At 43.7% G+C, this 144179-nt stretch overlaps 1 protein-coding gene and 1 long non-coding RNA gene across 2 annotated transcripts; one reads left to right on the plus strand and one right to left on the minus strand.

Moving 5' to 3' along the window:
- Window positions 1–26065: 26065 nt before the first annotated feature.
- Window positions 26066–74986, minus strand: SYNDIG1 (synapse differentiation inducing 1). Its single transcript, XM_053972885.1, has 4 exons — window positions 74877–74986; window positions 64862–65427; window positions 57163–57300; window positions 26066–27838 (listed from the first exon to the last, which is right to left on the minus strand). The coding sequence occupies exons 2-4, from the start codon at window positions 65339–65341 to the stop codon at window positions 27680–27682; spliced, it is 777 nt and encodes a 258-aa protein (XP_053828860.1). The 5' UTR covers window positions 65342–65427; window positions 74877–74986; the 3' UTR covers window positions 26066–27679.
- On the plus strand, window positions 55032–55893 carry LOC128804763 (uncharacterized). Its single transcript, XR_008436184.1, has 2 exons — window positions 55032–55281; window positions 55700–55893. It is a non-coding gene; the product is annotated as an uncharacterized LOC128804763 (long non-coding RNA).
- Window positions 74987–144179: the final 69193 nt, after the last annotated feature.

Raw genomic sequence — 144179 nt, forward strand, 5'->3', positions numbered from 1 at the left:
AGCCACCAATGATTCCTCTTATTCTCTATGCAAGGGGTAAACCATCTTTTTGCAAAAAAAACTGCAAAATAATGAAGCAGGTCTGTGGGTCCCCTTAGCTTTACCTTAGTAAAGCTGTGAGTGTGCAGGGTTGTCTTGCACATTGGTCACCCAGCTCAAGGACAGTGTGAGGGCACTGCCTTGGGTTTCACACTTGGTTTGTGCTTGTATGGGAGCCAGGGGGGTGGCTTTTGTCCAGCTATTAGGATCAAAATGTACCTTGGACACGGACCTCTACAACACCTGGGCAACGTGCCAGGGTTTTCTCACTGGGACAATCCCTCAAATGTGGCAGTGGATAACCTAATGAGCATTATTGACTTTTTACATCGGCACTGGGAGCCAATAATTCTTCCTGAAATCTGTGCTGAAGTGGCCAGTAGGAAAATCTGACATTTAACTTTCCCAAAAATGTTAATTTCAAGGAGTAATTCACTTCAGATTAATTTTAGAGCAAGTAATCTAAGAAGCCTGAGGAGAATGTAAATTCAGGCAGTCTGGAGACCAGGACATCAAGGGTTCTGGAGAGGTGACTCAGGGTGCTAAACTCTGCACAGGAGGAATGACTTTTTGAAGCTGGTTTGCTTCAGGCACACAGGTTGTTATGTGGGTGTGAGGCAAATCAACTCTATATTTTTAGATCAGAAATTGTTTTCCTGCCTTATTAATGTGTCAGGCCCCATAGCAGCACAATCTACAGAGGTTTGTGTTTGTGTTTTTTGATTGTTTCCTTGTTTCTCATTTCCAGAAAGCTGAATGGATGGAGGTAAAGGACAAATTGCTCCTTTCTACACACCTTCCAGAAAGAGACAGGGGGAGGCTGTGTAGTCCTGGGTCCAGCTCTCTGCCAAGGAACCTGTTGAGTATTTCAAACTCCCCACTCACTTTTCCCTGCGTGCCTACATTGCCAGCTGGCTGCTATTCTGGTCTGCAGGGATGTTTTATCTGGAAAAATAAAGGAAAGTTTTCACATCTTCTGCTCTGGATTACAGTAGGCTTCTGGAGCCTGCTTTCTCCTCTCTAGAGGCCACAACTCTAAGGTGAGCCGTAGACAGGGATGCTTGTCAGCAGGTGGTGTAGAGGGGGGGGACAAGCTGATAACATTCAGATCCACTCGATCCTAGAGCTGCTTTTAGCCACAGTGGAAAACCAGTCTGTCTCCTGAATGCAGCTCAATGCCTTGTTGATTTGTTTCAAAAAGTCTAAAAGTTTGTTCCTAACCCAACAGAGCTTGTGCAAACTGTTTTAATTGCACTGTCCAGCTCTTCTGTACTTAAATACTTTGTCAGGATGGCTGTTTAGTATGTACTTGTGGTGACCTTCATTTTAATTGTCTAACTGCTTGCAGTTCATTTGTATGGCTCCAGTAGGGTGTGCTAGCTTTAATTACAAATGGTTTCTTTTCCAAAAGTATTAAGTTACCTGCTCTCACTTTTTTGCAAAAATAAAGTAAGTATTTAGATGCATTCTAAGGTATCCTGAAAGATTGCTGTGGAGAGCTGAGCTACTTCACGTGTCACTGCTTTGGGGGACTTGAGGCAGTTTGTCCCTGTCCCCACAAGTCCTTGCCATCTGATCAGAGCTCAGGGACACTTCCAGTCCGCTACCCAAAGGGGGAATAGAGGAACAGGGAAGGGCCAGGACCTACCTTGTGTCACCTAGAGATGCAGTGGCAGAGCTTGGATGCACCCTGTGCTTCGTGGGGGTTTGGCATTGTGGCTTAGGCCAGCTTAGGCATGGTGGAGGCATTCAGTTTTGGAGAGAGCTGTTGGAGGAGGTGCTGATAAGAAGTTCAGTGGGGACTCCCCCTGCCTTTGATGGCATTTGTCCTTTAAACTGAGGATCTCACTGGGTCTGTCCTGCCTGTCTTTCAAGGGTTTGTGGAATTGCATCCTTGATGGTGAATTTCACAGTGGGACTGCTGGAGCCATGCAACCCCCTTGCTCATGTAGGGCCACCTAGACCTGGTGGCACAGCTGCCAAGGCTGGAGACTCCACAGCCTCTGCCAGGGCTTGGTCACTTCTAAGTGCTTGCTGTGTTCAGACACAATTTCCTGTGTTTCAGTTTGTGACCAGTGCCTCTTGACCTTACACTGGATGCCACTGAGATGTGCCAGGCACCAGTTTCTTTAGACTGCCCCCCCACACCTTGTATATCTTCAACATCTGTCTGGACAAGGTGCTAATCCTGGCTGGACCCACTCTGAGCTGCAAGTTAGACTACAGGCTTCCAGAGTCCTTTCCAAACTTTTATATTCATGTGATTTTTATGGGGGAGACTAAGGGTTGTAGTTAACACTGAAGCGTATTTGGTTTTGTTTGTTCAGTGGTGAGTACCATTCTGAAGGTAAAACCCTTTTTCTCTCTTTTGTACACTCTTTGTTATTAATATTATTGTGGCTATTGCCATTTTCAGTAAATTGTTATTCCAACTCTCAGTCTTCTAGTGTTTCCCCATTATTGGAAGAGGCAGTGAAAAGGGAGCAGCTTGAGTGGGTTTAATTTTCCAGATGTGCTTCAAACCACCACACAAACTCACCCAACAGCAGCAGCACTGAGCAAAAGAATACAATTATGGGCAATTTTGCCCAGGTTCCTCTTTAGTCAGAGCATACTTCTTTTTATAAGAAGCCTTTAATTTTGATTACTGCAAACACTCCAGTCAAAGGCACTCAGCAGGTAGCTATGGCAACCCTGAGATAAGTTGTCTAAAATATACCAGGTAAAATAATGAGGAGATAATAATATGGTTTTAGTTCAAATAAACTATTAAGTGTGAGTAACAGTTTTACATTTAAAAAATACAACGTATTTCTGGGCTACAAATTAGTCATGGTTCGGGGCCCATTGTTCATCTCACTGCTGTAGGTGGTCTCCAAAGAATACTGCTAATATAAGCTTCCTGCATTTGTTAACCCAGCACTCAGCAGGGAAAAAAAAAAAAAAACCAACCTTGTAACTCCAAAAAATAAAACTGTTAAAGAGAGAAGAGACAGGGGAGAGAGCTCTGGTTAGAAAGATTGCCCATGCAGAGAGAGTTACAGGCCCTTCTCAGAGTCTGGCCTGGCTAATTTATTGAGACTGTGCCCTTAGTATTCCTTTTTCCCCCAAACCCTCTGTATTGGACCCAAATCAGAACTAGCATTTAGTAGCTGGGTCATAAGTGTTGTGCATACTCAAGATGGGACAGTCACTACCCAAAGAAAACTTATGATTTAAATAGTCTTATGTGTTTTTTTAACTTGTGGTGAAGGAAAGGAGACCTAGTCACACAGAAGTAAATAAACCTGTCCTAACATCGGGGAAGAATTTGTCCTTCAGACCTGGCAATGGCCACAAGGATTTTGGATCATAAATCCTTCAAAATCCTTCAGCAATCTTTGCAGCTTCTTTAGCTGGTTCACCTTGAAGCATCTGGTACATAAAAGATTATTATGTCATTTTTTCACAAACTATTGGAACAGTACTGTCTGAAGCAGATATCATAAACAACAAATTATATATATATATATATGTATTTATAAATGTATCTCCCTCTTTTGGGTATCCTCCAATATTTCAAGATAGTTATAGAAAACACAAATAATAAGCAAAGGGCCTTTGCTGAGTTAGCTTTCCTTACCAAAACCAAAACATAATTCAGTGTGTTTTAGGTCAATAGAGCTGGTCATGTGTGGAAAAACAGTTCTCCATGAGGTTGCTTCTTGAAATGGACATTGTCATTGATATTTTGGTTTTCAGAGGCTCTTCCCAACCAATTTAAATTCCTTCTCCAGGAGCTCTAAGTATCTCTGGGTGCTTCTTTTTGTCAGGTATTGGCTCTGAAAGAAGTTATCTTTGTATCACAGCAACAGTGTCTTAAATAATGCAGTTTGCAGTGTTTAATCAGCCATTACCCAAGGTAAGATTTTGCAGGTAGGAAAGGGAGGAGAAGATGGAAATCCTTCATCCTCTTCCAGGTGGGGGCAGATATACTTCCAGCCTTCTCCAAAGCCCAGCAGTGTTTCCCTTTGGCCTGGCAGTCTCCCCTGCTCTTTCCCATCAGCTGTGCTTCATTATAATCCTGCAGAGCCTCGGATTTTGTACCATTCTCCTCCCTACTGGTAGTTCTGGAGTTTCTAAGGCATTTAGAGATGAGGGCTCCTCACAGGAGTGGTCTCAGGAGAGCAGGGTGCTCTGTTAGGTCTGGAGTGAGCAGTGAGTGATCAGTGTTCCACATCTCTTTGTTAGTCTGGGCTTCAGACTCCCTTTTTTCACCCCTCTGTGTTTGACACAGCACAGTCTGGATGTCAGGCAAGATGATGCTCAGGAGCACAAACAGTTCCTCTCCAGCTCCTGCTCTCCTTGACCATTATTGGCCTTTTTTTTCTTTTTTTTTTTTCTTCCTCTGATTTCCTCCTGTTGCCTCCATGCTCCCCCTTGGACCACAGTGAAGCTTTCTCAGCCTCTGCCACTGGCTGTTGAAAGGCTGTTCATACAGTGAACAAAGAGAGGCAGACCTGAGGTCTGCTGTTGAATTTTAATCCTCTTGTTGGCTGGTGGCAGGGAATTAGCCAGTGAAAGCTGCTGGCATTGACACTTTCCTGCTGTCCAAACTGAGGGTTTTAGCAAGAACTGTCCAGCCATGCACCCCAGCCTCCCAAATCTGATTGTGCTGCATGACTTTCCCCCAGCCCTGGGATGAAAGCTGTCTTGATGTCCTTCCTCTGCCTTTGGTGTGCTTCCTCTGCTGACTCTGTTGGCTGTAGTGTGTGCAGCAGGAGACTGGGGTGGGCATGGCTGACCCTGCAGGAATTGCTAACCACAGAAATAGTTTATATTTACTGTGGCTATTATTCACAAAGACTTACTTTTGTGTTAATGTAAACCAAGATCTACAAAATAAGGGGTAAATAAAAGGAGGGCAGATGGGGTAGTTCTGGAACTTCCCATAACATTAGAATATTAAAAGCCATTAGGAACACCAGCATGGAAAGCTGAGATGGAAAATCCTGCCCCTGAGGCACTGGACAGCCCTGCTGTGGGACTTCTGGAGAGAGATTGCAGGTCTGGGAGAGAGACAGGCTGCAGGACTGACAGTGAAAAGCAAAAGAGCTGTAAAACCCCACACAATCCTGTGTCTGCCTTGCTCATTTGTGCTCACTCCTGCAGCTCGCAGGTTCTAAGGAACAGCCAGATTTAATGGGGGTGCTGGGAAACTGCCATGTCCAGGTCCCTTCCCATTTCTGGACTACCAAAAGCATTGAGATCATGCACACTGAGAAGTGCAGGACTGGGTTTTATTCTTGCCAGGAATATCTCCCTGCTTCTTGGTTTCTGACTTGATCTGGGTTTTACCTGGTTTCTGTAAGCAGGGTTGTATTCTATCATCTCCTTTTTTATTTCATGGAAGGATGTTGTCTCACCAAAACCCATCTTCCTATTAACCTGTGTTAGCAAACTCTGTGCCTCCAAATTTTTCTGAAGAAGCCAGGGAATCATTCTGCTTTCCCATGACAAAACTGTGCTCATCAACACCAGCAGTCACTGCAATATACATTCTTCTGAGAGTGTTCCTGTCCCATGGGCAGTTTTTTCCAGTCGTGCCATGACTTCTCACAATGCTTAACCTGGGCTTGCTCATGCAAAACATAGTGCAACAAACAAACAAATGAAACACAGAAAGGAAGAAGAAAAATGGAGCAAAAATTCTCTGCCAGCAGGCCCAAAACAAAAATGAGGAAGAACTGGGCTGCTGGTTTCTCAAGAAGAAAGGCAAGTGAGAGGTGACAGCTTGTACACTCAGATGTGGAAGTGCACATCTCTGTGGGACAGAGAAGATTGAAAATATAGGAGTGTTGAGAGACAGATTGAATTTCCTAGGCTGTAGAGCAGGATATTGCAGAGAGACTGTCATTACACCATAAATTGACACTAGAAGAGATCAGTGGACCAAATCCAGAGCTGCTTTGAGTGAAGATAGTGAGCCCTGCATGAGTGCTATGCCTCCACACTGTGCTTTGTGCAGCAGAGAGCTTAAAAAGAGAGTTGAAAGAACACTGCATGCTTCATCCTTTCCTGATAAAGCAAAGCTTGTCCATGGCTGTTGCAATATTCCATGCAAAACTTTATAAAAAAACAAGTTAGGTAAACACTGTTGGGTACCTGCGTAAGCACTTCAGAGAGGCAAATTTGGGATTCCCTCTCACCTTGAAATAGGGCAAAGCATTGCTCAGTTCAGCTGATGAGAGGTGTAATATTTACTTTTTTTTGTAATATTGATTTTAAGTAATCCGAGCTCTGTTTAGCAGGAGGAAATAAAACAAAGTGAGAAAAGATTTTGTAAAAATATCTTTTTACAGTGTCTCTTTACAGTGACTGAAATGTGAAATGTAGAAGAGTTTTGCCATGGTGCTGTTAATGGCCTGGGCCACTGCCAGCTGGTCCAGAAAGGTTGTCCTGATTGCTCTGGCTGGAGTGTCCCCCTGGGGTGGATTGTCCCAGTTGTGTGGTGGTGGATGGCATGAACAACACTGTGACAGTGGTCTAGCAGCCTCTTCAGTGGCAAGGAGGTTTTGTGTGGTCCGAGCATGTCTGTTCTGCTAAAAACCTGCTGTGCCACAGAGGTGAGGCTTGTGGTCAGTCTGGAGCCTGTATAAATGGGTTTTCCAAACTCCCTTTCAGGCCTGGGTGTCAGCAGTGAGCCTGCAGCAGATGTGAGCCTTGTTCTGCTAGCTGGATTTCATCACAGTGATCGTGTGGCCTGGAGCACGGCCAAGCAAAAACAGCATTGAATTTTAAGGTGCTTTCTGTGCTAAAAGCAGTTTTTGTGGTCAGGCATTGCCTGGCATAAATCAAGGCATCACTTGTTGCTGCATTCTTCTGGTGCCCAGGACTAAGCTAAACCTGTTGCTGCCTTCTCTCCATGCTCAGCAGCTGTGGGTGCACAGACTGGGCAGTTCAGTGGAGGCGTCCAGTGTCCCCATCTATCACTGCAGTGTGAGGATTTAAAGGATGCAGTTGCACATCTCAGAGCACTGTTAAAGAAGGAAGTTCCCATAAGATAAGCCCCCACCACAGGAACTTGAGGTAAGCACAGATGGCAAAATAGGAAGGCATTAATTCCAGGCCTAACATTCACAGGGTGGCAAGCTGTGGGAAGTGACACACATCCAACCCAAGTTGTGGGAATGGCATCTATGCCCTGTGGAAACCCTGGACTTGGACTGAATAAAAGGGATACCCCCAAAGGAACACCTCAGGACCCCCCACTACCAAAGACCAGGGTGAAGAAGGACCAGCAAGACTCTGCAGGGATCCATGTGATGGTGGTATCTTCCTACTTAATCTTTCTCTGTCTCTCTCTCTCTCTTCTCTCCCAACCCCCTTCCTCCAATATCTTTCTATCTCTCCACCTCACATTTACTGTTAAATTAAATCCATACTATTGACTTTGGCATGTGGTCTCTTTTGCACCTTAATTTGGGCAGAGGCATCTCTTATCATTGGACCGTAACATGCAGGTGGACAGTGTGTACAGCACCCAGGCCAAGCAGGATTCTGGGCTAAATCAGGGCCCCAGTGCTGCTGCCCTGGTGCTTCTAAAAAAACTCAAATATGCTCCACTTTCTAGGAGGCTGTGAGCCTTTTGACTCCTTTTGACTCTGAACCCATCTAGCAAATGGGAGAAATGTTGGATCACAGAATCGTAGAGCAGTTTGAAGTTGACTCAAACGGAACCTTTTAAATGTCATCAGTTCAACTGCTTGGCAATGAGCAAGGACATCTTCAACTAGACCAGGTGGCTCAGATCCTTGTCCAACATGACCATTAATATTTCCAGTGATCTCTGGGCACTTACACTTCACTGATGTTCCAGAGTTTCACTGCCATCATTCTATAAAACTTTCTTATACCTACTCTAATTCTATTCTCTCAGTTTGAAACCATGGTAATATAAAAACGTTTTGGATTATATAAGAAGCAGAATGAGGAGGCATTTAATGTTTCTCAAGTGAGAAGTCTCTAGGGAAATGGGGAGGAAACTACTTGAAATGTATGTTGAAATGTTTGTATCCAGAGAAAAGCTTAAATCAAGGCAGTCTCCATTTTGGAAGTGCAATGTGGACAAATTTCCAATATTTTAATGAAAATGAGTCTATTAGCAATAGCCTAGGTTACCAAGGGCAGTGAGATGGATAACAGTGTGGGATGGATAACTTTACTGCCTATACCTGACCTGATATTTCACAGAGTTCTTAAATGCAGCTTAGATATTCTTTTCTGACAGAGCTCTGCTTCAGCCAGGAAGAGGCTTGTGTCTCTGCTGCTTTGTGCTTCCATTTCCATTCCAGCTTGTAACAGGTTCCAGCTGATACTCTGTGGATAGCAGAGTAGGCAGAGGTTCCTGGTGCACTTCGTGCCCAGGAGCTACATGAGATGATAAATTAAGATGTGCTGTGAAAACCCCATCTGGATCGATGTCGGGTTTCAATTGTCACATTTAAAGGTGGGATTTCTGTGTGAAAAAATAGCTGCTGATTTAGAGGTATTCATGTTATCAAGAGTCTGGTTAATTAAGAAGGCTTTAGGGTGGTAGATTTCCTTATTTCACTCTTTTTTCTCTTTTTGTCTCTTGGCAAATGTACTTGCCCGGTGTAGAAAATCACCATTTCTGTGGCATATACTGTAGTGAGTGAAGTCAAAATTTTGTTTGAAAGTGTCAGTTGCCATGTTTCTTTCTGTGTGGCAAGAGAGATTTTGATTGTTTAAAAGAGAATTCAGGTTAGAAAGCAGCAAAAAAGTGGCTTTCAGTAAAATATCAGGACAGAAGAGAAATGTAACCCGTGCTGGTCTCTTTAAGACATAAAAGTAAATGAAAGCATAAATCTGACCCCATTATGGAACTATAATAAATCTGGTGATAAATCAGAGGCAGCTGATAATGTGAGGGTAATGCCTGTTTGCAATACAATCAGCACATGATAATAAAAGATAAATGTCCTTTTACAAAGCAATGATAAAGCAGTTCTGGATGCCTTGAAGATCACCTTGTAAAACTGCTGGGTGAAAGGAAAAAGGTGCCTGGATCCAAGAGAAGTGTCAGTCATACTGGAATATGTGGAAGAAACTGAACTGCCTTGGCTTGCCCAGCAAGGCTGGCGTGAGGAATGGGAAATCTGAGCTGACCTCCCCAGGTTGCAGTTCTGAATCTGCCTTTGAGATGAAGAATCCTACCAAGCAAGAAGGACAATAGCTCTCTTGCAATGCTGCCAGATGGAAACCGTGCCTAAAAAGCTACTGTGAAACCCTCATAAACCATGTAGGAAACATAAACATCGGTTGTGACTGGGAAAAGATGAAGTAAAAGCAGTAACTAACAGCCAGGGTTAACAACCAAAAATTTCCTGTCACTCTATAAACCTTGGTCTGGGCAGTGCAGTAATGAACAGGGCTGCATAATTATAGCCAAAGTGTTCTCAGCATACTCAGTGCAGCAGTCAGATGAATACTGCTGAGTTTGGGAAGCTGCTAATTAGTTTCATTTCTGTAAATTTCCATCCCATAAGCTGTATCCTCAGCTGGTGTTCCCACTTGGCTCAATGTAGTGTGTGCAGTGGAGTTCTGAGGACTTGCATCCAAGGCATTGTCTACTGCCAAAATAAAACTAGGACTTCATCGTTCATAGATCTTAACGCTGGATCAGCTCATTATGGTTCTGTATCATCTCCTTCTTTAATAATTTCAAGCCTTGAAATTCTACCCATTGGTTTCTCTATCTGGCCCCTAGCTCCTGATTTAGTTAGGATGGATCCTTTACCCAGCTGTCTGTAGACTTACAGTGACAGTGGTTCTGCTGTGTCCTGAGGGAAGTTCCTGAGTGATTGATTTAGAGTGATTGATTTATATTCCTTTTAGATATGTTCAGCTTTCAGTGCTGAACTGTATTTTTCTTTTTTTTTTTTTCTTTTTTTTTTTTCTTTTTTTTTTTTTTTTTTTTTGAGATGGAAAAATTCACACTTCTCAGTAACTTGGATAACCTACACTGATATGATTAAATACAGGGAAGAGCTCTGGAATACATTTTACTCTAAAGGCATCTGTTCCAGAAATCTGAAGGATTTTTCTCTCTTTTCAGAACCCTTCTTTCTTCTCTATCTTGAAACATAGATGAAGTCTAAAGCACTGCTTTGTTTCTATCTGATGGTCCCTATATCATGGCCAAGAACAGGATATTTTAAAATTTATTTTTAAATTTTGAATTTATTTCTTCTCTTCTATAGTCAAAAATTCAAATGAGGGCAGCCAATTTTTTTTTTCTGAGTTTTGTGAATCAGAAATATTCTTTATGAGCTCTTCTTCTCTATCTTCTTTTTGTCATGGTTTGCAAGCCATTGTCTGTTAGACATCTGGGTCATTGTTTCCCCTGTCCTGATCCATTCATTTTGCTATCTGTCTTTGAGGCAGGCTGGCATATTACCAATGGAGCCAAATATCTCATTAACAGCTTTGACAATACTGTGTGTGATCCCAGTGGTAGTTGTTCTTCATTCCTTTATGCCCTGGGATCACACTTAGTGGAGAGCAGCACCTAAGAGAGATGCTCTGATCAGGTAAAGGCCTTATGTCTGGGTTTTCTTTCAGAGATTGTCTTCCCACGTCCCCAGGAGTCTTTGGCCTTGTGCTGGGGGCTGATGGTGAGCAAGTGGATGTAGGGCTGGAGAGCATCTCCAGTGCCACTGTACCCGCTCCATGCCGAGCTCCATCCTGTGCTCTCTCTGGAAGGCTGATCCAGAGCAGCCTGACATTAAAATGATTCAAAAACCCACTGGGAGATTTTGTGTTTCATTTACAGCTCTGATCAGACAAACTGTTCCTTCCAGTTCCCTCTTGTAAATAACAGGAGTAGTAGCTGTGTTCTGCTTGGTAATGTACTGAGAGGGTTGGAAAAGGCTTTAGAAAACATAGACTGCAATGCGTGAGGAGTTGACAAGCATCCCTTGATCTGATTAGACATGTTTCGAGCAGATGGATGGGCTAACTGACCTCTGGAGGTCCACTCCAATAAAAATTGTTCTAAAATTCAATAAATATGAGTAATCTGAGGGCGTGTTGCTATTTTAACATGCTTGTATTTTTTCCTTCTGAGACTGGCACTTGTATTTGCTGGATTCACTTGAGCAACTGCATTGACATCTTTAAGAGTTTTAACTTCTTTTTGTCCAAGTGCCAAAGCAAACCAATAAGGATCAATTTAACAAACAAACAGGTAAAATACATAGTGGGGCCTTGCTGCCAGCTGATAGAACTGCCAAGGTGCTCAGTGCTCTGTGCCCTGAGCCAAAGCTGTCTCAAACACTGGAACAGAGGGAACCTTAGGGATGTAGGCTGGGATGTATCAGCCACCTCTCTTCGCACTGTCGATTGCATCCCACCATGCTTTTATGTGTATCCAGTTTATTTTGGCATTTTCTGACCTGATCCTCTTCCCCCTTGCTCCAGACTTTCCTGTTGGTCTCCAGGGTCTGGAGAAAAAAAAAAATTAAAAATTTCAAATTTTCAAAATTTTCAAAATTGAATTTTCAGAATTGAATTTTCAAAAAATTAAAAAAATGAAAAATTTTAAATTGATCTTACTGATAAAAGCTGAAGTTAAGAAGGCATTAATTCAACACCTCACTTTTTTCTGTGCCCTGTGTCACCAGGTCCCCCACCCCATTCAGCAGCAGGCCCACATTTCCCCTCAGCTTAAACAGTTTCCACATATGAAGGTTTGCTTTTCTAATTTTTTTTTTCAATCCTCCCGGTCAAACTATTCATATTTCATGTTCACAGTGGAAGTTAGGTGCTTACCTAGAAGTTCAGAAAATTGTTATCCAGGAGTTAGTGGACTTCAAAACAAGGGACTTGAAAAAAGAAAAGCCTGGGAAGTACAGATTTGGTCATGAGATGGCAGTCCTGTTTGTGGAGAGTAATTTATGCCATTTTTAAATGGCATTTTGACTCAATTTTTCTTTGATGGTAAAATTCAAATTAGTCTGGGCTTATCCTGAGTTTTAACAGGGAGATAACAATTTTGAAGGATTTAATCTTCAGTTCCTGTGCACTAATGCAGTGTGTTGGCTGGGGATAGAATATTACAAGGGGGAATGCATTCTGCATGTCCAAATTCCTTACTTTGAACTGTTATACATTTTTCTTGAGAGCTTATTTAGAAGTCTGTGGGTCAATAATTTAAATGTGGATGAAGCTCTCTCTTTCCAGCATGTCTGATCTCCTCTCCCCTGCCTTCAGTTTTTTTAGCATTCAATGTCTATTACAAATTAGATTCCCCAATGAATATTTGCTTTAGCTTCACTCAGAAAACTTGCTGTTGAAAGAAAGAAACTGTAAATAACTCTCCAACTCGGGCACCCTTGCCAAGTGCCTTATAGCATTTTTCTCTTGGAATTTAATTTGTTCTGTGATTTAAGGTGCAGCATTCACACTGAGCTGAGAAGCCTCTGTGCTTCCTCTCATCGCTGTCTTTATCATGGTCAAATGAGCACTTATGGTGTGCAATGAGATTTCTCCACATTATTAATAACATCTCTGACCTATGGGGATCCTGCTTTTTTCTGGCAGGGGAAATCTGTCTGCGATGGCCTAGGAGCAATTGCAGCTCTTTGTGCTTGCAGGTGAGCATCGGTCAGTTTTATGCACTCCACAGTTCTGCACAGCCCCTGCCCCTTCACCCAGCTAAGAACACAGAAGGCAGAAATATATTTTCCAGCCTGGCTCAGTCTGGAGCCTTCAGGAGGTGTAAGTGGGCCATTGCAGGGAAAACGCTGCAGTGCAGCTGCTTTGAGTCGTACCTAATGTTCAGAGGGATAAAAACACTTAATTAGCACTCTACTTTCTTTAAAAAATCCTATAAACCAATTTAAAACTGAAACCTCGGGCTGGCTCACAGGCCAGCAGACTGACAAACAGCTGGGGAAGATTTGAGGGGTCTTTTCACAAGTCATCAGGCTCAATCTCTATAACTGACGTGTGCATTCATTTTGATGTGTGCATTTTTTTCATGTTTCATTAATGCAATCTGCTTGCAAGAGAAGCTTATGTTTAAAAGCTATTGGAATTCAGAGGTATTTATCATGTTTTTAGGTTTGGCTTTTCTTTTTTGAAAGCTGAAAAATGATCCCAGCCTGCATGAGAGTCTACTGTTGCTACCTTTTAAGTATAGCAAAACTTTTAGGTATTTAAATTGAGCAAGAAATTATTAAAATGAGACCTGGGTTACAGTGATAATTATGTTCAAAATATCTACTGTAAACATTGTGGTGAATTTTTAATCAGTATTTTGAAAGCAGAGGACAACATCTAGCTTTAGTGTTGCGAGCAGTACATTTTAGGTTTCTGAGGGAAGATGTGTGCCATGTGTTTTAGAACTGCGAGGGCTTGGCTGTAGGGCAACTCTTTGTTCTCATGGCAAGTGCATGGACAGAAAAATAAGCTTTCAGTCCAGGGATGTTTCAGGTTAAAAGCATGCAGGTTTAGCTTGTGAAATCCCACTATTCAGCTGCCATTTCAAGCCCACTAGCCCAGATACAGGAAAAACATCCTGGAGCTTTTCCCCACCATGTGATTTAGGATTCATTTTCTGGTATATCCCACCCACCTGATGAACAACCCTGTCACATCCCCAGTCCTGATGAAATTCTCTCCTGAATCTTCCACCCCTTGGGTTCAAGGACAGCTTTTGCTGTCTTTGGGAAGACAGAAGAGGACCCAGTTGCATGCCAGTCTGTGAGACATATTACTGGTATAAGACCTTTAGGGCCCTTTCAACGTTTTTTAATAAAACCTCTTCCTTCATCTCCCACGTAACGGGGAGAGCTTTCCTGCACGTGGCCTTGGTGGTGGTGAGGTGTTGCTGTTCGCCAGAAATTACTGTAATGAAGAGGTGATGCCTGATACTGACTGTGGAGCAGGGAACCTTTTGGTTTCTGCACATCCCACTGCAATTTAGCCTTCCCTGAGACAGAAACTCTTGTCGGTGTCTGCTGGAAAGTATTTCTTCTTTTTTCCTTTTTTTTCCCTTTTTACTTAAAAAAATAAAGAATAAAAACAAACAAAAAAAAAAAAAAAAGCAAAGAAACAACAAAATCTTCAAAATAATGCTATCTAGGTGTCTCAAGATAGCACTGCTGAACTCACCTTGGCAAGCTCCACATGGTTAAAAGACACTTTTGGCAGTTTCTTGCTGCTGTTATTAAAAAAAAAAAGAAAAAAAAAAAAAAAAGAAAAAAAAAAGAAAAAAGAACTGCAAATTTTGATTGGTTAAGCCCCTAAAATGCCCAGGTGGCATTGCAATGCTGTTTTTTAATGTTCCCAAAAGGGGCTGGTGCTATTTTTCAGGGCATGTACTGCCCATCTTGCAATTGGTAGCAGACAATTAACATTCAAATGTCTCATTTGGGAAAAATTGCAAATTACAGTGGCTAGGAAGCTGTAAATTAGAAGTAGCACAGCCCATTATTCCCAGGCCTATTTGTGTGTCAGAGTGCACTGCTAAGGCTTGATTATCCTTTTCAATCTCCCCTGCCTGCAGCAAGGAGCTGTGTGTGAGAGGCTGGGTCTGGTCTGGATAGTTTATGTAGCATTTTTCCTCTCTGTCTTTGACATTTCCATGATTTGTTGATCTCCAGGTTCCAGAAGATTACATTTTATCCCTGATGATCCAGAACTGATGTCCTCATCACAGCATGAAATGCCATTGATTGGAAGACAAGGATTTTTTCTTTCTGCCAATCCTTGTTCTGTGAGGCCACATTCAGCCCTACAGCCATTGCAACTCCCATTTTGGGTTGCTGTGCCTGTTCTAGAAGTTTCTCCTTTCTAGACACATAACTATATTCAAGCCAGTTCTGATCCCCCACCCTCAGTAACCCAGATATCTTGGTATCACAGCCTCATCTTATAAGTCTCTGCTGATTTTGCTTCATTTGCCAGTTTTATCTGCATCAACTCCCAGAGCACAGCTGAAAACAGCAAAGAGTTCTGGGCATAGTCCTGCTCTTCATGCCACCTCACCAGGGCTGTTCTGGCTTGCCCTGACTGGTTTCTTCTTGATATTTGTCAGGTAGGCAGTTCTTAACCTGTTTATTTCATGCTATATTGATGCTACATAGTACAACATTTTAAACCCAAATATCATTTCATACTAAGTCAAAAGTGCTCTGATGATCTAAGCCTATTACATCTGGACAGTTCCCTTTATCAACAAAATTTGTAATCTCATCACAGAGTGAAATCAGGTTTGCTTGACAAGGCCTATTTTCCATGAAAACCAATTTATTTGCCTTGTATTCCCTTTAATTCCTCAGAGAATAGATCCTGTCGGGAGATTTCTACAGCGTTGTCCTGGATTGATGTTATTTATTCCTTTCACTCTGCTTATGGTTTTGCAGTTTTGTTGAATTGTTGCTAGCCTGTACCATACTATGCTGTGCTGGGCTCTACTGCTCTGGGAAGACAGAAGCAGGAATTTTTTGGAAACCAGAGTCCCAGCTGTGCCTCAGAGCAGGGGAGCAGGGGATCCCATGGAAAGCAGTTTGAAGGGCAAAGTGGGTTAGGTAAAGCTGATGGCTAAGCATCCTCCAGGTGCAAGAATGAGCCATCCTGATGCTGATGACCCACAGGACACCTCCAACCAAGACACTAGGAATCAGGAAGCAGACCAGGGAATGCTCTTTCTCTTCATCTGTTAATGAGGGAGAGTTTATAGTTGTCCTCAGTCTCCTGGACTGGGCAAACCAGAAAAATCCAAATGAAGGCACTCACTTTGATGGACTCAAGGCTTTAAATATAACTTCATACTCTGTGTCACTTCAGTTTGCTTTTTTTTTTTTTTCCCAAAAAGTAGTCAGTTTTTACCCAACTTAATTAACAGAATGGTCTTGTGTGTTATGACCCTTTCTCTTTGCTGGTGGGCTACCAGACTTTCCACAGCCTCGGGAGGGAGAATGTCTCCCCAGAGTAGAGGGGACATTAGAGGGGAATGTCTTGCAGCAGCGCTGTGCTGGAGGCTGGGGCTGCTGTTCATGCAGGGCTCAAACACTTTTGCGTGGCTCGATCGGGTGGGCTGGATCAGACCTGGGCGCTGAGATCCAGCCAAGGTGCAGTGGTGGGAACACGGTGGATGGAGAGGCTCTGCCTCCTACAGGCGGCCTCAAATCACAGGAAGGTTGGAGAACATGAGGGGATTAACAGTATATTTTATGGTGGGTTTTTTTACAGTGGAATGTGTTTGGCTGGAAATTTTCACGGCGTGTTTGCTTACGTGTTGCATAGGAGTAGTAAAGCAGAGGAGGAAAACGATGACAGGTTTCACAGCACAGTCTGAGTGGCTCTGGAGTCTGCATTTTCCAGGTTTCTCAGACTGAAGAGTGGAACCTTAGCATGTCTAAGTGTCAGAGGTGGTCGTTACAAACTTCTGGAAGTGCCTGCAAGAAGTTTGGCAACTCAGCTAAGCACCTCATCCAAGTAGGCTCTTGGAGGACTTCTTATGACTCTCACTGCTAAAAAAAACCTGCTGGGAAGGGAACTGCAACAGTAAATCCCCACAGCAATCAGAGCTCGTTGTTCTTCATCACAGGAATTGTGACAGAGGTGTAATTGTGTGTGGTGTGAGAAGAAATAGGTAAGGATGAAAAAAACTTCTCTTTTTTTTTTTTTTAATTTAAATGGTCTATAGAAGGTAACTTCACCACTCCTTTGTCATTCTCTGCTTATTTTATTTGGCATCTGCTGTCCATTCATCTTCACTTCAAGCTTTATCCTCAAAAACTTCATTTCCCAGAGTCTTTTTTCTTTTTCTTTTTTTTAACCTTTGAGAAGTAAAGCATGACAGAGTCAAGATGAAACCAAACCTCCTTGTCTCAGTAACTTTTGCAGCCACAAACTTTGGAAAACATGAGGCCTTAATATTCCCTTAGCATTTAAATATAAAATTAAAACCTAACCAATGGAGTCCAATTTGTAGTTTGAAATTAAGTTAGGAAATTAAGCGCAACTTTTTTGGTCTAGCTTTTCAGCTGCTCCATCAGAGCCATGTACTAATTAACAGGAGCTGTAAAACTCTGTTTCTCTATAAAACCATATAATTCTGTTAGCTGAAGTTTTAAATTATACTTATTGCTTCATTTGCTAAAAATACATACATATATATGTACACAGATACACAGAAAGTGTGACTACTTGATGAAGATAAGTTAATTTCTCTTTAGCCTTGTATTCCAACACAACTTATGTGTCTTAGGAGATAAAAAGATTGACTCCTGTGAATGGATTTTTACAAAATAATGTTGGGATAACTAGCTACTGTCTTAAAGAGTAAGAACAGTTAGCACAAGTGAATGGAAATAAATATTTTGAAGTTGTCTGCAAGTGTGAAATGTTTTAATTTTGGAATTCACAGCATAAAAGAATGCTCAGAAGCTCCCTGCAGTTTTCCACACAGAACTGATGGCTGAAGAGATCCAAGCCCACAGACCAGTTGATGTTTCTTGTTTCTATCAGATTGGTGTGTGTTGCTCACACAAATCAGCTTCTCCCCACGTCTTTGTCACAGGAGGAAGCCTCAGCAAATAGAGCCTGCTTGTCCTCTGCCCAAAGGTCAAAGAGAGCTGGTGGCAGTGGATCCTTTTCTGTTCTGCTGTGGTTGAGTGGCTCATGGAAGCCAAGGACAGCAGGAAAAAAAACTAAAACCTGCTCTCTGGATGAGCAGGACAGGCACTGCTCAGTGTCTAAGTGGGAACTGCTCATGGAATATTCTGTTTTCATAACAGAGGGACCAATTTTTTTCAAAAGGACTAAAACCTTATTAAAAAAAACCAACCCAAAACCCAAACAAACACAAAAAGTGAAAACCAAAGGACAAAAGGTATCATGGTTCAAACTTTTTCTCACCAGGCACTTGTATCCTGGTTTCGTGGTTTGAGTGTTTGGCTATCCAAGCTCCATGCTAGTGTATTCAAAGCTTTCTTATGCTGATGGCATTCAAAGCTTTTTTTGTAGGTGCAAGCCACATCAGCAACAGTGGAGAAAATCAAAGGAACAGAAGAAGAAAGAAAAAAATTAATTCTGAAGAAAGAAGTGTAGAAAGGAGCAGGAGATGCTGGTACTTCAGTCCCTGCCTGTAGCTGAGTGTTTGAAATTCATAAGCACTCAGCTGACATTCCACAAACAGAAGTACATTTCCTTTCACTCAATTTTTGAATTCTCCAGAGGTAACAAGTGTTGCAAACAGTTCCTGGGTTTAGTTCTATTGTGTGTGGTGAATGCGTACAGCACACCCACGATTAAGCAGAGAAATTGAAGGCAAAGCAGGATCTAGTTACACATTCAAGATGTATCTTCTGTTCCCTCCAATATATTCATTACCTGGTATTGTTCCACAGCTGCTTTCATCAATAGACATTGTACAATAACAGTAAATTGGCATCCATAGGGTTATGCAGAGTTGCTAAGTCCCTCAGCATTTGCTGGAAGTCCTTTGGAAGGGTGAGTTTCACCATTTCTCAGCAGACTGGGTGCGGATGGGGCCAGGGTGTGGCAAAGGCTCTTCCACTCCCAGAAGAAGCTGGAAATATGCTGTAGCTGTTGCTTTGCCCAAAAAACTGTGGTTAGAAGGGAGGCACTGAACTGTCCCATCCACCTCTGGGTGATGGCTGCTAGGCCTCACACCTGGGTTACCATGGGAAAGGACACCTAAATCTTGGGAGAACTCAAGTCTGGGACATCAAAGAAAAAGGATTGCCAGGGAAGATACAGAGCTTATAAAGAACAGTGCCTGCCTGGAGTTTGATAATCAAAAACTTTTGCAAAAAGATGTCTTCTGTGTGAGCACCAAAACAGTGAGCTCCTGAGTGACAGGGGAGGAATTCTGGGGGAAAACTTCTGGCCCTGGCTGGTTTTGGTTGGAAGGTGTGTGCATGATTTGTAGGGTGGCTGGTTTTAGGTGTTTTAAGGGTGCTGTGTGGCCGCAGCTCCACTTTGACTGCATGGCAGAAGGTCACATAGGGTAACTTCTGGTGGGCTGGTGGTAGGGGTGAGGCAGACAAACTTGGATGCACATTTGGCTTTTCCCAAGTCAAGAGCAACAAGAGTTACCAGGCCAAGAGAGCCTGGGAGCACCTGCTCTGAGTTTCTGCAGGGTATTTTTCCAGGAGAAACATCTCCTTACATTTGTCTCACCCCTGACCCAGCACCCAGGCCCACATCTGCCCCAAATATCACTGAGGGGACAGGGAGCTTTGTGCCAGCTATCTGTGCAAGGCTGGGAAATGGGAGTAAATCCTGCACTTAATCCTGCCCAGAATTATCCTCATGGAGAGAGCTGTAGCGCTTAAAATGGTGCTCAGTCACGGATTTTTTTGTTAAAATTCTTTCCAGAAAGAATTCTTACACACCTGGAAACAGTCCCATTCATTCAACTGTGAGCCCCTCTCCCTGATTTTGGAGAATTCCCCATTTTCCCAAAGCTGGAGATAGAGCTTTTTTTCTCCTCCAAGACTGGGAGATGATACAGCTGAAAGTAGAAAATTGGTTCATATTAATATGTGAACATTAAAATTTATGCATCTGATTGATATTATTCCATAATTAAATTATATTCCCATGGTGCGTATAACATTAGGGTTGTAGTAATACAAATAATTAGTAATTAACTCAAATCAGATCAGTTAGCAAATGCCAGATTCCAGATGAATAAGCTGACCAACAGTGTCTGTGGTGAGGAAAGCCAAGAAAGAAGGAAGAAAAGATAATTTGTGCTGATGAATAAAGGAGGAAGTGAAAATAACAGGAAATCCATTTTCAAGATAACTCCCCTGCCAAACAAAGCAAGAAGGCAGCCTTAAAAGATGCTCTGGGCCATGGCCATGAGCCTGCAGCTCAGCTGTTAGAAGACATTCCACTCTGACCTCTCACACCCTACCCTGAGTCCCTCTCAAATGCCTCTTACGATGTCTGAACTAAAAGAGGGGCCTGTCCAGAAGCAGACACAGGGCACCTTCAGGCAATGGAACATTCCTCAGCTGCCCCCAGCTGACAGCTCCTTGGAGATGACAAGTGATGATGGCACGTCAGTGTCTTCCTTAAAATGCCTGTGGCACTTTGGCCTGGGAATTTAGGAATGGGTTCCTACTGAGCTGCTCCCACTGTCTCCAGGCAACTGCAAGGGGGCTTAGGACAACTAACACAGGGCCATGGAGAATTTCTCTACAGAAAAATGGAATACAAAAATCTGTGAATGGGACTTCCTATCTGAGAGGTTGATACTGCAATCTGAACAGTTTTTCTTGGCTCAAACCAGAAAAATATTGTGCTTTCCCCGTTCTCTCTAAAAAAAAAAAAAAAAAAAAAAAAAAAAAAACAAACAAAGTGTTTTAAACAATTTCAGTTTGGATCTGTCAAACAAAGTCAGTTAGAAAATTCAAGATGTGCTTTTGCCAGCCGAACTGCACTTGGACCAGTACCAGTCTGAAATACTTCAGACAAATAATTTCAAAAGGAAGTACCTGGCGTTGCACCTCCAAAACATCAGTATGAAATGCGTTTTGCTTTTTATTTTCTCAATTATAAAATGTCCATGAAATGGACACTTTCCTGCGGCCTAACTTCTCTGTGTTTAAATGTTATTTTGTGATGAAAAATGTTCTTTTCAAACACAAAACAATTGCTGCTGCATGCCAGGGTAATGCCAACAGGTTCCTCTCTTTGAGGGCAGCAGGCAAAAAAGGTGTGGCAAATTGTCACACCTGCTGCAGAGTTGGTTGAAGTCAGTGATGAATTAATGATCAAAAAAAGCCTGAACAGGGCTTCCTGCTGATCCTGCACCTGTCTTGAGCAAGGGCTAACAACAAAATGATGTCTGGGGTGAACCAAAGTGATTGTTTAACCTTTTGTATCAACCATAAATGCTGACCAAAAGTAACTAAGACCCTCATTAAGTGTTATTTGCATATTAACTCTCATGGCCCTTAGAATGCAAATGAAGAGAAAAGATGATATGCCTTACATGTATGACCTCTGTCACCAACACCCGGCCTATGACATAGAGTTTTCATTCTCTTTGGGAAGGACTAAAAATTGTTGTATAAAAAAGAGGGGGTTTCACAGCAAAGAAAAAGAGAAGAGAAAAAAGGAAGAATTAAACAGAAGAAAAACACCTACGTTTGCTCAGGATCGGTTGATGGACTTTTTCTCTCTCCCTGTAACAAAGGGATACTTTTAGGTGAGATTTTTGCCTCTGACTGCATTGGAACAGACCCAGAAATATTTTAATATATATATCTAATAAATCTTTGTTACTATACCTTCTGTCCAGACACACTCTGTAGTTCGTGTATTTATCACCAGCAACCTCAGACTGCTTTCCCTTTGCTTCAATAAGCCACACTATTTGTGAATCTGGCTTCTGGATGTTCTTACTAAATTCAGCCAGACCTATGGTGTCAGCAAACCACACTATTCATGAATCTGTCATCATGAAAGTTCTTGTTGAACAGGACCAAACTCATGGTGCTGAATTGGTAATAAATGGAAATAAGGTTCATCTGCACCCAGCCCCTCAGAGCTCTGAGTGCCACCAAGAAGGTTTATTTTATCCCAAGTTTCTGTCTGCTTCACTTAACAGGTGGTTGTTTGGCCTTTTTAATTTTTTTTTTTTTTTTTTTTTTTTTTTTCCAATTTGATGCTTCAACAAGCCACTTGTTGCTTGTTGCTGCTTGAAAGTTACTGGTGGGAGTTCACATTTCAGACTGTTTTTGGGAGTTCACATTTCAGACTGTTTTTGGAAGTGCCACTGTTATCTTAAAAGTCTTCCTCTTGCATGTTCAGCCTTCAATGAGATGTTTTGGGTTACTTACTCATTATTCAGTTTTGTGGGTTGCCACTGGTTACCAGCAATTTAGTAATAATACAAGCTGTTGGTTCATTAAACTGTTTTTGAAAGAAAATCTATACTAGCTAGCCTATATTGGCTCCTTTGAGCATTTATTTATTTGTTGTGATCACTCTTGCTTCTTGAGTATGTCTCAAATGAGTAGAAAATAATGAAAACACCAGGACTATGGCAGGTCTTCTAAAAACATGATGGATAAACCAGTTCTAGGATGGAACAAAGAAATGTACCCCCAGGTACTCTAAAGTCCTATACACAGAACTCCATCTTTAATCCTGGAGCTTCTAGATGGCAGGATGACTCCAGAGAGGTGGTAGATAACTTAGATTAGCTCTGAAGGCTTAGCAAAAGGCAGAGATTAAATCCATGGCCAAGGTGGATCACGGCCTGCCCTCCTAGGGCTGTGTCCTTTCCATTGCAAAACAATGAGGGGATGCTGATGAGGATGTGCTACTACCACTTCCATGCACAGCCACCAGTTTGACCCCACTGAGTGGCAGCAAAAGATGCACTGGGAAAAGGTAGAAGGGAGAAAAGAAGCAGCAAACAGCTGACTCAAAAATACAGCAGGGAAAGTCCAGCTCTCACAGCCTGCTGTCCCTTCTGCAGGTGATTACTGAGCAGCATTGCTGTTATTTTTATTGTTGAAGTTGCAGCCTGCACCTTGATTGAGAACAAAATTGATTTCACTTTCTCTTTCAGCATTTCACATATGCCTGTATGCGAGTATGGATATGTATGTGTACAGGTACCTGTATATATGTATATAAATGTATGGATGTGTGTCTGCACCTATGGAGCACTAAGGAAGCAGGGGTCTGAAAGAGGAGTCTGGAATGCCCCTGAGTGTTCTGGAAGAACAAATTGAATGTGTATGCAAACATCTGACCTTGTTTTGGGGAGGGAGGGCTGCTGTAATCCATCTGCTGCATCACTTCAGATGCTTTTCCTCTGCTCAAGCTCAGTCTGTTACTTGCAAGGAAATTCTTCAGAGGGAGGGTTTTGACCAAAGCAACACCGAGTTATCAGCCAAGAGAAGGTGGCTTTCTTCCCAGCCACATGGCACTCTGGCTGTGTACATTCATAAATTGGATGTAGCAAATTACAGATTCTCTCCTACCTCCCATCTCACAACATCTCACTCACCGAGCCTTTTCCTCCCCTTTGCTTCGTCCTGCAGATCCCGAAGTGTAGATCACATGGTTATAAGTACACTTGGACACGTCCAAAGAGGGAAATGTGACGGCATGAAGGAGCACCACCCACCTTCTGACAATCGCTTGGAGCAGTTTCTCCAAAGCTGCCTCATGATTAGTAAACAGCAGACATATGTTGTGCTCACCACACAGGCTTAAGCTTGTAACAGTGCTTGCTGGCAGCTCCTGCTCCCCTTCCTTTGGCACTGCTGTGAGCCTGATGTCTGCAGCACTGAGTCATGCCACCATGTCTGGAGCAAAGCCCAACATTCTTTTGTGCACAAGGGGAGCAGGACCATGTGCTCTGGTGGTCTGACTGCCTGACCATGCTTTGTTGAGTGTGTCACTACAGCAGCATCTGTGAGCAAAGCCATGAAGCCAGCAAAGAGCATCCTTTGTGCTAGCTGATACTGAGAGATGCTGGTGCAGGGTGCTGAAATGGGCTGGGCTGGTTTAATTGGTAAAACTGACACTGTTCTTGTCACCCATCTCCACCTCTGCCTCCTATCTTGTATTTAAAGCTCTCTAAGCCAAGGATAGATATTTAGATTACATCTTGCCCTGAAGAAATCTCTCAGGTGCAGCCCTTCTGCAGATTCTCATCCTGTGGTCTTGCCTTACTCAGACAAGTGTAATGATCTCTGAGATTGGAGACACTTCCTCCACAGACGTGGCTTATTGTTCCCTCTGACTGAGGTCCCAGCACTGGCTGGGGCTTCCAGAAACCTGAGTGCATGTTATCTCTGATATCTAAAACACAAGGCACTCTCTCTTTGTGCCCTCTCTCATATCCTCCTTACAGTAAAGTTCATAGGCACTTAATTGCATTACATTTTTGGCTGCCTTTGAATTTCCTTTGCAAGTCAGCAGGTGGCATTTCCCAAATCATGAGAGATGTGTGCAGCCAGCCCAGAGAAGGTGGCTGTCAGTTCCTCTGCTGTTCCACCCTTGGTGTACAGTGATGTTCCCAAGCTATGCCCTCTTATTTCCTCAGCCGGGAGCTCTTGCAAGCTGGCTCTGTGGTGGGAATTGCCTGGACGAAGGGGGAAATTAATTTCAGACTGAGCTATAAAAATGCTCAAGGCTAGGAGATTCCCAAATGAAGGCACAAAAAAATCAATGGAGGTACCAGGGAATTATGAAATTCTGTCAGATGACAGATGCAATATTAGACTCTGACCCAGCAAATTATTTGCTGAGTGTCTCTGTTCTCTTGAACTGTGAGACTTTTACAAAGAAGGATTTTTTTCCTTCCCTCTCAGTGAATTTCCAGCACTCCTCATGTATCTTTTGAGGTTAATCCACAATGACATCCTACATTATACAATTTAGTTGGAGCTTTCTGACCCTGGACTTAACAGTTTGGGATTTTTCCTTGCATCTGATCTTAGGAATCACAACAGCTTGTCATCTGGTTAAAGACACCAGTGCCATTTCTTTAACACCTCCTCATTGAGCCAATATGGCAAAAAAAGTCTCACTCCTAAAAGGTTTCTCTCCTCTCTCTCTGGGGTGGAAGAGATCTACTATGAACTAAAGAAGATGTCCCTGTATCCAAACACAGGAGCTCACTGCATATGGACCATGCCTGCTCTTCCCCAAGGATGAGGAGAGAATGACCACTTGGGGTAAACTGGTGCTGTCTCAGAGAGAGCAGGTGTTGCAGGCAGTTTCTAGTCATCATGCCACAGGCTTAGAGGATTTTAGATGTTTAGATGATTGTATCTGCTCTCCCAACCAGAGATTTTGCAGCAGGCCATGACAACATCACTTTTCTTAGGAAGACACAGGTGCCTGTTCAGCTCCTCAGTGACCCACAGCTCAGACAATCAGCAAACTGGACCCCTACTAAGGCACAAATGGAATCACTGGGAGCTTTATGCCCACTCTCACCTGCAGTGAGGCCCAGGTCCATCCCCCCAGCATGCAAGCCCCCTTTAGCTTCCTTGCTCATCACCCTGGGCTGCCATTCCAAGTGCCAGCTACATGTCACACCATGGATTGCTTTAGGATGTGAAGCACAAGAACATCAGCTTTGAGCCAGCTGATGTTTCCAGGAGCACTCCTGCTATGCAGGTCTTTCACACAGTGCTGCTGTTCCTGTTTGCTGCTCACTGGGGTGTCCTGGGGACATGGAAAGCTGAACTCCCTGTGTTTGGAGTGCTATTTTTAAAGCTGGGTGCAAGGGCCCCTATGGTATTTTTAAAGCTGCCCTTGCGGGAAAATTTTTCCTAGCTCCAGAGCTGGCTTTTACCTCTCAGGTTAATATTCAGTCAGCACAATCACCAAAGATCATAAAGTAGAGTCCTCAACCATAAGATTAGTTTTAAAATTACATTACTATTATTGTTAGGCTTGCTTAATGACCTTACAGTACTTGTATTTGCTTTCTAATTTTTTTGAACTCCAGGTATACTTCAAATCAAGGCTAGGAAATACTAGTTCCTTTCCCTTTAAGGGAATAATCAGTGGGTTTTTATTCAATACCATGTACTCCAAAGCTCAGGCTTTATGAGAAAAACTGACTGATTTCCCACAAATCATGCATAATACATATGCAGAAGGGACAATGCAGAGTACATTGCCAGTCTCCAGGCTTAGCTTGTAGCCCAACAATTTGCCGTCCAATGTGGATGGAATCCCTATCTGTGGCAGGGGGGTTAGATCTAAATGATTTTTAAGCTCCCATCCCACTGAAATCATTCTATGGTTCTGTGAATTCAATGCCAAAAAACCTGTCAGTGACTACAACAGGCTTTTGGGTCCAGGGACAGCATGAGATGGTCCATACAAGCACCTCTCAAGGTAGCTGGACCAGGTGTCCTAGGCTAAGTTTCACTCAGTCTAAAGCTTCACATCCACCCCAAAAAAAGTGTCACACAAAGCACCAGTAGCTGTATGCCATGTGTTTTAATAAACCGTATAGCTACCAGAAAAATAGGATTGCATGTGTTTGTTCTCCCCGCCCCCGCAAAACAAAAGAAGTCAAATTCAAACCAAAATAATGGAAACCTAAAACAAGAGGAAAAAAAAACTGTCCCAGAGCAAAGATGACACACAATACAGACTTGGAGGAAAACATCTTTGATGACATCCTTGTTCAAAGAAACCATGTTTGTAAAACACGAGGCAGTTGAATAATAAAATGGTCATTGATTTGATTGCTTTTTCCCTCTCTGTCTGTATATATATATGTAGCTACATATATATGTCTACACTGTTACACCCTGGGGTGGGACAAAATGGTTAGACAAAAAAATACTTGAGTGCAGGGAAATTTGTAAGACAAAAAACAGTTGAATCTTGGGAGCAAGTAAAGAAGAAAATAAATGCATCATTTCAGTCAGTGAAGGAAGGACAAGGCTCAATTCCCCTGCAATTTACCACTGCTCTGCTTATTGGGGAACATACTTGTCTCTCCATGGCTATGCCGTGTCCCTGATGCACAGCTGAGCTCTGAGCTTCTGATCTGAGTGGTATTCACTGGTCTGTGTATGAGCAGGACCCCAGAAATGTATGAAGCATTCCTTTCTCTGGTTAATTCCCATGCTTTACCATGATTTTTTAAAATTAAAAACTTATTAGTATTTCAGTTTGCATTTTTCCCCAGGTTTCTTGCACTGACTGCTGTGCAGGTCTCCACGGCAAGGCGGAGCAGCCCAGATGAGCAATAATGCCACAGTAAAGTGCTGTTATCACAATGTGACTGAATGGAGGAATTAATTTTACAATGGGTCTCACGTTACTTCAAAATTGTACTCTGTCTGCAGAGCTGAGTCATGCAGTTGAGTAACCCCAGCTGTTCTTCACTGAGTGGGCCTGTGGGACACACCTTAATCCAAAAACAAGGAAAGGAAGTAAAAATGTTTTTAATTTCCTTTTCTCCTTCCATAGAAACATACCCCCAACAAGAAGAGTAGGCAATACCACTCTACACTGAGGTGTCTGATTCACTCTTAAGCAAATGAGTCCTGCATTCAAAAGACAAAACAAGCCATGCTTTTCCTCTTGTTTTTATATTGGTCTTTCAGAGAACCAGTTGCTGTCCAGGCTTTCCCAAATCTCTGTGCTGTGCTTAACAAGCAAATTAAGCACAAGCTCATGCTGGCTGCAAAGTTCAGGTGACCAAGAAGGTATTAAGAGAACAGCTCAGTTTGCCAGATGCTTGTAAACACCATATTGAAAAGAAGGCAAAGGCAAAACACCCTTCTCCACACTTCCCCCATTTTCCTTCTGTTTATTTTTTCTTCTTTTCATTCTTTGTCTCTCTTTTGCTCTTACTTTCCCTTTTTTGTACAGGGGTTGATGAAGATAAGCAAGACTTGTGCATCACAAATGGTGGAACTTCCCCCAGCCCCTCCAGCTTCCCACCCTACAGCATTGCACAAGCCCATCTCATCCTGTACCTGCCCCCAGAAAGTGTTTGTCTCTTTTTGGAAAACCACGCAGTCTGATGTGCTGGGGACTTCTGCAGTGCAGGAACCGGGTTGGCTGGTTCTTCCCCCATTCCTGAGGCTCATAGATGGTTGTTTTTTGACAGGTAGGCAATAAGAGCCACAGCTACCCCGACGTAGATGCCAGTTCCGATTGTGATGGACAGCACAGCCAGGAAGAGAGCTCGCCGTGAGCTGGAGCTTGCGTGGTGGAAATCCCCCTTGGCTACTGCTTTGTTTGTCTGCAAGAGATACAACAATGCCATCTATTTATTTGTTTTACCTGGAAATAAAGGTGTGACTCTAATTTCTTGGCTGAAACAGGATCCTGGGATGTAACAGGTTAAACTGGTCAGCAGCAACAAGCAATCAGACATTTTTAGTCAAATGAGGTAGTTTGCACAATTGAGATGGTGATAGAAGCAGCAGCATCTCAAAGGAGGGTGTCATTTTTATAGACCATGGTGTGGTATCAAGCAGGGACACCTGGCAGGCAATAAGAGATCTGTGAGCTACAAGACAGGTCTTGTATAAGGAAATGAGCTCCTTAAGTTCTGAGACAGTCTTTGTTCCCTCATTAGAGTGAGGAATCCTCAACACTTTAATTGTATATCTCCACAGATGATCAATGTGCTGGGACACTTTCTTCTTCAGAGCCATCTACTACTCTATTTTTGTCTTTGTTGTTGTTTTTTTTTTTTTTTTTTTTTTTTTTTTTTTTTTGTCTGCTTTTTTTTTGTTTGTTTGGGTTTTTTATTTTAAGTTTTTGCTACTCAGACCAATTTGCAGCAGTCAAATGAAAAGCTTCCATACACAAAAAAAACCCCAAAACTCTTCGGCCTTTCTGTCAATGACTTTATGAGGAGAACTGTCTCTTCTCATTCATCAACCTAATTTTTTAAGCATAATGCTTTATGAATATTTCAGGCAGAAACAATACCAAACAACACAGGTGAGGCTGCAGGCTGGAGGGAGCTGTTTCAAAACAGCAAGATAGAAATATCACAGGTTTACACACCTGCTGTCATGTTCTTTGGTTTAGGTGGGGAAGGCATCCTACTCACTCTGCAAAGCCTCCCAGCAGGGTAACCAAAGATTTCATGATCTCCTTGTTTGGAACCACCAAACACTCAAAAGAAGATTACTTAAAAAAATGCCAGGGCCTTTTGGGATCATGTTAGGGTATCTTAAAAGTGTTGGCAAGGAAAGCAGAGAAAGCTTTAGAAAGAGCTGGTCTTTCAGCTCCCCTCAGAGACTTTCCTCGTACACCTGCTGCCCACCACAGAACCAGTCTGGATCTGGAAGGTTCCTGTTTACTGAAGTTGGGCTGAGGTAAATGCCCAGCAATGAACATAACAGGACTTTTGGATAAACCGAGGTTTGACCCCCCAAAATGAAGGGAAAGTTTAAAAATGATAGAACATTTTCAAACTGGCATTTCTGAAATGTCACTTTATGTAATGGGAAAATCTGCAACATTTGGGTTGACCTCTTTTAAATGAAACTTTATAAAGTTTTAAACCAGCATTTCTTCACCTAAAAATACATAGGAAGTCAAAGGCAAAAGAAACCATTAGTTAAAATGTCAAATAATCTGAAAACTTGACAGTATATCTTGATTGCTTCAATAGAAGAGGTTGGATTTACCAAAATTAATGAGTTGAAAGACCCAAAAGGATTCAGAAGGCTGATTTTTCAAATACTAGTAGACTTTCTCCTGATAAGATCTTCAGTGTAGCAACAACCCTGCTCAAAAAGAACAGGTTTTTTTTTTCCTTGGTGAACTCTTTGAGGACAGCCCTGACCTTTGTGAAAGGATTGGATATATGGTGAAAATCCAGTTTCTTGTTAAAATGTTCACCCAGCCAAAACCAGATATCTTGTATTAGTCATGTGCTGCCATGAAGTTTTTGAATTATGCAACTCCAGACATTATGATAAAGAGTGATTTTGCTTAGGGAGCACACCTGCGTCTTCACTGAAATTCTAGTTTCCAACAAATTACCTAATCTGAGTGCATTTTTTCCTCTTAACTTAATGCATATTTTGTAATTTAGGAAAATTAAATCCCCTCTATATGGAATTTTAGCTGTAGACTGCATTGGTAAGGGCATATGAGAAGGACAATCTTATAGTTCTCCTTTATTCCGGTAAAAAAAGATTTACACTGAGATGGAGAAACCAACCACACAGAAACCAGCTTTCATCTGTGAAAGAGTAATCTAAAAGAATTTGCTTAGTAATAAGAAAATTCTTTGACGCTGTTTCCTAATTAGCAAAACCCTCACATTACTACTCAACGTCATTATATGAAAATTACAGCATTTCTGCAGGTTTAAGCTAAAAGGATCTGAAAATACTTACCAAACAAAATGCAACTAAGGCCAAAAGTAATAGTTTAGTGTCTATCAAATAATGAACCGTTTTTCTTGATTTTCTTCTTTTTTTTTTTTTTTTTTTTTTTTCCTACAGGGATCAGCTCTTTGGTGTTTTTGATCACTTTGAGAAAGTCCCTTGGTTTTGGGACAAATCCAACTGTCCCATTTCATACCTGACACAAAGAAATTACATCCTGCTGAGTTTTCCATAAGAGATGTCTGTGCTTTGGCAAAATCCATGAGGTCAAGAAATGTCTTGTGTAGATCAGACAGCCAAATCACACCCAGATACACCAGCTTTTCCATGGCTCTTTCAGAAACATCTGTTTCAGAGAACAGTGTAGCCAGGACTGGTACAAGAATGAAGACTCAAGTGCTCTACCAACAAGAGTTTAATTCACTACAGACGCAACAAGCTACACCAGGTGTCTTAACCTTTTCTAACATGCTTGAAAGTCGCTGCAAAAATTAGTGTTCTTTCTGAACAAAATTGTGCTATCTGTGGAGTTTTATAGTACTTCTGTCCACTCACTTCTTCCCTTCCCTGGCAAGGCTGTGGCTGGCAGCCAGATGATGGATACAACAATCTAATGCAGCCTTTGGATAGGAGCAGGGGGCACAGGCTGTGATAAAGGTTGGGTGCTACAAGGCTGAAACAGGGATTTTTGCACATACCAGCCACTAATCAATCTTCTCTTTAGAGGCTTTGGAAGTAAGCCAGAAAAGTGAGGAGGGGTGGGGGAAGAAGGGGTAAGGAGATCTGGAAGTATTATCTTCTTTTGTTTAACTAAAATAATGAATGTCTTTTTAAGAAACACTTTCAAGGAACTTCCCTGGAGGTTCAAGTTGAGCTTCTGCAGACCAGAGTCAGGGTGTCTCTGGGCTGCAGGTTTTACAGGCCAAGAGAAGATGAATAATGTACCTCCAAGCTGCAAGGCTAAAACATTCTGCTTCATCCCACAGTGACTCATATATCATACTCTCAAAATACCTTCTGGTACGCAGTATCTGGAAACAAGAAACACGCTGATCACAATTATTAATCTGCCTCATCTCCCCGAGGCTGGAGAGCAGGAGTGGCTCCATGCAGGAGGAGAAGAGATTATCCTGACCCCTTTGGTCAGGTGGTGAAAGGATTTCTTTTGACTTCATGGGAACAAAGAGCCAGAAAGTCCAGGGATGCACAGGCTCCATGCAGCCACTAGGCAGATTCTGAGTTTTACTTCTTCAAGTGGCATGCAAAAAAAAAAAAAAAAAAAAAAAAAAAAAAAAAAAAAAAAAAAGGGCACAGAATGAGAAGTATACAGATTATGCTTCTGCTCCTGTATCTTCTATCTTTCTTCTAGTCAAACACTTTGTCTCCTCTTTTTAACTTGCCTAAACTTGTACTTCTGCAGATCTCCAATTTTTGGGCAGTAATTCCATCTTCGGGCTTACACCACTTATTTCCACTGATGGTGAGAAAAAGACTCCAGTGTCTTTGCTAAGGACATGGATGGATAAAGAGTGAATTCAGGATCTGGCTCTGGACCTTGACAATGCCAGCGGGAGGTGCCAGTCAGCTGGGGAAAACATGGGGCTGACAGACACTAGGCACAGGGATTGGGACATGGCAGGATGGTTTTCAGTCCTGAGGAGAGCATCAAAGGGTCTATGCAGTCCAACCAAACAGCTCCACAAGCAGAAATTATGAACTAAATAAAGGACAATGAACTAAATAAAGGACAAATTGTTTTTTGCTCTGCCAGGCATCTGAAAATTCCATTCTACCTGCTGTATAATGGAATGTTCAGCATGTGGTGGCAAAGAGCTCTTCCAGAAGTTTCTGTAATTTCAGCTGGAAGAATGGTCTGGGGAATGGACATGAGTCTCAAACAGACCTTCTCCATCTGGAACTTATTGAGGAAACAATGGGGAGCAGGAGTCACCTGAAGTGCAGGTACTTCCAAACAGATCTAAACAGTTTAAGTCCTTCTGTAGTTTAATCTGACCTTTCTTCATCCAGCCTTTCAAGTGGCATTTCCTGCATTGTGAGCACCTCCTTCTTTTCCCTGCAATACCATGTTAACTTCCAGCCTTTACAATTTCCTGCCAAGCTCCTGAACAGTGAAGTGGCAGGTGAAAAGCAGTAGCCTGAGAAATGGTACTTTTACTGCCACCAAATTAAATGATGCTGAGTTGGTAGAAGGAGATACACTGTGAACAACATTTATCTCTGGAAATCCATGAAAGGTTCAAGAGAATAGAGTGTGAATGGGGAGGATGAGGGTGTAAATGAAGACCAGCATGAGCCTGTCTCTTTTTCATGTTCAACTTTTATAAAATCTGTATTTCAGCCATTGGTCCATTTTGGTATCAAAGTATTCTACTGGAATTTAAAAATATGGCATAGGCAAAGACATGATTCAGCCCCTGGCTGGTGTTGCCTGTGGGATTTGATTGTGTCTCTGAGTAAAGATAAAACTACAAATGTTGGGAACAGCAGGCATAAAAGACCTGAGTGAGCAGAACGCAGAGAGATGTTTTTAGACAAGCTCCACAGCAACAGCTGTTCATTTGATTGCACTGGAGAGAATGAGACCTCAGCCTGAGATACAAAGGCAGTTCTCTTTTCCTGGCATATACAGGAATTTAGATATTTATGGTAAAGAAGATGATTTTTCCCTTCCACTTTGCTTCTACCCCTCAAGCAGATGTTTTGTGATGAAAGAGAAGAAAATTTGGAAAAGATGACAGGTGGGAAGCCCAGTTTATACATACAAATTCAGAGGTTTACAAGTCTTGCTGTTGTACAAAGTTTCACAAGGTGTTATTCACAAACTACCTATACACAAATATGTCTGGGGAAAGTCTCCTCTCTGTTTCACAAAGAAAGGCAGGGCTTTTAGAATCCTGTGATGATTTTGTTAGGGCCCTGCTGAAGGCCCTGCTAGAGGGAAGTTCTGGGGAAAGCTGCATTCATCTTTGTACCTCTAAATTGTTATGTAAGGTTGGTGTAGAGAGCTGATTCTCTTTGTCCCAATCCAAACCTACTGCTCCTCCCTGCAGTATGTCCCCAGTACCAAATGAGAGGGAACCAGCCCTGTGGGGTTTTTTGGGGGTTGAGGGTTTTTTGGTTTTTTTTCTCTGGTTTGGTTTGGTTTTGGGTTTTTTGTTTTGTTTTTGTTTTGTTTGGTTTTTTGTGTGTTTTGTTTGTTTGTTTGTTTGTTTTTGTTTGTTTGGGTTTTTTAATATATATATATTTTTTTATATATATATATATTTTTTTTTTCCCCCTGTGGTTGCTTCTATCTGTCTCTGGTCCTCTTCCTCATTTGTGATGTCATTCATAACATTGTCTCTTCCCTCCAGCATGAGTCACACAGCATGGGAAAGGGTGGAGGATGCTGCTCAGTGCTGCCAGAGAAGATCTCAGTCCTCAATCCTCACCTCCCACCCTTGGAACAGGCAAGAATGATGGGAGTTTCTGCCTTGGGCACCTTGAACCACATTTTGGGGAAGAACAAAGGAAAGGCAACAGGCACAGCTTTAAAACAGTCTCTGGGGTGGTTTCTCCTCCTGTCATGAAGAGATTTCATCAGACAATTAGTTCATCAGTTTCCTCACCCACAGGTGTCCCTCCAGAGCTGAAACTAAACCTCTGGGAATGATAAAGTCCCCTAGCATATTAATGATTTTTGAGATAAGACTAAGAACTCTGGAAGTGAGGTTCACTCATTTGTTGATCACAGTACCTTTCCCAGCTATTTATTTTGGTATTACAACCACCCATGATTTCCCTATCTGTAATCTGTGTCACACCATTTATCTACTCCCAATTTCATGTGTTGAACACTTTCAGAACAGCACTTTCTGAACTGTTATTGACAGAACCTGGTTTCCTTAGGAAAGTTTGTTTTTCCCAGCACAAGTGGTGAGTTCCACACCAGTTATATGGAATTGTCCCTGGAGGGCTGCTCCTGGGAGTACCATTTGCCAGACCAGCCTGCAAAGTCTGCAGTTCCTCTGATCCTCACTGATGTAGTTTCATTTTTCTGGGAAGGTGATCCATCCCGAGCTATTTCCTGAGAAACATTTTGTAATTTGATATGTCAACTATAAGGGTAAGAAGTTATCAGGCATTGTGGACTCTGCAGTGCCTGACAGTGAATGTGAGGTAACTTATTCCTCTTCCTTTCTGTTTACCTTGTGTGAACTCAGCTTTTCAAAAGAGTCACCAAAGATTAAATGATTCAGATTATCTCTTTCATAGGAAAGCCCTTCCCCCCTTTCCATTCCTCTACTTTCTCAAAGTCCACAAAAAACCCCAACAATGGTGGAAAAAACCCCAATTTTTTTTTTTTATTGCATTACATTTTTGTTTTCTTTAAAACTGAATCCTCTTTTCTCCCTCTCTCCTGGAGACCAGCACAAATGATGCAACTGGCTTTAGCAGTCAGGCACAAGGAGCTTCATGACCAGGGAACAATAACCACATTCCATGGATTGTGTTGAGTGGGATATGAGAAAAAATGCCTGACCAAAAAAAAAAAAAAACTGACGTAAAGTTTTTCTTGGGTTCCCAGCACTTTTCATCCATCAGAAAAAAATTCTAAGGGCAAGGAGAGCCACAGGCTGTGCGTGTTTTAACCATCTCTTCACTAGGCCAGAATGTTTAGTCAGTTTGCTTTATAACTGGAGAGAACACCAGCTAATTAAGAGCCTGATGATCCTGCAGCACTCTTGCCAGGCAAACAACTTCAGCAGGGATACATCCCACTTGGACTCCTGTCTGAATTAACATTAGCAGGCTGCCTTCAATTTCCCTGTGGCCAGGTGCAAGGACATAACACAGTTCCCTGACCCCCAACACTGTCAAGGCCATGGAAGGAACTTGCCATAAGACAAGTCTTATGTCAACTTGAAATAAGCACGGGCGGCAGAAATTTGTCACAGAAAAGTGCTAATTCCAGGCCTGAGGGTGTGTCTGACTGGGACAAAGCTTCCCCCTGTGGCATGATGTCAGAAAGGAAGCAATTGCTGATACACATATCACCTTAAATGATGGGAATAGCATCATTTGTGTGTAGTGGATACACAGAACTTGGACTGTACAAAGGTGGAATCCCCAGAAAAACAACTCTCTGGGGCCTCCCCCCCGACCAAGAAGGGTGAAGAAAGACCAGCAGGATGCTTCTGGATCCACAGGTGGTGATTACCTTTTGCTTGATCTCTCTCACCCCTTCATCTTTTCTATGTCTCTATATCTCTGTACCTCACATTTACTATTAATTAAAATCTGTATTCTTGACTTTGGCATGTAGTATTAATGTGGCATGTGGCACATTAATTCAAGCAGGAACGTCTCTCACCCACTGGATCACAACACCAGGAAAAGCTGGAAACTTTCTCCAAAGGTCTGAGACCAAATTCTCCTTTGGATACAATGGAATAATTAATGTTTTTTCGAAGTCGCTACCAAATGGGACTCAAAATCACATTGTTTCTGAGCTTACAAGATCCTCTAGAGATAGATCTGTGTCTTTTACACACTTCTCAGTGGAAAAATCCTGCAAGGAAAGGTGGAGGCTTCAGCAAACTCAGGCTTCGGCAACATATCCGGATTCCACTAAATTTCTATTTTAACATCAATTAGAGAGAAATCTAACTAAATAACAGGGTCACTAGGATACAGAAAGTGTCTACACAGAATATTTGCTGGTTTAATTGTATTGCTTTAAGATGCAAATCAGTTTGCACTGAGCTTTTTATATCAGCCAGTTCTGCAATACATCACTTTACAGGGTATGAACAAGGCTCTTTTTCCATGCAGAGAAAGACCTTGGTTTTGAAAAGATGCAAGGAGCCTTACTAATGTGTGTCAAGAAAAAAGTGACTCAGTTACTCTGGATCTGGTGTTAGAAGGATGCATTTGACACAGCAGGAAACACTGAAGGTTGATGATGATAGAGAGGAGACAAATAGCAGGGAGCCCTAAATTCAGAAAACTGCTGGTGGTCTGAAGTCCCCAGGGCAAGTAGGAAGCACCAAGCTTGGCACCACAAAGCCCAGTCTACAAAAAAAGTAGGACTGCAGGAGCTTCAGTTCCTTCTGTTCATATCCACAGCCATTCCCTAACAGGAGCAGCACCTGCCTACTCTCAGCATTTTCCTGCCTCCTAACTTTGGCTCCCAGCCAGACAACAGCAGCAAACACAGCTGAGTGTCTGGAAATCCATGTTCCAGGTGTCTCAGAGCTCTGGGATTCCTTCTGAGCAGCGACAGAAAAAAAACCCTGGACAAAACTGTCTGTCTTGCAGACACTTAAGTGGTTGGGTTTTTTTAATTTCAAAAATCTAATGTGTTATCTTTCTCTTCTGATTAAAATGATTAACATTTCCTTCCCATATAAAACAAAATGTCTGGATTTTGTCAATTAATTTAATTGCATTAAAAATACTACTGTGACATTCCAGAAGAGAAAAACACAGAAGGAAAGTTTTAAAAGTTCTAGAGGAGAAGAAAAGAAAAAGAGGGAGATCTAATAATTTTTTTAAAGTCTAACTCTATTGAAGATTAATCAGAGATAAAGGCAAGGAACTGATGAAAATTTTCATTTCTTTCTGACCAAGAGCAGAAAACACTGTAAAAAATTATGTTGAACAGAAACGTATACCATCAAAATTAATTTTAATTATGGAAATTAATTTTAGAAGTTTCTATACATAATTTTGAACTATTTGTACTGCTTCTGAGCTTTCCTGTGTGTTTATAAAATTTTCAGATGAAAAGTTTCTTTCTAATTGAAAAAAAAGTGTTAATTTTGTTTTGCTTGAAAATGTATTGATATGGTATGATAAAATATTTCCAAAATATTTTAGGACACCTTTTGATACAATAAATTTCTCAAATAAACTCTTTTCTGAAATGCTATATTTGTAGACACACACACAAAGTCTTAACAAATCAACAAAAATCTGGTGCATAAATTCCTATTTGAGTGTTTAAGCATTCGGTTTTTAATTGCTTTTCAGTAGTCAACACATGTTTCTTCTACGTAAATGTGATCCTACTGTGAGGCTGGGAGGTTTAAGAGAATAAACTGCTGGGAAGAGACGTTCTGGACCTAGGGGATATTTTGTCTCTGCTGCTGACTGCAGACTTGAGAATGGACTTTGGAAAACACAGAGCTAAGAAGGGAGACACTAAGGAAATTATTCCTGTTCGGGATGCTCATTCTGTGGGGGAGACCTGGTAATTGCATTACTTACTGTGATCACTGCAGTACAAGGAAAATGTCTGGCATCCTTCCTACCTAGTCTCCAAAATCATCCTTGGATCAGGAAAGAAAGAATTAGGAGAAAAAAATGTTCCATAAGACAGGCACCATACCCAGACATCCATTAGCACCTACCAGTGCCAGCAGCACTGGCTGCAGAAACTGGAGCACGTGTTCTGGAGCCTCTGGTTCAGCTCCCTGCTCAGCACAGGAAGGCTCAACAAGATCCCATTTCTCACAACGGGAAAATTTCACCAGCTGACCTGGAGCAATTAACTGCCATGCGTCACCACTGCCGTTGGCATGGAAATGGAAGGTCTAACCCTGTGTTAAGCTGTCAGCACCCTGAAATTACTGCTCTGCCTTTTCTATGACTCAGCAACTGCAAGACAAGAACTCCATGTTCTCCAGCAGAAACACATCCCAGAGCTGTCATGCCAGCAGATATCAGCCCCTAATCTCTTGTAAACAAAAGCCCTCCTTCCTACAACTGCAGCACTGACAGGCGCTGCTGGGTTTCAATGGGCAGGGTTTGCACCACTGTGGGTGTCATTCAAGGAGATTTATCTCTTCCCCCACAGAAGAACTGAGTTGTAGGTGCAGAAGACAGTCAGGTGTGCAGCTGCAAGGAGCCCAGTAGCACCAAGAGGCAGCCAGGAAGGCTTTGCTCATCCTTCCACTGCACAGTCAGCAGGGCAGAAAGCTGGTGATAAATCAGGGCAGTTCTCCAGAAACAATGCTGTTGAAGAGTGAGTCACCTGCCCGAGTACAAAGAACAGCTCCTCTCAATAGTTTGTTTGCCTGCATCACAGAGAGAGCAAAGAGACCCCCTAACTGCAGGGCAATAACAAAATCAGTAAATGAGGGAGCCCTGCAGGTCTTGTAGCACAGAGCTGCTGGTTTAAGTTCCACAATTTCATGAACTTCCTTCTAATGTGCCTCCATCATGCCTGAGTCAGCTTCTATTCTTGACCTTAGGAAGAAAGCAAACTGCCTTGAGGCATAGATCTCCAAGGATTCTCTGACTCTGGTGCTCTTTTTGTCCAGCATCTAAGCAATGCCTGCTGTACCCACCTCATGATATTGTTTTCTCCATGCAGCCTTGCTCCCTGAATCTCCTGTTACTCTACTAAGAGAAAGGAGTAGGATGAATCAGTGCTGCAGCACTTCCTACGTTGGCACTTCATTCTTGTTTTCCAGGGCCCCAAGTCAGGATATTTGCTGCTTTGATCATTGCTGGTGGAAGAAAGAGGCCATCCCCGAGGTCTCTTCTCCCTTTAACAAACTGCTCCACAGGAGCAGGGGTTTTCCTCAGTGGAAACCCATTAGCACACAAACATAAGTCCTCATTGCCCAACAGGGAGGGCAGAGATTGCTAACAAGGATCTTTCTTCATGTTTTCAGTAGTCATTAACAACCTGTTCAAATTTTTTAATATAAAATTATTCCAGTGTATACAAACAAAACCATGAAGTCTGCTTATTTTCTCTTTCCCTCTCATTATTTTGCATACATATAGGAATTGTCTCCTCATCTGTGATTTAATTGGCCTGGCTGTTTATGCCAAAAGAAATGAATAACAGGAATGAAGAGCTCTGCTCTCCAGCCTGTTGGCTTGTCTAGCAGCAGGTGGGTCAAGCCTGAGCAGCAGCTGCTGCAGCTCCCTGTGTGCAGGGCTGTTTGTCTGTGTCCTGCCTGCACATCCTGCACAGAGAGGATGGCTAGGGTGAAGCAGGAATGCACAAACACATTCCCTGCAGGAGCAGCCCATCCATATGGTGCGCTGTGTGAAGAGGGATAAAAGCCTCTGCAGGACACCCTGGCTGAGCAGAGGACTCATCCTGTCAAATGCAAAGCTCAGGAATCAGTGCAGGCCTCATCCTCATAGTGAAAGGACTTTGTTTGGTGTTATCCTGTCCCTTTCTTTTAAGGTATGGGGAGCAGGGTGTACTACCCTGGGCATCTGGCAGGATGGCAGCATCTAGAAAGGAAATATCCTTCCACACGTCAGTAAGTCCCTTTATTTGGGCTGTCTCATGTCCAAGATCACTCTGTCACATACAGGCAGGAGGAGGAGTGCTTCAAGTTTGCTTTTGTTTTTCCTGCAAAACCCAGCTGAAGACTCTCCTTCCTTGTTAAATACAGGATGTCACTTTTCCTGGCAGTGATCACATGCCACACTGCCACAGCAAAAATGTCCATCTCTCAGCTGAGACACTGAGAGTGCATGAGTCATGGGCTTCAGCTCAGCCTGGGGAAGGCAAGGAACCACTGTGCCTTAGGATCTGACAGCTCACAGGATACATATCTTGGGTTTGCTTGTTGCCAGGGTTTTCCCAAGACCTCAGCTAGCCGGGAACAGATGGAAGGGGCAGTCAGTGCTAAGCTGCTTTTAAAATCCGCCTCCTGTGTGGGTTCCTAAGTAAGAGCAGAGTAGTGGAGGAAGATCTGCTCTGCCTCTGGGGACCAATTTCTCAGAAGTTGTTCAGAGTGATTCTTACCTCTTGTGGAGATAAACAGACCTGTCTGATTCACTCAGTTGCAGTTTTACACAAAAGGCTATGGAATATGGTGGAGCCCATCCACAGGTGGCAGCAGTGGAGCAAGGTGAGAGTCTGGATGCAAAGATATAAACAGTGTGGATGCTTAACCTTCCACAGTGCAGATGTGGAGCTACAAAAGAAGAGTTACTCAATGAGGCCCAAAACCTATCCTGTTCTGATGTAACTGTTGCATTCATCCATCGGAGGATTCCAGCAGGAAGTCATGCAAGTGGAAAAGGATTTGATGATTAATTATTTCAGAGTTTGCTTGTTCACTTCTCCTTCCCCTTCCGTCTGTCTTTCCCTGTCATGTCTCTGCCTCACTGGGCTAATACATGTTTCATGACTGAAATACATCCTCTCTGAAAATTTTCCACTGAAATATTAATAAAGAACAGTTTTATTTATTTGCTCAGTGCTTAACGACTTCATGGCAGCTACTCTGCCAGAGGCCTAAAACCACTGCCTGCCTTGGTGACCAGTACTTTCTTATTGTTGCCTTCTCCTTCTCTGTGTCTCACTTTTTTTTAAACTGTAAGTCCTCAGGGATGGGCTGAAGCATTTTTCTTAATATTTCTAAGGTCTTTGATTTGTAGAACTCCTAGGAAAATAGGGACCCTTTTCCTGGACAAGTGCTGGTGGCAGTAAAAGAGACACAGATGTTATCAAGAGCATCTTAGTGACATGAAGACAACTGTCCACACTTCTCTCTTCCACTGGAAAATAGCAGAAGGCCCCAGCACTTCTTGGAACAAGATACAAATGTTATTACAGTGTGGCTCTTTGAGGTCCTCTGTTGCCCTTCAGTTCAGAGAGGAGGTTCTCACAGCAGCAAAGATGCCAACCCCAAAAACACTCTAAGGTAAAGATATATTGCACTTGTAATTACATTTCTATCTCCCTCTACAGAAAATCTGTCTGCTGCTGGAGGAGATATTTCCTTGTTGCAAAAGTAGCTATTTCTGCTCATTCTGAGTGATTTCTTGGTTATTGTGACAACAGCAGCATCATAAGTACAATGTGCAGAGATAGGAAATCACCCTCCCGAGGCACAGCTCCACCACTCCTCATGGCAGCGGTCCTGCAGGGCTCTGTCCCTGACTCCCTCAGCAAATGTCTCAGTGACATTTCCAACCTGCTGCTCAGACAGATTTAAGATGCGCTCTGTGGTGCCTGCATGCTGGGGGCTGAAAAAAAGTATCCACTTGATGATACCCTTTCAGGGAATGTCAGCAAACATGTCCCACAGGCAAGCACCAGCCAGAAAGAGGGCCTTCAAATGTCCGGAGACATCTGGGATGATGGGGAAGGAGGGGAGTTCCAGGAAAGGGGAAGTTTTGATGCCAGAAGGCCTCCTGACATCCCTGGGAGGTGGTGTGGAACAGCCACAACTGCTGGTGATTTTGGCAGCCCTGGGCAGCAGGACAGATTGGCAGTGGTGTGCACTGAAGTTCTGTGTGGGACTCCAGAGTGGGCTGCATGTGGTGCTTGATCTCTTCTCTGTGCCATCTCTCCTCTTGGGCAGATTGAAACTTCATTCTCCAGCTCAGTATTAGGCAACATGCCAAAGAGCACTGGGACGGGGAAAGAGGATGATAAGGAGAAAGGTAAGAGACCCTACTCCAATGAAGAGTCAAGAATAAATAGCTGGAGAACTCAAGCAGCAATCTTTAGTGGCCTTTAACTTCTGTGGAATTTGAAATTTATTGTCATTTGTGTGTTTTATTCAAAAATCTCCTCTTGGCAAATTTAACAGAACGTGAAGGTCTTCACAACACAGAGTGGGCTGGCAAGGGTGCTTTGATTCAGAAAAGCATTGAAAACTTGGTCAGATCTGACTTTTACCCTGTTCTACAGCAACCTTCCCAAACCCATGAGAATGCCAGCACTGAGCCTTTCTCTGCAGCACCAGGGGCCAGTGGTAAGTGTGTTATCCTGCCCTTGCCTTAATACTGATTAATTGACCTCTGTTTTGAGCCAAATAATTTCTGTGAAGAACTGAAAAAATGGCAAGAGCAGTTGAAGAAGTGGCACTGTTCCTGCCAGTGTCAGCTGATCCCCGTGTGGAGTGGAGGTGGCGTTCGTGTTTTGCAAATGGGCCTGAGCTGCAGCTCTTCTCACTGCTAAGCTTCTTTTGAAACTTTCTGCAACAGCTTTTTTACACCCACCCACACAGAGAATGACACGCTCCCAGGGCTGCACGGGGAACTTAGCAACATTTTCCTGCTAGAAAGACACACAGGTAGCAACAGCAGCCAGATCCGAGGCACCTCTCAGTGCCTGCAGCACCTTTCCTCCCCACCTTCCACTCCACAACTGCAACACTTTCATGCCTTGTCAGGGTCTTGCTTCAAAGAACACGATCAGCCCTTTGCATCCATCATCTCAGAGTGCAAGCTAAAGGGCAAAGCAAGATATCGGGCCACACAGCAGGGCCAAGGACAGCTTTGGGTCCCCCCAGCCCGAGACTCGAGCCTGGGTGACCTGCTCTTCCTGTGGTTGGTATTCCACCATTAATGGGTGGAAATGAAGTTCTCAAGAGCTAAGACACTTGGTGACGATGCATAGCTGCAGCCGTGGGAGGGTACAGATGTGGTAAAGCACCAGCCTAACCTGCACTGGGGTTTGTCCCTGTCCTTAGTGTGCAGCAGCATAGAGAGGCTTTCTCAAGTTCCTCCCCTGAACACAGAGGTGAGGACATCCTCCCACAGCAGACAAAGAGGGAGACAGGACCAATGCACACCAACTCTTTTAAGAGGTCTGGACACGTGTGGCTCAAAAACCCCATAGAATTCCCCACTGTGGATCCTTCTGAGAGACAGCAGGAGTGAGATATCCTTGCGGGATAACAAAAACAAAAACAAAAAACAAAAAACAACAAAAAAAAAAAAATTGCAAGAAGTTTGAGGAAGAGGAGGGAAGACAGACTTTTCATTTGTGGCAGATATTACTGACTTTGGTGGGACAGACCTGAGGTGGTCCAAGGACAGAACACCTCCAGACAAGTTTGCTTCTGTGGTTCTGTTTTATGAAACAAGATCCAGTGCTCATGCTACTTTGTTGGTACTGAAGTAAGGATTGACTAGAGTATTCTCATGACAGATGTCTTGCTATGAATCCTTGGAAATCTCATCTCTAATGCTGCCAGGCTTGGAGGAGAGACCACTTTTTGGGATCCAAAAAGGCTGAAGACCACTGCTTGCTCCGTTAGCAGTACTGCTGTTCCTCAGCAAATCTGAGGCTGGAAAAATGAGCTTGCATAACATCAAAGAACGGACTGTGGAAGGGACAGTAAGTTTTCATCAGTGGGAAACATACCCTGGGAAGTGTAAAAAGGCTGGGAAAGTACACTAAGCTATTTCCTCTAAACATCTTTCTAGTCTTCAAGGAAGGTTGCCATGGAAAAAGAACAATTTAGAGATCTCAGATCCCCTTTGTTTGTTTTGTTACTTTGTTCATTCCTTTGTGCAGTGAAGATCCCAGCAGAACCTAGTCAGTGACAGATCTTAAATATTAATAAACAGATCTGCCTTCTGTAGTTTGGAGCAACCTTCCAGAGAGGGGTGCTCTGAAAGCAGCTGTTTGCTTGCATGATCTGGTTGAAGAGGATGTCAAAATGATGTGCAGGATCCAGAATTGGCAAAAGAGGGTGATGAAAATAGCTGTGACTGCTGGCAGAGCACGGACTAAAAGTGCTCCTGTTCTAAGTGGATAAGTTTCAATGGAGGAAATAGCTGTCAGCTGACATAGACATAGAGCCCCAGCATCCCAGAAATACTGAACCCAGGGGGAATTTTTCACAGCCCTTTCTTCACCAGTAAACTTGCAAGGCAGAACCTGAGCTTTACAGAAACAACCAGCAGAGTCTGGCTGGGACATTTTTCTCCATGCATTTTCCGTTTGTTTGCCTGTATTATGACATTTGAGAGAATGGGAGAGCTCCCTGTGAAAATTTTTTTGGGGGAACGTAAAGTGTTCTGAGAAAAGGGAAATATTTTGGTTCCAATTCTCTGCTGCGGCTCAAAAGCAGCTCCACCAGGATGCTTTATGGCCAGGAAGCTCCAGGATGCTCCTGCAGGGACTTCTGCCACCACTAAAGAACAGAAATAAAAACCAGGGTTGCAATTCTGTATGTTGGGTTTAAGTTCTTTTTTATGCAGGGAGGGGAAATAAAAGGAAACATTCTGCTTTTGGACCAGCTGTCAACACCTTTTTGGTGGTCAGAAATGTATCAACACAACCTCTTAGAATGAATTTGTAACTATTCTTAGATAAATGTAACTATATTAATAATGTAACTATTCTTAGATACTCACTTTAGGTTTACTGAGTGTTAACAAACGCCCAAAAGTCTTCCTGCTGGTGGAGACTACTGATTATTTTCAGAGTGTAGAGGAGTTAACAAAATAAAGCAGAAAATAACTAAATATTAGTCTAAAAATATGCAGACTTGATCTCTGCAATCCTAAAAAGCAGTAGGGTCACCATCTAGGAAATTCACCAAAATATTACAAACATGACATCAGACCAAGTGAACACAGACACAAGACAATTGTTGTGACAGAGATCTCATGTGACTTTACCAGCTGAAGGACACAAAAGCTGCGTGAAGAAGTGAGAAATCATACAAAATGGACATTATACCTGAAAGCAAAGGAAGCATACAATGTTTCATGGATATCAAGAATAATTCAGAAGGAACCAGGCAGGAGTCTTGATCTGTCCCATTACTCAGAAACAAAGTATAGACCTTAAGTAGAAAATTAAATCCTAGAACCTTAAATGCACCCATCTGTGGGAAATGGAGACCTCTTATCTCATAATGCAGGTTTTCCAGAGCTGCAAAGTGATTTCTAATAATCAGTCCCACCTCTCTCCCATTTCTTCATAAAAAAGCGTAGAAATGTCAGAACTGGAATTTGATGCTAAGGAAGATTTTTGAAATCTGGAAAGACCTTTTAGGTTGAAAAATTAGAGTGGTTGTTTGTTTGTTTGTTTGTTTGTGTTTTTGGTTTTTGCTGTTTGCTTGTTTGGTTGGTTTTTCTCCTGTTGAAGGAGAAATTAATGGTGGGAGAAAAGAGGCTCCAGGTATTTGCTGCCAACAGTTTTCTGTTCTTTGAAGAAATGAGCTACCTTTCAAAGTAGCTCAAAGTCAGGCCTACTCACCTGCCTCTGTGCCTTGAAAGAATGTTGGCACTACATTTTCTAATAAAGTTGGCTAGGAGACACAGATTGGACAGTACTCACCAAACCCAAGGTCTGTAAATAAAATCATTGGGAAAAGGCTGCAAATGCACTAGATATCAAAGTAGCCAGTAAACTAATTTAAGGAGGAGATTGATTGCTGCTGTGTGAAGTTAAAAATTACTATGCTTTTTTTCCCCACTGAAATTAGTCACAGAGAAGAGGCATGTTAATAAATCAGTTCTGGTGTGTAGCAAACAGGCATAAGGAAAAGTAATTAAAAGCTTGTTGAGATCTTAATCTGTGTCTATAAATGCTGCAAAACCATTCCTGGCTGCTCATATAAACCTTTTGCCCATCACTGCCCAAGTGAAGTGATATTGCATTTTACCCTTTTTACCTCTAGAAAGGTTTTTCTGAAATCAAACCCATCTCACTGGACTGAGACTGTTTTAGTAATCCTGAAGAGTGTGTGGAGAAGAATAGAAATACTTCCTGCCTTTCCCATCCTTGGAGAGCATTCCTGATTTTCTCCCAGTTCAGCTCTTCTTCAGCCTTTTTCCTGCTCTGCTCTGCAGCATCGAGGAGCCTTAGCTGCCCTTCAGACATTGAATTTAATGACTGTGCCACACAATAGAAGTGCAGGCAAAAGAAAGAAGGAAGAGTTGGCACAGGCAGAGATGTATTGTGCTGAATTTTACGTCAGGACCAGAAGGGGTTTTATTATATGATTTTCTTCTTTACAGCTCCCAGCAGAGCAGCGAGTGCACAGATAGGCTGTAAACCCATACAGTGCAGGCTGCATAAATCACAAATATAAAGCAATGTAATATTCCCTCCTGCTGATCCAGCCCCATCAGCCCTGTCAAGGCCAGGGGGGGCCATTATTGCTTTTGGTGACATGTCTCTGTTTGCAGAGATAAGAGAAGAATCAAGAGGGGGCACAGCTAGTGGAAGGGACCAAGGGTACTGGAGATTCCCAATACGAGACCAATATATCCCAAATATAAGGAGACTTACTCAAGAAATTTTATGAGGCCAAGACAAAATGGATTTAAGACCTCGAGACCTTTATTCCTAGCTGGGATTTTGCACCAGAAATGAGATCCCTGCTCCTAACTGTACAAAAATGCCCCTTCCACATACATCCTGACACTCAAGGAAGCAGATGCAATGGTTGTGAAAGATACTGTTTGAAGATGTTTCACTAGGGGAAAAACAAACAAACAAACAAACAAACAAACAACCCCACAACTGTTTTGTGAACTAATGAGCAGCCCTGGCAGCTGAAATGATCAGTGGCACATAATTTCATATCAAGAGACATTTGCCCCCTGACAGCCATATTAATGGAGTCCAACTGGGTGTTGATATGGTTATCCTTTGCTGGTAGGTATAGAGATATTTTCCACAGGCAGACAGGCTGCAGGCTAATGATCCTTCCTTGCTGGGGCTCAGAGGCAGAGAGCTCTCCCAGAGGTCCCTGTCACAGACAGCTAAGCAGGAAAGTCAGGGATCCATGTGGAGGGGGAGCAGCAGAATCCCAGTCCCTTGTGCTCCAGAGGGAAGGATTAGCCCATGCCCACAAGCTGCTGAGGCCACAGTGAAAATGTTCCTGGGAGCTGAGCAGGCAGATGTCATGGGAGATGGATTGGGTTTTCACGTGCTGCCCTGAGGATAACGATTTCCTGTGGGTTCTCACAATGTTAGAGAACACAGGTGCCATAAAACAAGTTGAAAAAGTAGCTGTCCAGCAGTGTAGGTGATGGTGTTTGCTCATGCAGAGCTACACTGCCAGCTCTGACAGAACTGCTCTAGGACAGGCAGAGCACACAGGGTTTTCAGTCAGCAGCCACAGCAGAGACGTCACAACAGCAGTAATGGAAGTGCAAGGAGAGGCAGAGAGGACGGCTGGCTCGTGTGTGACTGCAGCTCCTGAGAAGTCACTGGTGTGTGTCCCTCAGCCTTTCTCTCAGCTGTTTCAGGGTTGGAGGATGCCAGGTTCTGTAAAAGCATGCAATAACAGACTCTTTCTCTTCCACCAGCTTTTGTTCTAAGGCCTGCCTTTCATGCTCTGAATTTCCAGCAGATCACCTTTATTTCCAGCAGATGTATTTTTTACCCTCCAACCTGATGTCCGCAGTCACAGATGTCACCCATCAGGGATGCTCTAGGGCTTTATTGTTCACAGTGATTCATGAAAGCCATTAGCTTTGAAAGGTAGCCCACTAAATGTAGAAGGAAATCAGCAAAACAACAGGTGACAAAGCAGCTGTGAGAAGTCATGTAAGCCTTACTTAGTGCTACATGGCATTGAATTCATTCACATCGACTTCATGGGCTCTGCTTTGACACCCAGGTGATGTACAAATATGAGTAAAGAATATTTTAGTATTCCCTACTCTTTAAGAGGACACTGCGTCTGTCTCTAGTTTCCCTGTTTACCATTCTGAATAAGAACACGGTGGTGACAGACAGATGGACAAGATGAAAGTTGGACAAGAAAGAATGACTTAAAAGCCCTTGCCATGTACAGTGTCTATGATTTCATGAGTCATTTCAGTGAGAAAAAGAGGTAATGAAACATTTGAATGGAGTTAAAAAGACATGACATCATGGTTCTCTTTCCTCTCTTTGAAATTAGTAGTAAATTAAATTAACCTCAGCCATTTATCATTAACAAAAAAAACCCTTTAATTTGCTTTCTACTAAATACATGTCCTCTCTCTCTTAAATCAATTCACAAGAGAAAAGTGAGAGGCTTTTTCCTGCATATGCAAAGCAGAACAATGTGGTCTTTGAGCCACTTATAGAACTTCCATCATTAAAAACGAATCAGCAATAGCTCCACCACAGCAACATCCAAACACCAACTAAAATACTTAACTGCAGCCTTTAGCAGCAGTTCTTGTTCTGGCTGCTTAACTGAGTATCCTTTCCTTCTGGGTTGGCTGAAATGCCCTGGTGAGATTCCCTGGGCACAGCTGTTTATGCCCTTCAGAGATGCTGTCTTTGGCTTGTTTCTTTTTCCCGGTAGAAGTCAGGATTTTCCTTGCGACTTCGTAACTCATGGTGACACAGTTTTACAGGATTCACCAAAGGCACGTTGAGCTGATTTAAGGACTCCCTATGATTTGGGAGGGTTACGCGGACAAGGTTCAGGCCCCCTCCCTGCAGGTCTCTCCTTTTTCCATTTTTGATTTTTCTCCTCTCTTTTCTCCTAAAACAGACTCCATGATTCTGCTGTGCATGTGGTGAAAAGGAGAAATAGAAAGTCACCTTGCCAGAGTTTACAAATGGTGGTGTTTCTCTATTTTACCATTGATCCTCAGTTGCAAATTGCTAGGAAGAATGATCTTACTTGACACAATTAGAATCACAGTATCTGAAGCTTTCGAACAAGGTTGATTGAGGAAAAATTGCTCAAGTTTCAACAGAACAAAGTCAGATATGGTAAAAATAAGAGACAATGCCCTTGGGATTTAAATATGGATCTTGACAATGGGGGATACTGAATGTGCTGGGAAACAAGAAATTTGTGCTCTCAACTAGAGAGCACACTAGACAGAGCCACTGAATGTCACAGGACAACGTGGTCTGCACCACATTTAACAAAGTGAATCTTTCAAATACGTGTGACATCCTGAGGACACCTCAGGAAAGGCCCAGGTGATGCTCAAGTCAGTCAAACAGAGACTGGGTGAACATGCTGAATCTTTAGCACGGATGATTTGGCCAGTCTTGGGACCAGCACTTTGATGAGATCCCATGAGGTCACAGAAGTTCTTGCTTTACAACAACTTCTGTGTAAACCAGGGCTCCTAATTAATTGCTTAATTAGTTACAGCCTGTAGAAACCTGCTCAGAACAATGCCATCTGTGCAACAAGGTCAAGGAATGAGGACACTTTTGGAACAATGACTTAGTGTGGTGTCTTGAATTAAATTCAGAAATCTCAGGCTGGGAGAGTTACTATTTAAATTAGTACAAGGTCCCACATGTCTCTGGAGCAAATCCCACTTCCTCTGGGTTATCACACCTGTGAGGATTTGGAGTGTGCTCTCTGCCATTATCAGCCCAATGACCACTGCCAGCTTTCACAGCACCTCCTTGTCAGAGCAAAGCAAAATGTTGGGAGAAGATACTTGCTTTGGATCTGTGGAAAATGAATTCTCCACAATTCCTTCTACAGATTCCCCATCTGATGAATGAGCCACAAAAGGTCCAAATACAAGCCAGACAAGGCTCTCTGAACAGAACTGTGAAGAAAAATTGCCTTTCTTGCTCCCACCACTACATTTCTACCCCTCTTGGTAGAGACAGTAGTAGTAAGTAAAGATCCCTCATGATGATACACCTCATAATTCTGGGACAGACGGACACATCCACTGGCCACCCTTGGGAATGGGAATTCCAGGTAATGTCTGGTTAGAATTGTACCCTTTCTCCTGGACTTCATGATGATAGCAGGATGAAAAATGGGGTCAAGCAGAGACTGCCAAGCCCATCTTTCCCAGAGGATGCTGTAATACCTCTTCTTTTGCCCCTGGTCTTGCCCATCCTCTTGGAGGAAGCTGAGTCCTCCTGCAAACACATTTGGACTGGCAGGAACACCCCTGACTCTTCCACGCTACTTAGAAATAATGCAAGAAATGGCAATAATGCAACATGTGGAAATGCCATGGATAACTTCTTGTTCATCACAACCCATAATGAGTGTATTTAATACCAAACTGGCATTGAAGAAGGTTTTCCCAACATGAAAAAGCTGACTTTTTTTTCACCCCAAGCAGATAAAATTGCAGACTGGTTTTATTACCAAGAATAACAATTTTATTGCCAACATGACAAAAATGTCTTGATGGGTATATTTGAATGTTTTAGATGCAAACTGCACAGATGCAGGTAGATCCTAGTCCATTTCTTTTGAGCTGGTTCTTGTAGCTTGTCCAAAAATAAATACATAAAAAAACTTGATCTCTCTCCTACTGCTGGGGAATCAGTCAATTCAATGAAGAATTACCATTGTCTGGGAGGCATCTTTGGGTGCCTAGCTCACTAGATTCAAATCTTCAGAGAGATACTCTGCAGCCTGTTTGAAAGAGATGTGTAGATTGAAATCAGAAGTGATCAATTTCCTTTGCTGTGCGTTCAAACAAAGTAGTAATTCAGAAGCCCTCACCAAAAGAGATGCTGAGAGATAGCAAGCTGTATATTCAAGATTAGAATATAGCCCTGAGTCTCTGGTACATGATGTTAATCTTTGATAAGAATATTAAAAACTCTGTGTATGTTGCAGACTGATAAAATATTAACCTTAAGCCTCAAAAACATCCTCATCCATTTACTGCTGCATACATTGAATGTCAAGTGAGAGGGACCTCCTTTCACTGGTCTTGCTTTTTAAAGGGCGCTGCCACAGCATGAGATGAAAGAAAGGTCTCTTCTATAAACAGCACCCAATGAACTGCTCTAGATGAACGTGCTGCTCTCCCTGCCAAAGCAGACTTCCAAGCAGATCATTCTCCACCTTGTGTGTGAAGACCTTCAGCACAACACAAAGCATCCAAAACCTTTTGGCCTTACTTGACAATGGAAACAGACATTGGAATGGCCAGAAGGAAGGGACCATGTTCCATTCCCAGACCTGCAAAAAGGTCTTTTCTTTTTTTTCTCATGCCTCTTTTAGCAGGGCATACACTGGGAGGTGCAAAATAACGTGCCCTGTTTCTGCCCTCAGACGGTGAACATGCTTCTTCTGTTTCCTCTCCTGAAATATAATTCTTCCTGGAAAATCTACCTTTGCAGATGGGAAAAAATTGAAGTATTTAGACTGAACCCCTGATCAGCTACTGTGGAATATTTATTGCCCTGTTCTTCAGATGACTCCACCAGAGAGGCCTCTGAGTGAATCTGTGAATACTACAGGCACTTCCAGCTTAGTGGTAGCAGTGGACTGAAACAACCCTCACATTCTCATAAAACTGTGACATAACAAGTCAATTGCAAAGCAACAAAAAGTAACAGCAGGATGAAGAGGGTGCCTTCCTGGCATCAGAATATTTTATACCCTTGCAGTATGACTATATTGACAACTCTCTGGGATTGTATCTGGCTTAGCAAAATGTGTGAGGCATAAATAAAGAAAAATTCATGTACAATACTTGCTATTGTGCAGGATGCTCTTGAAAACAAAAAAAAGATCCCTCATCTCCTCAAATACTTCAAGTTGGTCTCTCTCCTATCTCAAAACTTCCTTGTAATTAAACACCTGCATAATGAATTAATCTCTCCAGGGAATGTTATTTGCCAGCTACTTTTTCAATTATTTAAAATTAGCTTAAGGGCTAAAGCAATCAGGTCATTCATTAATTTAATTCCTTTTTGTAGCTGTACTTCGTGACTTGGAAATAAAACTACAAGATCAAAAGGACAAAGAGGAATGAAGACAAAATTATACAAGACACTCATAAAGTTCCCTGGCCCATGACCTCACCCAGGATGCCCAGTCTCTGCTGGTACACAACACACTCTAAATGGCCATTTTCTTGTGCAGACAAACACTTCTCCGGAGACACCTACCCAAAGGGAAAAGTTGGCAGGAGCAGCATCCATGAACACGCAGAGCACTGGCTGGCAGCCAGCTGCCACTTGGAAAGATGAGGATTGGAGATGCTGGTAATTCATCAGCCCCACTTCAGAGCAGCTATCTTTGTCTGCAGAACTGCCTGGGGGAAGAGGGGAAGAGATCCTCTTCTACCCAATCCAGGATGAAGCTTTCCTCTTTTCTCCCAAAGGACCAGAAGTTGCAAACTTCTTGAATGCATTAAACTACACCAGGAGCTTTTTGCAGAGGCAGAGGTTGTCATCCAAATGCCCATAACGGGGGGCCAGGGTCATCTACTTCTGAGCTGCTTTTCCAAGCACAGGAAAGCCAGCACTCTCCGATGGTGACATATGTACCTGGCTGCTTCAGGTAGCTTCTCTCTGTGTCGTGGCTGGGAACAGAAGCTTTGTATTTTACTCCCCTCTGCCTGGCAAATCTGTCACATGCCTGATGGGAGTAAGGGGATGAGTGTGGGCTGGCAGCCAGCTGTGACCTTCTGCAAGAAGTCCCTGGCCTGGTGACCTCCCAGGACCAGGGTTCTCATGTGAGTTCAGTGGCCACACCACCAGCACTGTGCCATCTCAGCAAGACACTACCCAGAGCTCCTCTAGGGCAACTTCTGCCACAAAAGACCTTTGCAGTTCCTTGTGAGGAGAAACTAAGTTTAAAGTATTTTAAAACTTATTCCTAGCACAACTGGGTTTAATTGTTTTACACCTTTTGCATCAGAAAAACTACAACAGTTCAGAAGGGTAAAAGGGCACCTGGGTGTGCCTGTACTCACATGCACAGAGCTGGACAAAGAGCTCAGGGATTTGCTTTCTGAGTGAGCAGCACAGAGAGCTCAAACCTTTGTGTGACAGTCAGCAGAGACTGGGCTGGGCAGCCCCAGAGTACACCCAGTGCCCTTTACTCAATCTGTGCGACTCAGAGCAACAGCCCTGCTTAAGCAAAAGAGTTGTGTGACTTGGTATCTGGTCCAAGACAACAAAACAAAGGCCTTTTATTTCCATTAAAGCTCATCATCTTTAGACAGTTCTTTTGTCCAGGCATTACTTGGACCAAGAAATAATGCAGTGTTGAAAAATCTCTTGAAAATGCCAAAGCTTCCTGTCTGCTTTGCTAGCATTGCTTCAGCAATGCTGACCAGCATATCCTGCAAGTATAGATCTTGGCATGTCACTACCAAGTAAAGAAAAACACCACATTTTTTGTTCTTCTTTTGCCTTTTCTTCTTTGATATAAGAGGTTGCTGCATCCCCTCTACAAACACATGTTCCTGGCTGTGTGTCAAGCTCTTTATAATAGACCATATTCATTTTTTTATGGAGTAAAGTGGGACAGATAAGAAAAAAAGCAGGGTGGATGGATAAGAGCAGGGCATCACCAGTCAGTCTGGTGGAGTGTGGCACATCATACTGCTGTTCTGTCTCATTGCTCTCCCTGTTGATACGGGAACTATGAGCCACTTTTCTAAGGAATAAACAGCAGATGGCACCTGGCTGTTATTTCTCTGTCCACTTCTTTTGAAGTTGGATGTCAAAACCTTATGCCAGAAAAGCAAGGACAGTGAAATCCACACATGCATGCTGAGCACTGAAACTCTGAAAAAAGCTAGAATTCATATTATTTTCTACCTTCCAGTGGGAACATGAACATTCTTTCCTTCTTCTCCTCAGTGACTACTGAAATATGTCAGAATACAGGTATTTTTCTAAAGCCCCTGTCTCTGAAAACTGGATGAAAAGTAACCAAATATTTCAGAAGTTATCATGAAGGAAGACAAGCTACTCTTTTTTTCTGGTCACGTATGCCTAGTTTCCGTGTGAAAACTGTAAAAAACCCTTTACCCAGTGAGACAATGCGAGCAAATAATTACAAAGCTTTGCATCCCTGCATCCCCCTGCGAGGGAGGTAATTACAGCAGGGAGTCAGCGCAGCAGACGGGAAGTGATTGCTCCCTTGTGCTCCCAGTGCAGTCTGCTGCCTGGCAGGTCTCACCTGCTGTCGGGGAGGAGGGAGGCTGGGGAGGCTATCTGAGAACCTAAGCACATGGAGAAGTGTGCAGAGGGATTTTTTCCCAGGTGTGTGTCCAGGTCAGTGACACAGGTCCTCGGAGGGCTCACGGGAGTGGGGGGGAGGTGCTGTGCACGCTCTTGTTTCTGCCTGTAAGGGAGCAGGCATGAGGTGAAGCTCATTCATAGCATCAAAGGCTCAGCTCTCTCATAATGAATTTCTGTCTACAGTAGGGATGGAAATGTGTGACATGGTATTGCTCTCTTTTCTAAATATAAAAGCAGGGAGAAAAAGAAGATTCATGCAAAAAGACCTTTCAGGATTGTTATCACCACCCCCCAGCCCAAGCAGAAAGCCTGGCAGCCCCTGAGAAATCATCTGACAAGTTCAATGGTAAACATGACAAGACAAAAAAGATATATTTTTAAAGTTCTTTCTTTGATTTATGAAGGTTCACACTTGCCTACAATCCACAATGCTAAAAATATCTTTGGAAATAAAAACTGAGGAACCCGCAAGACTCCAGAGGGTGGAGATTTATGAAAAAATAACCATAATGAGGTGGGTTTTTGATCACACACTCTTTGTGGGGAGGAATTTTTGGTGAAAGACATAATTTACTTCCTTCTTTCCAAAAGTTTCCTTGCAAAATGCACAAAAACTCCTTTGATTGAGCTCTTCAACTGTTGACTAATGAGACAGTCCAAAAAATGGCAAGACTAAAAGCTCACATGTCTCATTCTGGAGAAGCAAATGTGAGAGAAGACAGGACACAGGGTCCCATCCTGAGAGTGGAGCTGAGAGGAGCACAGGACTGGGCAGCTACAGGAAGTGGGGGCAAGACTCTTGTGGGAAGGAAAACCCAAATAAAACCAGAAGGAAATAACTGAACAAGTGGACAGCACAGTGATGGCCTCAAAGCTCTGTGTTTTCCTGAGGGAAGATGAAAAGCAGCAAGTCTCAGCTTTGCTTGGGATAAGATCACCAGGTGACATCCTGCTTGGAAAACTGGATATCCCAATGGCAAAAAAAAAAACCAAAAAACATATTGAGCTTTCATAAAGTACATTTCTGAATCCACTGCTCCTCTCTGCTGGCTCACCTGTGGATGCACGTCTTCACTTCCACCACAGAGACAGACCCTGCACAGCTGCACCCCTCGAGACAGAGGCTCTGCAAGAAGCCCCAAGTCAGCAGCACGTTGGCAAGAGCCTTGGTGGAGACAGTAAGTCCCACACAGGAGCAGAAACATCACCTGCAGGAAAAACTTGGCTTTCATGGAGCACAAACGCCCCAAAATTCAATCATTCTGTTGGTAAGCAGCACCTCAGCTGTCTTACAGCGTCCAACCCAATGCTGTGTAATTGTTTTGCAGCATGACACAGGCGTATGCGTCATAAATGTGCTGGCAGGTGACGCAGGAATAAACAGAGTACCTATGCCTTTGGAATGAGCTGTACTGCAGATACATCTTCTGCAAACAAAGGCTTCATTTTCAAATGCATCCCACACCAGAGCAGAGCAGATTTTAAAAACAAAATTCATTGCCAGTGCTCCATACTACACCAAAGAATCCATCCCCCATCTCCGAATTTCCTATGTGTTGTGATTTATTCCCAGATGGCCTTTTTGGTACAACTGCTCAGGAAACTTTGGAAAACACAAAATTTTCAAGAGCTCAAGCAACTGCAAAAAAAGAGGTCTGATCATGAGTAGCAAGAGTTGATCTTTAGCTATACCTTTGGCTTTTGATAAAGTAGGGGAAATGTTAGACTATTCTTCTGAATAAAGAAGGGGGAATGTTTTTGATAAAGAAAGGGGGAATGTTAGACTATTCTTTTGAATTAACAAGTGATCTCAAATGTTATGAAGGAGTTTAAGTTGACCGACCTACATAAACAGAAACCACATATCTAGTTTATGTGTCGAAGTATGAGTTGATATCACTGTCAATATTAGCTTAGCAAGGTGCAGGATGGTTTGTACCAACTATCTCAGCACGCTCTCAGCCACAGGAGGTTTGGGCTTAATGTTGGTTTCATTTTTCCCCCAGAAAATGCCAGTTTGTTGGATGTGGGGGTTTTGCAGAAGAATCACTTTTCCCACATGTTTTCTCAGGGCTGTGATGGACCTGCTGAATGTGAAGTCAGGGAGAGAAAGGAGCTCCCTGGGAGCCTGGGGAGAGGACAGAGAGATGCGTCTCTGCTGGACTGGAACAAGCTGGACCATCTTTCTACAAGAGATTTGAAAACTGAGTTTAGGCAGCTACATTCGGCTATTCTTCGTCATTACATTAAACCAAAAAGCATCCGTGTTTTTGTTTACAAATGCCAAAATCATTCAGCACAGTACCAACTTTTTCCCCTGTATTCATGCTTTTTCCACCTTCTGTATTCTCCCATGGAAGACAGAGGTTCCTACAGACTCATGCTGGCCCTGGGATCCATTCACAGCTAGGTGCCCTGGCCTTTGTACCCTGGTTCTCAGCACATTTATCTTCTCAGCAATATTGCTTTTTAGTATTAATTACATTGGGGGGTTTTGCAATTATTGGACCATGCTGTGCTTTCTTTGCTCAGATAAAACTATCTCACAAACAGTCAAAACTCTCACAAACAATCAGAACTTGTTATTTTCCACAGGACAAACACTAATTGTCTCAGAAGCTTCCCAGCTCAAAGACAGAGTGTTCATTTGAAGTTAAAAAAAAAAATAGTTCTGTCTCTTTTGTGTTATTTTTTTGATCTTGAAGAGTAGGATTCTTCAGATCTGAAGAGCCTGCTCTGGTTTGACAAATCAGCAGGGCTGGTAGATGTTTAGTGCAGGCAGATTAGAAAGACAGCTGAGAGGGTGAATGTGAAGGGTGCCGTGGAGCAGAGACTGTAGTTTGCAATAGGCACTAGAGAGAAATATAATCAAATGTTTCCTCGCAGTCACTGATGAGGCTGCCAGTGTGATGCCTTCTCTGTCACCTCACATTATCTGCCATGCTGGGAAACTCAGTAATTACGTTGTAGACACTTATGAAGACATACTTGTCGAAACAAATGATGGGCATGAGGTGATTGCAAGTTAAGCAATGTTAAGATTGCCTCGTAAAGAAAACAAACCAAAACACAGTCTCTTCTTTGGTAAAAAAGGTATTTGCATATTAAAATTTTAAAGGAAGAACTGACTGAGCATTTTTTTTCCCATGGGAAAGGAAATGGTTTCTGGAAAACAAATTTGCATCTGCACAACAGAAATTATTTTTCTACTCCTGGAAGGATATTCTAGATTATCAGCTTGGGACAAGTGTATCTGTTTTTCCAATGGGAAAGCCAAGCGTTTGAGCTAACAAGGGTGTTTTCTATTCAAAAGCCATGTCCAGAGAGGATTCTTAGCTGGACATATAACCTGACATGGAACCTGATCATTGTCAACTAAATGCTAAAATAATTTGTAGGTGCCTCCCTTAGCAAAGTAACTCAAAAGGCAGCCACCACTACCACAGAGACATATCCAGGTGGGGAAGATGCCAATCCCTTGAACTACCGTCCACGGCCCTTGAGAATGTCCAGCAGGAGATGTTTTAACATTACCTCATGGGACAGGTAAAAGGCAGCAATTCCCAGTGGCCAGAAGCAACAGAGCATGGAGAACACAGTGAGGCCAAGATGATCCCTTGGTGGCATCATCAGGAAGTTGTCTTCACTCTCGGTGTCGCTCGAGTAATCGCTCTGGAACAGCAAAAGAGAGAAACGTAGATGTGCTGGTTAATGACATTATTGCTTGTCCTCTGCCAGCAGCCAATTCCCTGATCATTTGCCCATTTCTCCTACTCCACCACAGCAGTGGCCAGAAGGTCTCCTCTTCCTCACACACTGTGCCACAGACTCCATCACTGTTGCATGAGCTTGAAAGCAAGAAAAGACAAATGCGAAGATATCACTGCAGACAGCTGAAAAAGAAGCCCATTAAAGGAAGGGGCTCTCTAGTCAGATGAACCAGGGTGAATATTTCCTTTCAAAAATGAAGGAGAAGAAGGAGAGGGAAAAAATCCACAGTATTGCTGAAACCACCCCTTGAAATTGTGCACTCACCTGAACAGGTGAGATACAAAACAAAAAATGCTTTTGATTTTTCAGGTTTTTGATTTTCAGGATTTGTGCTGGCATAGTATCTGTGGAGACCACCTTCCTGATATTTCAAATTGCCTTTTCTTTCCCATAAAGATGAAACGGGGAAAAGATTTCTCAGGTAACTTTGGCTATGTGCTGAATCACAAAATTTTCAGTTATGCTGCTTCCCAAAGGCCCAATTGACCTATCTATGAGTTACCAAGGGTGAGAGAATAATTCTAATCATAAAGTCCTGACCATGCAGACCAACTGTGAACCAGAAGGGTGAAAAAAGTCAAAAATCCCAGAAAGAAATCCAACAGCAAAAGGTACCCCAACTCTTCCAGTTAAACACTCCTTTCCCCAAGCAAATCTTCCTTCCCAACATTCTCTCTTACAAGAGGACACCTCATCCTGGGCTTACCAAGAAACCTTCTCCATTCAGAACCCCCCCTGACATTGGGATTATTGATAATTTGGCTACCTAGTTCTCTGTCTTCACTTATTCCTGGATCTGCAAGAGCTGCATCCTGACACTGAAGAAGTTGGATATTAGTGTTGCTGAAAAGTCAGAATTATATTTGTCAGTTAGGGTTCCCTTCCCTTCCCTTCCCTTCCCTTCCCTTCCCTTCCCTTCCCGGGCACTATTTCCCAAGTTTGTTGGAGAAATCAGGCATTGAAATTCCACAAAAAACATCTACACAGGGAGGTAGAAAGAAGAGAAGCCAACTCCACTTGTAAGATGCATATATGATGCAGTTTCGTCACAGCCTGTAAGTGCCTGAGCAGATAATTTCTGATCAGAGACAGCTCTTTCATTCTGTAGAAAAGCTGAAGTGACTGAAAAAAGAATAGAGGAAGAGCAGACACAAGGTGCAGATTTTTAACAGAGATGGTGATGAACACTTTTCTGCAGTTGTAATGGATTTTCTATTTAAAAAAATACTTTTCTTAAATCAAAGCTGGCTACCCCTAAAAGCTATGAGCTTTACCCCAACCAAGACATTACAATTGCTCAGCAGACAGCCTGCCAAGCACACTGGAGATGTCAGACAGCAGGGTCTGCTCTGAACTACAGTTGCCAGCAACCTCTGATGGATATTCAGGAAACAGCCCTTTTCCTTTTTTCCTTCAAAGCAACCAATTCAGCAACATGCACACGCTGCATACAAAACGAATTCCTTATGTGGCCCTGTGGGATCTGCCTTCAAATCCAGATGGTCCAGTGGTCTGGTTTGACAAAGACCAACACAATGCTGCTCCAAGTTAATATGTGCTCTGTTTCCCTCCACACAATGCCTGTTCCAGTAATGTAGTTAAACATGATGACCTATTCTGACCAGCATTCTGCATCCTTCTGCTCTCCTGCAAGTGTTTCGAGCTCATCTCCATGCAGCAGATGCTGAAGGCAGCAGCAGGATGGAGGCTCTTCTGCCAAAGGCTGTAGTTTATCACTGCTCTGCATCCACACACTCACTCATCCTGAGCAGCATCTTGCTGATAATTTCTGAAGAGGTGATGTCTCTAAAGCCTGCTATTTATTTAAATTTGCCTGTCTATTTATTCCTTTATACAACTTTGAGTTTTGCAGTTGATTACCTTTCCGTTTTAAAGGCATTTAAAGGAGCCATAATCCCCTAACACTGACCTGCTGCAGCTCCTCTTGTTTCCCCAACTCTTAGTCTAAAAATTGCCCTGTCAGTCAGGCAGCCAGCCTTGCAGAATGGACTCACAGAGGTCTCTCCTTGCTTGGAAAACTTTTCACATGTAATTGGCAACACCAAAACGCAACGGGCAAAAACTCCTGGATGTAGTTGCCCAAACCTATTCTTCCTCCTTGAGCCCTGGATTTTGACCATCTCCCTTGTGATGTTTTCTGGACACCCACAGCCAGCCTGCCCACAGCTCCTCAGGAATTGGCATCCAGCAGCACATTGCCACTGGAAGGGGATCAGTGCAGACAGCCATGAACAGATCTGCACTAAAACAAGCTGGGGTGAGTGCTGTGACCCTTCATGATTGTCCCCTTTTTGCTTCTCAGCTGACAGAGCAGTCCTCAAAGAGGTGTGCCAAATATCCACCCTCTACCAATGACAGCAAGGAGCTCATCCAGGGCTCCTGCCACTCACAGGCTGCATCCCAGAGACATCACTGCAGAGCTCCCATCTGAAAACTCAGGGAAGTGATGATGAGAAAGGGAATTGCTATGATTAACAAGATTCATATGAGGGTACTTGGACACTGCTGAAGGTGACTTCCCAGCCATGCTCCCTTCATCTGGAGCTGGCTAATAGAGGTTAATATCCCTTGGCAGGGCTCAGTATCTCCAGACTTGAGTGGCTTCTCCTTCAAAGGAGAAAAAGAAGTCAAATACAAAGTGTAATCACTCTTGTAATCTGTTAACAATGCACCTTTGAAGGAACTCAGAGATATAAAGTGTGGCCTATGGGTAGGATGACTCAGTGTCACGCATACCTCAGTCAAACACCTTTTAGGAGCTCATGCCTGGGCACCACACCTCTGACAGCACACCTGTGCTCTTCTGAGCATATGCCACGGGACAAAAACACTGAAAATTACATTCCCATATTCTCAATACAGCCCTAGATGAGCTTGGGCAAGGTATTCATGGCACTGTATTCCTCCGTTGCTCAGGTGCAGAACAGGAAAAATACTGTACACCCAATTCAGAGGAGAGCTGTGACAACCAATGAACCCATCAGTAAAAACAGGCTGCAGAACCCTGTTACCCATGCTGCAGAGCTCTCTGAAAAGGGAACTCTGCCATACACAGCCCGCAAGGGGTGTTCAAACCTGCTTTCTGGGTATCTACAGCCAGGAGAGGCTGAGGACACAGTCCAGTGCAGGACCACAGGCTGGAAGCATCGACAGAAAGCATGTGTGATTTCATGGGGCTTGATGGGCATACATTTCCTCAGGATCTTCTCTTCATGTTGCGGAAAAAATGTGCCAGGAGGTGCTTGGAAATATTGAGAAGAGTGGTTGGATGGAACAGGATCCAAAGTCTATCTCTACAATTTCATGCTCAGGTCCAAAGGGTGAGTTTTCACCATAGAATCCAGCAACTTCTAGTGGAAAAAAAAAGAAGACATGTATATATTGAAAGCACTACATTTCTTTTCTTCTTTCACTCCCAGAATATTCTATTTCTTTTGCTTTTAGAGATTATTTCAGACATTGCTGGATGCTGGGAAAAAGTAAGAGGGTTTTAAGAGAGAGCTCCAAGGTATTCTTTTATGCGACGTATATGAATAATTTAATTTGCTGCCATGAATAGCTTGGGTTTCTCTAAATAAGCAATCTACCTAGTGGCTAGGAGGGAAACTAGCAGGAGTATAATATGACAATTGCTATTTTTGGATAAAAGATGGCACATGAACTCTAACAGGAGGGTATTTCATCCTGTAACTCATTTCATATTTCACTGCTGCCACATTTGACAAGTTGTCTGTCTATTAGTTGTGGTGTAAAGAACTCATAAGATATTTATAAATTTTCCAGAGATACCTAAATAGGGAATCATTTGATTTCAGGGATGGGCATGGAAGAGAGAAGTTTAAAGCTCTGACAGAATGTGCAGCCTTCTGTTTTCATGCCTGGTAATTGCTGGAGCAAAGGAGGGCTCTATATGCTAATGAGAGCTGTTTCTGAGATGTTTTTCCCTCCAGACAATTATGATTTTCTTAGGCAGGCTGAACAACACTCCACCAGGACCTGAGAAGCACTGCTACTAAAAAATCCCTACAAATAAGTTGGTTAAACGTTGCTGCAGGGTACAACCCATGATCAGGATGTCTCCTGCTCCTCTGTCGCACATCCCATGTTCTTCAGAGTCCCCAGGCTTGGGAAGGCAAGAAGGCGTCTCCTTCCCAGTAACTTGCCCAAGATATGTTGAGCTGGATAGACCCATCCTGAGGAGCCTGACAGCTAACAGAGAAGCAAACCCTGCAGCTTGGCTTGGTCAATTCTTCAAACCAAAACCAAATGTATCAAAATGGCTGTGTTTTTTCCAGAACCTTTCTCTACTGCGAAGTTTCCTGCCAGAGAACAGCAACCTTTCCAGTTATCAAGAGACCAACTCTTTTCAAAAAGACAATCATTTCAGAAGCAGTCTGACCTGCAATAAAATTATTTTCTGCATGTGTTTCTCCTGAGAGTATTGCATTGAGGTGGGGGGGGACACTACAAAGGGAGAAGATTGATTTTTTGGCATTTCTAAGAAATTAAATATCCATCCAGAAAAACCCTAGGCAGGCATTCCAGTATAATGCAGGCTGTGCCAGGGAGACATGGGAAAGAGCAATGACTCACAACCCTATGGTTCGTGTGTCTTCCAGAAGGCATTTTACAGAGCTGGGACTCCCCTTGCCTTGCACGGACATGTGGAGAACAGGAAGTAGCCCTCAGTTTTCAAGAGAAAAGAGCTCTTCTGCACAAAGCTGCCCTCTTTGCCAATGTTTCCAAAAAGGGGCTAGTTCATAGAGTTTTCTCCCAGAAAGAAGTGCCAAAGCAGACATGAGCCCTGGTCTGCTCTGACACTCTGCAGCTTCCATGCCTTGATGAGCTGTGGCTTGACAGACAACGTGACAAGATACACAGCAATGTCCTGTGCCACCCTCAGTGGCAGACTCAAACCCTTTAGGACTCTCACAGCGGGGAAGCAAAATTTGCGCCTCTGTTGTGTCTCCCTCTTCTTCTAATTTCTGCTCCCGGTCCTGGTACTCACTCTTTCCCATCACATCTATTAGTAACCTAAAAAAGCATTTGCTTCTTGTCAGTGACTGGCAGGGAAAAAATTCTTTCTAGTGTGACATTCTTGTGCTGTGTGATTCGGGTGCTGGTTTTGTGTAGCTAACAACCTGGCATGGTTCATCACCTTACTCAGTGACTGCTTGTCCTTAAATAGTGCTCTTCCACTCCCAGAGTCTCCACACATGAAGTTAGGTCTCTAATGAAGCTGTGCTCTAGCCAAGCCCACGAGGCCCTCATGTATCTGGCCACACAGACCCAGCCTCTGTGAACCACAAGAGCACAACACAGCAGACAGGTTTTATTCTAGTCTGGTGCTGTCAAATTGATCTCTCCTCTCCTGCATGACCAGCTGCATCTGTGGAATTTGGACCTTCCTGGAATGGAAGCTACTTGCCACGCTGAGCTACTTCTTGCTGCAAACAGCTGCTCAGCAGGTTGATCCTTTGGGATCATGGCAAACTTCATGTAAGAGTGTGAAAATCTCAGTGCACAGGGTTGGTCAGGGAACACAGCAATGGAGACAGACCCTGGTCTCAAAGCAGAGGCTTCTAGCAAGTGTTTCCAGCTAACCAGGTCCTTATCCAAGCCATGTCTGGCTTTGTCTTCCCCTGTTCCTAGCGGAGGAGAAATTTTGATGGAGAGGACAATCCATGGGTGGTGTGTACTTTGTGAACGTCTTCTTATTCTGAGCACTTTGTACACATAGGTCAAGATGGTTGTCCATGCACCTGTGTTTGTTAGCACAGTGTCACCCCAAAGGGTCAAATGAGACAGGGAATCTGAGATTCCAGATACTCTATACCCATTCAAGAGCTGCCACATTTCCAGAGAAACAGGTCAGAAAGAAGAAGGAGCCAGAGAAAAGGATGCACACACTGTCAGAGCATGTTACCAAAATTTACTGCCTCATTTCTCCCCTTAAGATCAGGGGAGGATGAAGTTCTACAGCTGGTTTCTAAAACACAAATGTTCTCTGTGAAAAGCTGATTAAGTTCCTCCAGTACCACTTTGAAGAGGTTTTTTCCTTATGCTGCTCATTTTCCCTTTTTTTATCTCATTCTCCAAAAGTTGACTCAAGAATATCTTCTTGACTTGAATTGACGAGAGGGAGATTTTTTTTTTTTTTCTGCCTGAATGCCAGATGTGTCAATAACACCATGTGTGTTGCAGTCACTTATGTCACTACTGCATGAGAGAAACTGGGGCAAAAAGACAGCAACCAGGAATTTTGTTTTGATTAAGGAAATTATACTTCCCACGGTCAATTCTGAAATTCTGTGGAAGGGTGTGATTTGAGCTAATACTCTCACATGCTTCAGAGAGAAGCTTTCTGTCTCCCTGTGGAGGCATTGAATACTGCATTAATGGCACGCACTGGGAAAAACACTTCCCTCTTCCCACCTTATCAATACAGAGAGAAAAGAGAGTAAAAGGGAAGTCAGGCTCTTGCTGGATTTCCCCTGTGCTGATCACAGGGTGAGACACTGGTATTACAGGAGGTGAAAATAGAAATTTTAGGGCTTGTTAGATCTCGGTCCTAACTGAAAATCACAGCAACAGAGAAACACAACCAGTCTCCCTATCTCAGCTGTGACATTCTTGTTTGAAGCCATAGCTTTGCTCTAGACTGCCAGAAGGTCTTTGCTAGGTTAGGAGTCCCTGACCAACGGTGGAGGAAGTTTTCAGATCACCAGCATTATGTTCACCCTCCATTCTTACAAACACTGCCAGACTTGGGCCTCTGGTTAAAATAAAAAAAAAAAAAAATTACATAATTTAAGAAAGAATGAAGTTGTTTCCATAGTCTTCCCTGTTACTTTACAGTGAGCAATCAATGAAGCACGGGACTCCAGAAGAAAACATTCTATTTGGGTCTAAAAAGTGTTTAGCTCCATCAGAAAAATATAATTTATTTCAGAGACATGGATTCACTGCAGCTTGAAACCCAAAGACTTCTGTTTCTGCATTCATTCTGAGACAGAAACATGTTGTGTCTGAGCCAATAATTTAAAACATTCTGCTCAAGTCAGGTGAAGGCAAGAGATGATGTTGGCCTGCTGAGTAAGATGGGCTCCATGCAGACAGACAGATGCTCCCAGCCCCAGCCTTACCCAGCATTTAAGCACATGGCTCTTCTGTTTCTGACCAGCCCCTTCAGAGGCGGAAGGGAAATGCTTCTCTCCATTAGGGCCAGTGGGAATTTTGCCATCGGTATCCACAGATCTGGGACTTTACCCAACAAATAAAGATGAGCAATCATTCATTGTCCTAGTTGGAGGAGAAAGTGATACAGCTGACCCAAAAAGCAGCTGATCCCCTGCAGTTCAGCTCCAGGGGGTTGTACACTTAATTTCAAACATGCCCTCCTCCTCCCAGCCTTCCCCACATATCCCAAGTGACATCTGACCTCTAGTTCCTGGAAATCCTCCTCTTCCTCCACCTCATAGGAGAGGGTGTGGATCTTGATGTCGTCTGCGGAGAGGTCGATGAATTTGCTGTCGGGGTACTCCAGGCTGTCTTTGGTGGGCGACCGCTCCTCGATGAAGGTGGTCTCACAGCACTCCGAGCCCAGGCTCTCGCCCCACGAGCGCAGCACGTTCTCGGAGTAGAGGATGATGTTGGGCCTGTAGTGAGACTCCACTGTCTGCTGCAACATGCTGGGGTCCAGGAGCTGCTGCACGGGGTCACTCCTGCCATTCTCTGGTTGTCTCGGAGAGGAAAGGCTGCCCGCTCTGTGGCTCTGGTACTGAGGGGTGGGGTACACAGAGACCAGACCGTCTCGGCTCTCTGCCACTAAGTTCCTTGTGTTAATTAAACCATTCCTTTTCCCAGCCTCAGTGATCTTACTGTGCATCAGCACGCTGTTCTGCTCAACCAAGCCATCCATACTGGGAGGTGTCTGAGGCAGTGGGACTGGTGGCCCTTATTTTGCTGTGCCTTAGAGCTCACGCTGGGTGAGTGGCTCCCATTTTCCTGATGAAGAAAGGGAACAGAAACGAAGGTGAGGACAAAGGCAATGAATTGAGGGACTCAAGTCAGCTTGTCTTTCATACAGTCTCAAAACAGAGCCCCATGTATGTGCACACTCTGATTTAGTTCTCCAAATACAGCCCCACTCAGGGAGGCAAAGAACACCTGCCCCACATCCATGGGATGTAGAGAAGCAGATGAGGTGAAATGTCTTGATAGTGATGGATCCCATCAAAGAACGGCTTTGGTGCCTGCTCCAGCCCGCCACAGGTACACAGCTGTCATCCTGGGAGCAACATCCCTTTCCTTTAAACACTTTGTATAAGAGATGGGAAAAAACCCAAAAAAGTATCAAAACAACAACAACAAATCTCCTAAAAGAACCATTTTCACTTCTCAGAAATCTGCAACTGCAAAAGATGGGCAGGTCCCGTGTTCACCTGTTGGTGTCTGCAGCCACCCTTTGCCCTTGGCAAGTGCTTTACTATCCTTTGAAAACCCATTTTTTCCAGCCCAAACACTTTCTCACCAGGCTGCTTGTTTTTCTCAGGTGCAGCCAAAAAAAATGCCTTTTGAAATACTTACGTATTTGCCACAGGAACTGTAAATTCAGGGGTTTGTTTCTGGGCATGAGCATAAAAATTACAGACATGCTACTGGCTTCAAAGTTCTTAATATTAGATCCTCTAAGACCAAGTTATTAATGTAGGATTACCTGTCCCCATTGTGCTGTCTGGAGGAAACCAAGAATGAAATACACAAACACATAAACATATGCAATTTTTTTACTCAATGCTTTCTCTCTATTTCCCTTTTATGTCAGACAACCTCTAACAGAGCAATGTCTAGCAAAAGCCCAGTATTATTTCCTCTTAACTCCAGACTCCAAATACCTTCCGTTTCTCTTTTGGAGAGGTGTTTAAACCACTGCTAAGAGCTGTTCTAACACTACCAATTAAGCAAGAAACTTGTTTAACATACACGAGAGCTTGACCAGGAGTGCCGACATTTACATTCACAGCACTTGGCTTAACATGCAGAAGCCCCATTTTATTGTGTTGTCAAGTAGCTCAGTGCTTCTCTTAAGTGAACCAGCAGGAAAGCTACAGAAGAGAAAATCCACCATGGTGGGATCCCATGGAAGTTACATGTGCAGTCCAGGTAGCAGGAGCATCCTGCTGGGCCTCCAGCTGTTTGACCACAAACCTTCCACTTCCTCCTCCCACCTCCCCCAAAGAAACTACATGAAAGTACATCCCCACAGGCAGAAGATGATAAATACTCATCAACTAAAGAGTAAATTCTCAGACTTTGCTCAGTTTTTCCCGAGCTGGCTTGGAAAATGTAAGAGGCTCCCTGATGTGTACCATCAACCATCAATCCCACTGAAGCCAGAAGGACTTCACCCCAAAACTGTAAACCCTCTTGCAAACATTCCTATCCCTGCCACCTGTCAAGCAAAGTGAAAGGGTCAGGAGGAATATGCCACAGATGTAGCAGAAATTAGAGGAAGACTCACAAATCAAACAAATATCCTCCTAGAGAAATGTATGAAGAAGTCAACACTTTGTCACTGCATCAATGGCTGGAAAACTTGGGTCAGGAAAACTTGCATCTGCCTGTGGACACGTCATTTCAGCAAAGTCTGGCTTATGTAGCACTCAGGAAAATGCCATTTTAGGGCAGTTTTACTGCATGCCTTGGAGCTGCATTGTTGCTCAGTCCTACCATGGATCTAAACATCTATATGTCAGGTCCTTGCCTTCTGTGCATTTAAACCAGTCCTGTAAAGCAATATTGCAAATTCTGAGTGACACTTTCCCCATGGTAACGGGCAAAAAGTGGGAAAAAAACATCCAAAATGAGGTGAGGACAAGACAGGGAGCATGCCTCCCTCACAGAGCACCTCTGATAATAGGGTAGTCCATGGCTCAGGACGTCCTCCCTGGAGTCCCACACAGCAGGACAGGCAGCATGCCTCAGGGAAGATGTGGATGGCAGCATGCAATCAAGGTAACTGGTTTAACCCCAGGTGCTTTTTAATCTGCAGCTGGCTGCCTGCCTTACCAGAGCCTGACCCAATGTTCTCGGCCCTGCAAGAGTATTGCTTAATGGGAAGAGGCTGATGAGACTCGGGCCTTTTCAGGATAATATATTAAGGGGGGGGGGGGGTGGGAAAGAGAAATAAATAATGATGTTAGTATTACTCCTGAAATGGGATCCCCAGGCTGAGATGAAGGTGTGACAGAGAGTGGCACATGGTCAGTTAGGGTGATGCTAAGGGGCAAAATGCACCTGTGCTTCTGCAGTGGCTCAGAGCCTTTGTCCTGCCTGCAGGGACCCCTTGGGCATGGATCCAGCCACTCCACTTTCACTAGGGGCTTTCATGGACATAGCCTGGGCCAGGCTCACATGCCTGTGACTCACAGGCACGTCCTAAAATTAAGATTGCCCCAGTTTCCAGGTTCTCTGCAGCCCAGAAGCCCTGGATGGCAGTGCCAGAGCAGGTAATCTCTGACAGACCACCTGAGGAAACTGGAGGGTGCCTTCTCTGCAGGAAGCCAACATTCAAAGCAGAAAAAAACTCTCATTACCTATGACCATGGTGAGGTTTCAGAATGATGTTGACAGGAAAATGAAATTCATCAGAGTTCTTGAAATAAGAAAGCTTTCCAGTCTGCTCCAAGATGCAGAGTTAATTTTAATTGGTTGGATTCAGGTTTCTTCTGTCTTTACATGGTTTTAATTGTCCCACAAATCACTCACTGGCAATGAGGCCAACCAGAAATAATTCTGCATTTTCATACTTGAGACTGGAACCAGAAGGAAAAGCCAAGTTCAAGTTATTAATAGATAGATATATAATCAATATATCAACCTTCAATCTAATGTTTACCTTGGGGTTAGACATTCTTACCCCAGTCTACTATTAAAAGTGAGTCCATTAATTACTTTACCCTTCACTCCTTCCAATTTCTTGGGTTCTCCCCTCCTCCTTTCTTATTTTAATAAGAAGCTGCAAGCAGTGCCAAGATCTTTAGTCTGCAGTGCTGTGGTTTATTAAGCTATCACTCGTGGTACAGCAGAGCCCAGCTACAATGAGGAGCTGCACTGAGAGCCACGCTCTGCTGGGTGTTCTGCAGCCTCCTGCTATGATGACAGTGCCTGACAAACTAATTAAGCAGAGGGTGTGAGACAGAGAAATGCCAGCTGTAGGGAGGGCAGGGAGAGAACAGCTAAATGCTGCCCCAGGCTCTAGCAGACAAGGAGCAGAAGCCAACTCTGTTACTGCCCACCATACCAAAACCATTTTGCTCTCCCAGGACCTGGCAGGATGGTGTTTTCCTCCTCTCTCCATGGGACTTTGCACAGCTTAAGGGCAGCCTTTAGCATTCTGGAGACCTTTGCCAGGCACCCAATGTCCTGTGTGAATAAGCAGTTGGGAAACTCCGAATACAAACCCCCAAATTCTGAACAAGCCATAGAGTTGAAACATTGGGCTATGGCTGAAAAGCCCCAGCCACCTCCTCACAGCAGACCAGAAGGACATTCATCCACACAGAGCAAGCATCACCTGCCCAGCAGACTGGTTTATTGGCAGGAAAGCTGAAGAAGAAGGCAAGTGAGGCTGAAGGCAGAGTCCCCGTCTGCTGTCAAAGCCTTAGGCTGTACCTTCTGCCATTCCCTGCAGATCTGGCAGGTCATCAGCCAGGGAAAAAAGCATAAAAAACTTGTGTGCTTCTTCATGGGGGTGCTGGATATAAGTGGAAATCTTTTCCCCATGAAGACAGTCAAGCACAGGAAAAAGCTGCCCAACGAGGATTTGCAGTCTCCATCCTTGCACGTTTTGAAGACCCAGCTGAATGAAGCTCTGAGAATCCTGGTGTGATCCCAGAGTTGATCTCTCTGAGCATGAAATAGAAGTGAAGACCTCCTGAGACTCCTTCAACTTGATTATTCCATGATTTGAATCCCTCTGATCCTTAAAGATTCCCACCTGTGTCCCATGCTCCCCAAAAGTACTGCTCCCAAATCCCTCAGTCATTCTAAATCACCAGAATGGCAAGAATTGACAATGGTGACCCTTTGTGCCACCAGCAGAAGATGATTCAGCCCCAGGATTATCAGATTCAATAAAATGCCCTGGGTTTGAAGCTGGTTTCCCCTCTGCCAGCGCAGAGAAAGCAGAGGGGAAAAAGCTCTCTTGAAGAGCAGTCAAGCCCCACATGAGTTGCAGAAATCCTGGCATGAGCTCTCAGGTAAGAGAGAGTTTCTAAAGCACAATGCAATAAGCTTCAGCATGGTTTGAGGCATTCCAGACATTTAGAAACTGCAACAACAAATACAGGCATTAAGCATGAGAGAAATCACAGAAAATGTGTGGATCTGGAGTGCTGATTACAAAGTGAAATATTTAAAAAAATGAAGGAAAAGACCTCTTTCCCACTTGTATTTTTCTTCTTTGATTTAGCTGGGCTTATTAAAGTAGGTTTTGTTTCAAGGGAATGCTGTATTTCAGCAGCTGGAATTCCTTTTACTCTATTAAGTAAACTACAGGGAGTTTCGTAAGGCAGTCAACTAACTCACACTGGGAAAATTAGGAATGCATGCATTAGTGATAGCTAAATGTTTCATTGCTAACAGTGGAATTAAAAAGACCTCCATGCTATTTTAGTGTTAGCAATATGCAGCAAATCTGCTGTGAGATGTGATCTGTCCTCCTAAAAATGAGGAACTTGGGCAATGGTGAAATGCCCAAGGTCATGTCAAGACAGAGCTGGAAATAAAATCCAGGTCTCTTGATTGTTTGTGCAGAGATATATGGTAAAACAATTACTGTATGCATATCTGCCTGAATAATTGATTGCTTAATTCAGTATCTGAACTAAAGAATGGAATGGGAAAGAATGGAGGAATTACCTTGCATTGACCTAATATATAATAATGTTATTCCTGCAACAAAGTATTTCCTTTTGAGCCGATGGAAGTATTTTGCCTGAGCTAAAATGAAATGTAACATTTCATTTATTTATTTTTAATTTAACAAGCTGGCTTTTAATTCACTATGCCTCAAGTTGTCTCCAAAAAAAAAAAAAAAAAAAAAAAAAAAAAAAAAAAAAAAAAAGACACATTCAGACTTTTCTACCAATTCTCCTTCATGACTCAAATTTTTCAGCTTTAATTCTTAGTGGGGTTCAGTCTGAACTCACAAATTTTTCATTCACTGCACTTTCCAGATAATAAATAACTGGCCTGACTAACAACATCTTGCTCTGGTGTAAATAATCCTGGCTGTTGTGGTGGAAGGCACCAGTGTAAAAATGCCTTGACACCTGTACCAGTTCTGGCAGTTACTCTGTAGAGTGAAAGTAGTCAGAAAGTCTGAGTTTTTCCTGCTGTGTTTTCAAGAGGTTCCCCAGTATTGCAGAGCAGGAGCGTCATATTCAAACTCCCCATTTCAAACTGGGGAGATTGAACCATGAGGAGCAATTCTTACTTTAAGAGCTTCCAAAAGAGAAGCTGGAAGTCTCTCCCATGAATACCAACATCACAGCATCCCCTGGCCCTCTTGGTCTGCCTGCTGCCTGAATCCTGTGCCTCCCCTTGGACCTAAAATCCCTGTTTAACTGTGTTTGTGACACAGACAGGAACACCCTAATGTGGATCCAGGACTGGCCCCACTAACTCACTCCAGTCTCATTCCTGATGGGCAGCCAAGCCCCCAGAGAGCCCAGTTCTTGCACACACCCTGCTCATCTGGCTGCACTTGCTTTCCCACACTGCACGCAGGAAGCAAAGCAGGACAAGACACTGCCTCACACTCGCTCTGCATGTAAACCCCCAGTGCTGTGCTCCAGGCTTGAGGTATTCCTGAAGCACAGATGGAAAATAAAGAGCCGACAGAAGAGGAAGACAGTGTGGTGGTGCAGACTTGGTGCAAAATGGAAGTTTCTGTACCTCCTGCCCCAAGAAAAACACCCTAGGGCTGTAAGTCACTTCACTAGAAAAACACTGTAAAATTACTAGAGTCAGTTCATCTGGGCAAGGATGATTAGAATAAACAGATGCTTCTGGGGCCATAAAATCAGCTGTGCTCCATAAGACAGAAAAATTGCAGAGCCAGGACTATACCATGGGACAAAAGCCTTACAGAGTAAGTGATTTAGCCATGACGAGAGTGGTAGCTGGAGGCAGGGCAGGCAGGGGAAAATGAAGCAGGAGCATCAGTAGGGCATAGTTTGACTTTTACAGACCTTTCTTAACCCTACACTCACCCCTCCCTGCAGAAACAAAAATGGAAATGAGTAATGCTGATGCCTATGAGAGTCAGGGCGTTGTCTGAACAAAGAAAAGTCCTGTCCTCTCTGTTCTCTGGGAGGAGAAGGGATCTAGCACCTCAGGGACTTCTGTATGGGAGGCACAGGCTTTGGGCTGGCAGCATATCCACATCACAACCTTGCCTCAGTGATCTTGTGAGCCACATGCAGTTGGAAGAAGGGCACAAGGATAGGAGCTGGAAGCTGGGTGGGTGACATAGGGACCCCACCCGCTGGGAGAGGACTGGAAAAATCATTGCACGTAGCAGGCAGCTGCTGTGGGAGATGTCCTGAAGCAGCACACTGAGCACAGCGGTCCTGCAGGACCTGACACCAGGCTGGATGCCTTTCCTAGGTCCTTTCTCTAGAAGCTGAACTATTTGATTATGCCCCATCCCTGGAAGCTTTCCAGTTGGATGGGCCCTGAGCAACCTGAGCTAGTGGAATGTATCCCTGTCCATGGCAGGGGTTTGGAACTACATAATCTTAATATCCCTTGCAACCCAAACAATTTTATGATTCTGTCCTTTAGTAAATACCATTTTAGAATTCTTTGTTCTCCATGGGGATTTTTAAGGTATCTGAGCAGTGAATCAGAGCACACAAACCCCTTCAAAATTCAGCCAGAATTGGTGTGAACAGTCAGTTCATTCTTCTCGTGCCTCGGTGAAGCCTCAAAGTGTAAGGACAGAAATGCAGCAGGGATTTGGAGAGTTATTGGTAAAGGAGGGAACTTTGCACATTCAGGTTTTATAGAGACACACACACAGATACACATCCATAGGGATGCCAGGTGTAAAACGGGCACTGCTAAAGGCATGCATGGACTCACAACACTCATGCACTGCACCACTGCTTCAAAATGCAGTCTTTGCTTGTGCAGTGAAAACAACCAGTTTGTCACTCTTCTGATTTTACAGCACCAAATGGAAATCACAGAATCTTTTGATTTTTAGGTGCTACAGGTTAGACCAGCTCCATGGGAATCCTCAGGGTCACAGGCATCTACATCTGAAGAGGAACATTTTGCTGTGACCCTATTACTCAAAGTGGTTTCCAGCTTTTTTTGCCAGAGAAAGGGCACTCAGAAACAACTGACGATAGCTGGAGGATGTGTACTCAGACACTTACACACAGCCACTATTCATGTTTGTCAAAGCAAAGCCAATGAACACGCCGAGTATTTTTCTCCTGTGTGCACCTCTGCAGTTATTTTCCATTTTTTTCCCCAGTTGCACCATACAAACCATAACCTGTAAAAATTAAAGTCTCCAAAGTGAAGATGACAAAATTTGGACTCTTAATAACCACATATGTAATCTGCAATCTTAATAGCCACATGGACAGTATCAAGTAACTCTACTGGAAGCATTTTACAGCTGTCTGCAGATATGAATTTGCTGTAGAGAGAAAGAAAGACAAAAAACCCTTATCCAATCACACTGCGCATTCTCTCTAATACTGTCCTCAGAAGCAAAAGCATTTTAAATCCTGAGAGCATCCTTCCTCAAGTTAAATGTGTTGTGGTGGTGCCTGTGTACACCAGTACTGCATTACATCTGCATTTGTATAAGGAAGAGCCCTCCTCTGTGTGTGAGATTTATTCCAGAGTGTGTGGCACCAGTGGTCTGAGACATCTGCCTGCCCAGCTAATGAGAGGAGACTTCATTTAATTCCTACAAATAAGTTTATCCTACACACACCCTGGCATAATCTGTAGTTACCAAAACTGCAAATAAAATGTCACCTTGTCCAGTAAAATCAGTCTTTGTCTTAGGAGCAAGGTAATTTGAAATTAATACAGACTATCTACTTGCAGCTATTTTAAAGATAACAGTTAATTAACTATAATTAAAACGAAGTCATTTAAATACATGAATGCAGGAAAGTATTCTCTGTTCTGACTGCTTTTTAGAATACACAAATATCCCCCTCAATGTGCCAGTTAATGCATCATCTTCAGTTTAAGACCATCAAAGTCTCTTTTAATTGTTGCTAATGCTCTGTTTACACCACATTAATATCTAATTAATTGTAATTTGAATATTTAATCTATCTGAAAAGTTTAGATTTTTTTTTTTTTCCTATCAGAGGCTACAGCTGCCCTCCAGTGATTTTGAAGGCACAGTTCAACAGATTGCTCTCTGGAGCAACTCCTGCCACTCCTGCTCCAAATTCTATCTGGAGGGGTTATGCCCCACCACCACGGCCAGTCCCACACAGGCCCTTGCACGTCTCCCCCTGCAGCACACTCCTGACTGGGGAGCACTACTGATCCTGTTCCAGGAAGGATTGTACTCCTGGAGTGTCAGTTCCAGAAAGGTCTCAGTGTATTGCCAGCCTCTTCCTACTGAAGACCTGACCCCTTGCGGGATGCTTTAGTGATACCCGGATACCCCATCCAGAAGGACGTGACAGGTACAGGGGGTGTTTGACATGACATTCCCCAATGTCACCCCACTGCCACCGACAGCAGGGACCACTGCTGCCTCCTTCCCTCAGCCATCCCTTTCCCCAACTTAGCTGTCACTGCTCTCAAACTAGAGGATGGGAAGGAAAAGAAATTCAGTCCGGCGCCTCTCCAGAGCAGGATAGCGAGGGGAAGGGGCAGCTGCGTCTGCCAGGAGCTCAGCATCTCCGCTGCCTGCCCCTGGCTCGGGTTCTGCCCCCGCAGACCCCTGCACAACCCCTCTCCCTCTTCCCTGGGCTGGCAGAGCAGACGGGAGCTGGGAGGAAAAGCTGGTCTGCCACAGTGCGCTAGATGGGATTCCTCGCGGGGAAAAGGAGGGAAAGGGAAAAGGAGAACCCCGCGCGCACTTTCCCTTTCAATGTTCCCAATCTCGCCGCGCACTGGAAAAGCCTCTTCTTCCCCCAGACCCCACTGGGCAAGACCGGGCACGGTAATTTGTGGTCCCCGCAGGGCATCGGGGAAGCACCTCTGCGGGCGGCCCCGCTCAGCCCCCGCGCTTCCCTGCGCTCCCCCCGGAGTCCCTCCGCCGCGGCGGCTGCGGGAGCCGCGGTGCCCCCGCCTCCGCTCCGCGCTCCGGAGGATGCTCCGGAGGATGTTCCGGAGCGGGCATTTGGTGCATCGCTGCCCGGAGGGGATCGGACAGGGTGGGCTGGGGGGTCACTCACCTCCTTGCAAGGTGACCCGCGGCGCGGTGCTCCCGCTGGCGCGGCCGGAGGGCGGCTCAGCGCCCGGGCGCTCCGCCCGGCTGCATCCCCGCGGCGGGGGCGGCGGCGGGGCCCGGGCCCGGGGGCTGCACAGCGCCAGCGGAGAAGGGGCTGCGCCGCCTGCACCGCCTCGGCGGCACTGTGGGCTCGGGAGGAGGAGGAGGAAAAGGAGGAGGGAGGGAGGGAGAGAGAGAGAGAGAGAGAGAGAGGCAGGCGGAGGGAGAGAGGCAGGAGAACGAACCCTGCGCGGCAGCGCGGCCAACTTTCCTTCTGCAGCGCAGCAGGAACAGCCTCCCATCCCTCGGTGTGTAACCCCCGCACCGGGTGAGTATGGCAAAACCCTCCCCTCTCCGACCCCCTCTCCTCCTCCTCCTCCTCTCCAGGCCTTCTTCCCAGCCAGGTCTCCTCTGTTCCCCACACACCGGAGCTCAGCGAGCCTCGCCCCAGCCCGGCTGCCCCCACAGCTTGCCCTGCCGCGGAGGGACTCCGGCACTGCTCCCCCAGCCACCGGGGCACTGCCTGCACCCCGGGACAGCTCCCCGAGACCATAGGGAAGCTCCAGCACGTCTGGAGAACTTTAAATGTTTGTGGTTTATTTTTTAGCGTAATGACAAGCGCACTGTGCTGCAGCCCACGGCATTGAGGGGTGTTCCCCGTTTCCCAGTAATCCTGCCTAACAGGGGTGAGCCGTGCTCTTTCACTCCTCTTTCCATTCCCAACAAGCCTGCTAGCCAAGTAATTTGCCTAAAAGCTTCTCTGTCACCACTTCTTTCTAGATGCTTCAACATCCACGGCTCAAAATGCTGTTGGGAAGTCACATGTTCCGTTTAGATCACTGCTTCCCTCTGCCTCTACAGGGAGACAGACACGAGGATGTAAAGCCCTGGTGCATTTTTGTTGCTCCACCTCTCCAGGTTATGGCTTTTGCCTCTCACCACCTGCTTACCATTTGTTATTCATAGTCCCAAAAGAAATCATGCCAAATCTTTGCTGAAGGAGAATGTTCAAGATTCAAAACATACATTAACTAATTTCAGCCCACCTTAGGGCTTTTCTCCAGCCCTGTTTTCTGCTCTTCAACAAAATTTTATTGGTGCTCCAAACTCACATTTTGTTTAGTATATCCTAGTGGTATTCACAGAAGATTTTTCTCTCCTTCTAAATATCTGGTCCCTTGTTCATTCCTGAGTTGATCCAGACTGCAGGGAGGTTTTGTATCTTAGAGAAAGCAGTTTCTTCCTTAATGTAATAGGCACTGGGAGAAAATTCATACATAATCAGCAGAAAGAAATAGCCCCAAATTATGATCACCCTGATTCTCCAGAGTGTTTTCCACCTTTACTTTCTTGTGAATAGAAGTCTCTAAATCACCATCATTGTGCCTTTACCAAGTAACCCTTCTAGGCCTTTCCATCCTGTTTGTACAGGGATATAACTTTAAGAGGGGTTGGTTTGCAGCCAAAGGTATTTCAGCTCCTACAGTGCAAGTTCATCAGTCATCACTGCTACTGATTGGAGATACCAGCTGGTTTGGATGGACAGTGAACTCTTGCTGAAATACATTTTTTAGTGACCAAATATGTTTGTGAAATAGGGCGAAATCCAAACAGGTTTATTGGGATTTTTTTTTTTAAAGAAAAAAATTTCATTTATGCAGAATGGACTGGGGAAGGGATTTCTGGATCATCAAGTCAAATTTTCTTGCTTCCAGGCAGTTTGTTTCCTTCTGACACTTGCTGAATATGGGTTTTTTTTCCCATAATGTTATCAAAGTGAGATTCAGTGACATCAGGGAAGTAATAATTTCCTCTAACACTGGTCCTCTGTGTTTGCCATTCTCCCTGAACCAAACAAAGCACTTTTTTCCTTCAGTCTGGGAAGACCATGAGACTTTGTATCCATGAGGAAATCTGGTTTCATTTGGTTTACTTGAATTTTGCAGCAGAACCAAGAAAATCTTAGTAGAGGAGCAATCACAATCCAACAATGACGGGGTTGCAACCATTGCTACAGACCAGGGCATACTTCTCCCTTTTTTTTAAGTCAGCCTCTTCTCTTGCCCAAAATCATCAAAGAATTTACCAATACGGTAATTAACTCATAATTAACTGGTATTAATTATGCCACTTTCCTATGGCACTACATTTGCCATAAATTGTCCTGTTCTTTTTTCTTGAAAGGTGATGACTGTGCCTGATTTGATTTTGAAATTTGCAGCTCACTGGTACCCTGCTGGTTTTTGGAGAAAGTTCTTCAAGTAGCAACAGAAAAGGGCTTGTGGTGGGGCAGGTGAACTGCAGCAGGCTTGTTTGTGATTTGGTGGTTTCTCTTCAGGTGCAGCAGCATCACTGAGAGTCCTCCTCAATACCAGGTTTGCAATGCATCCTTAACGCATTGTGCCAGCACATCTCACAGCTTCTAGTGGCAAGATATTGGGGGTTTCATGTGTCTAGCAGTGGTAACTAACCCTTTCCTTTTGTTTCTAAAGATTCTTTCCTCCACAGCTGATGGAGATGCACCTCAGCAGGAAAGCTTCTGTGCAGACAGAAGCACAAAGTGCTGCACTGACAGGGATCAACACAGAGGGGCAAAGATGGGGAGGAAGGAAGTCCACCTCCCTGGGTCTGATGGCTGTTGGAGCAGGGCAGCCCATGATGGCTTGTGAGACTCCATGGTCCTTCAGTTTCTGTGGGGTCTTCATGTCTGTGAGGAGCTAGGGATTTTGGAACCATCAAGGCAGGATGTCAAAAAGGAAACGCCACCTGGAAGCAGAAATGACAGAGATGTACAAACAGCTTTTCTTACAAAATGGAGGTTTGTAGGAGTCAAGGAAGGGATGAGACTTTGCAGGCATATATCACTATAGCTTCAGGGAAATCATTTCACCACGAGTCGCTCGGAGCAGGGCTGTTACAGGGCTAGTGCTGACCCAACAATTGGCCACTGCCTTCAGTGGAAGCAGCCTAAGGAACAGCACCTGGCTGGGGAGTCCTACAGTCCTGATCTTTGCTCCCCTGGGTGCCCTGCACCACAGTCTGGGAGAGTCCTTGGAGACAGAGCTGCTCTGAAAGCCTCAGCACCAAACCGTGAGAGCAGGAGAGAGTCCGGGTCTGGGAGCCACACATCCAGTGCTGCAGGAACAGCTCTGTGGTAGCCAGCGTTCCAGGATTTCAGGAGAATCATTAACTGGTGCATCCACTGATGTGCTAAAATGCTCGTGGGAGTGTCACGTTACACTGTGGTCCTCATCTGTCCAAAGCCAGACCCTGGGATGTGATGCACGCTCGGGACACCACGAGTAAGAGGGTGGAAAGGCAGCGCCTTGCGAGTGCGCTGGTGGTCTGTAGGAAGAGCAGCAGCACCACCTACCACCGGAGAGGGAAGGAGAGAGGACAGACCAGGCGCTGCTCCTCCTGCCTTTTCTCAGTACAAGACTGGAGCCCAGATTTTCGGGATCACTGCAGAGAAACTTCCTTCTTCTAGCAGAAGAACCCGGCTTAAATCTTCCACTGCACTCCTGCTAAATCTTCCTGTGGTGCACAGCTAGCAGAAGGAGATGGAGGGGATGGAAAGGTGAAGGTTTTGGAGAAGGGCTGAGAGCTGGAATTTACAGTGGTAATGAACCAGAATAAAAAGAATAACCTTCAGGTCTACAATGCCCAAAGAATTGCTCATCACTCAGAGGGCACAACTAGGCCCCAGGACCCTGTGCTCCAAGTTGTGCAGGGCTTTTGTCTCGTGGGTTCTGCCAGTCAAAAATCCTGGCACCAGAATTATTGGTATGGTGTTTGTGGAATTATGGTATTGGTATGGTCTGAATCATATGTAGCTTGATTATAATTCAGAGTGATGGAACAGAGCAATCAGGAAGTAGCCCAAAATCTGTAATTTCTTCTTGCCAAAGGCAAAAAGAATCTTTCCATGTACTTGGATCCAACCCCAAAGGCATAGCCAGGAGTGCTTTTAACTTTCTGAGAAAGAAAAATCGGTTAGCTGGAATGGCTGAGCTGTGTGGGTGCTGAGGTTCATGTTGATTTGTTTGCTGGTAGTTCTGAAACCAGAATAAAGATGAGTGTTTGGATTAAACCAAGCTGAGCACATTTTTTCCTTATTCTGTATTCACAGCAAATCGACAAGCAAAAGATACAATTTTTTGGCTGAGTGAATGATGTAGCTTAGCTCAAGATCAAATGTTTCATTGCATTGAACTCTTTATAAACTGAATATGCATACTTACTTGCAACAGAGGAAAAATCTAAACACAATCACTGTCTGCCTAATTAAACCAGAAGTGGCGGCTAGATATCATCTGCCAGGAGGATGAAGGAGGTCTTTGCATCTGGTGCTACATTAATTTGGAGGTACCTGTTAGGAAAAGTGGGACAGCACTAACCTTTTATATATCCCAGTCTCTAGGAAGGGCTGTCTGTATCTCCTTTGCTTTAGACAAGATGCTTGAATTCAGCCAAAGCAGCCCAGTTTCTCATATGTCCAGGAGCTGAGAGACTCAGAGGCTCAGAAAAAACCTGCACTGCCTTTCTTTTGCCATCTGTGCCTTGCCTCGCTGCATACAGCGCTCGTGTTTGAACTTTTTGGGATTCTTCCAGGAAGCCTTACAGCAAGATCTGGCACCAATGCTTTCCTTTCCAAAAGATGTCTTTTTGACCAGTATGGGCACTTCCAAGGGAGAGGGAACTGTGTCATTTTTGTGCTGCCTTGCACTAGCCTTTGGAGGTAGAGAGGAAAGGGACAGGTTAGTGCTAATTGAGATGTGGCCATCTGTCAGACAGAAAACGTGCCAAGGCCACCTTGTGACTTTTTTATAAAGGAAGGAACCAGCCACTGGTGAAATACTTAGGTGCTACAAACATCAAACTGACTCAGCCAATTATCTGAGATGATAAAGTTCCTCTTGGATGTGATTAAGGATCTCCTGAGTTATCTAGCATCTCACCTTTAATGCCTTTTCATCTACTGTGAAACTGCTTCGTTGAAATCAGACCCTTTTTTGGAGCTGAGTGCCATGAAATTTGACCCATTATGGATTGCTCAGGCACCCAGTATGTAGGGACCTGTGTATAAATTTGGTAAGAGACAGTACTTTCCCCAAAAATCTGATACTTTTTGGAGCCAGGACAGTAAAAGAAGGGGTTGGAGGCATCCAGTCCCGTAGGGGATCTCATACCTGGATTTATATCTGGGCATGCTGATGGGTTAAATTAATTGCTGATGGGTAAAGTTAAATTAAATGGATTTCAGATTGTCACATTGAGTTGGTTCACCTCCTTAAAGAAAGATTATTGGGCATGTGGAGAAGCACTGGATCATCCAAGGGACTCAGCACAAGTCATCTGTGGGAGAAGCAACACCCTGGGGCAGCAGCTGGAAGAAGGAGGATGCTGAGCTGAATCTTCTGCGTGTGATTCCCACCTTGGGAATTATGATTTAAGGAGAATGCCAGGCTCTTGCTGCCTGCAGCCTACACAGTGTGGATGAAGCCCCATAGCTTAGAAGCCTCAACAGCAGCTGTGCACAAAGGACATGATGGGTTCCAAATTCTCCATCATCCTTCAGACTTAAACTAGACAGTGCCTGTCCTGTAACATTAGAAAAATGTTTTGGTGTTGGCAAAATGAAAAGAAAATTCCTTTTTCTTTCTGCACTAACAGGCTGTGAAAATAAAGAGGAGTTCAGATTTCCACTTCCAGTCTCCTGCTGCATCTCCCCCGGTAAGGACACATTCCCACTGCTCCTCAGGATGCCTGACCAGAGCCTGCAGACCTGTTAAGGCATGCAGGCAGCTGTAGGGCCTGGCCTCAGCATTGTCTGCCTGGACAGACCATGGAAAACTGCTGGGCACAGAAAGAGAGGGTCCTGAACCTGAGAGAGAGCAAGAGCGAGAAGCTGGTGAAAGTTACAGACGGCTCCATGAGAACCAGTCAGATTTCCCAGGTGGGCAGGAGAAAGATACTGATCTGAGAACTTGTGGAAGGGCAAAGGTGAGGAGACAGGCCAGAAGAATAGGACATCATGGCTTGTAAGCAGTGTGGCCGAGGAGAAATGGCTGGAATATTCTTCAGTGGCCCCACAACATTTCACTACACCCACTAAAAGAATTAATCCATCTGGCTGAAAAATACCTAGCTGCCAGGAATGCTCATTGAATTAACTGATTGAATTGCAGAGGAGAACATAAATTTATTTTTCTTATTAATTTCCCTGTGCTTACCTGTCTTTTATATATGATGAGTGGTTTGGGTTTTGTTTTTTGTTTTTTTTTTGGTTTTTTTTTTTATTTTTCCCCACATTAAGTAACTTCTTAAGACAGAGGACAGGTTTTTCCCAAAGCAAATGTCCTAACAAATACCTAGAGGTACTCTGGAGATTCTCTGCATGTCCTGTGTGATGCAGAAAGTCTAGGAGCTTGTGTTCCTAGTGCCTTAGCTCCCAAGATGGCATCCTGCTCTGACTATGGAGATGTTTTGAGGCAGGAATGCTCTTCATGTCCTAACCTAGCCAGAACTTCCAGGCTCAGAGCACCAGGGCATGGGCTGGGATGAGTACGGGAAAGTTCCTCAGGAAGTCTGGAGCCTCAAAGACCCTTATCATTTTAGGAAATAATTTTGTTTTTTAAAAGCATGATCTTGAATAGAGGGCAGGTTTTTGTCTCTTGTCCCTCCTGTTCATGGGAAGAGGTCTGGATCCTAAACTCCTTTTCCTTTTCACCTTACTCATCGGTGTCCCAAAAATTCAGATCTTTTTTTTCCCTAAAATGAAGGGATCAGCTACAGCTTGTGGTTCTCTGCTGGTCTCTTTGTATATTACAATATATATTTGCATATGTAGCAGAATTTTGAGATGTCTTCTCAGGAAAGAGATCTGTAGTGGAAAAGGAAGACATTTTCCATGTAGAGACAATATTAAAGGTGGACAGGGACATGTCAGGGCTGTGGTGTTCAAGAAAAATCTCCCAATTGAAATCAGTCAAGGGTTGTGCTTCCAAATTAATTGCATGCTTCTGTCCTTAGCATCTGGGCATGGAATCAAAACTGATGAGCCAACAAAGCAGCACTGAGCTGCTCCTGAGAGCAGTCACCATCAATAACAAGAAATACTAGGAGAAGTACTCTTTGAAATTCAAATCACAAGGTGCATCATTTAAAAGGGAATGCGGGGGGAGCAGGAATACCATGCACCATACTTTAATTGTCATGCATGTGACAAAATCTTCAGTGTTGCTGTTACTTAGCGTCATAAAATTTATTCCCAGATTATTAATACCATACCAGGGATGAAGTAATTAAACTGGCAGCCCATTTCCTCCAAACTGGAGGCCAGGCTTTCAGCTGGCGTAAATCAGAACAGCTACACTGCAGCCACTTGGTTTTACAACCAGTTGGGAAACAGAGCAATTTATTCTACAAAGGGAGAGCTGAAAAAGAACTCATCACTCCATGTTGTCCCTTCTGCCCCAGAGTGAGGATAGGCAAGCAGGGCTAATGTCACTGCTCACCTGGAACCGCTCCCAGAGCACACTGCAAACAATCTGGAAATGGCTCCCAGTGGACTTAATGAATTAAATTTGGAAGGTTAAATATTTAATAACATGCTAGTGGTTTCTTCCAAACTGGCACACCCTGTATCCTCTTCCTTTTATACCCAAACCTACCAGAAATACTCACAGATCTGTTATGGCGGAAATGCTGTGTTATGTGGGCAGGAAAAAAACTGCTTGAGAGTTCATCACCCTGCCCTCCCCTTTCAAACCCTCTAGCTTTCTGCCTGCCTTCCTGGACACATTTAGAGTCATTCCTCCAGTCTGGCCCAAATTCTTAAGCTCCTGTGGCATCCCAAACTGCCAGAGGTACCAGACATACATCATCTTATTGTATGGTTGCACAAAATGTGCACATGTTCAACAGCCGCTACTTCCAGATGAACTTCTTTGGCCTTTTTTTTTTTCTTTTTCTTTTTTTTTTTTTTTTTTTCATTTCTAAGATAGAGTTCTACACTCTTCTGTAGTCAAGGCTGAGTTTTGCAGGCACCATCTGGCCCTGAAATTTTCTATTAAAATTGCTTTTCAGCAGAAATTCTTTGACGTTATGTGGTTTTGTTCTCTCTTTTCAGCAGGTGTTTGTTCTCATTGAGAACTTGGCATCTTCCAAAATGAAAATTTAACCTTTCTCCACAATGTTTAGGTGTTGCAACTCGTCATTTTTTCATTTATGGAAAACTGCATTGTTTAAGGGTGTGTTTTGTTTTGGGGCATATTTTTGGAAGAAATATCACAACTTCTGATTAAGAACCTCTCCATATTTCACAGCTCTTTCCACATTCCACGGGGGGCTATCCAATTAAAGACACTTTGGATGAATAACCCAATACTTTTGAAGTCCAAGTATCTGTATTTTTGGTGCTAGATCATTGCCAATCTTTTTCTTCTTCTTTCTTCTACTACCGACAAAATATCACTATGTTACACCAGTTTTTATGGGTGTCTTGGAAATTTTCCTTTGCTTGAGTAGTACAGATTCTCTCTTTCACAATAACTTGTCTCCATTTTAAATGCCTCTTACCTGCAAGCAATTAGTCTGCCAGCTTTATCCACCTCTTGTAATCTACCTGTTCTATAAATTACTGGAATCATTGGGACAGGAGACCTCCTCTTTATTTGTTTGGTTTTTTTTTTTTTTTTTTCCCTTGTCCTAATAAATTGTATTTCTGACTTGGAGTCTCTCACTGGTTGGTTTTGCTTTCAAACCAGAACAGGATTGCAGAGACCTGCTGCTGCAGGAATCTTTTAAATCACCTTCACATGTGGTGAGGAGTGTTTCAAGCCTGTTTTTTACTCAAAATTATGTTCAGTTGGGAAAAAAAAAAAGGCCAGGTGGAGAAAAAAACCCTCAAAGATCCCTTGTCAATACCACACAACCTCATTGTTTTAAGTGTTGCCTAATTATCTACAATACCACAGAAGGAGAGAGACAAACTATGCCACCCTGGTGAGATCAGTTGTTGTCTTGCCAGATTTTCAGAACGAGCCTCTGAGGAGTCTCAGAAAAGAGAAAGGATGGCACGGCAAACACGGCTGAGTTGCAAAACAGCAGCTTTGAAGTGTGAGATGGGAAAAGCTTCTTTTTTGGGGGGAAAAATGTATTTTGTTGCACTTTTCACAGTCCATTCAAAAAGTGAAGGGCCAAGCATTACAGCCAGCAGCACGGGTCAGCATCTCAGCTGCAATGGATGACAGAGTTTGTCAATCACTCCTCGGGTACCGCTGCTTGCTCTTCTCAGCATTCTGCCAGAAGTGCCCTGGCCAGACAGAGATCCTGGCAGCCCTCAGCCCTTTGCACAGCTGCAAGGAGGAAACAACAGAGCTTTCCCAGCCCCTGCAGCAGCCTACAGCACCCTCTGTGCATTTCTTTGAGGTTTCTAGTCACAGTCCCATCAGAGCTATGGAGACACCTGGAGCTGCTGTGGGCAGTGGAAGTTTTGCTCCTGACTTGCCCATCTGCCTTTTGTCATTACTGGTCTGCTTGTACCCTGGCAAGAAGAACTCCAAAGAACAACTGTTTCCTGCTGGTGATGTGAGATGCTATTAATTTGTGCCATGCCGGAGTTGGAAGCTCCATGGCACACTGTAAATCTGTAATTGGCTGCTGTCTCTAAGGGGAGCCTGACTGGGCAGCTGCAATCTGATGGCACTGCCTAAAGGGAGACGAGGAAAGGCCAACTCTTTCTCTTGGTGAGAGAGCTTTGACTGTTTAGAAGATGATGAGGAGCATGGGGAGGCTTCTTAAACTTTTCTCAATAGCTCATTTCAGTAATTGAGACTCGTACTAGCTGCATGCTTAAGCAGACCATCAATCTCAGCTCCGTATGCCACCAAATTACTGGCAAAAGGGGAGAAAATGGGCTAGGCTTGAATAATAAATCTGCCCTAATCATCACATTAAGGGTTATCTTCATGGGACTGCTGTTATAAATCTGGTTATAAAGAAGATACTAAACAACAAGCATTGAGGGGAGTCTTATCCATGTCAGGAAGTATTTTCTGAGTTGTCTCATTATGCAAAGAAAGGCTGGGCTAAATCTATCTGTTGAAACATTTCAGTGAGCAGAAAAGCAATTTTCTGAGAAGTTGAAAATTTTCCCACTCCATTTGTGTTCCTCTTTTATTTTTACTTAATATGCTGTGTTTAGCAATAAAGATTTTTCAGTCAATTTATTTCCAAATCAGTTCTTTCTAACTTTTGCTCTTTGGAGGGCTCAGTCTTTCAGCTCTCTTGTTCCCCAGCTCGTGGCTGAGGGTCAAGGGATAGCAGAGTCCTCAGCACTTCTCTGGGAGGTGATTAACCCCACGTAAAACAAACAAACAAACAAACAAACACCCACAAAAACCAAACCAAAACAAAACACAAACAAACAAAAAAACCAACACAAACCACATTGTTTAAACATCTGAGTTGTACTGACTGGATGATTGGGTGATGCCTTCTGCTCCCCAGGGGCCACATTAGAGATCTGGCCATGTCCATCTCTGTGTGGTAGTCCAGTGAACAGAACCCAAGATGTCTCTTTGGGCTCTGCAGGCATGGGGATGGCAACTGCTGTCAGCCCAAAACTTGTTCTGAATCTTCCAGGTGCACCAAGCTGGGTCTGGCTTGGGTCCCTCAGTCCCAGCCTAGGAAGATTCTTCCAACTCTTTTCCAACTCCTGCTCCTTCTACCCTCTGGAGTGACTTGGAGGAGAAATAAGAGAAAGCTATTAGCTTCATAAAGCTCTTCCCTTCACATTCATTTTTTTTAGAGATACACTGTTGGATTTTTGTATTAAGGGGGTTTGAAAAGCTATTCACACAAAAAAAAAGAATCTGGAATAAAACCATCTCCACCGAATGCATTTTGCATGCTTTCCACTAAGACAGCAGGGTTTGTATTTAGCTGCAGGACCTCTCTGGCATTGCCTCCAGCAGCATCTGCCCCAGGTAGATGCCTGGAGCAAGAGCTGCTGACTGACAGGAGTGGTCAGGAGAGCTGGAGAGGGTGCTGTGACTGCAGAGCTGCTGGGTGGGGCTTGATGAGAGTCACCTCATAGAGGGGTCAAAGAGATTAATATTCAAATTTGATGAATATTCTATTTGATTAGTAATCAAATAGATTAGCTATTTCCATTGAGTATGAAAAGGCAACTTCCTTTTTAATTTTTTTTTATACTTTAGGCAATAGATATGCCAGGAAAAGTAGCCTGATTGCATGAACTGGACTCATCCCAAAGACATGGAAGGGGCAAAAGAGGTTTGCTGTATTGTGGGGTGGAAGCAGTAAACACAAGAGCAAGTGGGATATGTCAGAGAAAAATCAACAGAACGTCATAAAGTAATGGTCTTGGGAGGATTCTGGGTAACAGGGAGTTTTACTTGGTCTATGTTTTTTTTTTTTTTTTAAATATAGTGAACAAAGTCCCTCATAAAATCAAAAAATGTTTTGGCTCCCTAGCATAAAATTCCAGACACTTTCCCTTATCATGGCTTTGACACATTCCCAAGCAACAGCATGAGGGATGAAAAGAGAATTTAGTGGGGCCAGGGCAGTGCCATTTACCCTCTGGGCATGGCCCCTGCTTAGTTATTGTCCTCTTGCCTTTATGAACATCTTTGCACCTGCTAAAATTGTTCAGATTTGCCCCAAAATTGATACCACAAAAAAATTCGTCCTTTCTCAGAGAAAGGATGTTTTGTTTTCCACCTTCTTCTTAAGAATTAAAGAAAAAAAAAAAAAAAGAGAGAAAGGAGGAAAAATACAAATTCTCCTTATGACATTCTCTTTTTCCAGCAGTTACATCACCGCGTGCCTCATTTGTTGTCTTTCTAATATATCCCTGCAGCAGGATTTTGCTTCTCCACCAAAGTTTTGGCCTGTCAGCTCCCCACTGTTTATGCAGTTATCATTAAACGTTCCTGTCATATCCAAACCTTGTTGTTTTTTTCTCTTCATCTTTACCAGCACTCTGTAACCCGCTCTCACCTCGGCACAGGGCCATTAACATACAGAGCACGGTGGCTGCTGTTGTTCTTCTCATTATTACCATAATGGCTCAGGCCAGAGGAGAGAAGCAGCTTTAGGCACTGTGCAAATAGCAGACAATCCCTGACAAAAAGAGAAAGCTCTAGTGTTGTTCGAAATAATCGTGAAATCATTCCTGTGAGTATCCCCACTCTTCCTTTAAAATATTCATTTCTGGCCATTGGAAAGCTACTATTAAATGCAATGTGTTGTCCTTCTGGTTTTTTGACAGTGTCCTGGGTACAGAGACAAGGGGGTGGAGCTTTTAGCCCTGTCTATTCTGTACCACACACTCTCTTCAGAATGTGCTTTTATTTGTTTGTGGTGAATACTCATCTTTTGTGGGGAAAAAAAAATATCTCTCTCTTTTCTATGCTCTTTTATGAATATTCTTGTGGATATTGTGATTTTTCAGTAAATTTGGGTTCCAACCTATAATTTCTCCCAGTGTTCCTCCATTATCAAAGAGGTGGGAGGGAAAGGGGAGCAGCCTTGGGTGGATTTAATTTCTCAGATGGGTTTTGAACCCACCCACAGAGCTGACTGTTGTGCACTATTCCTTCCTCAACACCTCACTTTCCAGCTACATTTAGTAATGGCTTTGGAGACATGGCAGGTGAATCCCCACAACTCTTCCCTTGCACTGTTTCCCTTCCTCCTTAATTCATCTGGGGAATTGTCCACATTGAGCCATCCTACAGATTTGGATTGACCAATGTGGCGTAGAGGGGCAAGATCTGGGGCCTTGGATTGTAGTGTAACATTGGGCTGGCACCCAGGACAGACCTAGAGGATCAGTAATAAATCATGAAATAGGAGACAGCATGGCAGGGCGGTGGAACCAGATGCTCTTTATGGTCCCTTCCAGACCATTTTTTACAGTGGTTCTATGATTTCTCAGTGTGGGAGCTGGAGGACAGAAGTGGAGGTGAGACCTCCCTGGCTCCCAGAGCTGCAGACACCAGAGGAGGACCCCTGGTCTTGGACAGCAGGAATTTGCTCCCTCCATGCCTCCCCACATCCCTGCTTCATCCTCTTTCTGAAACACATCACCCACCTACAGAGTAGCCAAAAAAGTCTTAAGAGTCTTTTCCACCCTAAACAATCCCATGATTCTGTGATTGTATGATAATAGACATCCAGGAAGGTGCCCAGTCTCTCCTTTTCCCTGGTAATAATTCTGGAAGGTTATTGCATTAAAGCTGTTTGAGTTTATTGTCTAGCAATACAATATTTCTTTGAATAGGGAAGGTAGAAAGGGAGGGGACACCATTGTGAGGAAACTTCAGGATGTGGAATTTTCAAAAACTGGGCTCTGCCCCTGATTCAGGAGGTATTCTCTGGCCAAGACAAGCATTCTTCACAACTTTAGGACAACAATAATATTTCTGGCTGGCAGAAGAACCCTTAATTGATCAATATATGGAAGACACTACATTAATGCAAAGTTATTATTATCCCCAGAAAATAAAGCTAAGAATAGCATAGTACATTTTGACAGAGCTTTTGTTATTTTCTTTTTATGTTCAGTTCCTTTTATGTTCAGTTCCTGTCTTTTTTCTTATCAGGAAAGCTTAATTACCGTTTTCACTTTCATTTCATTACCGGGGCCAGGTTTTGGTGCTCTGTAGGCAGCCACTAATTGTTCAGTCCCCACATGAGATGAAGGTTTCTTGGTGCAAGGAGCACTGCAGGTAACTATGGAACAGACCCTGCTCTGGATGGAGGCAGGGAATTAGAAAATTTTCGTGGCAAAGCAGAGCTCTAGGATCCCAGCCATAAAGAAAGGCAAAGGCTTGCTGAGGTAGCTTTCCCCACTTTTTAAAGCTATCAATTTGGATCGAAGCTCTTAAACTGCTTTGGTTTTCTATTGAAATAATCCTGGGGGTGAAGAAATGTCCTTAGGCCTGTGTCCCCAAGCTGCTGGATGCCCATTTCCATACGTTCCCATTAGTGTGCCTAGCACAGAGACTGCATGGAGGCAGGGAAGAAGCTGACTAAGGAAATTCAACCACCAGGCGCTCCTCAGTGGAGCACAAGAATGACCTGCTGTACAGGGTAAACAGAAAACATCAAGTTCTCCATCCTGCCTCCCACACTTTTTTAAAAAGTATATTAATATTATATAAAATTATATCTAAATAAATTTTGTATAGTTAATGTCAAAATTATACAGATAAATTTTAACATATTTTTATAATGTTATGTGAATTTTACACACAAAATTTCTGAACGTCTGTGAAGGTTTCAGTGGCAGAGGAGGTATTTGGGGAACAGGACTGGAGGAGGAAGAGGAGGAACAGAAACAGGAGCAGGAAGAGCAGAAGGTCTACCCCTTCCTCCTGCCAGCCTGCTTTCCATGTTCCTTCTCACCAGATAGGCTGGGGCACACCTGGTACCTTGCTAACGCTGCCTCTGTCAGCAGCAGATTCAGAAGTAAGGTGAAAGCCTTGAAATTTCTGAGGCTGAACATGTGGCTTGGCTCCCCTTCTCTGGCTGGGAAGTCCAGGCTGATGGGTGGAGTTACCTGTTAAATCTGAACAGGTAATGCTGGGAGGGAAGCTCAAGCTCTGTGCACTGGATATCAGCATTAACACTTCCCCCTATCATGGCCCATGTTCCCAAGGAACAGCATGAGGATGAAAAGAGAATTTAGTGGGGCCAGGGCAGTGCCATTTACCCTTTGGGCATGGCCCCTGCTTATTTACAGTGCTAGGGGCTGCCAGGAGCATGGAGATGGTGAGACTCAGCAGACAGCAGACAGCCTTTGTTTCAGCATTTCGGACAATCTCCCCAAGTTTGTTGCAGCAAGCACCTCTTGACTTGGAAGTACCAAACAGCTTTGGCAGAGACCTGAGATCAGGGAGCTTTTGGGGATGGGATGTGCCTTCCCTTCATTTTCTTGTCAACATTGCCCCACGGCAGTGCTGGCAGTGGGATGAACGACCTGTCTTCACCTGGCAAACAACACCATGAAAGTTTTAACAGTACCATTAACAATTATGCATGGGCTGATTACTCTGTGCTGAAGAAGCTGTGTGGAGCAGGATTGTCTGCATGTGAATTACTCAGGTTTGAATCTCTGTGGCTGAACACTGTTCTGCACACAGAAAGGCTGAAAACTTTGCTCTCTCCAAGCTCCTGCAACTGGTTTGGTGATAGGGGAGCATATTAATGCTGCCACCTGGTATTCCTGACACATCTGAGGGTTCATATTGCAGTACAAAACTCCCTGGGGAGGAAATGGATGAATGGGCAGATAAAAATGATCAAGGAATCTGTAATTCACATGTTTGAAACAGGGTTCTCATTTTGCTCACTTTGTTCTCTGCTAGACATTTGTAAAGATAATTCTTTTTGAAAATGGAAACTCCTTTGACATTTCTGAAATCTCTCACACCCAGAGCTTGCTCTATTCCTTGGCTTTTAGAGGCAACCACAGCAATGCTACAAATGAATGAAACCCCACAGATCTTTAGATCTCTCCAGTGACCAGAGCTTTAAACCTAAAAGCCCCTTGGACTAGATATAAATGCTTCTGCCTTATCCCAAAATTGGCTTCTGCAAGAACAGAAGATGAAGTGTTTGTCCAAGCACGGGTGCCTCTTACAGTGATGATATAAATTATTAGTTTGATGATATAAATTAGTTTGATGATATAAATTAGCACGTGTGTGCCAGACAAGTAACAGTGCTTCTCTCAGTGCCTTTGGCTGTGTGACTGCCAGGACGAGGCTTGAGTCTGACTTTTTTCCTCAGCTTGGGGGTGAAACCAGCTAAGCTGCTCAGTATTTCCAGAGCATAAATCCATCAGCATGGTTTGGAACACCTCTGCAATTGCAGTGTCAGTTTTAGAAAAGAAGAAATTCTTCTGGTGGGTTTTTCCTTTTCTGCCTATGTGTTTTGTTTGCTATTTTTTTTTTTTTTTTTTCTATTAAGATAGCTAAGGAACTCTTTGAACTACTACCCTCACTATGGCTTTCCAAAACTGAAGCACGGACTAAGTTCTGGAGCGTGGTTTTCACCCTTGACCCTCAGAGCTGCTCTTAACCACCTCTGGCAGAGTTTGCTTTGTCTTTTGTATGTTCAGGATCAAACCCAGAAGCAAGATGAAGAAGATTTAGACTCGATTTTTGGAAGTAGAGCTTTCTAGAACACCTCCCTCCCAATAGCCTGGGTGTTATAAAATAGAGTTGGACCAAAGTATGACTGAAGTAGGAATTGGAGGAAGTGAATGGGGATTTTCCAAGCCTCTGGCTGTGGAAGCAGCAGGTTCTGCATATTTATTGATTACCATGTGCTGTACATCCGGGGAGGGGGGATTCAGAGCTTAAGATGGGCGTATTTATTGTGTCTGGTTCAGAAGTCAGCATGAATAAATATGAAGCAGTGGAATGCAATTGGAGTGCTGACAAGTGATTTTGACTTGCTTACATGCAAGAGGAGGGAGAGAAGAAGGGAGGAGGGGAGGGAGGGAGCCAGGCTGGGCTGTGAGCTCTGCACAGGGACAGAGGGGCTGAGGGCTTGGTGAAGAGCACATTGGAAGGGACACAGAAGGATCTGCAAGTCCAGCTCTTACGTGAATGGCCCATATGGGATTGAACCCACAATCTTGGCATTATTAGCACCCTGCTCTGAGCAGCTGAGCCAATTTCAGGGTCATTTGTCACTCTAATGGATAAATCAGGGTCTGGATCCATAGGAAGCCTTGGTAATTATTTTTACTAGTTTTTGTTAGTTTTCTTTTGGCATCTTTCTGGCATGAAAATAAATTATAAAACATCTATCAATACAGGAAAGTTGTAAAGGAGTCAATTTTTTTTCAATATTTTGTCTAACATGAAGAAAAAGAGTATTTCCATTTGGATTACATACACAATGTATGGTCTTTCATTCTGCTTTGGAAGGATTTGCTTGGGGAATACGAAATATTACATAGCAATTGCTTGTGATAAATTTAATCCTGTCCCCAGCAGCAGCATTAGGGGCCTAATTTGGATTTACAGCAAAGCCTAGATAGCAATTTTTTTAGTGCAGCAGCATAAACTGTCCCTCATGTGAATGAGAATCAGGACCATTGTGTCCCCAAAGGTATCAGAGGACATTTGTAAGAGCTAAGAATTTAATTCACTAACATCTGAAGATTTTTTTAAGGATGTGTGGGGGTGTTCTTGCCAGATCTGAAGCTGGACAAAAGAGCCCCAGAACACTTCAGATCAGTGACTGGGAAGATGAGAGGGGGTGTCTGGAGTCCTAAGGCTCTTTCAGGCAATAGGAGGCAGTGGCTTTTCTCCAGGATCCCTGCCCTGTGCCCAACTGCCTTTAGTGGATCCCTAAGACAAGGTCTGTGGGAAGCTGCAGCTTCCAGGGAAAAATGAACTTTAGTGCAATGTAAAGCAACATTATAGTAAATCAGGCAACCCTGGCTCAGGGAAGAAATGCTGATGTCTGGTTTTAGACCAGAAGACTGAAGGACAGTTTTATTAAAACTATACTATATTACATTAATATACTATTTAAAGAGATACTATCTATTCTACATACTCACTTCTTACTTACCTGTTTAACTAAGTCCACCTTGTGATTCTCTGCTGAGAGCCCGAGCCACAGCTGGACCCCACTGGTCACTGACCCCAAACAACCTTCACCAGAACCCAGCCCAGCAATCCCTGCAGGTGAACAATCTCCACACCACATTCCACATGGGCAAAACAAAGGGGCAGAGATAAAGATTGTTCTCTCTTCTTCTCTCTGTGCAATCCTGAGAGACAGAACCACGTCTCTCTGTCCAGAGAATGTGAATGCCACACAACATCTCCATGGGATTTGCCACTTCCTCTCTAAACATGTGTGTAACCCCCACGGGCCGCCACCTCCCCCATCCTACCTGTGGCAGGCTCCAGTGCCTGCAGGTCCAAGCCCTGAGCTCTGCTCTGCTGTGCTGGGAGTAGCCAGGCTCTGAGGACGTTCTGGAGGCAAGACTTGTCAGGAAAGGTAATATTTTTTATGGGAGCAATTCGCAGAGGTGAATAAAAGGGACAAGATTTTAGAGCTCCCAGGTCCTTCTTCATGTCTGAAATAGGAGCAGCAGGAAACAAGCCAGGAAAGTGCAACTCATAACTCTGGACACTGAACATCAGGGCCTCGATAGAGATGTTGTTTTTGCAACACTTTATAATTCTTATCCCCTCCTCTCAGCTTACAGCTTCTTGTTAAACCAGCAATAAATTACCTGCTGCTCTCATTTTCTCTCTCCCTCTCTTTCCCAGAGGACCGAATGACTTCTTTACTTCTCCTCATGCTAAAAATGTTCCTCCTCCACTTCCTGGGTACCAAATACCTTTCCTCACCCAAGGTGTCACCAAGTTAATGAATCAAATTAAAGCCTAAAATTAAATTGAGCAGTTATTCTCGGTTTGTACTTAGTGCTGCAGCTTGCATTTATAACCTAGACCCAAAGACAGAGAGGTTTGTGTGCCTGAAAATCAGCTTGTTTCACACTGAATACATCAATTGCTTTAATAAAATGTACTATGCTTAAATTGACTTTGTGCCACCCAAATAAAGCAGGCAGAATTCCCATGGTGATGGAGAGCTGGCAGCCACACTTGGAACTTTTTCTGGCATGCAGAGCTGCTCGGTGATTTTTGTGTCCATGGGGTTTTGGTGAGGGTGATCAGCCCCTGGGGGGCTCTGAGTTAGTCCTGCACTGCCAACAACATGGGCAGAGGGTCTGATTTCCAAACTCGGTCACTTTTACCAGAAATTTTAACACCCACTGCTGGATCCATCCCATTGTCTCTTCAGGGGCTTGACCACTGGGCACAGGTGAGTGAAGTGCTGAGCATCCCTTGACTCTCCCCACAGATGGGCCTGGCAATGGCAGAGGGAGGCTCAGGTTTGACCCAACCCATCTGGAAGGATCTGTTTCTCTTCATTAGGCCAGAACTGTTAATTTGGATACTTCCTTCAGGAGATCTGTTTTGATGTTTTTTTTTCTCTTTCCTTCAGAACAACTTTTTAGGCACAAATTTAGCTCTGTGTGTTTAAAATAAATAAAGAGCACTTAACGTGAAAGTCACCACCTTATTTCAGTTAAATCAAATATCTCTGCTCACTGAAAATACTTGAGGGAGCCTGAAGTTTCATTCCAGAAATCTTAAAAATATTTCTACAATTATTATTTTGGTTTAGCTACTGAACTGGAAAAATTGTTTTTTTGCACAGCTCTGATTAAGGCAGAAAGAAACTTATTTAAGTTTTTTGATTAATTATGCCTCTATCCTCAGCTGAACAGAAGTGGGAATTCTGAGTCAAAAGAAAGTATTGCTTCTCTTTTTTTCACCACTTTGGTAAAAGGCTTTGAATATGCATGTATTCCCTTCCACTGGAGTAAGGCTTCTGCATCCTGCTGGGAGCTGCTTCCTGACATTAAAGTCATTTACATTTTGTCTGTCCCATGCCTACTAGCCAGATTTCAGTGTGTATTAATATTAAACAAAAATAATTGCACTGCTTTTCCACCCTCACCCTGTGGTTTTCCACACCTCTTGTCCTCATTCCTAAATATTTAATTGGTGTTGGCCTGCCTGGGAGTCTGGAACGAGAGAGAGGGAAATGAAGGGTGCAGATTTGAATTCTGATGGCAGTTCAGGTGAAAATTGCAATGTTTTGGTTAATAACAGAAGTGATTCTACTTGGAAAGGTGCCCTGTGCTGCTCTTTCCCCTGCCGTGGTCGCGGGGCCCCTGCTGCCCCCCTCCTTTCCCCTGTGTGAAGGGGCAGCAGGGAATCTCTCAGGGATGTGCAGCACACCTGGGATGGGGACACGGCAGCAGGGGTGCCCGCAGCAGGGAAGTTTCTGGAAGCTTTTTGGGGACGGCAGGAGGAATCAAAATCCAAGAAATGCAGACGGAAGAGCTCTGCCCAGCTGTTGGCACAGCTGGCTGTGCTCCCATCGTTTTGCCTGCAGGCACTGGGGCTGTCAGGGAAACCAGAGTCCATCTCTCATGCAGGAATGCTAAAGCTCTGCTTGCCTCCTGCACTTGCTTTAAAACACATCTCAAATGACAAATGGCCAATCGATTCAGGTATGGCTTGCTCTTTTTTTTTTTTTTTTTCCCTAAAACATTGATCAATAGATGTTGCAGCTGTCTGCTGTCGAAGATGTGATTCACTGTGACTCCTACAAAAGCTGAACGATTCTGAACCATCTCTGTTCTCCTTACATAGCATTTGAATTTCCCCTGAAGCAGCTGCTCGATGCTTGACCATTTCTCACAATTGGAGTTTTTTCACACAGAAAGGTGTCTTAAAGCCCTGCACTCCCTTCTGGCCCCAGTCTCAGTGATATTCCTGCATGTGCACAATTCTACATTTTTAGTGACTGGATCCAGAGGAGCAGGCTGTTGTCACAGAGGTCTGAGAGAAAGCAGAGAGCTGTCATGGAAATAAACACATTATTATGGCTTTTATTTTCAGCATTGACTAGCCAAAACTCTTTGGATGGCATGAAAGAGCATCACCAGCTGCTTACACCCCTCAGTGCCTGTGGAACCTTGCCAGGAGAGCAAATTCCCTGCTTTCTGTCAGGCAGTTCTGCTGCTTTAACACTTACAGGAGCAAAATTGCATCATTTTCCTTGAGATGTTTGAAAATATGCATTGATAAGTACCTGGCAAGAAAAATGCCACTTTATTTTCTGGGCATGATTTATAGAGGGTGACTACAATAAGCCTTGGCTCTCCTCAAAGAGAGATGTCCCTCCACGACAGAAATGCAGCGAAACAGAGGTAACAGAATGACAGACAGAAGTGGATGTCCTGTGTGAGCAGCTCACAAGTCCTCCTGATCCATTCTTTTCACCTGCCAGACAAATTGCAATTGTCAGGCACCAGGCAAAAATGAGCACCTGTAGCCCCCCTCTCACACAAGAGGTGACACGAAAACCACAGACTTACAGTGGTTCATTGCACCCCTTGCAGGGATTTCGCCCCACACTCCTGTCTTCCTTTCCAGAAAAAAAAAAAAAAAAAAAACCCAAACGTGAGGTGCTGTGGTTTTATTTGAGAAACCGAAAAAACAGGCCACTAATAAATAGCCCATAGGGAAAGAAGATCTCTTATTCACAATAAAAACCTCACCACTAACCCCATACCCTTTCCTCATCACTCCCTCAGGGCAGGGAGGCACATGAGGAAACAGTGATGGGATCAGATGAGTGAGTGGCTGGGTTTAAATGCACAAATCCTTTAAACAGTTGAGGAAATGGTACTTTTTTATAAATGTGTAGTGGTCCTGCACATCATTAAATGAGTATATTTTAGCAATTTCACTGTAAATTTTGAAGGCTCCAACAAGTGCAGCTCTGACAATTGGCAGCATTTTGCACCACTCAGGAGCAGGCTGACCCAGCCTGAGACGTACTTCATGTTTCTGCTGGTCTGCTTCCCATCTCAGCGCTGAGAAAGTAAACAGGCTGAAGAGTGAATAGACAAATAATTCTGAATTTGGTAGTGATCCCTCTGGGTCTTTGTGCTGGTGAGGCACAGATGGGCTGTCAGACAATTTCAGGTTCAGCACTGATCTCTGCAGACCTCCATAAGCCAGGCAGATAGATAAATAATTTCAGTTTCTCTGCTGATACCCCTGAGTAAATAGATAGATTCACTTTCTGGCCCAAAACCTCTAGCAGGCTAGGGGATAAGCAAACAGAGGGACAATTCAGGTCCTGCTGTGAACTGTCACGTCCTTCCAAATCAGAATTTGGATGTGAGCAGATCTTGCTCTTCAGCTGTCAAGTTTGATTTTAAAAGCCAAACTTTGTCCCATCTTGTACTAATGTAAATCAACCATGCTGAGAATGATTATATTTATTTTATCAACTGCTAGTTTTCTGAATGGTCTGGTTGGAAATGGAACCACATCTCCTCTATTACTTCTGGCTCTCATTTAAGAATGCTTAAAAACAATAAAATTGTGTACTTGCAGCAATTCCCTCTTTTATTTAACACCCAAATATAGTGATGCTAATAATACAAGACATCATATTCAGTTTCCTATTTTGGGGTTTCTTTGTGTTTTTTTTTTTTATTATCCTCCTCCCTTTGGTGCTGGGGAGGAAATCCCTGACACTTATTCCCACCTCAGCCCATCTTTTCAGTCCTAGATGTGAAGTCCCAAATGTGAATCCGCCTCTTTGTCCCTCAGAGCTTGGCTCAGGACAGTTTATGACTGAGGAGTTCCAACAGCCTCCCAGGAGTTGTAATCTGCTCCTACTGCCCCATTCTTTTTTCTTTTATGTTTTCTTGAGGAATATCTGTTCCCTTTTAAAATAGCTAGTAAAAAACATTTCATAAGTGGAAAAAAAATCCAGATTATTTTGGCCTAGGACTGTGGGATCTGTGGTGATCACTGCACACTGCACATTGCAATTTGACCTCATGTCCCTTCCTTTTTTTTTTTTTTTTTTTTTTTTTTTTTTTTTTTTTTTTTTTTTTCTGGGAAGAATGCCCTGTGTACATTTATCTGCCTCTCTTTTGGGAGAGAGAGTAATGAGGATGACAGAGGTGAAGTACACAGTACTTTTTGGGATGTTTCCTGAGATCCTGACTCAGGTGGTCTTGATTCAAGAGGTTAATTTATCATTATACATTATTAATATATTTATTAAATACTGGTTAATATTATCATTAATAATAATAACTGGTTGTTTATTAACCAGTTATTATCAGTTTATCCAGTTATGAATTTAAAAATAAATAGCTAGAAAAGGTGATGTCTTTTCTGTATCTTCTGGATTTGTGGCATCCAAGGAACCTCCTTTTCCTGCCTGATTCCCAAGGCTTAACTCTGTCCTATCTTGACGCTAGGGACTGGGTCTTTATGAGAGAGACTAAGAATCAGATGAGCTTATTACATGCCAGTGATGCAGTGAAATTCAATTAATTTGTTTGCTCTGCTTCCCAGAATGAGAAATAGACATGGCACAGATGTGAGTGATGCCACCACTCTGGTTCCCTGTCAGCAGATAAATGCAATCTGAGGAGCTTTCCAAGTCACACGGTCCTTCCTTGCACACCCCTGGGTTCTGTGGTGCTGCAGAGGGTGGGAGGACACTCCACCTTCCCTGGCAGAGTGCTGTGGGGTTTGCACAGCTTGGATGGAGAGGTTACACGGTGTCCTGAGGAAACCTGCAGGAGGGACCATGAATGGAAAGCTGCTGTGTCCGTGGCTGAGGATTCTGGCAGGTTTAGCAGGATGAGACCCTGGTGTGTTACTGATGTGAGGTGGCAGAGCAGTGAGAACTTCAAAAAGAAAATCCCAGGAGGAGTCAGGTGGGAAAGGTCACCATTGAAATGGTTTTATGCCAGCTGTGAAATTCTCCTCAATGAAGAGTATCTAATAGCTTTTTCCCAGAGTGGAAATCTCTGTCCTTACAGTCATCCTAAAGAGAACAACTTGACAGCTCTGAGAATTGGCAGGTTGTGAGTTGAAGGTATTTGGTACAGTTGAAACATTAAGTCCATCTGCAGTCCATGAAGTACCACAAATGCTGGAAGTCAGTCCAAGGTAAAAGTTCTTTTTCTCTTTGCTCAGGTTCTTTTGTAAGAGAAGCAGTGGTGCTGGCACCAGGAATTTCCTCCAGTTCTCTTGCCTTCCATTACATTTGCTGTTTTGTCTGCTGTTTGTTCCTTCTCTTTCTCTGTCCTACATATCACAGACACTTTCCTGCTCATCACTGTTCCATCATCCTTCTCCCTGGCCCCTAGGCATAACTTTCTCCTCATAACTGGGCAAACCCACTGTGATTCATGTCTGACCTCACCTTTTGGATTGTCCACAGCACTTGGGATCTCCCACCTGTGTTAAACGGGACACACACTAATGATTTTCCACTGGCTCATCCATTGAAGGGATGTTTATCTGTGCATCAGCCGTTTGCTCCTCCACTTTTTCACCTGAAATAGCAATAACACTACAGGCTCTGGAGGTTTTGGAGCAGAGTGTGAGATCTGGTGGTTGGGAAAGAGGGCAGAGAGACTGAGAGATGACTGGCAGATCATGGAAATGTGGGTAGGGATTGCCTGAATTTCCCTTTATTTCCAAATTGCAAAAGAAGCAACACATGAAGCCAAAAGGAGGTGGATGCAAAAAACTCTCAGGACATAAACATCATCCAATATGGGTGGTGAAGCTCAAGCTGCAGAACGTTGTGAAAGCCATGTGTTTGTATGGTTTTCAAGGGAAGAAGGGAATGGATGGAGGAGAAATCCTTTCAGGGTAAGTAAATATACAGAAACCATTTGTGGGCCAGGAGCCAGGCTTAAGGGAGCCTGAGACAGAGCCCCAGTAAAACTACAGCGGTTTGGAATATAATGAAATCTTTGTGTGTTTTCTGCTGGTACAGGGCTCACCTTCCAGGAGAGGGAAGAAGTTTGCAGGAAAATGGGTAGCTCCTGGAAGATATTCCAGCACTGGCTCCAGACAATCCTTTTGTTAGGCCATAGCAAAAATTCAAGAGTGTAATAGAGTAGTGGGGGAGAGGAGTGAACTGCTGTGATTTCAGCTGTCCAAGAAATTAACGTAGCGTAGACACTACAGTTCCAGGAAAGCTGTCAGCAAGCAATGAAAGCAAATAGGGATTTTGCTTAAAAAAAGTTCACTGTTATCTGAGAGAGGAAATGCAATCGGTTAAGAAGAGAATGACAGAAGATCTTTTTTATATCTGACCTCTAAAAGCCCTGGAGTACATTGGCTAAGGAAGATTTAATTGTGTGCCAGCAGCACTGCTGGTAGATAGTTAAGAAATTTCACCTGGAGCTAGGAGAACTTCTATAGCAGATTAAAGATAAAGGTGTAAAAAAAAAAAAAAAAAAAAAAAAAAAAGAAAACAAGCAAGCAAGCAAGCAAAAAATCCATCAACTAAATCACCAGGAAAAAAAAAAAACAAACACTTTTCTGACACTATGTTTCTGGAACAGATTTTAACAGCATCATAACAGAAAATAAAGCACCCCCACAAACCTTGTGTACTTTAATGAAATTACAAGAAATGGGAATCGTGGTATAGAGTAAATATATAGGAGTGGGGACTGCCTAAACTGCTGGAGCTAGAAAGCTATATTTTATTGCTCATGAACAGAGTATAAACTATCAGTAGTGACAATCCAAAGAGCAGCATGAATAATGAAATTTGCTTGAATTAATTTCAAGGAATCTTGATTGAAATTAAACCCCAAAGTGCTGTGAGCAAGATGTTGTGCTAGCCCAGGAAGCAGAATAGTTTTGTGAGTGTTTTAAAAGTGATGAGTGAGTGTGACAGGATGCTTCAAACCAAAGACCTTCTGCATGCTGTAACCCAGCAGTGTGTTTTAGACTGACTCTTGGGCATTACTTAAGGAGAGAAAACTGATATGGATTTGTTGATGCCAAGATACATCCTGAGGTCTTTGTTTCACAAGACACACAACCAAATGCCAAATGCTGGCATCTGTTCTCCAGAAGACTGCAAGCAGCAGCTTCCTGCCCAAAGTTCTTGACTTGGGGCAGAAAGTAGTACCTACTAAAAAAAAACCAAACAAACAAAACAAACAAACAAACAAAACCCAACCAAAACCACTGAATCTGCCCACAATGTAAACAGATTTTACTACCAAAAAAAAGGAAAAAAGTTTTTATCTGTTATTGATGAGATGGAGGAACAATCTCTGTGTGGGGAGGAAATGCTGGCTGGATGATGATGCTGAACTTTCTTGCAAAGCAACCACCCTTAAAGGAAACCCAGTGGAAGAGATGGCATGGGAACAAAAGACCACACAACTCTGGTGCAATTACAGGTGCAAAATCATGACTTGGCACGTTAAAAGCATGCTAGGACCACACAGGCATCCGAGGCAGTGATAACGATGTGAGGCACCTGGAGTGGGGCAACCACAGGGAACAGAGTGTGAAATGTGCATGAGGTCTGGTGATGGTGGCATTTGTGAAAATGGCCTTGGTTAGGAGCAGGGAAGATCCCAGCAGTCCCTCGAGCATGGAGAAGGAAAAGGGAAAGCTGGGAGCTCTGCTGTCACTATTGGACACGAAATGAGTACACAGAAGCTTGGGAAGTTCAAAGGAGAAAAGATTCAGTTTTATTCCAACATCTGGTATTCATAGAATTCCAGAGGTGACCGTGGATTGGAAGATGGAATTACCACCTCTCCAACCACACTGGTCCAAAGATCAATCAATCAATCAATCATTTCTCTCCACCCACAGGGAAATATGTAAACTATTCTGTTTATACATGAAATTGTGTGGGACCTCTGACTCTCAAATATGCAAACATTATCAGAAGGCTAAACAAGTTTTATGAGAACTTTATCACTTTCAAAATAACTATAAAAGAAAACACTTTTAAAAATCAGGGCAACACTGCAAATGCTGTGCTGGTTTTTGTCATTTGAACAGGGAATAAGAGTGCATAACTTAGTTGGGAAAAGAAGTTTTTCTTTTACTGTTTTCTCAGTAAAATAAAAGCTTATGGCTTTCCATCTACAAAGCACTGTAGCAAGGGCTCCGTGGTCTTTAATCATGGTATTCACTGGCCAACAGGGGCAGTTTTAGGGAATAAAGGATGTGCTTGATCTTAGAGCTGTCACTGAAATGCAAACCCCTTGGCAGAGGATGGAGGAGAGTCCAGGTTCCAGTAAATAAAAATGGTGATGTCTTGGATGTTCCCATATCAATGCAGCCTTATAAAGAACTGGATCATTAGTTGTGATATTACTGAGGAAAGCTGAACACCACTGTAGTGTTCTCTTTTCAGGAAGGTGGTATTTCAGTTCATTTAACAGTGGGACGTGTCGTTTTCATTACGCTGTTGTGACAAAAGTGGAAGTGCTCATTAACTTTTCTGGGAATCAGATGCTTCTCCTGGATAAATATGCCTGTCACAGCTTTACCAGATCATTATGAGGGGATGAGCTGTCCTGGAAAATTTGCAGCAGGTTAAATTTGAAATTAGACTGGATAATCAAGAGATAAAACCTTAACAAGTGAAAGATTTGTGGAAAGCAAGGCATGCAGACAGAATGGGATCTGTGAGCAAAAGGGATGTTCTGCATGTCCTGGGGCCATGATGAACCGTTTGTCAAACAAAGGAGGTCACCTGGCAGGCACACAGAAGATGGAAATGTAGAACAGATCTCTCACCTGTGGATGTTTTTTTAGCAAAACAGACCAAAATGGTTTTTAGCAGTCAATCCAGACCAAAATGTTGGCATCTTAATATTAAAACTTTCACGGAGAGAGGAACAGAAATTACCTGCAGTTTACAAACACACCACAAGTGGTTGACAGAACTGAGATCTCTCTAAAGCAGATTGTCTTGGGAAGGAGCAGCAGTCTGCATCCAGACACAGAACTGGGGGAAAATGGAAAAAGAATTCTGAGCAGCAGCCGTGCCTGGATTCTGAGTAATCCAGAGGGTTTGGGTTTCTACCCTTAGAGGAGAGGGAGCTGCTGCTGCTGTGGGGCCATGGCTGAAGGCAGTTGCAGCACTCCATCAGTGTGTCATGAGATTTTTACAGCTGGGTTACTTTGTTAGGTCTGGGAGGGTGCTGTGGAGAAACCTGGAGGCAGCTGAAGGCAGCTGGAGATACCAGCAGAGAGAGAGAGAGTAGGAAATGCAGCTCTGGGAGAAAAGTATTCATCCTTCTGCAAAGAAACCATAGAGTTCTAGTGGGTAACCTGGCTCTGTCTGCTTGAATTTCCTGTGTCTGAGGCTTCCCTGAAATCACAGGGTCATTCTCTGAGAGAATGACTGGCAATAGCAAATGGATATATTGGATTTCAGAAAATAAAATCAAAAGGTGGGGTCGGGACTCTGGGCAGATAGCATTTTAAGAGTTGGTTATTTTTTGTGATGCTGTTAGATGTCTTTGGCAAGCTCATGACCTCCAGGTAGAGTCACAAATCAGAATTAATTCATTTCCTCCTTCCCTTTCCATTTATCATGCATGTAAATCTTCTGTTAAGACACAAGGCTTATTTCTGCACCCAGTGAAAAATATGAAAATTGTAGCAGCTAATAAGTTGTGAAGAGTCCAATCCCTGTAAGCATTCCTGGCAATGCTCAGAAAACTGGAGGTTTTAGCTTTGAAGGGACTATAACTGGCAGAATATCATAATTAATTTTGTTTAGTGGAATCCTTTGTGCTTTGTAGGTATTGCAGTGCATGAACTGGTGCCTTCGAGTCTGCAGAGGCTGATGTCATAGTACACTGCAATTAACTGATATTTTTAAAAGGAAGAAACTTCCATTTAAAGAAAATGGAAGTGGAGGTGAAAGAAGTGGAAATGTGAGTTACTTAGAATACTTATCATAAAACAGCAGAATTAACTGAACTTGATCAAGACTCCTTTACAAAATCACTGTATAGGTCCTGTTGGCTTTGAAAAGTGGCTGCAAAGATTTTGTAAGAGTAACTATTGACCTCAAATCTTTGACCATGTGGACATTAAATGTAAAGCTTGTTTCTTGACAAGTGTCATCCATATATAATAAAAGATCTTACAATTAAATTATTTCTTTAAGTGCTACACAAAAACTTAAAACAGCTTTGTTCCTCAGTTAAGTTCCTCAGTTAAGACACCAGCTCAAATGCAATTATCATGATTTAATAAAAATACAAGTCGAGGCTTTGTCTCAAAATATCCAGAAATGTGCCAGTTAAGAGCTGTGTGAAGAGATGGGAGGTGAAATCTTGAAGGCACTGCAGTGGCCGTTGTGTCCCCGCGTGGATTTTCCATAGGGAAACGGGGCTGCTTCATCCCCAGCTCTGCTGAGTTCTTACAGAACAACCCTGCCAGAGTTTGTCGTGTCCAAGCTGGCTCCTGGCTTCTGCATGGAACGTCTGTGCTCCGTGCCAGGCACAGCAGTTTCACACTGGTCTGTGCCTGCTGGCACGAGTGGCTGTGGGTCAGCTGCTGTGGGCACCCACGTTCCCTGTCTCTGCAGGAGAAGGCACCTCCTGAGCTGGGGCAGAAAACACAAACTCCTTCACCAGCAGGGTGGCAGCCTGCTCGTGTTTTTCTCAGGTGAAGCAGTGGTTTTGACAAAGGTGTTCTTTTTGTTTACAACAATGGCTCTCCACAGAGGATCTCTGCTGCTGCCTGAATCCCACTGGAGGATGCAGAGGAACCTGTTCATCCTGTTTCTATGGAAACTCACGGAGGGGGTGGGGGCTGCGGGACGACAGGGGAGGAACGGGGAGAAGCACAACAAAAACTAGAACAAGTTGCTGACAAAGTACTCTAATTCTGTGCCGTTTGTTGCCATTTGTCATTGAAGATTTTTGTATCCCTGAGATGAGTGCAAGGCAGTGTCCCTAAATCCAGAGGCAAAGAAGATTTTAATAATGCAATAGTGGACTCCCAGAGACAGCTTAGTGCTAATTGTCCTCTCTCCAGTGACTTCAGGAGCACCGGATTGGAGCCTATAATTTCTGACATGCCCATAAGAATAAATGTTATTAAATTTCTGGGATGGAGTCTGCTACCAAGTACAACTTCATTTTTCCTCGGCTTTGCTGGGGACATCTTTGTAGCTGAGCACTTTTGAGAAATTATGCAAAGATCTGGAACTGTAAATATGCATTTTTGAACCTCTGCATCTTGTGTAGAAATCCTGGTTTGCAGAGCAGCTTTATCATCAGATCTGAAGATGGCCAAACCTCTACTTCAGGAATTTGCTAAGGCTCTGGTCAGCTGGAGTTTGAATCATTAAGAATGCTGTAGGATGAAGGAAACCTTTTGAGATATCCAAAAGGCACCCACAGATTAGATACCAATTGGTTCATCTGATCCTTCTGGGCATCCCAAAAGCCTAAAGATGCAGACCTACCAGTACCTTTAGATATTTACAAAATCTTCTCAGCTTTGTTCATAGATCAGTTAAAAAATGGGATTTGGACAATAATACCCCATTTCAAAAATCTTGCAGGCTCTCCTAAGCAAACCAGGCAGGAGAAGAGCAAAAAAATCCCACGTATTTTTTTCCATCTCCCAGTTAAATGCCCACTGCAGCACATCGTGCTTTGCCTGTGGGTCCCTGTGATGAAATAAAGCAATCAAAAGTAATGTATAATAATGATAGCTGTTTCCAGAGCTGTCAGAGCTCTGCAGTGTCCAGGCCAAACATCCCCAAAAACCTTTATTCAGCTATTTTTTCCCCATACACTGCACAGATTTATTACCTTTGTTGACTTTCCAAATGTTTATACTTGGAACATTCATTTGTCAAGGCTGCTTGCTGCATCTGCAATCAATCTCAGTGGTTTCAGTGCCACGGACAGCAGTATGAAAGCCTTGCTTTAAAGATGACCTAAACCTTTCATTAGTCATTGTTGCAGTGTAAGGGAAGCTGGAATAATCTACCCCAAGTGCTTGTTCAGAATTGTGTCAGAGAACTTGATTTGTGTAAGTTGTTGTCACAGCAGCTCAGGCTTTCTGCACAGACAAGTTTCTCTGCACCTTTATTCAGACATGGTAAATTGCTGATACAAAGGACAGGTGCAACCTTGCTTCCCACAGTGCCTCCAACGAGGCTTGAAACTCTCCAGAGTAGGGAAACCGAGGCTCAGTTTGCTGAGTATTTCCCCAGATTATCTACGAATCCCATCACCACTTATCCTACAGAATCGTTCCCAGTGTCTTGGCAAATTTCCACAAGTCTTAAGATCCAAACTGCAAGGCAATTGACTCTTGGCTGAGAGGAGGCAGGCCCTCTTTTCCCTGTGAATGCCTCTGGAAATAAGCCAGTTTACCTGGCTGTTCAGCTGTATCGAGGGGCTCTGACCTGGATGGATGGGCCAGCAGTCATTGTCTTTCCAAGGAGTTCACAGTCTGCAAACCCATCTGCAGAAAAATCCATTCTGCTTTCCTGGTGAGCTTAAGTGAAGTCTGCTTGTTTATGTTTTGGAAAGCCTCTGGGCTATTTTTGGCAAGCTCATGCATTTATACATCTTCCCAAAGTGCCAGAGGAGCTCCCAACTTCCTGCAAATCTCCTCTCAGAAATCCTTTCAAGGAGTAGCATAAGCAGCTTTGACTTATGAATGGCCCAGACTCAGGCTATCAAATTTCCATCAGCATGCCAGGTGTTTTGTTTCCTCCTGGCTGTTTCCAGGACACCACAAGATAATGAGAAGCACCAGGGCTTGAGTGGATTTTAGGTTTTGTGGTCCCTTCAGCCCTTAATTGTGGCCCATCTCATCCCCAGGGTTTATAGCCTTCATGTCCAGGCTGCCAGGTGATCTCTGAGCCTGCTTTGCACAAGTGGCAGAGCAAGGAAGTGGACTGATATCCAGATGGAAGATGGCCAGCTGCCATCCATTTCAACAGCAAGATGAAATCCAGGGGTTGACAGATCCTCTGCATCCTCAGCCTGGCACCCCCTTCCCTGCTAGAACGGGAAATTCTGACCTCCTGCTTCACCCAGCCAGAGGTACAGCACACCCTGGGTTTGCTGCTCTTTGGGGTTGTAGATTAAAGTTATTTCTTTTCCACTAAAGCCACTCAGTTGTGATGAAGAAATGTCTCAAATCTGCCCATGCCCTGTTCCACGTTTCATATCTATTTATGCACTTTGCATTAACACTCCCACCCTGTGCTTTTGGGGCACTCTGAGGACAAGTTTGCATGGATAAAACACCTGCACTAGTTTGGGACCAGCATGGCTTTGCCCACCCCCCTATCCATCCACCTGCTCACTTATCCCCTCTTTCTGCTATAATACATTTTTTACATATCTGAGGATCTTCAGCCCCAGCAATCCCAGCAGGTGACTGGAAAAAAGACAGAATTGTTTAAAAAGAAATGACATTATCAAACCATTTTCCTCCCCATTATCTCACTTTCCAAGGAATTTGTCACTCTGGCTGCTGTTCAGCTGGCCCTTCTTGGGTATTTTTGGTGTGAGATGCTGTTCCAAGCCCTTTGTGGATGTCCAGCATCCTCGTGCTGCTTCCTTCTCTAAGGAAGAAGAACAGAGAACCACACTCACAGCAAGAAAAGGTGGGTGCCAAAAGGGTAAAAATAGCCTTGGAAGAGCTCTTCCTGCCCACTCCACACCACCCAAGCTTTAGTTCATTTTTCACCTTCAGCTTTGCTCCCTTCTGTATCTGGGTCAAAGAAAACCTGCGTTATCTAATGCCAAGCTTCTTTTGGGAAAAGAAAGTTCTTCCTTTCTTTGGAAAAATAAAGTTCCTGCATTGGTTCTGTCACCCATGGAGCCATGGAAAGAGCTAAGTTCTGCAACCAACTACCTAATCCTGAGCACTGTAGAAAAAAAATGTCCAGAATTGTTCACTCAAACCCCAGGCTGAGCCCTGTCTTTGATGTCACTGGACTTTGCAACAGAGATTTTTGCTTTTCTCTCAGAGAAAACACCTGCAGCCTGGATTTCTTCTTCCCTGCATGCTCCCCTTACAGCTGAATTGTGACCCTGGTGTTCCTGGTGTATGGCCCAGAGATGTTTCTCCTGCCTGTGGGACGGATTTCCGCAGACACCTCCTCAGTGCCAGGAGAGTTCAGAGCCAGTTCTCTTCTGGAGCTCTAGGAGATCTTTATATAAAAACCCAAGCCAGACTTTCAGCTTTTTGCTCACTGGACAATCTGAGACAAAGCAGAACAGCTCCAAATTTGCAAAAGCTAGAAATTTTATCCTTACCTCTCTCCCTTCCCCATCAAAAAAGCCTCTGAAACTGGCCATTAAGAGATACCATTAATGCCAAGAATGTAATTAGGAGACAAGCCCACATTAGCTGTTTTTATTGCTAAGGAGAAACTGCTGACTTTCAGCAAAGAAAATTTAAATAACAACTCTTTGGAAGGAGTCTGGAAGGAAGGAACAACTCTTTAGAAATCCACAGCTCCCAGCCTTGCAGCATCTACTCGTTGGTGAAAGTCGGGAGATCATTTTGTTTTGGACAGATTGCTGTTTCCTAGGGGGGGTTATGCCTTCCCAGCAGCAAAACAGTTATGAGCAGTTATTCAATCCTGTCTAGCAATTCTGCTTTCATTAGCATTTCATGCTCTGCACTGATTTCCAGCTGCAATCACCTGTGTCCTGGGGACTCCTGCTGCTTAATCACTTGGCATTATGCTAAAGGTCCTATTTTGATCAAGCAGGTACCTTATACAATACCAAAAATCATTTCTGTTTCCAGGACCTTTCCTAATTCTTTCAGCGGCGTTGGTGACTTGAGCAGTTCCGGTCTCTCTGTCCCTCTTTGCTGACAAACTCTGGGAGGAGCAGTGGCTCCCCATGGCCAGAATAAATTCATTTTTCTTCAGCTGCTATTCACAGAGTGCTCTGCATGGCAGGCAGCTTGGAGAAGAGTTATTTGGCTTGAACTAATGAATCTTTGCTTTAGATCCCATGGGATATGTCTTCATGGACGCTTTGTTTTGCAGTGTAATTAATGTTATCAGTGTTAATGGATTCTTCAAATCCCTGTGTATCCTGCTGCCACTGTCCCCCCAGCGTGTCTTACATGGAATATGTACACAAGGGAAGGAATAATCAGAGAGAGACAAAGCAGAGGCCACAAGGTGTGGGATCAAAGGCATTTCAAACAGGGAAATCCCTGCTCTGAGGGGGGCCTCACTTGGGGAAACCTTACTGGAAGACCCAAGGGTTTACTCCCAAATGTGGTTGCATCCATCAGGAAAAGCTTTCTTCGGGAAGGTGTGAATATGGAGACAAGGAGATGGACAGCTCTTGACAGAGCTCTGCGTAATCTTCACTGTGAATCCTCCCTCACCTCGATGCCCATGCAGTGAGGCAGCCCTGGCACTGTGGCAGCCCTTCCTTCACCTCCTGGGTCCAGCACTCAGCTCTTCCTGCATTCCCAGAACCTTCTGAGGGGTGCCATCCTGCATCCCACGTATCTGCCCTTATCACTTTTCCCATTCCCATTGAGTTCACCAGGAGCTGCCAGAGCTGGAGCAGCAGGAGCACCCAGAGTCATAATGCACAGGGCAGGCTTGGCACACTGTGGGGCCTCTCCCTGCTGCTTTTCCCCCTGCCTGAGTCTCTTAGGCATTTCTGGGATATGGCTCCAGAGCCCTTCGTGTCGCGTCCCTAAACGCACGAGCCCTCCCCTCCTGGCACTGCCAGCCCCGTGTGGGATGGCACACGTGGATATGTTTGGGGAGGATTTGGGGTGTGGGGCTGAGCGTTTCCACAAGCAGCTCCACCAGGCCTGCTCAGATAGAGCAGGGCAGCATCAGCACATGGCCTGAAGCCCCTCTGTACTCAGCTGGACACAGCACAGAGCTCATCCTGCCTGAGGGCCACGGGAGCTGATTTTTAGGATTGTCCCCTTGTCCAGAGCTGATTTTTAGGATTCCTGTACCTTTGAGTCTCACTCTTGCTGTCCAACTCCAACACACACCTGCAGGGAACATCAGATGAAAGGCAAGCAAAAATTCCCTAACTTGTGTACAGACCTATTTCTTATGATTAATTGAAGAAAGAAGCTGTCCTGTATGAAAAAGGGACATTCAGCTTAGTGGCTGAAACAAAAGATGCACAAAATAATTAAGCTTATCTTGAATTTATTTTGCTTGATCTCAGATGGAAGATCTTAACAGCTTTTCAGCCCAGCTCATTTCTCCTCTGTTCTTTTTTCTTCCTTCCTCAAAGACAATTCTAAACTACAAATGCAATTCAGAAATGATCAGCATTTGATACAGCTGAAATGATACTGTGAAATGGAAGTGATTTCATGTCTTAAAATATTTTCCCACATTTTCTGCTGAAGTAAATTCATAAGCAGATATTTTTCATCCCCTCAAAGCTCCATTTTTTTGTTCAAACTTTTCTTTTTTCAGAAAACAAAACAAAAGCTCCTCTGCCAGCTCACTTAGTTCTGGTTCAGTGGGTGTGCTGATTGTTGTGAGGGTAGGGAATGTCACAACAAATTTGTTCATTTGAGATTTCTTAGAACAAACATACAGAGGAGGCTGAAAACTCTAAGTGGGTATCTGCATTAAAAAGCCCACCCAGTTAAATATTGAGGAAAATTAGCTTGCTTAGCAAAAGGACATGTCTCATCATAAAGCCAGCACTGGCTTTTCCCAGAGGGAAATGTATTGGTACATGAATAGGAACCCATGTGGGAAAACAAATTTATTTATGTGAAAGCAGGAGAAAATTGTTTCTCAATTAAAACCTCCCAGCTTACATATTCAAACATCCACTAACCTTACCTTTTACCTTCAGATCAGGAGCAGCATTACCAAGTCAGCCCCTAACTAAATCCCTACTTTCCCTCTGCAGGAAAGGTTTGTGTAAGGCAAACCCTGACCTGCTCCAGAGAGAAACCCAGCAGCTCTCTCCAGGGAGAAGCATGCAATAGCTGGAAGCCCTGGGGCTTGCAAAGCAATTTTCATCATAGCCCGGAGCAAATCAGGCATTGACTCACCTCCAAGGCCGTCCCCACCAAGCTGCAAGTTGCAGGGATAAGTTTTGATAGAAACTAAATCCCTACTTTCCTTCATTTTTTAAGGGGCCAGGAGGAAATTTGCTGCTCCTGGAAGGATGTGATTCATGTGGCTCCCCTTCTCATGCCACACCTTGCACCTGGGTGACTGCCAAAATATTTCCAGCTCTATCTATTACCGTGCCAGCTGACCAAGAAGCAAAAGCAATGGTCCCTGCTCTGGCCAGAAGGGAGGCAAATCCAGGCCAATGGGCTGACCAACAGCACAGATCGTTCAGGTTGCATTTTCAGCACATGCCTCTGGGTTTTGGGTTGGCAGTTTTGCCTTCTGAGAACCTCTTCAAGTTCAAAAATACCTTTTTTTGCACAGAAAAGTGCAAAGATAACTCATTTATTTGGAACTCTGCAACCGTCCCTTAGAAGGAGTGGAGCAGGTTCTTTTATGAGAAATAAGTGTCTCACTGCCATCAGCACAGGCATTTTACAAGAGGGGCTTGCATAAAAAAGTTAATTTGCTGGTCTTAAAATGCAGGCAACTTATCACAGCCAGCTGTGCAGTAAGCACTGAGCAGGGAAGATAAATTTCTTCATTTTTACAGAGTTAAATCTTGCTAATTAAGACCACATGGCTGCTTGCTAGACAGAATTTGCATTGATATCTAATATTTCCCACATGTACTTACCAGAAATTGATGTCTCAGCCTGTCTGAAGCACAGGCATTAACTTCCTGTGCTTCCCCAGAGCATTGGTTTGGAGGAAAGGGCCCTTTATTAGTGTGAAGGGCTGTGCCTCTGTAGATCTTTTTGGAGGAATACCCCTCCAGTGGTGTTATTTGTAGGCATTCAGACTTGTGCCCTCCCTCTCCATCGGAGAATGGGGATTTCATGGGAGTGCAGGAAAGAGAAGATAGGAGTCTTTTCCCAAGACCATTTTCCCATTTAACTAATGCCTACATGGGATGAAATCCTCTTGTCCAGCTAGTCCACAAGGACCAGAGATGCTTTCCAGGGCAGAGGCTTAGAAAGGCCAAGGATGGGATTGCACATTTCCTTCTGTACCCGCTGTGTGACACCTCCCTGGGTGGTGTTTCAGAAGAGCTTTGCATCTGATGCTTTGCTTGTGAGGACCTTTCTCACAGTGTGGAGCCGGAGATTCAGCGCAGGGCTTGGCAAAGGGAAGAGAGGAAGAAAGGGAAAATGCGCTCCCCTAAACAACCCACTGAGCTGGACACCCTGGTCATGGAGCAAGATGGGCCATGCACGCCCGAGTGCCACTGTCCAGCTGGGCAGGAGACAGATACAAAGAAAGGCAGAGTCCAGGGAGCTGTGAAGAAGGGAGGTGAGCTCACCAGACTGAAGGAGCTGAGGAGTGAAACATGGCTCACCTTAGCAGTGGGCTCAGGAGGGGATCAGGCTGAAGGAGGCAAAGGAAGGCTTAGACAGCAGAACTGGGACAGGCTAAAAATCTTTGGTAAATTAGCACCAATATGCTAATTTGTTGAAGACTTTGGAATGCCAAACCACTTGTCAGTGTTTGCAGCTGAAGGGACATGAAAGAAGGATCTTCCATCACACTGCAGGTTCTGTTGTTTCCAAGCTCTCTTTAATTCATAAATGGAACAAACTGTCGAAAAGGTTGATATTTTATTGAAAAATCCCTCTTTTACAAACTCTCAGTACAGCCCAGTGCTGGACAAACACATTTCACAAATTTGGTGATAATATTGATGGTTGTTTGCATCCAATAATGCCTAAGTAACCCTTAGCAAAGTAGGCAGCACACATTTGGCTCTAAAAATGTTGAAGCCAAAACACTAATGCTGCAAATTGCAAGGTCCATTTAAATGAAAATGAATGTTAATATGTTTGTGTAAAGCCAAAATGGAATTTAACAGAGAAAGCTGTGAAGCAGGATATTTTGTCACTGGAACAAATCATCAGGAGGACTGAAACGCACTGGCTTGACATTATCAGAACGACCTGGGCAAGGTGAAAAGATTTGTCTTGACATTTATTCGTGGATGGATAATTTTGCTGAACGGATTTTTCTAAGGGAAAACCATTTTTGACTGTTTTGTGAGAGTTCTACCTAATGAGCCAGCAGGAAAGACCAGTGAAGGGCACTAGAGCAAGCCCTGAGCTGCTGAACCTTCCCTACTCTGCTGTCACTGGCAGCAGCACCGGTATTATTGCTAATTCTTTCCATTCAATTATGAGCCTTGCTGGTTTTCAGCTTGAGGTGTTTTGGGTTTTTTTGGGTTTTTTTTTTGTTTTGTTTGTTTGGTTTTTTTTTGGTTTTTTGGGGTTTTTTTTTTTTGTTTTGTTTTGTTTTTTGTTTTGTTTTTGGTTTTTTTTTTTTGTTTGTTTGTTTGGTTTTTTTTTGGCGTGTTTTTTTTTTTTTTCCACTTAAATTAACTGGTTGGGGAGTTTTCACTAGCCAGGAGAGATCCAAGATGCTGCTGCAGACAAAGAAATCCATGATTAAAAGCAGATAACTGGCTTCTTCCTCAAAACATTCCATCTTTTCCCACAGAAGGTGAATTTCCCTGCAACAGTATGCATGGTTTTCCATCTTCTGGGATATTCTCTAATTATTAATAAGTTTGATAATTACAGGGTTGGGCTGGACTCTCACAGAGACAGGTGGTTAGTAGCCCTGTAGCCACAAGTCAGGGAAAGCAGCCCCTTCCATGTGTAATTCTGCACAAACTGGTCCCAAGAGCTGCTGCACCCAGAGCAGGGACAGCTGGGTCCAAACCTGGTGTCTGCAAGCAGGCCAGTGCTGGATAAATGTGCTTTTCCTTCTCCTGGGAGAGCAGTGCTCGCTGGTGACCTGTGTGAGACAGGTCATCCTAAACTGCAGGTGCCACCAGGTCACTGCCCTCAGAGGGGGCTGGCAAAGGGGAGAAAAGGGCAACCAGAGAGCAGGGAGAGGTGTGGAAATGAACAGGAGTAAAGGGTCCCAGAGAAGGGCAGAGAAAAAAGAACCTGGAGGTGAGCCTGGACAAATGATGAAATACATATCCTCCAAGCAGGCAATTAGCAACAAATCTTCAGGTTGATGAGTTTTTCAGCCTTGCTCAGTACAGCCGTGGTGAGGAGTGAACCAGGGTGTTGTAATTGCTCTGGGCTGGGCAGGTGATGGACTGACCCTCTTCTGGAGGAAGGTGCACCATAACTCCTGTGTCTCAGGGCCTTGCACCTACTTGGAGCTGAGGATAAATCACCCTGGAGAAGGTCAGGACCAATCATCACTGCAGTGGTGAAGAACAGAAAAGGAGTTTTGTGTCCGTCACCCTCGCAATCCAATGCTTTTGGACTTTTGCCCTGAACTTTGGACTAGGCATGAGCAGTAAGTAAAGCCAGAAGATAAATGTAGACCTTGTTTTGTTTAGGGATGAGGTAATTAATAAAGTAAGATTGCAGCTGCACTCTTTCAGCAGAGCTGAGGGTAGACAAATCTGTGCTGGACTCCTCCTCCAAAATAAGTCTGCAAAGTATCTCTCAGGGGCCACTGCAACCTGGCAGCAGGAAAACAGGTGGGATCCCTGAAAGGGGATCTCAGAAAAATCTCCTTTCAGCCCCTCCAGAGACCTCTGCTTCCTGCTGCCTCTGCTCCACGTTTACCAGCAGACTTTCCCAGGTGGTGTCCCTCCTGCTCAGCTCTTTTGTACCTCTGGCCCCTGCAGGGGAACTCAGCTCTTGCAGAAAATCTGCTATGAAAAGAGTGGAATGAAAGCATGTTGACTCCCATGGGAAGGTCCTTGCTGTTTCCAGCAAGCTTTGGCTCGTGCCGATTCATTTCTCTTCCCTATTCTCAGAAAATAAGAAAGGTTCAAAAGATCAGGGTGAAACAGGGTTATGCACTTCACCACTGATGTAGCACAAAGAAAATCCATGCTGTCCAAAGAATAAATGAAGTCACACTCTCAGTTCTTAACTTACTTTAATTGAGTATATAAAAGAAGACTAAATTTCATTATCAGGCTCAGCAGGAAAAGCTAAGCTGAAGGGAGGCAGTTCTTTATTAATTCACAGGGCTGTACATCACACATTATGTCTGGCAGAAAATAAAGTGTTTTCACTTGAGGGGAAACAGTAATTTTAGATGGAAAGAAACAGTGTCTAATGTGAGCACACCAACCTTGCTTCAGCAATACGGATTACAGTCTTAAGGTAAGTGCTCTAATTGCCAACTTTCTCTCTGTAATGCCCTGATGTTTTCAGTCCCACAACTGACAGTGGCACGGAGCTCCACAGTGCAGCCACATGCTCTGTGAGAAGGCAGCAGAAGCAGGGTTTCTTGGTGTCCCTTCCTTTTTTGTCTCCCCGCCCAAAAAGTGTCTTTTGAAGTGGAGAAAGCTTGAACTCCACTGGTGTTGAACTCGAGCTGGAAGCCAGAAACTCTCCTTTTTTTCCACTGTCCTGGTGCACCAGTGGTGCTGCTGCAATTCAAAGAAACCTTCCAACACCTGTGAATTATCTTCTTCTTCCCACTTTTGGGAGTTTTTTTCTCACTTTCTCATTTCTTTATTTTCTCTTGCAGGAGAAGGACTGGCAGGCTCTACCTGGACTGCCACCATGTGTTAGTTAAGTGATTGGTTAGAGGCGTCAGAGCTATAATGCAATTTGTATTCATTATGCCTCTCCAAAAAAGCAGGTAATTTGAGTGAAGATTGAAGCTGTGGACAATTCATTAGATGCTCATCTCAAAGGGAAGTGTGTCAGACAAGAGAATCTGATATGCTTCTGAATACCTGGAATTGATGCAATGTTCCATGTTAAAAATACCTCTCCATTATGTATTTTGGAAAATTTGCCTTTGACTGTGGGGAATTGTCAGCTTGTCTGAATCATGGTGGATCTGAGCTTCACACAGATGAGTTATCATGGATGCATTAGGAAATGACAATCAAAGCCCTGTTCCCACCAAAGCATGCCATGAAAGTTGGAATAAATCTTCTAATTGAGAACTAATTGGTGTTATACCAGGAAATGCCAGCCAAGACGGTGCCGGTTCAGATAATTTCCTTTCTCAAGCACCAAGGACAAATGAAGGCTCCCCATAGTGTTACACAGTGAGATGTGTTTGCAACTGTCATTGAGAAAAGAATGCCCACTCTAGGAGCTGTGTAGGCAGCTTTTCTTCAGGGCTGTTCTACCACTTCTTGCAACAGCAAACATGGAGTTCCACAAAGGCTGAGACCTCTGAGGTGTCCTCACCACCCTCACACCTGGCAGCAGCTCCCTGGCTCAGGAGAGGGCTGGTGCACATCTTTACAGAGACTCCTGGCAGAGCAGGTCAAACTTGTCACCTCCAGGTAATCTGGCACTTTGAAACACACTCAGCTCCAGCAGCGACCCAACAGGAATGCGAGAGGGTGAAAAAACAGAACTGCATTGCTGCAGATTAATAAAGGCAGCCCACTCTGGTACAATCAGCACCCCACTTTGAGGTCAGCTGGTTAGGATGAGAGAAAGTGCAAGAAGTTCTGGTGAAAATTAGAGATTTTTGCTGTTTTTTCTATTTTACCTCTCCTAGGCCCAACAGAGAGAGCAATTAGCTTCTTATCTCTTCACTACCACCTTTTACCTACTAAAAAATAATTGGAAGTGTCTGCTCAGTGTCTTATTTTCTCAGATGACCAATTCTTTCCTCTCATACTCTGTGTTACAGATGAGCCCTCTGTCTTGCTCTTGGTCCTTTCTCTGCACTGGCATTTTGGCAGTGCCCCTGCATCACTCTTGGATCACAGCTTCACCATCAGGCACGACACTTGAGTCAAGACCCTCCCATCCCTGGGTGACCAGAGCAAAAGCACTGTCTTTCCAGCTGCACTCCCATTATTACTGTTCCAAATCAGCTCTGCCTTTTTGCTAGAGCATCCTGCATCCCCAAGAGTCTCTGTCCTTTGCACCTCGCTTCCTCTCAGTGTCACAATCCATGCCCTCATCTCAGACTGCTGATTTCTCCTACACCAAGTGTGTCTTTAGTCAGTGCCACCTGAGAGGCTGCAGACCATTTTCCTACTTCACCCAGGCAAGTCTGACCCAATCCTGTCCCTCAGAGTCACCCCAAATCTCTCAGACTTTGTCTGGAACATGTCAGTTAAACATTTCTGTACTTAATAAATCTATTGATTAGAATCAGGCATTGTTTGCACCTCCTGGTGACTTCACCCACACTGTGTATTAACTTGCTGCGCTGGAGGCAGCATCAGAAGACCTCACTCGTGTTAGCTGATGCACTCACTGATATCCACCACTTTCCCCTTCCCCTTCAGGCAGGTCACCCAGGAAAACAAATGCCATCACTGGCACTGCCATTGTTCTGGCATGACCTGATAAATGCAAGTTGACTGCTTTTAACCCTCTAATTTGTCTTCGTTAAGGACTTGGGAAAGAAATGAGTGGATGTCAGTGTCATTCTGGGCATCACAACTAGACTGATGACTTTATGAGTGTCTACCTCCTTCCTTTCAAAAAAAAGCACCATCTCCGGTGCTGTGGGCTTGCAGCCATGCCCCAGGAGATCTCAGAGACAGCAAGTTTAGACAGGAATATTTGAACTCTTTTTTCCCAGTCTCATTTCAAAAAATAAACTTTCTTTTATATTACTGCATTTAGAATTAGCCTATTATGATGAAATACCATCTTCAAGGAGAAATACATTCTGTCACACACTTTTTAATCAGCTCTCTCCCTAACTCATTTGAGGAATAATGCAATATTTTTCATCTTGTGTTGTTTGCTAAAGCTGAGGTGAAGAACATTGCTTGTATTTCCCCTAATTATGCTGTCTGGTTTGCTGATGAAGTTCTGTTCTCTGTCTGTGAAGGAGTTTGGTCTCAATACATCTTAAAATACTAAACATGGGAACCTTAACTGATCTTGGGTAGAACTACATACAGAGATGATTTCATCATTGTCTTTGCTGAGAGCAGTTAGGCTAGAAAATGTTTGAACTTGTCACAAATCAAGCGAATCAAGAGCCTTTCAGTACTTGGTGATAAAATCTGAATACATGATCAGCACAGAAAGCCTCAGCTGTGCCATCTCCTTCCAAGGGCTGGGCCTAAGATGTTTAATGCAAAAAGTTCTTGTTAGATGGCAGCCTTTGGGTCAATGCTCAGATTGGGTTAAGCAACAGAGCTGGCTGGTGTTTGCCATCTCAGCTCTTGTGCTGGTGATCTCTGGGTGATTAACCAGATCTTCAGGGAAGTGTTTGCCTGCCCACACTCCATGGATGTGACAATTTTTATAACAATTTTTTCTTGTTTTTTCCTGTCAGTTTTTCCAGCGCCAAAGACGGGGCTGCCCCTGCCAAGCCAGAGAGCACACTCAGTGTCAGTGCACACATCCATAGCCAGCAAAGGTGGGGAAGGTCCACCCTTCTGCCTGACTCCCCAGCAGAGGAAGCCTTGCCTGAGTTTTTCAGTGGATGTGTGTCTGTCTTTGTCTCCCAGCTCCTTGTGCTGTGACCCAGAGTTTCCCATCCCTTTGACCCGTTGCAAATACCATTTTCATCAATGCCATTTCACGGAGACACAGAGCTTCCAGCTGGAGGATGGCACTGCAGCCTGGCTGCTGCTGGTGTGGGAGGGATCATTTACCACACTGAAGCTCCTCTGCGCAGCTTTCTAGGACAAGGTCCTGGTCACATCTCCTCAGACACAGCTGTCAGGAAAAGAGACAATTAGATCTGTGCTAGGTGAGCTGCTGTATGGAGTTGTGTGAGCTGCTTCCTGTACAGAAGGAACCTCACCCTGTAGAGTTTCCCCATCTGAAGGGGTTTTTGCAAGGACTTTTCACAGGATCACAGAAGGGACCCCCAAGGAACATTGACCCCAACTCCTGGCCCTGCACAGGACCATGCCCAAGGGTCACACCAAGTGCCTGAGAGCGTTGTCCAAACACTTCTTGGGTTGTCAGGCTTGGTGCTGTGACCACTGCCCTGGGCAGCCTGTTCAGTGCCCAACCATGCTCTGGGAGAAGAACCTTTCCTGATATCCAACCTAAACCTCCCCTGACACCCATCACAGGATGTGTTTATCCATCTGGGGGATGGACATTTTGCACAGAAGGATCCTGTGACAGACAATATGGAAAGTGGTACTGAAATCCAAAAAGATCACATCCACTGGCTTCCTCTGTCTGTCTACCCAGCAGATCGGTCTACTAAAAAAAAAAAAAAAAAACTGAAAACAATTTCTCAGCAGATTCAGCCTAACAGGTCCCCAGGACCTAAAAACCCTGATAATCACCTGGTCAGGCACTCTGCTGTTATGGGAAAAGCCCAGGGCAATAGGATCTGTCATATTGACATGCTACAACTCTCTACATTCTTACTACATGAAGTTCTGAAAACTAGAAAAGTATTCCAGACATCAAAATAAAATATTTACATTCCCCTTCCTTATTGGAGACTGTTTGCTGGCCCAACCTGTTGTCAGACTCTTTTATCTGCTTCAGTTCACTTTACTGCTAACTATGACTTACACAGGATTTATGATTCAAGTCAAGAGCTTGATTGCATTTATTTTGCTGGTGACAGAATCAATTCATTCCGGGTAGAAAGAGTGATGCATTGCTTGCCAGCCCCTCACTGGCCCACAGATTATTGAGAAGCCTAGTGAGTGTCTTTTTATGTTTTGGAGTCATGCTTTTTTTTTCTCTTAAATAGCTTCATAGTTACTGAAATTCAATATTATTCTCTTCAATGGAGGTTATGGAACAAGGAAAGCCCTGGAAGAAGCTCTTGGTAAGTTTCTTTTGATACAAAATGGTCTCAACCTGGTGAAGTAAATAAATTCCTATTTCAATTCACTCATTTCCATTAATTTCACTGAACTTTTAGGATAATATCAAACATTAATTTTAGTATTATATTTCAGTTGTGTTATTAATATTATTAATATTTGCTGGTATAATGCTTTTTTATTATAGAATAACAATGTGTATACCTTATGGAAACAGAGCATTTAGATATTGTTGAAACAAAATTATTTGATGTTTTCAAGACCATTTAATTTGATTATTCTCATTAGTCATTTCTGGAGGAGGGAGAGGGAAGAGCATTTTATGTTGAAATTTGATTTAAAACAAAAATTACTTCTGAAATGTTGGGATTTTATTACTGGCTAAAAATGCTGGTATCTGGCAGGCATTTCTGCCAAGAACCAAAGCTGACAAAATTAGACACAAAATGGACAAGGAAAGGGTGGTTGCTGATGGTCCTGTCTGGGGGCTGCAGAGGTTTCCTTGCAGGTCAATAGATGAAGCAGAGCTGCTGTAGCATGTCAGAAAAAAAGGGTACCCAGCTCTACAAATTAAATGTCTCCATTTCTCTCTCAACATCTTATTGCCTTTTTTTTGTCCCTCCCTGTGCTGATGGCGTTGCTTGAGTTCTTGCTGCTCCAAGAGAGACAGACTGGGAGAATGTCCTCTCTCTCATGCTTGCTCCAGGGCTCTCCAACATTCTGCACACTGCTGAGCAGGTCGAGGTGAAGGAAAGGCTTGTCCAGCCCATCCTCGTGTCCCCATAAACAGCCAAATTCACTGGGCACGCAGGACTGAGACACCAGGCTGGAACTGAGCAGGCCTGAGGTGCTTCGTGGAGTCCTTTAAATAACCCAAGACTGTCTGACCTCAGGCTGCTCTTGACAAGTTACCTCCCAGAGAAAGTTGACTCTTGTGTTGCCTGTCTTTCTGGCACAACTCTCTTATATATGCCCAGTGAAGACACAACCCAAAAGAAATGTAACTTAAAAGTGCCTTGAACAGGAGAGCTGGATGCAATTAACATGTGGATGAGGGGAGTTGGATGACCTTCACTCCCTGATGGATTCACTCCTGAGCTAAACACATCTAAGGCTCTGGCTGTATCTATTCATCAAACTAATGGTGTGTTGGTAGTTGTGCTTATTGGATTAAATCCTCGCTGAGCCACGGGCTCATGCTAACAAACAGCAAATTCCTCAAAGTCCTTGAAGTGGGTGATGTGTGCTGCTCTCCAAAAGCAATGGACACTGTGTCAGAAGAGGCACCACAGAGTGTAATAAGGACTTTTTAACATATTGTAAAAAAGCCAGATCAAAAGTTTACTAATGCTGGCCATGCCTGAGTAAATGCATGCCAAAGTCTCAGATGTGATGGCTCCTTGCTCCTCAGGAGTTCCCATAAGCTGTAGGACTGTTGATGTGGCAGCATTTTACACTGGCCTGCTCAAGTCCACTCTTTTTCTTTCAGTGGTGGGAAAGAGGGGGAAAAAATGATAAATGATAAGTGTGGCATTTTGCAAATCCTTCGATGGCAATTGCTCAAACCATCCTGGTGCTTGAATGTCACTCTTTTCTTAACAGAAGTTTGGGCTGAGGCACTCCCAGGCACTATTGTCCATTAAATTTTGCCTCCCCAAAAAGTTCCCCCGAGGTTCTTCTTTCTTATTCTTTATTAGTGACATCTAGTGACCAGCCAGAGTCATGCAGCAAACGAATAAAATCGTAATTAATAAGTTAGACTGAGCTTACATGACAAGAAACTAGTTGGACTATTAGTTTAACAAGTATTTCTCACTGCTGCCAGTAGAGAAATCCACCAGGCTCTTGTGCTTGAAATTGTCCTTTGCTCCTCAGCCTTTTGCAGAATGCCAAGGGCTGCCCTAGCTCCTGCAGAAGGTCCTCCGAAGAAGGTCCTCAGCTGAGAATTTCCAGGATGTTTTATGATCCACATAACAGTCTTGGGGTTTTGAATTTTGATGTGCTGTAAAGTTTCTGATTTTCAGGCATCAAATTTTCAGCTTTTCTTATAAATCAGGTTTCCTCAGAATATCTCAGTTGGGTGTCCAAAAGACTTGGCAATTTGTAACACCTCCTTTCAACCTGCTTTCCTGATAAAAGAAGAATATTTTATTGTATTGCCACTATTTAAGTGAGTCTCTACTCCCTATCACCTTGCAGCCCAAGCAACACAGTAGCAGATGTCTCTGAGGTCATTGTGCTCCTCCTGAGCTTTGTGCAAGCAGGAAACCATGCAGAGCAAAGTGCCTGAGATGGCTGTACAAGTATTGAAATCCTAAGTAAATTAAAGAAATTCATTTGGGAAAGGAGGCAAGTAGGAAAGACTCTTTATAGTGCAGCTACAGCAAAAAACACTTGAAGTTCTTGTATTCTAGTACACAAATCTGGTTTGAGATGTAAGTCTAAGGGGAAATGGGCTTGGCTTGGCCTGGTGTTTGCTACTGCAAGATTAATCTGTAAAAATAACCTGAGAAAGAGGCCTCTTTTTCCAAAGTAATGTTGCACTGGGTGAACAACAGTGCCCAGGTGCAGGGCAGCCCAGGTGTGAGGCTGTTGGGATCCATGGAAGATGCCTCTGCCCAAATTCAGGTGTAAATCAGACCATAGGCAAAACTCGATTGCATGGATTTTATTTAGCACTAAATGTGAGTTAGAGAGACAGAAAAGAGGAGAGGGGAGGGAGAGAGAGAAAGAAAGATCAGTGAGAAGATAACCACCACCCCTGGAGCCAGTGGCATCCTGTTGGTCCTTCTTCACCCTGGGCTTCTGGGCCATGGGGATCCTGGAAGTTTCCCTTTTTACAGCCTTAGTGCAGGGTATCCATGAGGTGGTCACAAATGTTCCCAAAACCCTGAGGTGGCATGTGCATAAGCAGTTTGCCTCCTTTCCCACAGTTTGACACAGTGGTAGCTTTTGTCTGGATGCATTAGCCAGGATGTGCTCACCAGACCTCAGCTCAGCTAGGCCTGGAATTAACACCTTCCTGCTGTGAATTTCTGCCATCTGTACTCACTTCAAGGTGCCTCAGTTGTGGCTTATCTTATGGCAAGTTCCTTCTGTGGCTTTGACAGTGTTTCCAGACAGGCAGTTCTATTTTTTAAGTCCTTTTAAGAGGCACGACAGGGAGAGATGTGAATGCCCCACAGTTTCTTTTTCTTGCCTCTTGGGGAGATGGGGAAATACCAGTCTGGTCTTTGCCAAGTGGTCCAGCTGAGGAATCCAGCTCCCCAGCACGATTTCAGAAAGGTTTCTCAGCAACCAAGCCTCCACTCAGAGTGGAGATTGTGTCTCACATAAAAGGCATTCAAAGGGAGCTGAATCAACGTTGAGTTTTGTTATGTACACTCACCAGGGCAGGACACAAACTCTGTGCCATGCCTGGCCTGCTCCTGCTCCTGCCACAGTAAATGGTGTGGGATGGGATGGCAGAACTGGTGTGGGATGGGATGGCAGAACTGGTGTGGGATGGGATGGCAGAACTGGTGTGGGATGGGATGGCAGAACTGGAGAGACACCCAGCTCTCCATCCTGGGCACACTGCTGGTGCACCTCAGCTGCTGAGGGAATCTGAGTGTGAAATGCCAGCCCAGCATGAGGGAATCTGCAGGGCTGACCTGAGCTGCAAGCAAAGCACAGCGAGGGAGGGGGAGCAGCAAGAATCAAAGTTCTCTCTGTGTCCCTGCTGTACTTGTCAGTCCAGTCCTGGGTCCACACGGGTCCCTGGGGGTGCCTAAGGGCTCTGGGCTCTGCAGGCTGAGCATGCTCCAGCCCACAGGCTGGGGAGGGGAATGCCTCAGCATCATTTCCTCAGAGAGATGCTGCAAATGATAGGACTGGTGGCAGACTGAATTCAAAAAGTGTTGCAGCCTCGGGCAAACCCACATCCAAAAGGGCCCACACCATTATGCCATTAGTCAGAGCAGATGCTTGTGGTAGTGGCAGTGACCTGAAACTGCTCATCTTGTTACTCAGGGAGGGCTTCAGCCATGGGGCTGGCAAGTGTGGAACAAATAAACCAGGCTCTTCCTTCCTGAGCTGCCTGCCACACTCAGATCTCACTTAAGGCAAAGAGAACAGTGAAGCAATGGTGACAGCTGACACAACACCCTTTAGAGCCAAACCACTGCTGGAAACAGCTGCTGAAACAAATTTTGGACAAAGATGACTTAGTCAAGGGCTTGTAACTTTTATCTCCTTTACTCAGACTCTATCCCTCTGCCTTTTTCTGAGGTTTCATTCTACCTTTACACCACCAAGCACCTCAAGGCAGCAATCCCAGGTTGCCACTGCATGTCCACCCTCAGGTGCACTCGCACAAGAAGTTAACACCTTTCCTCCTTGGTCCCCAGCACACTGACTCGTGGGACAAGCATCCCATAGGAGTCGTGTTCTTGCCTCTAGGGCCCCTCTCTGTTCCAGGGCTGACACATCTACTGGAGTAGGTGCAAACATCTGGAACAGCTGCTGTGAAAATAGGCTCAGAGAAAGAGCAGCTGGAGAAGTTTTGCTTTCTCTCCTTGAAGGGGAGGTGGAGAAAGGGGTGTGATCTACAGCTTGGGCAGTAAAGAAGGGTCCAGTGTGGAAATTCTCCACCCCCCTCCCCAGGCCATCCATCTTGTCTTGCACAGGACACACCAGAATCTCCTGTTTAATATAAGTTGTGCCCATCTCCTAGGAGGTGACTCTCCCTCTCACAGTCCCACCCTTCACAGTGAGTGTCATTCAGGGCAGAATTTGCAAGGCCTACTACAGCCTTGTTGAAAAACAAGACATCTGCCACTGGTGTTTTGCTGGGTACAAAATGTTTGATGAGTGATAGAATTTAAGGATGTGGAAGGCCTCAGACAGCACCAGGCTTTGCTTTCTGCTTTCCCTCAAGATGACTGAGAAATGTACTGTGAGAAATGTCTCTTTAACAGCACACCAGGCTAAAAGCCATGGTCAATGTACCAAAGCAGGGCAAGAAGAGAAATGGGGATTTAATTTTTATGCAGTTTGTCTTTAAAACTCACACTTTTGATTTGGAGCATTTCCTTATCTTCAAGAAGCAAAGTAGCAAACGAACTGTGTGGAAACTTCCAACAGTTCTCAAGGGAAATGACACCACCTGCAACCACAGTGTGTGAGAGAGAGGCACAGAGAGGCAGTGTGCCCCTTCCTTTGGAAAGTGTATAGGCAACTGTAGGCACTAAGAAAAATCATCTTGGATGAAAATTGAATTTATTTTTTTTTTTTACCATCACCTCCCTGCCTCTCTGGCAATGTTGCAGGCAGTAACTTTCTGGAAGCTCTAAGTAAATCCATGAAACACTTGACTGCAGCAATCTGCATCAGAATGCCTTTGCAATTTTCATTTAATCAGCTGGCAGCTGTAATGAGAGAGATAGGTCTGCAAAGGCATCTCTGTGTGAGGAGCTCTGACACAGCTCCTGGCAGGCACAGGTGCCTTGCTCCCAGACAGACTGCAACAGGACGTGTGGCTGGCAAGGGCTGGGAAGGCTTCGCAGCACCTGGAGCACAAACCTGAGGCAGGAGAAGTAGCTGGAAGGTGTTCAAGAAGAGAAGGTAGCCTTGAAGCACCCCCTGAAATGCTCCACAGACCTATCTCCTTATTGTGGAAGTCTGTATCCATGACCACCTCCCTCCTGGTCCCTGCTGGGTCATGTTGATAATGGTCCCCCCTTGCCTTCCAGTCTGTAACTTGGCTCCACTTTAAAATCCTAATGCAAACAGGCAAACCTTTCAAGGCTGCTGCTGCAACCATGTCAAACTACACAGTGTTTATCACTAGCTTAATTATTCTTAATTGCTTTACTTACTACTGGCAGGATCTCATTAACATGGCTAAAAAAACACTCAGAGCAAAAAGCTCCCTGTATTTTACTGTGTATCTCAAGAACATAACACAGAATGCATGAGGGCAGACTTTTGCCCAGTTTTCCCAAGGAAACACTTTTGTGTCTGTCAGCAGCTGCTGTTGTGCCATTTTCTCTCCTTTAACATTTTTCCAGTGTTGTGTCCCAAGCTGGTTTGATATGAAAGATACAAAAATGCTGATTTCTGTCAAACACCATGAATACAGGTGGGTGGATAGAGAGGAGAAAATACAACAACATGGCAAACATTATTAGCCAAGATTTCATATTCAGTTTAAACCCTTCAGTGAGAATATAAAACTGTTCTGAGCATCAGACTGATCCTCTAAGCTCCTATTTTATGGCATCCAACACCACATTCTTCTAAAATGTTCCAATTCAGCTCAGTACTTTTTTGTCCATGTGGTTCCTTTGTTCTGCTTTACTCAGAAGCCCATCTGAAGGGGAAAACAGCATTTCTATGACAAGACCTATTTTCCATAAGACCAGAGTGGCTGAACCTTATTTGCATTCTCTCATTGTTTATCCCCTCAATGCTGCATTCCCTTTCTTCTACATTGCTTTATGCTGGGGGTTTCAGTATTGGATCACCAACAGCATCACTGGGAATTGGTCTGGGTACCCTGAGATGAGTGAAACTCCTTTCTTGCCAGTTTTTCCATCCTGGGACTCCTCAACCTGGCAAGACCAGACAGTGGCAGGAAAGCCTCAGGAGAGGTTCACAATCAGCCTTCTTCTTTTCTGCAAGAAAGGAGATATTCCTTCCCACCTTACAGCCTTTGCAGCAAACAAAATGTGTGTTCTCCCTCTGGCTTTCCTCAGCAAGCGCTGATCCCTCTCCATTGGAAATCCCACAACCCTTCACCCACTGTTTTATTCCTCTCCTCAAATGACTGGCAATGGTGCCCAGAGTAGGGTGAATGCAAAACTGCCCACTTGTAAAGAAAGGTGTGAAAAAGACCCAAAAAAAATTGCCTTCCTTTACAAATCCCAGGTGAAAATCTCTGTCCTCTTTCCAGAAATGGAGATGTTTCCTGTGGAGAACAGCTGGATGGTCAGCAGGGAAAATCCTCACCAATTTGTACCCGTCCAGGTGCCAACATCAATTGCACCATGCACACGAATTTCTAGTCTGGCATTTTCTACAAACTGGATCTACCTTCAGGAGCTACTAAAAAACCTTTTTCTTCCACAGTCTGAGAGATCAAGCTGGAGCATCTGGGGAGCTCCAAAAAGGTTTTTAGAAACATCAGGCAAGAGGAAGCAAATTCTCAGTCTGTTAAGCATTATGTCCCTATTGGCACCAACAGGCTCTGGCCATTCACAGCAGCTGATGCCAGGTCTGGCACCAGAAATTCTCCAGCTTTACTTTTATGAGGTCTTGAGATATACTTATGGCTCACGGCAGAGCTCTGTGCCGATGTTGCCTTGCAAAAGAAAAACCCCAGTGTGTTAGTTTAACATTATTAGTAAATATTTAGCTCTGCTGCAGCAGCACTTTGTGGTTATTTAACACCTCCAGGGACAACTTCCTTGAAATAATAGGTGAAGTGCTGGAATTTGAGAGAGCTGAGTGTAATTCTCTGCTGTTGCAGACTCAGATCTTTGGCAGATCAAAGAGCAATGCTGTGCTGTGATAGGGCATCTGTGTACATCCCAAACCCTTGGGAGAGGAGGTGCAGAGTAATGGAATTATGGCTATACAGTTATTTTGTGTGAAAGCATAGAAGGCAGTTCAAATGTGAAGTGGGTGATAAAACCTAAGAGTTTCCAGGAAAGCCCAGTCAACCCCAAAATGCAAAAAAAGGGCATTCAATTGCTTTGTGTCAAATATGAACACAATATTTTTCCAATCAGCAAAAACAGTTATCCCAGCACTCAAGTGAGGCCTGTGTGGCTGTAAAGAAGGAGTCAAGATTTGGGTTCTAAGGAGAAACATAGTCGGGTCCTGCTCTGCAGATTTTAAAGGTCTATGAGCAAATAACCTGTAATTCCCACATGTGTGGAGCTATCTGGCTTGTAAATGTATGTACCTTATAAAATGCTGGATTTGTTTGATCTCTTCTGCCATCAAAATTATTTATCCTGCCTTTGCATGGAGATAGTGAGAAGAACAAACTTTTAATTCTAGAATATCACCATGGGCTGGGCTTCATGCAGACAAAAATGTCAGGTCTAGAAACAAAACTTGGTGTCCCGATGCAGTATTTGAATCCATCTCCAGCCTTGTGGAGAGGTATCCAAGAAAATTCCTGTCTTCTCTAAGAACCATTTCATCAGAGTTGAGAGGAGATGGTGACATGGTTTGGGTGGCAAGTAACTCTGAACCAGGAATGTCACTTTTCAGCCTGACTTCTTCAGTACTCCCAGCTTTCGCATTTAGCCTGCAAAACAAAGCACATAAAAACATCACAAAAAATCAAACAGCTACCTTAAGCTAATATATGAGAGGAGAGGAAACTCTAGGTGGGTGATGAGTGGTCCATGAGAGTAAGAACATACTCAACCCCACTGCAGTGCCATGGTTCCTTCAGCTGTGCATGCAGAGCCTCTCTCCTTGGCAGGAGAAGGGATTAATTATTTAGTTAATTAGTTAATGTGTAGCAATGTGAGGGTGGGGAAAGGCTGCAAGATAATTGTTACCATTATTATCAAAACCACACAGCAGCTTCTCATAAATGCCTTCTTTATTTCTCATGTAAACGATGCTGTCAGTACCAGAAGAATTTTTCATCTCAAAAATTTCTATTAAACAACTTTGTACTGGGCTCCAATTTGAAACATATTCTAACTAGCAGACAATATGAAACAATGTCTAAACTATTTATCATAAAGATTTAAAGCACAAAAACCATGACAAATCCATCTGAATTTAATGGATGGGTGCAGAACACACTGCACCCGATTTCATAAATACCTTTGTATCCAAGCCTTTCTTCGCCCTTCCTATAAAATGTTTGTCTGATGACAACTTTATTGGTGCTGAAATTGCTCCTTTCCTGATGTTCAGATCACAAGAACTTTGTTTGCCTTTCGTGCATTACCCATTATTATTTTGTCTCCTTATCGTAATGCTATCCATTATTTCCCTTTTTCTATATAGAATTTTTTCCCACAGTCATGTCTCTCCTGTCCAGTGGAGGGGCATGGATAGGCTGCTTGTGCAGCAGCAAATGTAAGACCAACAGAGCCTCATCCCTGAGGGAGAGGTGATGAGCTGCAGGGACCATCCCTTCCAGGACCTTTGTCTCATATCAGTTGGTATAAAAGGTCTGTTTGTGTTGGGGCAGCTCCATAGGTGCTGCCAGCAATACATCAGTGAAGCTGCTTTTTTGTCCAATGTGTTTGTTTTTTCCTTCCTGACCTTTCCTTTGGAACCGTTGTATTGGAAATCGATGGCAAGTTTTATGTTCTGTTTTTGAGCTTTGCTGTCACAGCCCAAAACTGGCAAGAGAGAGAGAAAAGACAAAAGCTTTAAGAGGCATTTGGCAGGCAAAACAAAAAATTATCCCATGTGCTGTTTTTTTCAAAAACCTCACAAGCCATTCTGTGGCAGAAGCCTGGGCTCACATTACAGCTCTGGGAGTTCACTAAATTGCTCCTGTAAGCAGCGTGCATCCCTCTGCATTTAGTGTGACGTGGCTGAAATCACAGAACAGGAATCAAGCAGAGGTGCTGCTCCAGACCTCTGTAAGGAAATGTGTATGTGCTGATAATACCACTTCTAAGATATTGGACATGGCTCATGTTTGGCAAGTAAGCAGAAAAGCACTTCCCGAGCCATTATCTGCCAAACTGCTGGGCTCACACAAACCAATTTTCTGCAGCTACATCCGTGAGCACTTCTGGCATCTCTTTCCTGTCTCCAACATATCTCCTTGATCACTTCTTTAAGGGAGCCAAGGAATGCTTAAAAAAGGAATGTGACTTCGTCTCATCTCAGATTTTGGGCATTTTTGTGCTCAAATCATTAGCAGATAAGGAAGATGTTTGCAATCCCTTTGGCAGTGAGGGATCAGTCTTTTCCAGCAGCTCCTTTTTGAGTGTACTAGTTGAAAGGTTGGAAGATAATTATTCCTATTTAGGGCAATATAGGTGTTTAGTGCACATTTTCCAAAGAAATAGCACTGCAAACCAAAAGTGGAAAAGACCTGGTTAAAGAATATTTAGAGAAGTTATGACATCCTGAGGAACAGCTGAAGTTTTTCCTCCTGCACTTCATAGTCAGGTGAGAAGATCCCTATACATTTAGAGGTTATCTCTGTAATTTCTCTGTGCCTGAGGAATTGAGGAAGGCAAGCAGAGGAGTTCATCTTTCATGACAGAATGAAGAACCAAGGAAATTGCAGTAATCTAATACCCAGAAAGGCAGAAGATAAAATTATTAAACAATATCTTAGTAGTCATCTAGGGAATAAACTGATAAAAACAGCCAGCATAGATTATTCAAGAACCTACTTTCTCAAACCATTTCTAATTTCATTCCTTGTCAGAGCAACCAGCCAAGTGGATAAAGAGCAGGCAGCAGAAGAGATATGTCTTGAATTTATTAAGAGTATGACATTGTCTTGCATGACATTCTCTTAAGCAAAGAGAGAAATATGGCCCAGTGGGTGCACTCATAAAACTTGTGGATGGCTCTGTGCTGAGAACAGCACCGAGAGCTTTGGAGGGCAGGATTAGCAAAGGCTGGATTAGCTGGAAAATTAGCAGAAATCAGCGTTGATGACTTCAGTAAAGATAAGAGCAAAGGAATTCCGGCAGCTGTGAACAATTTCTCCTGGGGTATCTGCCACCACAACATGAGAGGTTTTTGCCTTAGGAGTTCTTTAGAAAATGTTTGCCCTTCATCAAAATGAGTGGTGTACTTTCTTTCCATGAAGGGTCACTGGAAAAACACAAAACTATCAGACTTAATTTCTCCAAAAAAAGCTGAAATTCTCCATGCAGGTTTGCTCTTCGGTTATTCCAGCCCCAAACAGACCACTAATTCTTAGTTTAGATGGTGTATTCAAACATCTAGGGCTGTTATTTTTCAGCTAGACAGACTTTGTGGAAAAGAGCATCACTAATAAAACCCACATTTCCTGTGGCAGAGGAAAAGATGCTCCCTTGGGATGAATCTTTTGGAGTAATTAATTAATTAACCATGGCTTTCTTCAGTTCTGATTGAAAAGTAGAGGCAAGAGCATTGCTGTGGAGTTAAATGCTTTGGCTTTATATTGCAGTGGATATTATTTACCCTTTTCAGTTCTGGAGGATACAGCTGAACTGTTCTGCTGGAATGAAGGATGTTGAGAAAATAAATACAGCAGACCACAACAAATTGCTTGGATGAAGTGATATGTGCTAAAGCATATCCCAAAGACTTTTCATGCCAAGAGCACTAAGCTGCTACCAAAGCTGTATAAACCCTTATTAAAACATGCTACAAGAGTTTAGGACATCTGAAAAAAGCCCAAACCCAGTCTGCTAGATTTGGTTATCAGTAATATTAGGACCTGCTTGCCCTATTTCAGAAGCAGCACCAAGTGAGCCCAGGGTCAGGAACAGGGGACAATAATCACAGGCACATCCTTTTCTTCACTTTATATGGATGTGACATAGCTCACACAGAAATACACCACTGATGTTTACAGAGATAGAAGACAAAACATAGAATTGAACAGAAAATTATACTTTTTGAAGAAATTTTTAGGTAGAAAAATATTTTCCACTACATGTTGAGCACAGCAGGAAGAAGGGAGGAGAAGGAGTATTGGAAAAAAACCTACATGAAAACCCTTTGTTTAGTGTTCAGTACACATTCAGTCATTGACAATAAAAAAAAAAAAAAAAATTAAACCCACAAGTAAGTGTTGTTTTGTTCTTTTGAGAGTTTTTAAGTTCTTCTAAAAGCTTTTTATGCCTTCTGATGTTTACATATTTCTACTGAATCTTTTTACACTGTTTATGTAAATAATGATTGTTTTACATTCTTCTTTGTGGGTGGAGAGAATTGATAGACTGTTAATTTAACCACTCTAGTTGGAGAGGTGGCAATTTCACCCTCCAATCCACTGTCACTTTTAAGTTGCTATATATTGCAGAGTCAGAAAATAAAGTTCTCTCTTTTAGTTCTTTTCTTCCCCTCTTTTACATCTACGTACTTGTGTAAGTTATTTTGTGTCATAGTGTAACAAGTAAGAAAGCCTAATGAAATCAAAACCCATCTTCCACTAAAAAATACCAAGTAATTCTTCAAGGAAGTAGCAATGCCTTAACTGAAGGGTTTTCCTGTGAGCTCTGCAGGGTTCATTACAATGTTATCCAATGCAGACATACATTTTTGGTCACTGTACTACCACATGCTCTTAGCTTTTCTTTTGCAGGGAAGGTAAAAGCTCTGAAAATTCATAGTACAGCAGTAGAGACACCCCTTGCAATCCAAGGCAGAGATGTTCTGCGCTAACCACTTACAAACAGTCTGAAAAGCATGAAAATCAAGTTGTGTTTCGAGAAAATATGTTTAGATATAAAACCTGGGAGCACATTTATGCATTTCCAAGAAATATATATCCTGGAGCTGAGGTTAAACACACACAGACTTTGCCTGTTATTTCTAGTATAAATTATAAACTTGCTTTTGTCTTTTTCCCTTGAGGGCCTTTGCAAAGTTAATTGTCCCTGACTCCTTGCCAGTATTACCTCAGTAAATACAATATATGTGCATTGGCAAATGCCTTGCACTGTGCACATGTCAATTTCAATAGGTCAATAAATTATTTTCCTGTAATCTCCAATCTAAGATATATTCTACAGAGACTGCAGAGAGCATATCACTCTGTGGAAGTGCTGGTGTAGCACCACACCTATAAACATATTAAAATATTCAGAAAGATGTAAAAATATTTTTAGCTGGATAGACTTCTGTATTGGGTATCTCTGGCAAAGCTGGATGACTTCTTTCCTCAGGAACTCTGTCCCAGGCATGGCTAATTGTGCCTAGAGGTGGGTTTTCCAAATGTAGGAAGAAAAGCACAATATCATAAGCTTAGTGCAGTTGTTTCCTCTGGATCTTGAGATGCCCTGACTCTCCCAGGCAGAAACTCCACTGCACAGCCCAAGCTACACAGCCACTTGTTTCTGGACTTCCAGCTGGGTGCCCATATCATCACGCTCCACACCCTGTCAGGAGTGTCCTGAGATCCCCATCCAGTTGCTTTCCCACAGCAGGTTAGAGCAGTAACATCCTTCAAGTCTTTCATCTCAGTGCCTGCATCATCACAGGCTCACTCCAATGCAAGTCAGGATCATTTGATCCATTACAAAATGATGGCTGAGTTAGATCATCATTTCCCCCTTTCACAGCTGCATTTATTGCTCCTTCCCTTTTGTCAGTTTTGCAATTCCTTTGTCAAAATTCTCCTCTACCCTTTTCGAGGTCAAAAGTTTCCCAGTAGTGTGGCAGTTTTTTTGGGTCCAATTAGAGATGGATTGTTCATCAGAAAGATGACAGAATTACTGCAGCACAATTAACCCTTATTGTTTCCAGTGGCAGGACAAATCTAAGCAGCCCCAGGTGAAACGCCTTTGCTCTATAAATCCCAGTTATGCTCACGTTTGCTGTTACCAATATGTGCAGCCTGACAGATGCATTTTTCTTAGCCTGTGTGCAATCTCCATTTGCATGGTAATGAGGCTTTCCAAAGGCATTCAGCAGGTAAGAGGGAGATGAACTCCTTCCATCAGCATCAGAACTTGCCATCAGCTGTGGTTGTCAGGAACAGGAAAAGCTCCAAGGGATCCAAGGGAGCTGTGCCTGAGCTTAAAGCTAAGACTTGCCACCACGAGTGGTGGGACAAGCTGCTGCCAAATCTGCTTGTGACATAACCAGCCATATTTTAAGATGCACTAATTTATATACACCCTTACAATAATGTTGGATTAAAAGAGTGGACAGGAGACAAGGAATAATAATTTGACCAAGGTCTGGTGGGCTCTAAGCCCAGTTCCCTATTGAGGGCTGTTCCTAACACTGCACAGCACCATTCATCTTCCTCCCTACCTTTTGATGACTAACACTGAAGCTGCTGTCCACTTTAAACCACATCAGACTCCACTTGAGCTCTGGAATATCATTAAATTGCCTGGGTACTGCCCCATCTCCAGCTGTTTTCTCCTGGTGCATCCTTGCCATAGTTCACCTCGTGCATTCACGTGAGACTCTCTTCTCCAGCCCTCCCTGAACTCCTGGGTTTTCTCCATCACTGTATTTCCAGGCTGATCAGTCCTAATCTGCTCATCCATAGTTTCCTTGTCCAAAAGCTGTGACAGGCTCCCACTGTCCCCACTGGAATTTGTGGAAGCTTCTCCTAGAGACCCTCCTGAGGTGAGCAGATGGGAGACAGATCTGTTCCACCCTGTCCAAGGCATGGGCTGACAGTAACCTCCTCCCACAACAGTGATCTTCTCCAACCCCTCTCTAATGACTCCAAACAACAGGGCTGTTTTTCCAGCACAGGTGGTGTTTATCCAGGCACCCACCATCTGTTTTCACAACTTTCCTGGCATAGCTGCTGTTCACTGGGTAAGCTGTTTCCTCCTGCTGGGATGGTGCAGAAAACCAGGTCCCAGCTGTTTTCTTCCTGGTGCCTGGTAGTTCACCTGGGCTCACTATTCCCATGCATTCCCACTATTTCATTGCATTATCTCGTGAGTTATGTAAAGGTAATATTGTATAGAAACCTCTTTCCCCAGACAGTGATTGAATTTTTCTTATAGCATTAAAGGATTCGTTCCTCTGTTGTTTTCTGTAACAGCAAGTAATCCCCATTAAATATTAAGTAATTGATTTGCCATATTTGTCTGGGGGCTTTTTTCTTTTTTTAAGTAATTGATTTATTTAGTCATTGTAATTACAGTAAATCAGCTAACTAAAAATAATGTCAAGTAATTAATTTACTTAGTATTTAAATATTACAAATTGCCATAAATGACTGCAAATTACTTGCACACAGGGTAAATTTTCTTATCACTTGCAGGAAATGGAAAGATTAATTTCCAAATGTTATTTATGTGTGCTGTTTTTTGGTGCTTTGCCATTCCACCTAGTGAGCAAAGCACAGGAATATCCAGTTATTGAGGCTGATCCCAAAGCACTGAGATCCCTGACTTTCTTCTTCTCAGCTAAATGAGGCAGTGTATAGAGAGGTAAAAAAAACTCCTAATGACACTTATGTGGGAGTCTGACCACCTTGCTACACAGGTTTAATCTCTCATCTGAGGATTTTTCTCTTGTCTAATAAGGCTTAAGTTCACATTTCTGTTGTTTCACTCACATGAAACATGAACGTTCTGGCAATGCCTCCCCTATGTGGCCACCTCTTTGAGGAGGGAGGAAACCCTGCATGAACTTACAATCTTTGCAATCTCTCAGCTACTGGTAAATGTGGTGGAAACTATCAAAAACAGCAAAAAGGGATGGAGGGAAGAGTAAGGGAGACAGGTACTGATTAGAAGAAAAAAATCACAGTCCTCTTGTTTCTGTAGGAAACAATATATGTGAATAAATAGGCTTCATGCCTTTCATCAGCTGAGATGCCAAATTATGTGTGTGCTGCTGAAGATGGGATTAAGCCAGACCCCCTCCAGCCTCTGCTGCAACAGAGCTTTTTCCCTCTGAAAACTCAGTGCAGAGAATGGCAAAAATTCAGCCTAATTAGATTCAAAAGGACAAAACAGTGGGCTGTCTTGGGAGTCCCACTTCTGTCTTCTCAGCCCTTTATGTGTTTATGTCGAAGCATTACTGGAATCTCCTTGTCTTCTGGTCACAGCCCTTGAGGGAGCAAAGCAAGTACAGAGAGGAAGGGGCTTGGGAGAGCCCCAGAGCAGATTTTATAAGCCCACCCCTAAAAAGCACTCAGGAATTTGCTCAGTTATAAAACATGTCATCAAAGGATCATAGAATCCTGGAATTGTTTGGGTTGGAAAGGACTTAAAGACCTGTGGGCAGGGATGGCACTCACTAGGTCAGGTTGCTGAGGGGCCCATCCATCCTGCCTTGAACACTTCCTGAGCTGATTTTCAATATGCACACAGGGATTATAATCCAAGGCAGGAGTCCACATCTGATAAAATCCCCCTGCTGCCCCTCTCACCGAGCTTTGGGTCACATTTGGAGCCTGCAAGGGAGCTGCTTTTCATCCAAACCTGGACAGAAGATGTGCTCCAGGAACGTAACTCATGGGGACATCAATCTGTCAAGGACTTGAAGTCCTCAGTGCCAACTGCTTCACACCACGGGACCAAAATCTTGTTTGTATCTCATTTTCTTCTGCTGTTAGGCTGAGTTTTTTCATTTTTTCATTTCAATCAGTGGTTAAACTTGAAAACAGAAGTTTAGAAACATGAGATAATATCATCCTTGGAAATATTAAAAACCTGAACAGATTCAGCCATGAGCAACCTGCTCCTCCTGGCCTTGCTCTGAGCAGAGGGAACAGACCAGAGTCCTCCAGAGGTCTTCTCCAGTCTGAATTAGTCAGTGTTTCCCTTGCTTGTGTCACATATTAAATGCATTCTGTCTGAAAAGGCCTGTAGTCAGCGTCTTAGTGGTGTCTCTCAAAACTTCCTATTGCACACAAGACAGACCTGCAGGATTTCTACCTCTTCATTTCACCCTTGGTGTGCTTATGTGGGTGTTGAAAATTGCTTCAGAATGTTTAACTAATTCTAATTGAACCATTCTCATTTCCTCCCTAGTCTCACTCACTCCATAAATTGGCCGTCCCTGAAGTTTTGCCTTCAGGCCCAGTCTCAGGTTTGAGAGGGATTTCCAGAGCAGGAACAAATAACTAATAATGACATAATATTTACTTACTCTGGCATTGCTGGCACTTGAAATTTAGAAGTGTATTCTTACCCCTCCTTATTCAAAATAGTCTTAATATTTCCAACAAATACCAAAATGTTTCTCTAAGTTCAGTGAAACACTGAAGAAATGGGCAATGGATGATTTATTTTGCCCAATCATTTTTTCACATTTTTTGTTAAAAAGGAATTATGTTTGCAATAAATCTTTCATTTCCAAATACCAATAGGGAAATTCTCTTCTTATCTTGCCTGTTTTGCTTCTGATATGGTTAACTTGGCAGAAGCAAAAGGAGTTCCTCAGGTATGGCAGCATTGAGGAATTTACTTTTCACCCTGGAAGAAAAAAGTTTCAGCTGCAAAGCTGTGGCAGAGCTTTACTCCAAAAAGCCCCCGGTGGCTTCTGTTGCCTTTGCTTTGTTCCTACTTCCCCTGCATCCCTTTATTTCATTTATAATCCACAGGACTCTCCTCCAAAAGCTTCCCAGACCATCTTCCATCTGTCTTCTCACCAGGTGGTCATAAATCAGTTGCTTCTTTACCTTCTCCTTGGCATTCCCTGCTCCAGTGGGTCTCTCCATCACCATGCTTGCCATATTTCTCTGCTCCTCCTTGGCTTGCCTTCAAGTAAATTTCCCTTCATCATAGTCCAATTTTCAGTCCTGTAGGAGACAAGGAAAAAAAAATGCTAAGTGAAAAGAATTCAATGAACTGTACAATTGTAAGCATATTTGCCAGGCTAGACCAGGAATGAGTTGTTAATGAAAATGAAGGACAAAATTGTAACAAATGCAGGGTAGGCTTTTTTTTTTTTTTTTTTTTTCAGTTGAAAGTCTTTCTAGCTTGGAGGTAAGAACAAACATTTCATTATTTGTGAAAAGACCTGGCAGGAGTCCAGGCCCCGAATTTGACAGTGCTGAGAACTGAGGTAGGCATAAAAGAGTTATTTCTATCTCAATGAGATTTGATGTTCCACCTAAAATCAGCAGATCCCCTGCTGGTGTTAATTGGTGTCAGAGAACTGTTCCTTCTGGAGTAGCTCAAAGAGACACCAGCAGAGAAACTGCCTTGCTCTATTTCTGTGTTTCCCTTCTTCCCCTTTGCCTCTCAAGGGAAAAAAAAAGCCCATCTGAAGTATGAATACAGATGAGAAGCCTGGAATTTACTGCTCCTCGACCCTTGTAGGTACCCAAAGTGAGAAGAAATTGTTCCAAAGGCCCTGGTTTGTGCAGCATTTAGGCACCTGTGCACCTTCAAGCATTCCCTTTCCTGAACTGAGCCTGGAGTGTTCCCATCCCTTCAGCTGACGAGCCCAGGGAGGGCTCAGCAATGGGGGTTTTAAATGCTGCAGTGGAATGCCCCCCTCCCTCAGAGATTTCTGGTGGGTGAACTGTTTTTCACAAGGCAGACAAAAGACGTGGGTTTTTTGCAGGGTGGCTCATTACTATGGCAACCAGCAGAGTGGCCTCCCCTTGCCCAGCAGCAACTTCAGAGATCAGGGAGAATTTCTGCTGAGTGTGCACATCACTTCCCACTCAGCTGTAGTGGCTGTGCAGACAATCCTAAAAGAGGAATTAAAAGGAAACTCAATTCATCAACGTGCCTCACAAAGCCAAACATCTCGATGTAGCAGCTACATCTGGTGTAGGTATAGGTGCTGAGCAATAACTAGGGGGTGACAAGGGTCTAGAAGAGGTTTCTCATCTCTGTATGGTGATGGCAAACAACTGGCCTTTGGCACAAGCTAGAGTTTTGTTATGTACAGTGTACAAAAGCAGAGGGAGTTTGCAGCAGCACCTTTTCAATCCGGGAAGGGGCAGAGAAAACGAGAGGCTGAGCTTGGAGAACATCGTGTTTCCCAGGTTGCGAGGAATTTAACTTTCCATTCAGGGCAAGATAAGCTTCTAAGAAAAATTACTTTCTTCCATATCTGTAAGAATGCAATTTGATGTGTTTTCAAGAGAGAAAAGGGTTTTCTTCCTCATTTCCAGTAATTGCCTAACAGTTGTCAGGCTAAACAAACAGAAGGCAGAGAAATTGTTTCATTTTAGGCAATCGCAGCCACAGCAGCATTTAGCTTTTGCAAAGTGTGCTGCAGTCTTAACCTGCTCATTTTCCTACAAGAGCAGCCACAAAGGAACCAACTGCTCACTTTCATCCTGTTCTTAGAGGGTTGATGTTGGTCCACCATGGCAGCTTCTGCGCCCAGAGAAACAGTAAGAGCCTGAATGAGAGATGCAGGACTCCAGGCGGCTCCTCAAAATGCAGTTTATTGTATCCAAGATGTTACAGCAGTCCAGGGCCGTGGGTGACAGAGCCTGTGCCTACAGCTGTCAGCTCCAGCTGCAGACAAGCCTGAAGACCCTTTAATTTTGGTTACAGTGCATTATATACTTTTCTTTTCTGAGCATCTTAATACAGAAGAACCAATCTATATCTTTACTTTTATCTATAGCCTATCATAACTACTATAATTACCATATTCATGTTACTATTCTCCAATCACTAAAAGTTAGTACGTTACAGGTTAAGCTAGAAGTTGTTTTTCAGTTTTCTTGCAGTGGAAAATTCTGAGACCTTTTTTCTACTTGCAACATTGGCAGCCTTCATTGCCTGTGGAATCTTTCTGCTTGGTAAAAACATCTTCTGTTTGAGGTGGGTTTATCCTTTGCTCTAAGCCATAAAAACTCCTTCTAACTAACATACTCTTTGTCTTCTTAGTTGACCAGTAAGACTGGCTCAGAAATTGTCATTTTACACATCTATTATTCTTCTACATCAAAACTTACTTTCATTTATATTCCTTCTTCAGATTCTACATTCAAAAATCTTTCTGCCAGGCAGACATATCTGTGATACTTTCTTGTCAAATTTTCATCCTTCCCAACAAGAAACAGCCTGGACACCTGCTGGACACATAGAGCTGTATGTGCAGACAGTCCCTTCCCACTAAACCTGCAAGGTGATTACCTCCCACAGCTGTTCCTTGTGCCAACCTTGTTGTAACTTGTTCCTTGCACCACTTTTCCCAGAGATCACTTATGCCCTGGATACCAAGAGAAGAAACCTCACGGCAGGGGTGGTGCAGTCAGGGAGAATGGTGGGACAGTCACAGGGCTGGGAAATACGAGTGCTGGAACTCAGAACTCTTAGCTGATATAAAGGATTATTCAATCCAGTCAGACTGCTCTACCACAAGCCATCTGCACCTTGTTGCTCTCCAAGCTCTTGCCACAACCCACAACAGGCATTAGCCTTAAGGAAGCATGAGGCAAAAAAAGTTGCACTGGACCATTAAGTTCCTAATTTCAAACCCACTGCAGCCAGAGGACAAATTCTGCTCGCTCGCCCTGCTTCAACCAATCCTGCCAAAAATTAGTAAGGGGGGATTTAGGCAAGCTTTGCACTGTCCCTTTCTGTCTCCTCCTGTGGCACACACATGCCTCATCCTCTTGCTGCACGCTCTGGTGGCTTCAGCAGACGTGCAACCCTCCGTGCAGAACCCATCTGCATTGCCTTGGCACTGCCAGGGGACTGAGCATGGCCTTGCAGTTAAAATCCACCAGTAACAGGTGGGAAAACACAACACAGCCCCTGGAAACTGCTTTTCCTTTGCAAATTGACTGCAACTGATTCCTCTCAGATGTCCCAGATGAGGACTGATTTTGCAACAGAGGGAGCTGCATTCAGATTGGATGTGATGAGATGTGATTTTTGTTGTGCTGGACCACATTCCCATCTGGCAGGTGTCAGCATGCCAGAATTGCTGGGATCATGCTAGTATCTATCCATCTGTCCATGTGGGTCATCACGCTTGAAGTACTGCAGTGGAATAAAGCAAAAATCAAAATTCTTCTGCTCAACAGCTGCACACTCTGGTGATTTCCTAAAAGGAAGGGAGGGGTGGAGAAGTCTGTCTTCACCTGGTCACTCAACCTGTTAGCGTGGCTGTCTACAATGTCACCATCTCCCTCCAGCTTTGGAACCCGTCAGCTCAAGGCCTCGGGACACAAAGGATGAGCAGTTGAGTTGGGCATCACTCATTTTCCCTGCTGCTGGTGGGTCACATGGGGGCTGCTGCCAGCACAGTGCACACACCTCCAGGCAGTGGCAATTTACAGCCCCATCCCTCTCTATCTTTAGGATCAAAGAGGCCCTGACTCTCAGCATCCAACACCCCAGTGGAAACAGTGAGGCTGGACTCAGGTCAGTTCAGGGGAGAAGTGAAACCCCACCACAGTCTGCATCAATCCAGCCAGGGGCCAAGAGGGACTGCGTGACAGCTGGGAATGTGAGATGTGAAACCACAGGTAAATGGGCAAGAAAAGGCAGGGAGGAATGAGGAAGGTCTCAGCACTGAAAAAAAAAAATGAGCCGTATTTAATGTCAGCCCTGCTCTCTGTACTCAAAATACAGGCTATCTCACAGAAAACAGTGTTTCATTAATAAACATAAGCTGCAGCCTGGAAAAATTTCCTCCTGAGAAGCTCCACACCTGGCACTTGCTAAATGCACCAGTACTTTGTGCCACTCTGCCACTCATTGGCCAGAGCCTGGCTAGCACAAGTCCCACTGACGGCTACCACGTGGCAGATGAACATGCTATGGGCAGGACTGAGACCCTTCCAGGTAATACAGTAGCTACTGTGGGGCTTTGGATCTCTAATAATCTGATTGTTCAGAGCAAGACTGACCACTGACCATCACTACCTTGTGTGCACAATTCAAGTTCCCAACACACTTCAACATTTAGAATCACTAGGGGTTTAGGATTACTGTTTAAAAATGTTAAAGGCCACATCTCTACATGCACCTTCCTTGGAGGTGCTTTATGAGATTTTTACAAAGCACAAAAACATCCTGGTTACACCTACAACAATATCAGCCCAGGGCAGCTGGTGTCCAAACCCAGTCACATCCAGAGCTTCCTGAGCCAGAGAAAGATTCTGCCAACACCCATTTCTCTATTGCCTGTTCCAGTCTCTGCTGTCCCTCCTTGATCCAGTGGCTCAGACCTTTCTCCACTTCTGTCCTTTCACGACAGATCTTCAGCCAGAGACAGATGAGAGAAGGAACATGTTACAGGGACTAGCATTTGGAAAAGCCTTCCTTCCCTCATCCCACACTAGACTGGACATTGCAATGGGGTGTGTTGAGAGTTCTACCAGGGTTCCTGGAAGGATTTCATTGTTAGAGGGCATTTGCTCTCTAACTTGTAGTACTCAGGGACCACAGTAAGCATAGATCACATCTGCATATGCCCAAAATCCTTCCTAAGCATCAATTCATTCTGCAACAGTGATCCCTTTTCTGTTCATGCCAGCTGATCTGTGCTGGGGACAGAGCTGGTAATCCTCCATTTTCAGCCTCAGAACCCAGAGGGGAAATAAGAGGAACGCCCATTTATCACCTTCTACAAGACAATGAGTTTGTGCCCATCTTACAAGTTTGGGGAATTGTCTCCTGCTCTTGAACTCACAAGCTTGACAGTGGTACAGTAAAAGCAGTAGATTTTAAAAACTCAGTGGTCCAGGCTCTTTCCAGAATCTGTCACTCATTCTTTCCCCAGAGAGACAAGAAACCAAGATGAATGTCTGTGCTGGAGTTGTGCCACATGGATCAGTGAAGTGGGACTTTTCCCCTGTGTGCAGATTGACTTCAATTCACCCCGGCTCTGTTTCAGTGAGCCTTGTCCAAAGGCAGCCCCCTGGGAAGGAGGAAGGGTAATTAACTGATGCTTTTGGGAACAGCCCTGCGATGAAGGTACGAAAAATGAGCCAAGGGCAAGGAGACGTGGTGCTTTCATATATGCATATTTGTGTGTGCATGTTTTTGCAAGCAAACTTCAAACACTGCCATCAGGGTTCTGCAGAAGAAGGAAGTCAACAGCAGTAAATCTAGGAAGCAGCTGTTTTTACAGTCTGCCTTCAGATAAAGTTTCTTCCAGACTTGAGTCCGGCCCTGGGCTTCCCAATAACCAGGCTCCTCATCTGTCAAGCTTTGACTCTTAAATATGTTAAAAACACAGTAGGAGCTAGAAGAAATATGTGTTTTCATTCAGATCCTATGAATTGGCTGTGAAGGAGAAAAAAAACCAAATCAGGATTCCTTAATTTGCTCTCTGGCATCTCCTGCTTTTGCTCTCTGACCATTGTTCCCATGCTCCGTGGGACAGGATAGGAACCAGAGCTGCTCCCCCACCTCCACCCTGCTCAAAACTTTCAAACCTCAAATCTGGTCTGCCTTTGAAATCAGAGCTTCCCATATTTAGTTTTTTCTTTTTCTTCATGGATGTCTCACTTGCAAGCAGAGGCAGGTGTTTGCCTCTGCACAGCAGGTACCAGGCTATACCCCTTCAAGCCATGTGTGCAGCAGGGAAGAAATGAGCCTGGTACACCCTGTGGGTTAAGGGGTGCAGCCAAACCCCTGAGGGGCTGCTGGAACCCTGGCAGGAGCTCTGGTGGGTAGCACTTCTTCCCCTAGAAAGCCAATTTGCAGCCCTAGGTCTCCCAAGCTTTTTTTTTTTTTCTTGCTGTTTTTCTGACAACCACATTCTGTCTCCTCTCCCCATGCTGGCTACTTTTCTCCATAAAAATCAGTGCTAAAAATAAAATGGGGGAATTATTTTAATAGCTTTTAAACACCTAAAAATCACTACCCCCCAGAGGAACCCCTGGCAGAGTTTAGCTCTCTACATCTGTTCTGACCTCCACTGAACACTTAATTCATGAGTTTCCATGGCATGGGGTGATCAGAAGCCAATGTTATTATTATTCACTGCATTTGCACTTTGTCTGAAGCACTTGCAGGTGAGATGAAAATGCTTATTCAAATGCAGGCTCTGAAATGCTGTTCACAAATCCATCTGGGCACCAATTAAATTACAACACAAATCCAAGATGTAGCAGCTTCTTTTATCTGGAGACAACCAGAACAATGCCTGGGTGAGGAATTCTGAGAGCACACAGCTTCTGGTTACAACTTGAGGCTTTCATTAGGGAAAGATTTCACTTGGCCCTTCTTTAGTGTTTTTTTCATCTTTTGCTGGAAGTCCTTGAATCATTCTCTCTCCTGACTGATACTGACAGCTCTTTTTAAAACATGATTGATGGCCCATTGTCAATAGCCATCATGCTCCTGTCAGAGAAGTGGGAGACATGAAATAATTCGGTTTTCAATAATTCAAGTGATGTTGCTAAATTTGGGAAACAGACACTGGGAGGAATGAGGCCATGACAGAACCTTTTTGGGGGAAAATAATGAAGGACTTGTCACTGAGTTTTAATTTGATCAAGAGTGTAGTGGCATCAATAGACCAATAGATTTGTATTCCAAACATTTCTCTACTTCCAGTTTGAGTAATAATCACCCAGAGAAAATAATCACACAGAGAACGCATAACACATAATATGATATCTTTCCCACAACAGTTTTAGGTGTATTTAGTCTTTCACTTCTGTTGCTCCTGAGTCCTGAGTCCACCTTAGACTGTTGGGAATAGAGCAGACATCAGGCCATGAACACATGCACAGGGCTCACCCCTGGACTGATTCCCTCCCTGCACAGAGATGTGCTCCTGTGCCCAGGGGGCAATGGAAACAGACTTCATGCTGCAATTCCCTTCTCTGCCCATCAATAACATTTTACTTTCCAGCTGGTGCCTGCTGAGTCCTGCGCTGCAGGGCCAAGCCCAGCATTTGAACAGACTACTGATAGATGTTTTAAAACCAGTGAAGGTAGGAAGAAAACTTTAACAGATGGAAAAAGACCCCAAAAAATCCATTAGCATGTCTTTCTCAGTTGAATTTAATAGTCTCTTAGCAGCTGACCTTGTCCCTCCTGGAGGTAATTACACAATGTAATCAAGCCACCAAATAACCTCCTTGTGCACCATTTATGTGCTATCACTCAGTAATGCTGCTGCTCAGCTCTTCCCTGCTCATCCCCTCCAACATTCTGCTCCAAGGGATGTCAGGACACCATACCTGCAGCAGGCTACAGCTGAGCACCAAAGACTAGAAAGGCAATCCCTCTCTGTCTGAAAAATCTCCCCTGACTGTGAACACCTAGAAAATCTCTTTCTGCATCTGAGAGATGAGTAATTTTTTTATCAGTGGTGGATCACAGAATCACAGAATGGCCTGGACTGGAAGGGACCTCAAAGATCATCACCATGGACAGG

Source organism: Vidua macroura, chromosome 3 (genome assembly GCF_024509145.1).
Source record: "Vidua macroura isolate BioBank_ID:100142 chromosome 3, ASM2450914v1, whole genome shotgun sequence".
In the NCBI taxonomy this organism is placed as follows: Eukaryota; Metazoa; Chordata; class Aves; order Passeriformes; family Viduidae; genus Vidua; species Vidua macroura.

What these genes read in the sequence shown, in the direction of transcription:
- SYNDIG1 (XM_053972885.1), bottom strand. Translation starts at nt 65,341, where the DNA reads ATGGATGGCTTGGTTGAGCAGAACAGCGTGCTGATGCACAGTAAGATC. An exon ending in AGGATTTCCAGGAACTAGAG is followed by an intron (nt 57,301 to 64,861) that starts GTCAGATGTCAC and finishes TTGCTGTTCCAG; the next exon opens with AGCGATTACTCGAGCGACAC. An exon ending in CCTTTTACCTGTCCCATGAG is followed by an intron (nt 27,839 to 57,162) that starts GTAATGTTAAAA and finishes TATCTCTTGCAG; the next exon opens with ACAAACAAAGCAGTAGCCAA.